The sequence below is a fragment of the Diabrotica virgifera genome, chromosome 1 (assembly GCF_917563875.1).
Source record: "Diabrotica virgifera virgifera chromosome 1, PGI_DIABVI_V3a".
In the NCBI taxonomy this organism is placed as follows: domain Eukaryota; kingdom Metazoa; phylum Arthropoda; class Insecta; order Coleoptera; family Chrysomelidae; genus Diabrotica; species Diabrotica virgifera.
In genome coordinates this window covers 207864580-207995630 of record NC_065443.1, presented here as the reverse complement: position 1 = coordinate 207995630, position 131051 = coordinate 207864580, and the positions used below count along the sequence as shown (strand labels likewise).

The window sequence follows — 131051 nt, the reverse complement described above, 5'->3', positions numbered from 1 at the left end:
CTTACTCAACATACACACTACACATGACACTAATAATCATGTTGTGACTAACTGAATGACATAAAGTCTATGCCATAAAAAAAAATTAAAAAAAACTTCATTTTTTTGTTAATTGTCATTTTTGACATTTTTGACCTGGGGTCATTTTTTCGCCACCTTGTAGGTCTGGATCCCGCGTATGAAAAAAAAAGTTGATTAATACCAAGCTGAAAATTTGTTAATAGCTTAAGGGTGTCTAGTCGGACAAACTTTGATATATGGGAACACTGGAACAGGGGAAGTTTTAATTGTGGAACAGGTTAAAAATTTGGAACGGTCAGACCACGAAAACGGCAGACGTATTTTGTCCGCCAGAACAGACTTAAACTCTCCGAACAGAGATTAAACTCTCATGCAAAAATTAGACTGCTATTTATCACCAAATGGGCGTTTTTATGAGTGGAACATGTAGAATATGTCAAATGACAGGAATTATGACAGGTGATAAATAGCAGTCTGATTTTTGCATGAAAGTTTAATTTCTGTTCGGAGAGTTTATGTCTATTCTGTCGGACAAAATAAATGTGCCATTTTCGTGGTCTGACCGTTCCAAATTTTTAACCTCTTCAACAGTTAAAACTGCCCCTGTTCCAGTGTTCCCATATATCAAAGTTTATCCGACTAGACACCCTTAAGCTATTAACAAATTTTCAGCTTGCTATTAATCAACTTTTTTTTCATACGCGGGATCCAGACCTATTGGTCATCCGTGTAACAAAAAAAGGTTGGTCATCGGAAGGTTAAACTAGATTATTAAATTTTAAGGTATTTGTTGTTTATTTGGGTTTATATGACTGCGGACACTAAATCCATTTGCCAAATTTTAAGGTATTCCAGTACTAAAAGGTACTCTTGCATTAAGTCGGTAGGATGCACCGTTTTCTAGAAAAATCGATTTGAAAATTTTTCGTTTTTTAAATTTGAAAAAAAAATAAAAAAAAACTATTTAGAAAAACGAAAAGTGGTACGTTTATTTATCTTCCAGAAATAAATCGATTTCCTTAGTGGCGAAATTCTAGTACCGGTTATATTCGTCCGTTTTGGGTAGGTCAACAGTTATTTTATCGCATAACTTTTTGTCTTTAATTTTTAAGCATTTTTGACACTTGAATATTAAATTATGAGTTATTCTAGCACAAAAGTTTACTCTCGCTTTAAGTCAGTAAAATACACCGTCTTTTTTTGAAAAAAAAATTTTAATTTTTTTTTAAATTCAATAAACGAAAAATTATCAAATCGATTTTTCTAGAAAACGGTGCATCCTACCGAATTAAAGCAAGAGTACCTTTTGGTACCAGAACACCTCACGATTTAATAATCCAGTGTCAAAAATGCTTAGAAGTTAAAGACAAAAAAGTTATGCGATAAAATACCAGTTATCCTATCCAAAACGGGCGCCTATGACCGGTACTAGAAATTCGTAATTGATGGAGTAGATTTATCTCTGGAATCTGGATGATAAAATATGTGTACCAGTTTTCATTTTTTTTAAATAACAGTGTTCTGGAGATATTTAACCCGGGAGCAGTCGCGCTCACTTCTGTCACGTAAGTAGTAGCGCGTAGAGAGAAAATCTCACAACACAAATTTAAATACGAATATAAAACAAAATATTTTATAATATTTTTATTTACTTGCTATGTTAAAAATATCTATTTCTAACAATTTTAAAGCTTATTGGTTCTCACCAAAGCCATAAATTCCACAAAAAAAAAATAAAAAAATAAAAAAAAATAAAAAAATAACTTCCACGAATTACTACGATCCGCACCGAAGCACTTACTATTGAAAAGCAATTTTGCAAAATGTTTCATCAAGTTATTACGGAAAAGGATAAAATGTGTGATTTTTTCTAACGGCGCGACTGCTCCCGGGTTAAGGAAAACTGATTCCAAGACGCCATCTTCAAAGAGCTCTAGCTCCCTCGGGAGGCATTTTCGGACTAGGTGAATTGGGTTAGATTGTTTTAAAATTATCCGAAGAATCTCCGGCCTTCGTTTGTCGGGAGAGTTTCTGGACACCCTGTATATGAGAATGGTGTCTGTATGTTGCCGCCATCCTGAATACTTTTGTGACATTGCTATATATATGACCTAGTCTGCTCATTGCAATTTCTTGGCATTTAGTGACTCTTTATTGCAGGGAGTGTGGAGTCGTGATGGTATTTCCTCGAAATTTCTTTTTACTCTTGAATCTTGCTGATACCCCACTCTGGCTTTATGTGAACTTGATCTGGTCCATGTCACAGCAACCATTTTTGTCTCTTTCTTCTTCATGTTTTGTTGAGCACGAAAGAGGCATTTTTGATACCTAGTCTGTATCTATTTGTACATTTTTTCATATTCAAAAAATCGTAATTGCACATCATATCAGAAGGTTTGGGAGAGTATTTTGTTATTATTATGAAGCTACTTATCTATAATATGCTCGTAAAAGTTGTTTGCTATGTATTTGTTTTATTAAAATAATGTGTGGTGTAAATTGACAATTTACCAATCTGTATTAGATTTTCTAACTCTAATAACTTTAATTTTTAAGTTTTTTATCATTAATAATTATTATAATTTTGTATTTCAGTTTAACTCTTTTAAATCGTTAGTAACTAATGCAATATTTCGTACTTTAAGAATTTTGTAACATTGCGGGACTACACAGTTTCTTATTTTTTTTTATTTATACAATTATCTTCTGCAATAATTATAATACTAGAAATTATTATTAAATTAAATATTACACTTAGTTTTATATTTACGTACGTCACTACTCGCCCTGACCTCGTTTTAATCGCCTTCAGTTAGTTAAAATTAGTAATTATTATATTTGGTCACAGTTTTAAATGAAATGAATGCTTTTTGTTGTTGTAATAAATATTATAAAATAATATTTTATGAATCAATAATATTGATTATAACACGTCTGAATAGCTACCTACGTACATACTTCGGAGAAAGGTCAAGGACATTATATTGTTTTGTTTTTGTTAACTTTCTTCTTTGTGAAACTTAATTTTCTCAAATAATTTTGGGAAAATAAACTAATATGGTGATCAAGGATAGTTTAGACACCTTTACATATGATTTGTTTTCAACATGATGTGATTATTGCACTGTACAACCTAATTTTTGCAATTATCCCTACGCGGCGCCCAAACCAAAAGACAGCCAAACGCTGTCCCTCGAAACCAGTCACAGAAAAAACCATAAGAGAGAAGGTCGATACCATTTAAATGAATTCAAGAACAGCCTATCAATTATAAAGCTCATAGCGTCTAACAAATTAGCATATGCACTAAACTTAATTAGGTGTCAATAGAGGCAAGGGCTGCCAAAATTATCCCGAACTTATAACATACATTGAACAAAAAGTACTTAAGTAGCTTCTTGAATCTTACAATCAAATAATATTTAAGCAAAAATTGCAAAATTCATTAAAAAAAGCAAAACCATCGCAATATCTAAAGCAGGAAAAGACCGGGTATTATTAAAAAAAACTCTACTTACTAACTCAATATCTGTTCAACAATTTGGTTTTAAAGAAAACCACTCTACGGCTTAGCAATATCACGGAATGGTGAATCTAATCAAGGAATATTTAGAGATAAAAAAAATATGAGTTGTAATATTTTTGGCGATGAAACAGTGTATTTTTGGCTCTGTTTAAATCGTAGAACAATTTTAACTTTAGTTTTTAATACAGATTTTAATCCTCTACAAATAGTTTCTCATGACTTTTGATGTAAAATAATTAGGGAAACAGGAACTCAATAATTTAGAATTTAACATTGAGTTTCCTATGGCCCGTTTTCCAATTCACCACCCGGTATACCTTTTATAAAGGATTTTAGTCGTCTTTTGTAATATATGGTATACAGCCAACTACAGGAAACGTTTTCCTCGTGGATTTTTACATGCCTTAATGTCAGCATTAGAATTGCATATTTACAATAATTCTTTGAAAATGTAATACATTTTTTGTCACTAAGTATAAATAAACTAACAAGAAAGTAGATGAAAAAATGATATTTATAGTCACATTTTAAACTGACAGTTCAATCAACCAACAAGTCTAATTACTGTTTTAGGCAAAACGTCATTAACCGGACTTCTCGAAATATTAATAGCTAATTTACTAGAAGTATTTTTTTAATTTAGCTTTAGTAATGCCCGTTTTACAGCTCGCAAGAAAACTTGCTGCAATTTCTTGCATGACTAACTTTCATGCAAGTTTGTTGCAAGGTCTTGATTTAAAAATCTATCTAACGATCCTTCTCAGAGCACTCTTTCAGTGCGTCATTAATTTTGACGTCATATTTGATTTTAAGAATGTCGCAAATCATTGCATAACATTTTATTTAAATCTGACAGCTGTTACAATCGTCTTCAGCCAAATATGAATAGGTTATTCCATTAAAACCCTTTTTTGCGCTTTGGCGTTAAATAGTGTTAATTGTATTTATAAAAGTTCTGTTCTTTGAGTTGTATTTGAGTTTGAGGTGTAAACTTCAATAATTTTTCCGATTACAGCGCTATCTATCAACAATTAAAATAAATGCTATAAATGTGTATAATCACTGACGTACCTTTTTTCTGTCACTTCCAACTTATTGTATTAGAAAGAAATCGAAAAACTGTGGCGCACTGAAAGAAGGCTCTGAGAAGAAATATATCTCTCTAATAGACTCGTATACATTAAACTCAACAATGATGAACGCAACGACCACCTGATACGTGCAAGAGTATCTCATGGAAGCGTACTAGTTCTATCTTCTTCTTCTTCTTACGGTGTCTATCCAGTTGTCGATGTATTGAATCACTTTCTGAAGTTTTGAAGCCAATATATTCTCCTTCTCCCTGGTCCGCTTTTTCCAAATACCTTGCCCTGAAGAAAGAGTTGCAACAAGCCATATCTCTGTTCAGTCCTCATAACATGGCCAAGATATTCTAGTTTGCGCTCTTCGATTGTGTTAATTATCTCGCATTCCTTTTCCATTCTACGTAGAACCTCAACATTAATCACACGATCCACCCACGAAATTCTTAAAGTGTGTCTGTAAGACCACATCTCGAACGCCTTGAGTTTTCTTAAAGGAGCATCGGAAAGTTTCCAGGCCTCTACTTCGCATAATAAAGTAGAAAATACTTACCATCTGAGGATAGAGATTTTGATAACAAGTGGCAAATCGTGACATCTGAAAAGAGACTTCATCATTATGAACGCTGATCTCGCTTTTCCTATGCGTTGTTTTATTTGACAAGATTGGTCTAACTGCCTGTTTATGTTGGTACCAAGGTATGTGTAGCTATCCTCCCTGTCAATTGCTTGTTGGTTAACCAAAAGCCGTGTATTTAATATTTCGCCCCTACTGACTACCATGTATTATACTTTGTTTTCTTCCTATTCAGATCAAGTCCATGTTCCCTATTTTTATCTGACATGCGCGACATTATTGTTTGCAAACTATCGAGGCTATCTGCAAAAACTACTGCGTCGTCGTCATATCGAATGTTGTTTAGACGCACTCGGTTGACTCCGTTAACGGCCAGGACGCATTAGAGAGTCGCAGACGCGACTAGACTCCTCGCAGACTATTGTCGCTCACCTTCTTTACGTGGTTTTTAATATTCATGAACGCATTTGGAAGTTGCGGACTAGGCACAGTCCCGACGCAGACTCGATTCATTCTTTAATGAGATTCTCAAGACGTCTCGGTCTCTCTTTATTAAGTCCGCGACTCTGTAGTGCGTGCATATGTTACCGGCCAAACCCGATTTTAGGACAAACTAGTTTGGCCTAGGCCAAACTAGTCTACCCTGAAGTGTATGTTTGATATCAGGATAAACTAGTTTAGCCTAGTCTAAACCAATTTAATCTGTTCTTTAATCTTTAATCAATTTAACGTTACTTTAGAAGACACTATTAAGAGTTGTAAGACTTTGAAGTATTTAGGGTAAATGATAAACGGAGATGGCACTTGTATAAAAGATACAGAAATAAAAATAGTACGGGGAAAACAAACCACGAAAGCACTCTGTGGAGTGATATGGAAGAACACTCCAACTAAAAAATCAAAAAAGGATTTTTCAGGGCATAGTGCTGAATATTACCGTACAAGAGCGGAATAATGGCCAGTGACAACGATAATACAAAATAAAATACGAACAATTTAATTGGAGTTTATGAAAAGGTGTCTACAAATCACCTGCTTGGATAGAATAAGAACAAAAGAAATATGAAACAGAATAGAAGTAGAATGCATAATTACAAAAAAGTTGTGGTAGTAAAAAGCTGCTTGTGCTACCCAAATGTTCTTGGTCAACATATTTGAATCATATGGTCTCTCAATGCACGTTAATTCTCCTACAAGGATTACAAAAACTACATCTACCATAATTGATTATATTGTCTCCGATTTCTCACCCCTTGATGTCTGCTCTACAGTTATTAATGCGGAACTATAGGATCATGAAGCAATATATACGAAATCTAACATCTTCAGCAAACCCTCCTCGAAAACCCGACGTTTAGGTAGGATTTTTTCCGCTCGGAATTTTCATAAATTCCAAAATTTTTTTTTTAACTTCTGACTGGCATTTTCCTTCTACGGACGTGGACTATAATTTCAGTGATTTTTTGGAGAAGCTTGTCTGTATCTTTAATAAGGCATTTCCTTTAATTACGATTAAGCCAAAACGTCGCAAACCCTGGAATACCAAAGGTATCCACATATCAGCAAAAAATATGCGTTCACTACTTTATATCAAGAAATTTACTACCAACGTCTCTGTCACTCAATATATCACCAATTACAGAGTCACATACCTAAAACTCATCAAATCAGCTAAAAAAGCCTACTATCAAAATCGTCTGGGAAGCTCCAAAAGTGTTGCAAAAGAAACTTGGTCCATAATAAACGATCTTCTAAATAAAAAACCCACGCAGCTGAAACATTTGCCCTTCCAAACCCTGAAAATCTAAACGAATACTTCATTAACGTGAGTAAAAATATAACATCAACTATTCAGTCTCAACAAGATCCCATTTCCTATCTCCCTAATTCAGAAATTGTCTCGAATTCATTCTTTATAAGACCAATCTATAAATCTGAATTGATCCAAACGATCAATAGTATCAAAAGCAAATCATCTTGTAGTACTGATGGACTATCCATAAAAATCTTCTCAAATCTCACAGATAATGTGTTAGAACTCCTCGTGTCACTAATTAATGATTCCTTTGAAAACGGTAAATTTCCAGAGTGCCTAAAGACAGCCATTATTATTCCTCTTCATAAATGTAGGTTTTGTTTAAAGACGATCGTAATAAAAGTCCGTTTGATGTTTAATAGTTTTAATTAATAAAATAGATGACTAAATTATTGTTACTATTAAATTATCGAAATGTAAAAGTGTAAAAGTGTACTTTGCGACCAAAATTCTACGTGTTCTTATTTTTACAAAAAGAAATGTATTTATCGATAATTTGCATCTAATCAATATAATACCCGTCTTAGTATTATCCCTATGCGTCTTGTTATCAATAACACGTCTAATGTCGCTAAGATCTTAAAATCGACTGAATGTATTCATTCCCACACAACCAAAATTCTCTTATTTACTGCTAATCTTCCCCTTTTCACGGTTTAATTCGCATTCGTGGGAACTAGACTATTAGTAATAAAAATTGGGTCAAAGGGCTCTACTTTGTTATTCTTGTGTCTTAAAAATAAACACAAGCTGCTCACTAAACTACCCCTCGATTAGATACGCCCACCCATCTGTGCATTAGAGCCTCGCCGACAACCGCTCGTTTCGTGTTTGTAAATACTAATAACCAAGGAAAAATGATATACAGGGAAATTTAAAATATAAGATAAACTATTTACAATCCTACATTCGGCCATCCTGTTCGAATTCGACCCGAATTCCGTTTAGTTACCTATCCGCGACTTCATGTACTCTGCACACGTTGAAGTGCTTTGAAGTCCACCATGGTATCCAGATTTCTTTACCTCGTAACTGTCATTTGGATTCACTTGTACTACCACGTACGGTCCTAAATATTTCTTCTGCAGTTTGAGTCCTCCACCAAACTGTGTTCTCTTGATTGGCACTAAGTTCTCCTTTTTATACATCCTCGGCCTTTTTCTTCGTAGATCATATCTGCGTCTATTTTCCTCTTGAATTTTGACTAACTGGAACTGACTAACTGGTTACGTGGAAGAGCGCTTCTTAGCTGGTGTTTCTAGGAACATCATCTAAGAGCGAACGTCGCCTTTTGCTTTATTATAATTATTACTGTTTGTCTAGTTTGTATTTTTTTTTTGAAAAAAAGCAATAAAGTCATTATTATTATTATTATTATTATTATAACTGACGTCGACTCTCGTTTCTCAGCATCTCTCTATCTTCATCAAATTGTTTAATTATCTCCTGTTCTATGATCTCCTTCATCCTCAGATCTTCTTTATTCTTCATCTTCGTACCGAACAGTACTTCAAACGGCGTCGACTTTATGCTTCTTTGTTCGCAATAGTCTTCGAATTCCTTCGCCGTAAATGCGGTACCTCTGTCAGATATTATACGGAGCGGATTTCCGAAATCCTTTTGATGTCTCTTCACGCATTCTATAACTTCTTTTTTACTTCCAAGTATACATTTAACGCAATTCCCTATGCAGTGCTCGATTTTTTCTCTAAGATTTGGAATGTAACATTCTCTTCGAATCAAATCTTGTGTTTTTGTTACAGCAAAATGTCCTACCTCGTCTAAGTTTCTAATTACTTCTGTTTGCATTCTTTTCGGAATGACTAACACTTCCTTGCCGTCTTCGTATTTAAAAGGAATATTGTTTTTTATAAAGAAGTCCTCGTATGCTTCCGTCGTCTTTGTATTGTCAGGTTCGTAACTTTCGACTAATTCCTCTATATCCGTCTTTATTTTTTTATCTTCTGTATGGTTCAGCTGAAAATCATTATTGACTGTCGTCTCGCTAATTACTGTAATCCTCCTTATAAAAGTATCTACTCTTTTTTTAGATAAAATTATTCCGTCTTCTGTTATTGTAACTTCTGCTTGTCTCAGTATATTGTTTCCGAGAATAATTTCAACGTCTAGTGCTTCTTTCGGAATAACATGAAATAAAATATTAAAATCCTCTCCTTGAATTTCTATCATTTTATTAAATGAACCTAAAGTTTTAACTCTCGTACCTCCTAATCCACTTAAATCTAATATGTTTTGTGAAAAAATCACGTCATCAAAATATTTTTCAAAAATATCCTCTCGTATTGAACTAATGTCACTTCCTGTATCCAATAATGCACGTAGTGATAATTTTCCAACCTTCAATGTTACCGAGTTTTTATACCCCAAGTTAACAACATTTACATGTCCAGAAGTTGATGGTTCTTCTTCTTTCTCATTGCATCGAAAAGACCTGTGTTCAAACTGATTGCATCTAAAACATTTTACTCCCTTGGCTTTGTCAGGACAATCTGTCGATCTGTGTCCCTCAATCCCACAATTGAAACATTTTTCTTCCTTTTTATTCCTACTTTGAGGCGCTCTTCTTTCATCTCGTCTTACTTCCTCGTTCGTCCACGTCTTTTTATGCATCTCGGTTTTAACTGATTTTTGCGTCGTCTGTTTTTTAATCAATTCGTACAGTTTAATCTTCTCTTTAAAGTCATTGAAATTTTTGGCACCATAAAGTATTACTTTATTAGCAGGGTCGTCCATAATTCCCTCAATTATATACTGCATTATGACTTCATTTTCGATGTTTCCTCTGCCACCGACTTCTCTCATATTTAGTACATACTCCTGTACGCTTTCACCTTGTTTCTTCTTTCGATTCATCAGCATTCTGTGAATTTCAGCACTACTTATTTTGTTCTCAAACTCTGTTGTCAGTCTCTTCTTCAAGAGCTTCCAGCTATTAACTCCTTTCTCTGACTGTATATATAGTTTAGCTATTCCTTTTAGAGAGCGTTTAGCAAAAATTAGCATTTGCAAATCATTCCATCCCATCAGATTGGAAATTTCTTCAAAATCAGTGATCCATTTTCCTATAGGATAATCATCTTTTCCGTCGAAATTTCTTATACTATCCTCTACGTCTCTAAAAGTTAAGGCAAATGAATCATTCAATCTACCTCTCGTCATTTTGTTTGATTTTGATCTATCCCTCGTAAATAAATCCGTCGTCCTTTCATCATCCATATCGTCATCATTATTATCGTCGTCGGTAACGTCTTTACCTTCTTCCTCATGATAAGCGTCTTTATCACTATTTGCGTCGTTATCTTCATTATAGCGATCGTCTTCGGTAACGTCTTTACCGTTTTCCTTGTGATAAACGTCTTTATCACCGTCATCATCGCTAGCGTCTTCGTCTTCATCGTCATTCTCGTCTTCAAGATTGAAGTCGTTCAAAAATGAACAAATACGTTCAATCACGTCGTCTTCTGAACCAGTGTAGTACAGATCTAAAACACTGCAAACTGCTACTAAGTCCGGCATACTTAGTTTGTTTTTCACGTCTTCTATTTTTGTGGAATATTCCTCGGATTCTTTATCTCACGAAAATTTTGTGAAATTCCGCAAGTTCTTCCTTGTTTGTCGCGGCAACCCTTTACCCCGTACGTGACAATATGCAACGCCTTAACAGCACTTAATGCCGAATTTTTAAGGTTTAAACTAATTTTTGGAAAATCTTTAAGAGTTTGACTAGACTGCATTTTAAAAAGGTATATAATAATAATACGTAAAAAAAAAACAAAAATAAAAAGATAAATTATCTTTTAACTAAAAAGTTAGATTATTTTTTCCCGTGTGCAAATTGTACTTGTGAACTGTAAGAATTGTAGTCGCTTTTACTTTAAAATTATCAATATTTACTACAAATACTAAAAAAGTTATGATTTATTACAATAAATGAACAAACAAAAAAAAACAATGAAAAACAAAAAAAGTCAATCGTTAAATAATTTATGATAGTTCTTTCGCAACATTCACTGTTTATCGTCAAAGTTCCCGTTCACAGCTCCTCGAAAAAAATAATCTTTGGTCAGATTTCTAATTTCCAGACACAAGACCAAAGTGTCTTGACTATTTTTAAAATATTGGAACAAACACACCTGATTTCTCCTTGGTAATACTGCTTGCTATGATTGCGTCTCGTCGTCGTCGTCTTCACTGCCCAAACAGCCGTCGTATTTGCCTAACAGCGTCGTCTACACTGTACTAGCCTGCTACTCCACCAACACAACCATTCACCAACAGTTCACAAAGTCCGGAAGGCACCAATAGTTTAAAAAAGTCCGAAAATCACCAACAGTTTCCACGTTTCCCGAACAGTCATAAACAGTTTCCAAAAATTACGTCACGTCACCTGAGCCGATTTTTTAAATACACGTCACTTTACGGTATTTCACGAACTTTATAACGAAATTGTCTTTCTTAGATCCGCGGTTTGAGCCCCCAAAATGTAGGTTTTGTTTAAAGACGATCGTAATAAAATCCGTTTTATGTTTAATAGTTTTAATTAATAAAATAGATGACTAAATTATTGTTACTATTAAATTATCGAAATGTAAAAGTGTAAAAGTGTACTTTGCGACCAAAATTCTACGTGTCCTTATTTTTACAAAAAGAAATGTATTTATCGATAATTTGCGTCTAATCAATATAATACCCGTCTTAGTATTATCCCTATGCGTCCTGTTATCAATAACACGTCTAATGTCGCTGAGATCTTAAAATCGACTGAATGTATTCGTTCCCACACAACCAAAATTCTCTTATTTACTGCTAATCTTCCCCTTTTCACGGTTTAATTCGCATTCGTGGGAACTAGACTATTAGTAATAAAAATTGGGTCAAAGGGCTCTACTTTGTTATTCTTGTGTCTTAAAAATAAACACAAGCTGCTCACTAAACTACCCCTCGATTAGATACGCCCACCCATCTGTGCATTAGAGCCTCGCCTACAACCGCTCGTTTCGTGTTTGTAAATACTAATAACCAAGGAAAAATGATATACAGGGAAATTTAAAATATAAGATAAACTATTTACAATCCTACATAAAGGTGGCGAAAAATCTAATGCCTGCAACTATAGACCTATTGCCCTACTACCGGTACTCTCCAAAATTATTGAGAGGCTCATAAAAACCCGACTTATGTCCTTTCTCTTTGATAACAATATTTTATCACAAGATCAGTTCGGTTTCTTAACTAATAAATGTACAACTGATGCCATGTTTTCTGTACTTCACGAGGTTTACCAAGCACTAAACAATAATCTTTATACTGCCACTGTTTTCTGTGACTATTCCAAAGCTTTTGATTGTGTAAATCACAACATTTTGATTAAAAAACTTAATTTCTATGGAATTCGAGGTATTTCTTTGAATTGGTTCAAATCTTACTTAGATAATAGGAAACAACTGGTTAGAGCAAATGATACTGACTCTAGTCTCAAAAACATTATATGCGGAGTAACACAAGGTTCAGTATTGGGTCCTCTACTTTTCCTTATCTTTATAAATGACATCACTAATTTAAAAATCGATGGAAAAATTTTTCTTTTTGCTGATGATACCAGTATCACTTGGAGCAACTCAACTATTGCAACTCTTCATGCAACTATAACTTCTGATCTTCTTACGATAAAAACGTGGTCTGACTCTAATTTACTCTCCTTAAACGTGGATAAAACGGTAGCATTATCATATAAAGGTGCTCTTCAACCCCTGCTTGTGAAGAGCAGCCAGATCTCTATCGTTGATTCTGTAAAATTTCTTGGTATTCTTTTAGGCAGCAACCTCAAATGGTCCCTTCATATCGATTTGTTAAGTAAGAAACCCGCCTCAGCCTGCTATGCCATAAGATCAGTTTCGAAGGAACTCAATTTAGCATCTTCTAAAATAACATATTTTTCTTTATTCGAGTCTCATCTTCGATATGGTCTTCCATTTTGGGGGTCTAGTACAGCTGCCCAATTTGATGTTATTTTCAAATTACAAAAAAGAGCAATAAGATATCTGTTTGGCCTCAGAAGAACAACCCATTGCAGAAGTTACTTTAAAGATCACGAAATTTTAACCCTTCCATCTTTGTATATTTTAGAAACTGTTTGCTTAATTCGTAAACACAAGCATGCCTTTCCAGCAAGGCCTCATCATGACTACTCCACCAGAAATTCAACTTTTGATGTCTATTTACCGATCCCGTCTTCTGAGTTAGTAAAGAAATCTATACTATATTCCGCAAAAAAACTATACAACCATCTCCCTTTACAACTCAAATCTGCAACATCCTTTCTCAAGTTCCGTAAAATGACAAAAGTTCATTTATTTAAAAGGCCATATTATTCAGTAGAAGAGTTTCTTAATGACTAACTAAGATATCACAGTAATGTACAAGTAACTAAAGTGTATTTATCTATATTTGGGTGTCACATACAGCAGCTTAAACTTATTAGTTCCTTTGTTTGTGTTTTATTATATTATGTTGTATGTTCAATTTTGCAATTTATAGTAATTTTGCAATATATTGGTTTTTGTTTTTTTACTTCACTTTTTTAACTTGTTTATTTTTTTTATTGACGATTTATCTAATTTTATAAAATTGTATTTGTTATTGTTATGTATATCTTTTTCGTGACTCTATGTTAAGCTTTGTCCATAAAATTGTATAATTTTCAGTGACAATAAAGCATATTTCTATTCTATTCTATTCTATTCTATTCTATTCTAAAAGTAGAGCGTGAAATGGTACGGGAATGTACAAAGAATGCCGGAGCACAGGTGGCCGAAAAGATTACTGGACTGGAACACGAGGGGAGGAAAATGGAGAGGAAGACTTGCTGCGAGATGGAAAACTTACATAGGAAATGCTATGATAGATAGAGACCTCAGAGATGGCGACTGGGAGAATAGAGTGCTATGGTGTAAGGTTTCATTTGTTATAAGGTTTGACACCTCATTTGTCATTCTACCTGGTATAGTGACGGATCAGTTATATTCGCGGTCGGACGGACAGACTGCCTAGGTCAAATTTCTCACCTTTAGTACTATCCTTGGATTATAAGCTTTCATTTGACCCCTCATTTGTCATTCTACCTGGTATAGTGACGGAGGAGTTATATTCGCGGTCGGACGGACAGACGGACAGACAGCATATGTCAAATTTCTCACCTTTAGTACCATTCTTGGATTATAAGCTTTCATTTGTTACCTCATTTGTCATTCTACCTGGTATAATGACGGAGGAGTTTGGTTCACGGACAGATAGACAGACGGACAGATAGACAGACGGATGAAGGACCATTGGAAACGTTTTCACATTTTTTCAAAACTGCTGAAATCAATTAGGTCTGGATCCCGCGTATGAAAAAAAAGTTGATTAATAGCAAGCTGAAAATTTGTTAATAGCTTAAGGGCGTCTAGCAGTGGTGTCATGGTGTGGGAACGCGTGGGAACGCCGTTCCCGCACTGGTTAAGAAAAGAAAAAAAAATAATAGAGAATTTAGGTTTTGTAAACAAAAATTAGCAGTGCGTTCCGGCACTGCGTTCCCGCACTGCTAATTTTGCCATGACACCACTGGCGTCTAGTCGGATAAACTTTGATATAGGGGAACACTGTCACGTGGGCAGTTTTAATTGTGGAACAAGTTAAAAATTTGGAACGGTCACACCACGAAAACGGCACATTTATTTTGTCCGACAGAACAGACTTAAACTCTCCGAACAGAGATTAAACTCTCATGCAAAAATCAGACTGATATTTATCACCTGTCGTAATTCCTGTCATTTGACATATTCTACATGTTCCACTCATTAAAACGCCCATTTGGTGATAAACAGCAGTCTGATTTTTGCATGAGAGTTTAATCTCTGTTCGAAGAGTTTAAGTCTGTTCTGTCGGACAAAATACATGTTCTGTTTTCGTGGCCTGACCGTTCCAAATTTTTAACCTGTTCCACAATTAAAACTTCCCCTGTTCCAGTGTTCCCATAGATCAAAGTTTTCCGACTAGACACCCTTAAGCTATTAACAAATTTTCAGCTTGCTATTAATCAACTTTTTTTTCATATGCGGGATCCAGACCTAAATATTAATTCGTACTCGATTTTATTCGTAAGTGTATCTTTTCGTTTAATTTTTGGAGAAAACCTCATCCTTTTATTTATTATTTTTTATATTATTTAATTATAAAAGAATATATTGATTTATAGCATGTATTTATCTTCATTGATCTATAACTTTTTTGCCATCCCCTTTGGGACATGATTTGGGAATTCCCCGCACGTAAAAGTCCTTACGACTTGTTCGCTAAATTATTTTCCACTCGGTTAAAGTGGTTTAGACTAGGCCGTACTAATTTATCCTGAAGTGTGAGTCTTTATTATATCAGGATAAACTAGTTTGCCCTGAAGTGTGTGTATTTATACCAGGATAAACTAGTTTGGCCTACGCGCGATAAGATAAACTAGTTTTGCCGGTAACACATACACAGAGACGCGGACATGCCGCGGACGAGACAACATTGACTTTTCGTGTATTCTCGACAACAAACAAAAGCGCTCAGCTGATTATTAAAACTAATTTACCTCTCACGTCATTTAATTTGTAATGTTTAGGTGAGTAATGAAACGGCCCTATTAACCCTTTCAGCCCCTTTTCACAGTTCACGGTAAAATATTGCAAAACCTCCGTATTTTGGAACCGATTGAATTGTCGTGAAATTGGGCATGGGCATACACATAGATAACATATCAAAGAAAAAAATGATATTGTGCCGATGTGTGCTTTTGCCCTGGGGGTGAGTTTCACCCCTTATCGGAAATGAAAAAACATAAGTTCGAAATAAGTCCGGAATTGGATACACTGACTAACTCAAAGTAACGTTTGTTCTATAGAGTTTTTCACTAAGTCAGTACTTTTCGAGTTATTTGCGACTGAATAATAATTTGTTTTTTGTAAATACCTTAAAAATTAAGTATATGTTTTATCGAAAAAAGTAAAAAAGTATTCTTAGCAGAAATACAGCTTATAAAAAAGTAAAAAAAAATGTGTATATGTTATAGTCAAAGCCCGAATTTCAGGCACTCCTAGGTTTGACTAGGCAATCCTCAGGTCTGACTGACGGTCTTAGTCAAAGCCCGAAATAAATTATAGTTTCGGCCTTTGACTAGTCAAACCTAGGAGAGACTAAGTTGGTCAGGCAAAGGTCGAAATTTAATTTTATGAAATCGGGGTTTGACTAGTCAAACCTCGATCAGCTATTAAAATGCCGTAATTTGTTAGATTGGGTTTAATAAAACGTCATTTTTTAATTTTAATGTTTATTATTTTTATATTGTCGTAATTTAAATAAAAAAAATTGTGTTTATTCTCACATGTTGAGCATTATGACATTTAGAGTTGCACAATACGTTAGACCTTTTACACTTGCGTAATATGGAAGAGCATTATTTCTTATTGCAGTAGCATTTTATAAATCCTTGTCCTCCAAATTTAGAATCTGTTGTACTAATTTCTTTTAGAGACAGCGACAGCTTAACGTCTGGAACATCTTCGAAATTAAAAATTTCTCTTTGCATTCTCTTATTTAGTTTCTTGAAAAAAGTGTATTTATTGTTCCGTATTCCGTACCAACTCTATATAAACCGTCAATTGTTTTATCTTGTATGACACCCAAAATATTTCAAGCATCTCCTTTGGCTCTATCAAAGCTGGGGATAGGTGTATTGTTGCAGTTTTTCCGATCAAAATTTGAGGATATTTTTTTTTTCACTTAATTGTTTCATAGCATTATAGGCTGGTCATAAAGACCTTCAATCGCATTTCCTTTATTTATTTTAATCTTTTCTGTAAGTGCACATGCGTGCATGCTCGAATCTTCTGCGCATGCTCGAACGCGTGCCAAGGATATGCTCGAAATAATTTAGGTATCATACAAGATAAAACAATAATTGACGGTGTATATAGACGAAATACGGAACAATAAACACACTTTTTTCAAGAAATCAAATAAGAGAATGCAAAAATAATTTCCTAATTTCGAAGATGTTCCAAACGTTAAGCTGTCTCTAAGAGAAATTAGTACGAAATATTCTAAATTTGGAGGACAACAATTTATAAAATACCACTGCAATAAGAAATGCTCTTCAAAACCATGTTAGTGTAAGTATAAGGTCAAACGTATTGTGCAACTCTAATGCCTCAAAATGCGAGAATAAACACTATTTTTTTTATTTTAATTACGACAATATAAAAGTAATAAACATTATAATTAAAAAATGACGTTTTATTAATCCTAATCTAACAAATTACGACATTTTAATAGCTTATCGGGGTTTGACTAGTCAAACCCCGATTTCATAAAATTAAATTTCGACCTTTGCCTGGCCAACGTAGTCTCTCCTAGGTTTGACTAGTCAAAGGCCGAAACTGTAATTTATTTCGGGCTTTGACTAAGACCGTCAGTCAGACCTGAGGATTGCCTAGTCAAACCTAGGAGTGCCTGAAATTCGGGCTTTGACTATAACATATACATATAGGTATGAAGTCCGTAGATGCAGTAAAAGCAGATTTGTAGCTAATGTAATTGAGGTTCATATCCGTCAAATTCCAAATCGAATAGTTCAAAGCGGAATAACCAAAAAATCAAGCACTTATTGGAGAAAACTTATTACAACTTTTTAAAGTATGTATTTAAACAGCTTTATTTTTGTTTTTAAAAAAGTTTTTAACATCAAAAATAAATAAGTAAGATAATGTTGTTACCTTTTTTTTGAAAAAAAAATCGTGAAAGTCACCTCCTAAATAGCATTCCAAATGAAATTAATCGTTAACGCTTCACCACAAACTTTACTTTTGTATTGTTTATAATGATATACTTCTTTTCATGAGCATTTTTCAGTGCGTCACAAATGATAGAAAAAAAGGTAGGTCCGTGATAATACACATTTATGACATTTATTCTAACATGACATTTTAGTTAAATCTGACAGTTGTCACATTTTATTTGCAATTTGGCATAAAGACAAATCGATTGTGTTTATTGCATTTATAAAATGGTATTTTCTTTGATTTGTATAGTCTTATAAATTGTACAGATTATATTCGTAGATATGTTATATAATTATTAGTAAATATTTTTTTTTCGATTATAGCACCATCTATTGACAACTAGAATAAATGTTATAAATGTCACCGACGAAATGTAATCACCGACGTGCGTTTTTTTCTGTCACATACAATTTAATGCGTTAGAAAGAATTCGAAAAACTGTGACGCACTGAAAGATCCTCATGAGAAAAAGCATATGTAAGTTTCGTCGGTTCAAAGTGCTTATTTTTGAAAAGGCTGAAGTTAAATGGGCTTGAAGGAGTCTCTTAAGTTAAGTCTCTAATCATGAGTGTATGCAAATTTGTATGAGTCATATCTTAACCAATTTTTAAGGAAAACAAAAAATATAAAATATTCAGAAAAGCGAAACCTACGTTTTTTTACTCGTTGAGATTTTTGTTATGACTAATAATTTTTAAGCTATTTTGAAAAAAAAGGAATTTTTTCTGGAATCTTCCTTTTCTAGAATCTGAACTACCTTGTGGTTATCGAAAAACTGAACATCTACGTACACTAATGTCGCAGTCGCGATGAGTCCGCGACTGCCAAATATGCATACTAAACTAAATACGAGATTTGGATTATCTTGTTCGCGACGAGCCGCGTCCGCGATTCTCTAATGCGTTCTGTCCTTAATATGCCTTGCTGTAGTTTTCCCAGAATTTGCTCGAAGATATGTTCAGAGATTAAATAATACCGAAGGCAGAATGCATCCTTGTCTCACTACTCTATCTATGGAGACTACCTCAATCGGTCGTCTACTTTATTGTAGGCAATTTCGTTATAGCATATATTATAAGATGGTTATGAGCTTAACTTAGGGTAAGAACAGAACAAGTGGGTCGCAGTTGAGGTGGAGGTGGAGGTCGCGGTCGATGTCGATATTCAGGTAAAACAAACACATTATAGTGAATGGAAGAGAACAGAGCAGGTAAGTCGCGGTGGAGGTTTAGCGCGATGCCATCCAGGAGGTTTACATCGATGCTTTTGAAAATAAACTGAGTTTGTTTAACATTGATGTCTACTGCGCGGCCTACAAGAGTGGTCCGTTCGAAGCCAAGTTGTCATTACCGGCGATCTCTGAGTTGATTACTTTTTATATAATCCCTTTTTTGTATTCAGTTTATTTGAGAATTTCTAAAGTAATTAAATTCAGTAAATTTTTGAAATATGAAGGAAGATCTGACTATTTACAGCTGATATTTCATCACTATCATCACTTGACTGACACAAAATCGTAAAAGCACAGTCTTTTGTCATTCAAATTTCATTAAACTACTTCACTTGATAGTGGTTCTAGCTCGACTGACAGCGCAGGTGACCTCCTTGTTATGTGCTGTCGACATCGACCGCGACTTAACTAGTAGCATCCACCGCGACCTACACCTCCACCTCGACCCACTTGTTCTGTTCTTACCCTTATTGGTCCATACGTGTGTCTAATTTACACAGCGGATATCCCAACAAACAACTTAACTAATAAGGATCTTGAATATGTAAATAAATAAAAATCGCTGTTACAATAATTAATTTATTAATAATCTGCACATTGATCTTCATCTAATAGACATCTGGTATGGCAAACATTTTGGTAGAACTTTCCAGATTGCTTTATGGTTCTTGTTCTATTAGGACTGCTGAAGTCAACGCTAAATAAACCAAACTTTTGCCTAAAATAAAAACAAAATCATATTTGTAATTAATGTGGATTAAAGACTAGGAGTGCAGAATGTTTTAATTAGTTGTGGGGTCAGTGAATACAAAACTTATATACCATCAGATTTCGGACTAAGTTCAAGCCAAGTACACTTTTATTCCTTATGGCTCTTAGGGCCGGTTGTTCAAACGCTAATCAAAAATGGATTCAACTGATCATTATCAAATATTTAATTACTGTCACCAACTGTCAATGTCAACTTTGTTTGGGTTGCTGAAAACATAATTGATTACAATTATGAGATTTATTAATCAGCTATGTTAATAATTGTTTTGTTAATTAATAATTAATAATTAATAATTCCATCAATTATGTTAATTATCATAATTAGCATAATTGATTACCATCAACTGATTGACGTACGAATGAGGGGTGTTGTTATTTGATTGTTGTTAAGGGGACTAACTTATAATCAACTTCTTGATTAGCGTTCGAACAACCGGTCCTTAGTGTAATGAAATATGAAATTAAGTTGAGTAAAATATGTGAAAAGTATGAGATTATTTTTTGTAAAGAAAATCGCATGTGCTGAGACGATTTTCTCCCTTGTGCCATTTTACGAATCCATACCCTTTTTTTAACTTTGGCATAAGAACCTGAAAAAAGACATAACGGCAGGTTGTGAAAATGGAAAATCTTATCTTGGAGAAGTTGCGGAAAATAAGATAAACTCGATTTTCAGAAAAACGCAGTCTCGTTCAAATCTACATTTTCGTTTTTTGCTTACTTCGTATGATATTTGCAGGACACAAAAAGGTATAAGGGATCTGTATCTGTAGAGTAGGAAGCGGGGTGAAGTTCCATATAGTCTGGGCTGATTATCGGAGAATAGGCCATTTTTGGGAAAAGTTATTTACCAGCAACTTTATTGCTGGAATCGAAGCTTATGATTATATATATTAATAATATAGGTATGCAAAGTCCGCAGATAGTGTGCTACTTTTTTTATTAACAAAATGGCGCCTACAAAACGTGTTTTTTTCAATTTTTGCTTCATAGCTCCGAAAATTTTAACTTTACACCAAAAAAACTCTAATAAAAATTCACCGAAATCAAATTCTGCATAAAGAAATGTTTTTCCCGATATGCTACAACGAAAATTTTCATCGGAAAATGCGGGTTTTCCCAACAAAATCTTTAAATTTATAATAAAGTTTTAGATAAGTAATTATCTACCAATAATTAAATAACTAGGTGACATCAAAGCTTTCATAGTTTAGATTATAGTTCCAGAAGACGGTGAAAATTAAACGAATATTTTAGCAACAATTCAATTATTAATTAATAATTTACGGTCGCAATAGTAACCAAAATAATTAAGATGCACTGATCAAACATGCCTATTTAATATTTTGCCAACAAAATATAAATTTTTAATTTTTTTGAATAATCTTTAAATGTTAAAAAAAAAGTTATAAACAAATTAACGTTTCTCAGAAAGTTTTTATTATATTCTAATTTTAAAAGATAGGTAAAATGAGTAATTCAAAGATCTTGAAAATGAATGCTTTAAAACTTTTTTGCAACCATTTGCAAAAAAGTTATGAAACAACAAAATTTACATACGATTCTACGTTGTTTATATATTTTTTTAATTCTTTCAAAGCGTAAAAGTGAGTTTAAAATACAAGCTAATTACTTACAAAAAATATCGATTATTAGTTTAATGGTTATATTTTAATTAAAGATTATAAATATTTTTTTTTGTAATTTACACGCGCGAAAGTAGACTAATTCAGTACCGTAGCTAAATTTTCACTCTAAGCGACGACCGTCGCGCGACGTAGAGTAGTATTTGTATGCTGCGTGTCAATCGCTTCGAGTGAACATTTTAGCTCCGGCTCTGTATCAAGCCTACTTTCACGCTAAAAATTACAAAAAAAACATTTTTAATCTTTCATTAAAATATAACCATTGAACTAATGTTTGATATTTTTTGAGAGTAATTAATCTGTACCATAAACTCACTTTTAAGCTTTGAAACAATTAAAACAAATTATAACCAACGGAGTAATCGTATGTTTATTTTGCTGTTTCTTAACTTTTTTGCCAATGGTTGGAAAATTTTTTAAAGCATTCATTTTCAAGACCTTTGAAATGCGCATTTTAAGTATTTTTTAAAATTATAATATAATAAACAATTTCTGAGAAATGTTAATTTGTTTATACCTATTTTTACTGGATAAATACTGTGTGCTGGAACCACACCACACCAGCATCAGCTGGAAAACGCTGGTGTCTGATAGGCATATGGGGAGCAGTACAACAAGGGATAAGGGCTTGCGGCTCAGTGATACTCCTCCATAGATCCTTAGTGGAAGGGCGTTGACGCCTAAATACCGGTGTTCATATGTATAAAGAAAAACTATAAACAATAAAATACTTACGTATAACCTGATGCCCATTCGAAATTGTCCATAAGACTCCAAGCGGTGTATCCGAAAACTTTGACTTGATCATTGATCATTGCGTCATGAATATAACTCAAATAAAGCTTTAAAAGAAAAAAAAAATAAATTTACTAGTATAAAAATGACTTTGAATAATACATATAATATATTTGATCATAAAAAGGTTGTGAAACTGTTATGTTTTCTTGTGACATGTCTAAGTTAAATATTATGTTTAATATACTTACGGACAAAAATATTGCATGTGGAATAAAGTTTTTTGTGCTGTTATCCTTAGCCCCCTGTATCATAGGAATACGATTTCTTTTCCGAATGCGATGTTCTTAAGTATCATACAGGGTGTTTCATTGGGAAACGGAAATACTTTAATGACCGACTTTTATATCCTAGTTACAGAGTGTTTTATTGATTTTGCCCATTTTTTCCTAAGTCATAACTTTAGAACCACCCTGTATATTTTTTATATTTTGTACACATATGTCTCATTCAAAACCCATACGACCGACATAGTAACCGTAAGAAAAATCCAGGTCCGGATTAACAAAAAATTATAAAGTAATTGTGACCTTAAAACAACACCCTGTATATTGAAATTTTGAAAATATGTTTGCTTATTTGAAAAGAGCACAAAAAACTAAGTCTAATGGTTCACTTCAATTTCTCGGCCAGACAATTTTATGACTGCAATTTTGAAATTATATTGAATTTTTTAAGAACTCTGACATTAAAAAGCAGATATTATTAACTTTTAGTTATAAATTATTAAAGGTAATGAATAAATACTCATTTTAAAAATAATCAATACTTATTTACCACATTGGAACGACCCATTTACTAATCACAAAAAAATGCAGGTTCGGATTAACAAAAAATATATAGTAATTGTGACCATGAAACAACACCCTGTATATTGAAATTTTGAAAATTTGTTTGCGTATTTTAAAAGAGCATAAAAAACTGCGTTAAAAAGTGAATGTCAAATTTTTGCTCAGATAATTTAATTACGGCAATTTTGAAATCATATTGATTAATTCTGTTAAGGTGACACGAAACTGCCAGAAAATTTAAGAACAATCCCAATGTAATTAGAAAATCGATTCGAAATCATAACGAGCAAGGAAACGCATCGAACAAAATGGCGGACATTTTTAATTACTGCTATAGTTCAAATATTTTTAATTTATGTTAAGTTGTTGAATTGTTTAAAAGATTTTTTTTTATTAGATATAGCTGTTTTTTTAATTCTTTACTAAATCATTAAAATGTCCCAATTGCCGCAATTCTAATTTTTAATGATGTGCATACTGCTACAAATACAGAGAATCCATGAAGCCAGCGTATTAAATAAGTGTTAAGTATTTTTAAAATAAGTATTGATTCATTAACATTAAATAATTAAAAGTTAATAATACCTGGTTTTTAATCTCAGAGTTCTTTAAAATTTTAATATATTATGTAATTTCAAAATTGATGTAATTAAATCAACGGCGCAAAAAATTAAAATGAACCTTTAATCACAGTTTGTTATGGTCTTTTAAAATGCGCAGACAAATTTTCAAAATTTCAATATACAGGGTGTTGTTTTAAGGTCACAATTACTATATAATTTTTTGTTAATCCGGACCTGGATTTTTCTTATGGTTAGTATGCCGGTCATATGCCGGGTTTTGAATGAGACATATGTGTACCAAATATAAAAAAGAATATACAGGGTGGTTCTAAAGTTATGGCTTAGGAAAGAAATGGGCAAAATCGATAAAACACCCAGTAACTCGGTTTTAAAAGTCGGTAGGGCAAAAAATGTAGTATATCTAGAACAGGCTGGGTGACCTCTATTCACCGTTAAAGTATTGCCGTTTCCCAATGAAACACCCTGTATAAGTGCATATAATCGGATTTAAATCGGATCTGGGCGTTACGCTTGGTAGTACAATTTTTAAATTGAATTTTATCAAGGTAAGTCTTCACTATGTTAGCGACATGAAGCCGTGCTTTAGCATCAATAAGTCATATTCAATATGGCTTTCAAATGGCAAAACATGATCTTCTTATATGTTTTCAATGTACATATCAGTTGGCATTCGCCTAATCACCTCGAGGTGTTCGGTATGTCCTTCCAAAGCAATACCGCTACGTAGCACTATGCCGCCACCACCAAAACTAACGCTCTGTATGACGTTACAAATGACATACTGTTCGCCAACTCTTCTGTAGATGAAATTTTGTAAATCATGTTAGCATAATAATATGATAAACACTATGCCAGATGTAATTTTATACAGAGTGTTAATTTTGGTGGCGGCGGCATAGTGCTATGGAGTGGTATTTCTTGGACAGGAAATACCGAACTTGAGGAGGTGATTGGGTCAATGACAGCTGATATGTACATTAAAAACATTTTATAAGATCATGTTTTGCCATTTGCCAGCCATATTGGATAACAAATTCGTGTTAATGCAACATGATGCAAGTCTTCATCTCGGTATAATAGAGTGATTATTATACCTTGATGAGATTCAATCTAAAAATTATATTGGCCATCATATAGCCTAGGTATATCAAATTAAAATCCGATTATACCATTTATATGATACTTTAAGACATCACATTCGAAAAAGAAATACTATTCCTATGACATTGGTGGCAGCACAAAAATTTTTATTTCACACGTTAATTTCAAGATAGGTAATATTTTTGTCCGTGGTTGTATCATGTTAAGTCACAATTATTAATTATAATGAACATATTGTACATTTTTGGAAACGTTTGACGTTTCGATTTCAACTGCGGAAATGGTTTTCATTCAAAAAATTCTGAAAAAACTACGGGAAAATAAATAACTAACAAGTTATTTGTAGATTATGTTTTTTAAAATTGATGCTTGATTTACTTGGAACTCGATCTTGTAGACAACATTCTTCTTTTGGTTGAAAAACTTTAAGGATGGTGTTTTTATCCTCAGAATATGAAATTCTTACTGTTTGTGTATTTTCTGTATTATTTGTTATTTGCTTATTTATAATCTAAATAATTAATTTATATAGAATAGAATATAATAGAAATATGCTTTATTGTCACTGAAAATTTTTACAATTTTATGGACAAAGCTTACATACAGTCAAAAGAAAAATAATATCAACAACAAATAACAAATAACAACTACAATTTAATAAAATTAGATAAATCGTCAATATACAGTAAACAAGATATAAAACCAAAGACAAAAACAATTAATTGCCAATTGAAAATTGAACATACTTACAACGAATAAAACACAACATTAGGAATTGACAGTTTAAGCTACTGCGTGTGAAACCCAATTTTCTTAGTTATTCATTAAGAAATTCTTCTATTGAATAATATGGTGTTTTAGATAGATAGGCTTTTGTCAGTTTACGGAATTTTGGGAAAGATGTTGCAGATTTAAGTTGTAAAGGCAGATGGTTGTAAAGTTTTTTTTGCGGAATATAATATAGATTTCTTGGTTCTAGGTTAATTGCTCGAATGCAATTGCTCGAAATTAATTGCTCTAAAGCAATTTCTCGAAAATCAATTGCTCGACATGAAAATTGCTCGAAATACAAATTGCTCGAATAAAAAAGAGAATTATATATCTGAAATATTTATTCACAATAATGCAAAATCGTAATAATACATACTCAATAAAGAAACATTGGTAATGGATAAGCATGTTAATGGGTATTCAATGATTTTAATCTTTCCCTAATACCTGCAAATTATTATAATCCCTAATTATCATGATGAGAGAAAATCAAAACGGTTATTGTTCTTATTATTTTAAAAGTTCAAAGATATTTTAGATTCGTAATAAATACTTTTTCATCATAAATTAATATACGATTATATACGTGGAATATCACATAAATAATTGGTCCTATTTCAAGAATCTTTCTTATGTCTATATTTTGTATTATTGTGAATAAATATTTTAGATATATAATTTTCTTTTTAATTCGAGCAATTTGTATTTCGAGCAATTTTCATGTCGAGCAATTGATTTTCGAGCGATTGAATTCGAGCAATTCACCGGTTACCAGATTTTTTTATTAACTCAGTGCATGGGATAGGTAAATAAATATCAAAGATTGAATTTCTGGTGGAGTAAAGATGATTGGGCCTTGCTGGAAAGGCATGAAGGTGTTTACGAATTAAACAAACCGTTTCTAGAATATAATATAAAGATGGAAGTGTTAAAATTCCGTGATTCCTGAAGTAACTTCTGCAATGTGTAGATCTTCTGAGGCCAAACAGATACCTTATTGCTCTTGTTTGCAATTTAAAAATAACATCAAATTGAGCAGATGTACTAGAGCCCCAAAAAGGAAGACCATATCGAAGATGAGACTCGAATAACGAAAAATATGTTATTTTAGAAGATGCTAAATTGAGTTCCCTTGAGACAGATCTTATTGCATAGCAAGCTGAGGCGAGTTTCTTACTTAATGAATCGATATGAAGGGAACATTTGAGGTTGCTGTCTAAAAAAATACCAAGAAATTTTACAGAATCAACGGCACTGATCTGGCTGTTATTAAGAGGCTTAGGTTGAAGAGCTCCTTTATAGGATAATGCTACTGTTTTATCTACATTAAAAGAGAGTAAATTAGAGTCAGACCAGGTCTTTATCGTCAGTAGCTCCGAAGTTATAGTTTCATGAAAAGATGCTATAATTGATTTGCTCCAATGATACTGGTATCATCAGCAAAAAGAAAAATTTTCCCATCGATTTTTAAATTAGTGATGTTATTTATAAAGATAAGGAACAGAAGAGGACCCAATACTGAACCTTGCGGTACTCTACATACAATGCTTTTGAGACTAGAGTCAGTATCATTTGCTCTAACTAGTTGTTTCCTATTATTCAAGTAGGATTGGAACCAATTCAAAGAAATACCTCTAATTCCATAGAAATTTAGTTTTTTAATCAAGATGTCGTGATTTACACAATAAAAAGCTTTGGCATAGTCACAGAAAACAGTGGCAGTATAAAGGTTATTATTTAGTGCTTGATAAACCTCATGTAGTACAGAAAACATGGTATCATTGGTACATTTATTAGTTAAAAAGCCGAATTGATTTTTAGATAAAATGTTGTTATCAACGCTAAAGGGCATAAGTCGAGTTTTAATGAGTCTCAATAATTTTGGACAGTACCGGGAGTAGGTCTATAGTTGCAGGCGTTAGATTTTTCGCCACCCTTATGAAGAGGAATAATAATGGCTGTCTTTAGGCACTCTGGAAATTTACCTTTTTCGAATGAATCATTAATTAGTGAGACGAGGATTTCCAACACATTTTCTGTGAGATTAGAGAAAATTTTTATAGATAGTCCATCAGTACTACAGGATGATTCGCTTTTGATACTATTGATTGTTTGGGTCAGTTCAGAGTTATCGACTGGTTTTATGAAGAATGAATTCGAGACCTTTCTTGAATTAGGGAGATAGGAAATGGGATCTTTTTGCGGGAAAATAGTTGATGTTATATTTTTACTCACATTAACGAAGTAATCATTTAGACTCTCAGGATTTGGAAGTGAAAATGATTGAGCTGTGTGAGTTTTATTTCGAAGATCGTTTCTTATAGACCAGGGGCTAGATTCCGTGCACTGTAGATATCTACACGTCGCTTTCTATCGATGTCAATTGTCGTGAAAATATTTGAATTTTTAGCTTTAATTGAATTATTTTCTAGTTTTGCTAAGTTATATTTTAATTGATGCTGAAGTGACACTTAGTAAAACAAGAAAATATTTGAATTAAAACTAAAAATGGGGTGGGGTTCTGTGTACAATCGCTAACGCCGATCGCTTTCTATCAATGTTAATATATTTTAATTTTTAGTTTTAATTCAAATATTTTCTTGTTCTACTAATGCCCGGTTGCACCAACAAATCTTAAGCTTAAGTCGAGAATATCATAAGGATTAATATAATTTAATTATAATATATTACAATAAGAATACCATAATATAATAATAGATATAATTGATAACAAGGTTAGAATCTAAAATTATGGTGCAACATAAGTGATACTCAAGGAGGCCCTATCTATAAGTAGAGCTTAGCTAAGCTGGAGCTTAAAATCTGTTGGTGCAACCAGGCATTAGTGTCACTTCAGCACCAATTAAAATATAACTTAGCAAAACTAGAAAATAATTCGATTAAAGCTAAAAATTCAAATATTTTCACGACAATTGACATCGACAGAAAGCGACGTGTAGATATCTACAGTGCAGAAAATCTAGCTGCAGGTTTTTTTGCAACACTTTTAGAGCTTCCCAGACGATTTTGATAATAGGCCTTTTAGCTGATTTGACAAGTTTTAGATATGTTGTCCTGTACTTCGTGATATATTCAGTGACAGAAACATTGGTATTAAATTTCTTGATGTATAGAAGTGAACGCATATTCTTGGCTGATATGCGGATACCTTTCGTAACCAAAGGTTTTCGATGTTTTGGCTTAATATGAATTAAAGGAAATGCTTTATTGAAGATGCGGATAGGCTGATCTAGAAAAACACTGAAATTATAGTCCACGTCCATAGAAGGAAACTGCCACTCAGAAGTTAAGCATAAATTTTGGAATTTACGAAAATTCTGGGAGGAAAAAATCCTACCTAAACGTCTGGGTTTTGAGGAGGGTTTGCTGAAGATGTTAAACTTCGTATACACTGCTTCATGATCAGATAGTCCCGCATTAATAAATGTAGAGCAGACATCAAGGGGTGAGAAATCTGAGACAATATAATCGATTATGGTAGATGTAGATGTAGATGTAGATAATCTACGTAAACACAGATTATTCAAACATCATCATTCTCTTTGATTTATCCCTATGCGGGGTCGGCTTCCCTAATTGCATTTCTCCATACAATTCTATCTTGAGTCATATCAAGATTAATCCCCTTTACCAATCGTCAACCATGTCCTGCCTAATCGTCTCCCTCCAGGTCTTTTTTGGTCTTCCCCTCCTACTCTTTCCAGTAATCTGCATTTCAGCAATTCTTTGGGTGATTAACGTCTCGACGTTGAACATGATCAAACCATCTCAACCTATGCTTTTTCATTTTGGCATCAATTGGTGCCACACCTAGACTTCCACTGATATACTCATTTTTAATTTTATCTTTTGTGTCACTCTACTCATTCGTCTAAGCATTTTCATTTCTATCACATGAATTTGTTGTTCATCTTTCTTTTTCACTGCCCAACTTTCAGTTCCGTACATCATAGCCGGTCTTATGGCTGTTTTATAGAATTTTCCCTTCAGCTTAATTGGAATTTTCCTGTCACACAACACACCACTCGTTTCCTTCCACTTCATCCATCTAGACCTAATTCTACTGAATGCATCTCCATATATTTCTCCATTACTCTGTATTACCGATCCCAGGTACTTAAAACTATTGCTTTTCATAATCATTTTACCATCCAAAGATACCATTTGATTTGTAGAAACTCCATCTTTAAATGAACGTTTCAAATACACTGTTTTTATTCTACTAAGTGTTAAACCTTTTTCCTCCAGAGCTTGTCTCTACTGTTCCAGTTTTTGTTCTAAGTCTCTTTCACTATTTCCTACTAACATATCATCAGCATACATTAAGCACCATGGAATGTGACCCTGTAGTTTCGCTGTTATCTGGTCCAAAACTAATGAATGACAATAATAAATAACGACTAAGCACTGAGGCTTGGTGCAATCCTACTTTCACATGAAATTTATCAGTCTTTCCCACACCAGGCGGTTCTGTGTGTTAGGTCCTGTCCTAACACTAGTCGTTACTCCCTCATAAATATCTCTCACAATCTTTACATATTTACCAGGGACTCCTTTCTTTTTGAGTGCCCACAACAGAATCTCTCGAGGAACTCTATCATATGCTTTCTCAAGCTCAGTGAGAAAGCAGAAAACAGATTATACAAACCAATGATACAAGAAACACACAAAAGAGTCAGAATTTGATATTCCGAGGGTAAACCTCTATAGGATTTTTTTCAACCAAAAGAAAGCTATTGCCTTCAAGATCGAGGCCAAGTAAGTTAACCATCAATTTTAGAAAGCATAGCATACAAACAACTTGCTGGCATAAATTTTACCGTAATTGTTAACATAATCTCTTTTTTAAACGATTCCCGGGGTGGTAATTGAAACGTCAAACATTATTTAAAAGTGTAATTTTGATACCAATTAATGGTGGCTTAGTCCCATATCAACATGGGTAATATTTATGTTTGATCATATATGTTAACTTACTTTATGGTAGTTGACTCTTCGAGGATCATCTAGTCCTCCCTTATCACAGAGCCCGTTCTCTGTAACCATAATATCGGGATCATTGTAGTTATTTTTGATAAAATTCAAAAGATCAACAATACCCCAAGGAGCTACCTGCAAAAAAAAGAAAATTTATTTAATAATAATTACCAGAGAACGGCAGTTCCCGCCAGTGGCGTACACCAACACCCCCCTACACGCGACGCTACATATTAACGAAATTTTCGATTTTCTAAATCTGACTGATTTGAAAGATGGGCGAAGTCCCATCTTAAAGTTCAGGAAAAGACTCACCCATTCACATGTCAACCATCCATTTTGGTCCAAGGGTGTGGATTTTACGGCCCTTTCTATTTAGGGTCTGTTTTTGGTTCCCGTCCCCAAAACTCCCAAAAATTTCAAAAATCTAAGTCCGACCTTTGCGGCTTCTAATAGTACTGATCATTACCTTTCCAACGCATGTGTAATTTTGAAAATCGGTTATAACATTGTTATACCATTCAAAAGTTACCGAGCTCAGAAGAATGACTCAATTTTTATTAAAAAAAGGGAAAATGTTTGTGGATATGTATGTAGTATGTGTGTTTAAAAGTTAAACCGATTTGAATATTTTTTTTCTGTGTTTGAAGAGGGGGTCAGGGCCGATTCAGAACCGGTGTAGTTTGTGACTTTTGACCACCCATAAGCCAGCTAGAGGACTTGGTAGGTACAAAACGGCAAGAGACAGGAGAACTGCAAATACACCAAATCAATAGTGTTGAGTTATGCTTTCAAATGGTGTGTAAGCCGTCAGGATCAGACATATTCACGGCTCAGTATAGCCTAAAAACTGAAAAACTATACTTTAAAAATTTTGGTTTTTCGACAATTAATTCTCGACTTAAAATTTCAACCTACGAATTGCGCCAATAACTTAGCGTTTGTAGAAGGACTCTAGACGAATCTAACGGTGTAGACGTCATATCCGAGAAAATCCGAATTTTTAAGTTATAGGCTTCATAAGTATGATCAAATCTATTTCCTACGGGAAAAACGGTTTCTCAAGCTCAATAATTCCTGTAATACCGAAAAAATGCGTTTTTTTTTTTATTTTTGAAGGTGTGTTTCACCAATTTTAAAAATTTGAAAAAATTCAAGGTGAAATATTATGCAAAAATACACGTTACATATTTTTTTCATGAAAACGAATGTCTTAGTTATTTTTTTATACTCATTTAAAACTTTAAAATCGTTCTAAAATTTAAATTTTCCGCCAAAAATAAAAAAAAATTTTTTTCGCACAGAACTTTTAAATCTTACAAATTTTTTATTTAAAGTTTTTCGCTAGTTCTCGATGCGGCTGAGATAAAAAATAAAAACATAAAAAGCCTAATTAGGCTCTGGGTGGGTCACATGACCACCTAGGGGGCTAAAAATTTCAGAAAGTTAGTTTCACTATATATGCTAAACGGTGACCTATATGGAAATCGAATCGAGTTGGGGGCACTTTTCATCATCTTACCCGGCTAGGCCCTTTGATCTGGCAACGGGCAATCCGACTTCATTTACCGGTCATCTCAATAGTTTTTTTTTCAATCTATTTCGAATAGAAAAAAATCTAGTGTACATTCGATGGACACTAGATCATTTGGGAGGTAATGCAACAAAGGTGACCATTTATAAGGCTTAACGAGTAATAGAGGAACATTGCATTCAACTTCATACATTAAATTTATAAATAACTTTGAAAAACTCCTGACACAAGAATAAAAAACCGCTGAACGCCTTAAAAATGAGTGGCGCATACAATATTCCAGCTACAAAAGATCTGTAGCGAAATTGTACGAAATATTACGTGGCGCGAAATTGTATTTTCATTTTGATGTAAAACAAAATTCTAGTTTTATTTTAAAAGATTTTTCCATAATATTTGCTAAATTTGAAGTAAACGCACCACAAAAGAGTTTCAAACTTCAAACTATCAAAGTTACTCTTTTGTGGCGCGTTTACTTCAAATTTAGCAAATATTATGGAAAAATCTTTTAAAATAAAACTAGAATTTTGTTTTACATCAAAATGAAAATACATTTTTGCGCCACGTAATATTCATATCAGATCTTTTGTACCTGGAATATTGTATGCGCCACTCATTTTTAAGGCGTTTAGCGGTTTTTTTATTCTTATTATTATTATACAGTGTGTCAATTTGAAAAGGTGCCACCCTCTATAATTTGGTCACTATAGAAAATCTAAAAATATGTAAAAACAAGGCAAATTTATTTGTGAGGGGGACATTTTGTAGACTAGTCTTCAACTAAATTACATCAACCTCTAGCGGGGCGGACACAACCCCAAAATTTTTAATGGAAATGGGGGTTGAGTGATACCGCATTTTAAGGGCGTTCAACCCCCCTTCTTAAAATTACCACATACATTAAATTGGGTGTATTGGTGTATTTTGAGTATTTTTGGAGTATTCTTTGGACAAAATCAAATAAACTTATTAAGGGGGTAGGTGCAAAATTTCGGCTCCAATGCTTTTTAAATGCATTAATTTTTTTTTAAACCTGAGAAAACTAATTAGCATTTATGAAAAATCTAAACGCAGAATGAAAGATTACGTTATTACCGAGGTCCGAAGCCCCTGAAAACTTCTATATTTATTTTAATAAGTTGAGTGAAAAAAAAGAGAAAATTTAGTGCGATTTAGTTTAAAATATCTCATTCAACAGAAACTTTTTGTTTATTCTAGGAGACTTTTGGCCCTCGGTAATAATGTAATCTTTCATTCTCTGTTTAAAATTTTCAAAATATTTATTAGTTTTCTCAGGATGCGAAAAAAGTTAATGCATTTACAAAGCACTTTATCCGAAAGTTTAGGCCTACGCCATTAAGGCTAAGTAAAGGCCTAAAAGTAAACTTAATAAGATATTAAGTACCGAGCTCAGAACTCCAAAAATAGAGGGTACCACCCTCTATAATTTGATCCCTATAGAAAATCTAAAAATATGCAAGAACACGTCAATTTATCTGTGGGGGCATATAGTAGACTACTTTTCAACAAAACCCTCTAGCGGGGGCGGACACAACCACCCAAATCTGTAATGGAAAGGGGGTTTAGTGACACTCATTTTAAAGGTCGTTCAACCACCTTTTTAAAAATACCACATACATTTTTAATTAAGTAGTTTTGGAAAAATCAAGTGAAACCCTACAGATATTAAGTATCGAGTTAAAAACTCCAAAATTATTTTTGTAGTCTTAAACTTTAAATTGAATATTTTTGGAGTATTTGAGCATTTTGAATATTTTTGGAAAACTGAAGTAAAACCGTAAAGATATTAAGTATCGAGTTCAGAACTCCAAAATTTCTTTTGAGTATTGAGTCCAGGAATTTTCCGAAAGTACTGAAAAGAAATATAATATATGTGGTATTTTTTAAAATAAAGTCGAACGACCTTTGCCCCCTTTCCATTAAAGGTTGTGGGGTGTTCTCCTCCCCCGCTAGAGGGTTGGTATAATTTAGTTGAAAACTAGTTTAAAAAATGTCCCCCTCACAAATAAATTTGACGTGTTTTTCATATTTTTAGATTGTCTATAGGGACCTTTATAAATTATTTATTAAATTATAGAGGCTGGCACCTTTTAAAAATTGGTATTTCCGAGTTGTATGATATATTTTCGTTTGTTATTTTGTTATCAAGAAAGTCGCCGATTAGTTTTGTTGGGTTTCATCTTAATTCTCGATTTCTTCAAATAATTGTAATAATCGTTGTTAAGGACTTGTTCTTAATTGGAGAAATGCTTGTCTCTGCAGTCCAAAGCTATGTTATTCGCAGAGCAAAATTTTTTTAACTCTGTGTCTGAGGTATATAAAGATTGATTGAAGGGTCATAAAGTATATGTATTTTGTACCTGATGAAAAGTTGTTTGGAATTAAAAACTATGTTTTAGTATACAATAAAATGCTTTTAATTTATAGTCCATTCTTTCACGGTTTTTGCTCTAAATTTTAAAGAACCGCTTGGATTGACATGAAATTTGGCATACGCATGGCTTACATGTCAAAGAAAAAAATTGATATTGTGCCGATGTGTGCTTTTGCCCTGGGGGTGACTTTCACCCTCTTTTGGGGGTGAAAAAATATAAGTCCAAAATAAGTCCGGAAATGGATAAACTGGCTAATTTTAAGTAACTTTTGTTCTATAGAGCTTTTTCGCCAAGTCAACACTTTTCGAGCTATTTGCGAGTGAATATGTTCATTTTTCAACAAAATAACTACATTTTTAGACGGTTTTTCGCTAATAACTCAAAAAGTAAGTATTTTGTCGAAAAAAACCTTCCATACAAAAATATAGCCTGTAAAAAGTAAAAAGAAGGTGCCTGGACCTGGTAAAACTAGTGTTATAGCCAATGAAAAATAGATTCATATTCACCAAATTTCAAATAGAATACTTCGAAGTAAAATATCCAAAAAATTAAGCACTTTTTGGGGACAACCCATTATAACTTTTTTAAATTGTTTAAAAAAGCTTTATTTCTGTTTTTATAAAAAGTTTCTAGCATTAAATTTAAGCAAGTTACGCTCAAAATAAAGTTGGTCCCTTTTGTTTTGGCAAAAAAAAATCGGGAAGACCATCCCCTAATTAGCAACTTAAATGAAATTAATCGTTACCGCTCCACAAATTATTTTACTTATGTTGTGTTTATATTATGATCTGTAAGTTTCATCGATTCAAAGTGTTTATTTTGGAAAAAAAATTAGTTTTAAAGTAAAATTTTAAAAAATTTTAATTTTGAAAAATATGCTTTTTTCAAAATAATTTAAAAATTGTTAGAGATACCAAAAATCTCGAAAAACAAGAAAAGTCAGCATTGCTTTTCTGAATATCATGTATTTTTTTTGTTTTTCTGTTAGACAAAAATTGATTAAAATTTGGTGTTTTTAAATTTGCATACATTCGTGATCAGTGACTCGTTCAACCCCTTTTAACTACAGCCCTTTCAAAAATAAGGATTTTGAACCGATGAAACTTACAGATCATATAAACAATGCATACACGAGTCAAGAAACTTGTGAAGTCGTAACGATTAAGTTCATTTGAGATACTAATTAGGGGGTGATTTTCTTGATTTTTTTACCAAAAAAAGGGACTAACTTTATTTTGAGTGTAACTTGTTTAATTTTGACACCAGATTTTTTTTTATAAAACAAAAATGAAAAGCTTTTTTTAAACACTTTAAATAAGTTGTAATGAGTTTTCCCCGAAATGTGCATCATTTTTGGTTATTTCACGTTAAAGTATTCCATCTGGAATTTGACGAATATGAACCTATTTTTAACTAGCTATAACTCTTCTTCTACTAGGTATAGAAACGTGATATATACACCATTTTTTTTACATTTTTACAGGCTAAATTTTTGCTACAAATGTTTTTTCGACAAAATACTTACTATTTGAGTTATTTGCAAAAAACATCTAGAAGCGTGGTTATTTTGTTGAAAAAATGAACATATTCACTGGCAAATAACTCGAAAAGTATTGACTTGGTGAAAAAACTCTATAAAACAAAAGTTGCTTAGAATTAGTCAGATTATCTAATTCCGAACTTATTTTGGATATATATTTTTCACCCCCGATAAGGGGCGAGGCTCACCCCCAGGGCAAAAGCACACATCGGCACAATATCACTTTTTTTCTTTGACTTATTAGCTATGTGTATGCCAAAGGGCCTAGCCGGGTAAGATGGTGAAAAGTGCCCCCAAGTCGATTCGGATTCCATATAGGTTTACGTTTAGCATATATAGTAAAACTAAATTTCTGAAATTTTTAGTTCGTTTTCACGAAAAAAATATATAACGTGTATTTTTGCATAATATTTCTCCCTGAATTTTTTCAAATTTTTAACATTGGTGAAACGCACCTTTAAAAATAAAAAATCGCATCTCTTCGGTTTTTTTTTTCGTTTTTTGATACAATTTTATAAATATTTTTCAAAAAAGGTAACAGCGTCACTAGAATAGGTAAAAAACTGAAAAATAATTGGGGTTTGCTTAATAAAAAGTTTTTGTAATGCCATCCATTTTCAAGATACAGGACGTTGAAGAAAACAAAATTTTACACATTTTTTACGATTTTGCCGAAACTACTGGCAACATTGTAATAAAATTTGGCGACTTTTAAGAGGTAGTTGTTGTGTATTCTTTGACATACAATTAAGAATTTTATATTTATCATTGGCGCGCATACGCCATATATGAATTTTTATAGAAAAAAGATCGTACACCACTGACATATTTCAAATTAACATTCGTTTTTGAATTCTTCCTTCAGTTTGTGACAAAAAATCTATCTTCCTATTTTTTCATACGACGCGCCATTTTTATTCAAAAAATAAAACATCTTAACCCTTACAAAGTATTCGAACTTCTATGGAATAAAGTATCATACTACATACTATTAGTATTACATCTACATAAACTCGTACATCCATTATAAAAACTAATTCGAATACTTTGGCAGCGTTAAGATATTTTATTTTTTGCAGGAAAACGGTGCCTCGTATGAAAAAATGAGAAGATAGTTATTTTATCGCAAATTGTACGTGGAATTCAAAAATGATTGTTAGTTTGAAATATGTCAGTAACGTACTATCTTTTTTTCTTTGAAAATTTCAGACCATTTTCAAAAAACAAAAAAGAAACCGAAAAAATGCAGTTTCTTATTTTTAAAGGTGCGTTTCACCAATTTTAAAAATTTGAAAAAATTCGGAGTGATACATTATGCAAAAATACACGTTATATATTTTTTTCGTGAAAACGAAGGTCTTAGTTATTTTTTTATACTCATTTAAAATTTTAAAATCGTCCTAAAATTTAAGTTTCCCGCCAAAAATAAAAAAAAAATTTTCAGTAGTAATTGCACAAGAGCTCTGAAATTATTGAATTTTTCCCGAGTGACACTTTGACAGTTTTAATTTCACGAGCCGAAGGCGAGTGAATTTATGTCAAAGTGTCACGAGAGCAAAAATTCTATATTAATTTCAGAGGTCGAGTGCAATTTTTTGCGATTATTTTATGAATAAAACTGTTCAAAACCAAAATTTTATTGTAATTTATTTATGTAGGTACCATTAAACACACAGTTTTTATAAATATTTGACGATCAATTATCAGTAGTAATTGCAGAAGAGCTCTAAAATTCGATAATAATTTTAGAGATCGAGTGCAATTTGTTGCGATTATTTCATGAATAAAACTGTTCAAAACCAAAATTTTATTGTAATTTATTTATGTAAGTACAAATTAGTACAATTAAACACACAGTTGTTATAAATATTTGACGGTTGAAAGTCATCACTTTTATAATTTTTAAAACAATAATTGTCATTAATGTCACTGAATGTATTTTTTCGTAGCAACGAAGGGCATCTGACTTAATATACTTAACGACGGGAGATTATCAAAAAATATCGATTTAATTCAGATTTCTGTAGCTTTCTATTGGTCAGAATCTCCTATGAATGAAATAATCGGACAGAACTTTTTAAAGCTTACAACTTTTTTTATTTAAAGTTTTTCGCTAGTTCTCGATGCGGCTGAGATAAAAAATAAAAACATAAAAACACTAATTAGGCTCTAGGTGGGTCACATAACCACCTAGGGGGCTAAAAATTTCAGAAAGTTAGTTTCACTATATATGCTAAACGGTGACCTATATGGAATTCGAATCGAGTTGGGGGCACTTTTCATCATCTTACCCGGCTAGGCCCTTTCATGTCAATCCAAGCGGTTCTTTAAAATTTAGAGGTTTTGCAATATTTTACCGTTAAAGAATGTACTATTAATAAAAAATGCAAATTTATCTCGAATTACCGATACCGACCATAATTTTTATTTATTATAAATATAATAACCCTTTAATTATTAATTTTACGAAAAAAAAATTTTTCATAGCTGTATGCTCAATAAGTCTGGATCCCGCGTATGTACAAAAAGTTGATTAATAGCAAGCTGAAAATTTGTTAATAGCTTAAGGGTGTCTAGTCGGACAAACTTCGATATATGGGAACACTGGAACAGGGGAAGTTTTAATTGTGGAACAGGTTAAAAATTTGGAACGGTCAGACCACGAAAACGGCACATTTATTGTGTCCGACAGAACAGACTTAAACTCTGCGAACAGAGATTAAACTCTCATGCAAAAATCAGACTGCTATTTATCACCAAATGGGAGTTTTAATGAGTGGAGCATGTAGAAAATGTCAAATGACAGGAATTATGACAGGTGATAAATAGCAGTCTAATTTTTGCATGAGAGTTTAATCTCTGTTCGGCGAGTTTAAGTCAATTCTGTCGGACAACATAAATGTGCCGTTTTCGTGGTCTGACCGTTCCAAATTTTTAACCTGTTCCACAATTAAAATTGCCCTGTTCCAGTGTTCCCATATATCAAAATTTATCCGACTAGACACCCTTAAGCTATTAAGAAATTTTCAGCTTGCTATTAATCAACTTTTTTTCATACGCGGGATCCAGACCTACAAGTTTTGATGGTCTAAGTCTAAAGCATAACATGTAACGATCATATATAAAATTTTAATAATTTTGTCAATGCCAAATGTCAAAAAATATGAATTTCGCCCAAGAGTAAAGTACCTTTATAGTTCACAATATGTTAATTAGAAGGATGTAATTATATATTGTAAACGGTACAAAAGTGAACGACCGTAGCTCAGCGGCATGGTATTGGCTTCATAAGCCAGAGTGCATGAGTTAGATTCTTGAAACCGACAAAATTTTCATTTCTAAAAATAATACGAGCCGTTCAAAATAACAATTTTTAATGTTGTGAAAAATAAAGGTAATTAATTTACTCTTGAGCGAACTTCATATTTTTTGACAGGCTTTGTATAATAACATTGATAAAATTTGATATTTGATGATTGCATCTTAGGTCTTAGAGCAGCAAAGATTTTTGTGAAGAACTGTTTTTCATAAAATTAATAACAAAGAAGTTATCATATTTTATATTTGCAATAAATGAAAATGATATTGGATATTGGAATTTGAGACAAATTTGCAAATATATTTTTTTAACTAAAAAGACATAATGCACATTAAAACAGCTTTTAATTCCAAACGACTTTTCATAATGACAATTTTCGCTATTGTGAAAAATAAAGGTGTTTTACTACCTTACATCACTTTACTTTTTATTATTTTCTGTAATTATTTGATATAATTTGTTTCAAATACAACTTCGTGACTTTTAATTAAATAATTTCGAGGGTGGCATTTTCCAATCGTTAAATATCGTATTTCATGCCCATCTCATTTGATTTTATTTTACAACCGGTAATCGTAGTGTCATACAATTTTACATAGTATTTAAGTTTGTTATTTGTTGTACATAGAAAACGAAGAAGACAAAAGAAGAAACGAGGATATAAGACATGAATTACAGGTAAAATCGCTCAATGAAAAAGTTGAAGAAAAGAAGTTAAAATGGGCTGGACACATGATAAGAATGAGTGGTGAGAGACAAGTGAAAATGACATGGGAGGCCAAAGCAGTGGGTAAAAGCAGGAGGGACAGACCAAGGAAAAGCTGGAACACTAGTGTAAACGAAATACTCAAGAAAAGAGGAACATCGTGGCAAGAAGCAAAAGTTTTAGCAGCAGATAGGAAGAAGTGGCGTAAATTTGCAGAGAGTATTATATAAAGGAGGAATCCTCGACACCTAATGGTAAAAGAGGCAACCGATTATGTATGTATGTATGTATTTGTTGTACATTAGTGATGAAATGTATGTATTACCACAGGTTATACGCATTATGGTGTTTAGTTTATTTTTTTTGTTGGAAACAAGTAAAATATTTTTGTTTGAAGTAAATTTCACTAATTAATTGACGACATATTTTAAGACGGCATCTGAGATATAATGTGAATCTGATAAAAGTACTCTTATACCAAAAATTAATTTGTTATACAGGGTGTTCCGAAAAGTTTGGTTATAAATTATACCACAGATTCTGGGGTCAAAATAGGTTGATTGAACCTCATTTACCTATATAGAAGAGTGCACACAAAAAAAGTTACAGCCCTTTGAAAACTCTTAGCGATTTTTTATTGAAATTGGACATCTTAAGAAAAACAACAGTGAAATTTATTCACCCCATAAAAGTTTTATGGGGTTTTGTTTCCTAAACTTTTGCGTACGTTCCAATTAAATTATTATTGTGGTACCATTAGTTAAACACAATATTTTAAAACTTTTTTGCTGCTCAGTATTTTTTCGATAAGCCAGTTTTTATCGAGATGCCGCTTCTTTTTTAATATGTTTACATAAAAATTTTATGGGGGTTTCGTTTCTTTGAACCCCTCAAATGTTTGTGTACGTTCCAATTAAACTATTATTGCTATAACATTGGTTAAAGATAGTGTTTTTAAAACTTTTTTGTCTCTTAGTATTTTTTAGATAAAGCACCTTTTATCGAGTTGTGGCTTCTTCTTTAATATTGTTCAAAATATACTCAAAAATGTAAATTATAAATAAATTTTTATATTATTACCAGGTCTCTATAATCGTACTTAAGGGGATAGACGCAAACTTTAGTCTCCAATGTTATTTAAATGCATTCATTTTTTTCGAATCCTGTAAAAACTAATAAACATTTCTGAAAAATTTAAATGCAGACTGAAATACTAAATTATTACCGAGGGCTGAAAGTCTCTTAGAATTAATAAAAAGTTTCTTTTGAATGAGATATTTGAAATTAAAATCACACTAAATTTTATGTTTTTTTCTACCCCTGTAACTTATTAAAATAAACATGGTATAAGTTTACAGGGACTTTCGGCTCTCGGTAAGAAAGTAAACTTTCGTTTTGCGTTTAAATTTTTCAAAAACACTTCTCAAAAACATTAGTTTTCTCAAGATTCGAAAAACATGAATGCATTTAAATAGCTTTGGAGCCGACAGTTTGCTCCTATCCACTTAACCATATACAATTATGTGGTGGATTTGACAAATATTCAAAATATCTCGATAAAAACTGGCTTTTCGAGAAAGTACTAAGAGGCAAGAAAGTTTTAAAAACGCTGCATTTAACTAATAGTAACATACCCAAAAGTTTAGGAGAATTTAAGAAAACAAAACCCCCAATGAAATTTTTATGGGGTGCACAAATTTCACTATAATTTTTTAAAAATATTCCTACCACAAGAATGCCACACGTCTATTTTTAATAAAAAATCTCTAACAGTTTTTGAAATATTGGAAAAAAATTCATTTTTATTTTGTAATTTCCAAGGACTGTAACTTTTTTGTGTGCACATTTGTACTAAGGTAAGTTAGGTTTAATCAACTTATTTTTGACCCCACAATCTGTGGTGTAATTTATGACCAATCTTTTCAGGACACCCTGTATAAAGATATCGAATACGAATAAATATATTACAAGCTGTCAGAAGAATTCGTAATAGAATGGAAAATACAGATAGTAGAGCGGTAGTAATCCTTTCCACTAAAGTTACTTAGCTTACCTTAAGCCAATCCAAAGAACTAGATTCCCATTTTGGATCAGTGTAAGTCAGAACTCCCACATCTTGATACCTAGATGGAATATTGAATATAGGAGGATCGGGAATACTTTTAACCAGGTTTCCAGTGTACGTGTTTAGGGCAAAATAGTCAGCGCTACCTTTCAAAGCAGCTTTTTCGGCATCTGTAAATTCTGGAAGACGGGACTGTGCTCTTCCTTCGGCGGCACTACGGGCAGCTATACGGGATTTCATTATTTCCGGATAGTCACCATTGAAGACTGGATTGGCATACCAACCAAGCTGTAAATATATATAAATAACTATTTATTTTTTTTTTATTTATCGTATATGAAAAAGGATAACACAACATTAGTAGCCAACAGGAAACCCTCTTGATGTCCTTCGTAAGCTATAAGTCGGCTTTCCTAGTCTACATGTTATACCTTCTCTTTTACAATACCACAATTGCACATGGCGGATGATAGCTTTCCGAAATTTTTAAAAAAATCTACCATAGTTTGTCCGAAATGTGAAATGTATCAATGTCTTTCTCGATAATTCTAAGCCAGGAGGTTCCTGTAATAATACATGATAGACACTGGACGTAGAGATGATTTTTGTAACGATTATGTCTACCAGGAAATGATAACGTCGAACGTACTCTAACTCGAATTACTAGGGGCAGACATCTGGACTTCATTTTTACCTCTTAACAGCCCTTAGGTCTTCATGGAACAGGTGTAATTATTAGCTGTTGAATAGACCAGAGCCAGTACAGATAATCGTCAGCTGAAGATACTCAAGTAGTGCAATATATTATTATGATATTATGGTTGTGAGCAAATCTTGAAGTCCGTATTGAGTTTACATTTGGCTACATTACATTTAGCGTTTTGGCTCTATACCTTTTTAAAAATAATAACCGAGGGATCCGAAATGATCCGAAAAGAGTAGCTTTACTCATCGTAGATGTCACCAATTTTGAGGTCAGCAATTATTACAACAAATTTATCTCTGTCATGTGTGTGATTGATTAGAGTATTTTCGTATTTCTTTGTTTATTCTTTAATGTTTCCACGAACCACGATTTCCCTTTTCTACATAATGCCTCACATGTTACTGAATACAAGAACTTTGGTTTTCGATGTTCTGATTATAGCATTAAATAAATTGGATAAGTATATATACTAAGGATTTCCACAGTTTTCCCTGTAGTCCTTCACTCGAACGTTCTCTCCAGCTCTTTCTGTCTTGCCAGTACCCTTCCTGTAGATTTCTTCTCTTCATTGCTTCGTCTACTTCATCTCTGAAGGATCTTCGGGGTCTGCCTCTCTTCCTTTTTCCTATCGGGCTCCACTCTGTTATTCGGTTTATCCACCGATTTTGGTCTGCTCTTCTGACATGTCCGTACCAGGTTAATCTCTTCTGTTCGATGTAGTCTATTATGTCTGTGTTCACTCCCATTCTTCTTTTAATCTCTATGTTATTTATTCTATCTCTCCTTGTTACTCTACAGATTCTCCTTAGGAATTCCATCTCTGTCGCTCTTATTTTTGGTTTTCTTATTTATTGTCCAATTTTCACACCCATAAGTGAGGATACTTCTTGTCATGGTATTGTATATTCTTCTTTTTTGTTTTTATGCTGATGTTCTTATCCCACAGTATCGGGTTCAATTTTCGTATCCAGTCTCTTACTTTTCCTAGTCTATTTTTTATATCTTCGTCAGTTGTTCCTTTGTTTGATATTATAAAACCTAAATACTTGTACTTATCTGTTCCTCTGGTTTGTTTACCTTCGTCTATTTCCAGTTGTTTTATTTCTGTATTCTCCGTTGTTAGGTATTCAGTTTTCTTTAGGTTTATTTCCATCCCATTCGCTGTATATTCCAGTTCCAGTTTCCTCATCATAAAACTGAGGTCATCTTCGTCTTGTGCGATCATTATTTGGTCGTCAGCAAAACTTAGGGTATATAGATACTCACTCCTTACTGGTATACCCATTCCTTCGCACTTTCTTTTCCATGGTTTCAGGGTCTCTTCCAGGAATATTTTGAATAGGACTGCATATTCGATTGTCCATTTTGATAGCTACTGTGTTATTTTTGTAGAGTGCCTTTACTGCTTTTATTAATCTTCGTGGGATTTCGATGTCTTCCATTGATTCCCATAGCTTGGTTCTAGGTATCGACTCGAATAGGATAAGTCTGGGCAAATAAATACTTACATCGAAATGTAGAGCAGTTGCGGCAGCTGTTTTATCTTCTTCGGAATCAGTGGCACCTCTATACCAATAAGTATCAAGAACTATGGCTATTTTTCCTAAAACAGAAAAATTTCTAATTATTACATAAGTGTGAAAGTAAAAAAAGTATTTATCACAAAAACTTTTACACAAAATAGCAAATATGCACAAGTGGTGATAAAATTTTTTATAAATCTATTATTAGCCATTATTATTATTTTTTGGGCCACTCTGTATAAGTAATTATTATATTAATGTTTATATTATTAAATAGAGAATTAAATAACCTTACAAATGAGATGGCACACGACCTCTATTCTCAGTTGTGAAAATCATCGATTACGTTATCAAGTCCAGGTATATATGACGTCACTACTATGATATACAGGGTGTAACAAAAATACAGGTAATAAATTAAATGACATATTCTGGGATCAAAAATAGTTCGATTGAACCTAACTTACCTTAGTACAAATAATGTGCACATAAAAATGTTACAGCCCTTTGAAGTTACAAAATAAAAATCGATTTTTTCCAATATATCGAAAATGATTTAAGGTTTTTTACTGAAAACGGATATGTAGCATTCTTATGACAGGAACATCTTAAAATAGAATTATAGAGACATTTGTGTACCCCATAAAAATTTTATGGGGGTTTTGTTTCTTTAAACCCCTCAAACTTTTGTGTACGTTCCAATTAAATTATCATTGTGGCACCATTAGTTAAACACAATTTTTTTAAAACTTTTTTGCCTCTCAGTACTTTTTCGAAAAGCAAGTTTTTATCGAGATATTTTGAATACCTGTCAAATCCACCACATATTTTTGTACTGTTAAGTACGATTGATACCTTGTAATAAATATGAAAATTTATTTATAAATTACACTTTGAGGTATATTTAGAACCAAATTAAAAAAGAAGCCACATCTCGATAAAAGGTGGCTTATCGGAAAAATAATAAGAGGCAAAAAGTTTTAAAAACACTATGTTTAACTAATGGTACCGCAATAATAGTTTAATTGGAACGTACATAAAAGTTTGGGAGGGTTTAAGGGAACAAAACCCCCATACAATTTTTATGGGGAGCACAAATTTCACTAAAATTTATTTTTAAGGTGTTCCTGCCATGAGAATGCCACATGTCCATTTTCATTAAAATATCTCTAATAGTTTTCGATAAATCGGAAAAAATCGATTTTCATTTTGTAACTTCAAAGGGCTATAACTTTTTTTGTGTGCAGATTTGTACTAAGGTAAGTTAGATTCAATCGAACTATTTTTGGTCCTAAAATATGTGATTTAATTGATGACCTGCATTTTTGTTACACCCTGTATTAGCCAAACGATTATAATTCAAAAATAAAAATCGAGGTGTTTCGTGATTTATCTCCACAATCGCCCATTCGTAAAAAGATTAATTTATTCCAACCTAAACGTCCTCACTGTATATTATCAATTATCACTGAACGATTAAAATGTTAAATTATATGAATATTTTGAATTAACTTACCTCCTTGCCTTGGTCTAAATTCTTGCTCATACATTCTATAGGTCTTCGCATGTGCTCTGAGTAGGTTATGTGAGCAAACATATTCCAAAAGACCCTGTGAAGGAATTTGGGGGGGATTATAAGCGTAACCGTATCCACCATTGCAATAAGTTTTAGGTTCGTTAAAAGTAGCCCAGTATTTAACATCATCTCCAAATTCTTCAAAGCAAACTCTAGCGTAATCTGTGTACCAGTCCACGATTGAGTCGTTTAAGAAGCCGTCCATATCTTGAAGAACCTGAGGAATATCCCAATGAAAAATGCTTACTACAGGTTCGATGTTGTTAGCTTTCAGTTCTTTGATGAGATTTTTGTAGTATTGGACTCCGAGTGGATTAACATAATCATTAACACCTGAAAGGGACATAAAATTTTAAGGATATAAACCAGGAGACATTTATACAACACATGTTTTGCCTTGTTGAAAATTTTTCAGATATTAAAGTACAATTACTAATTCCACACTTGAATAATAGAGTGATGATATTAAACAACTAACAGTATCCACAGAGAACGACAGTTCTCACCAGTGGCGCACAACACCCCTACAAGCGACACTATATATACACGAAATTTTCGATTTTCTAAACCTGACTGAATTGAAAATTGGGCTAAATCCCATTTTAAAGTTTAGGAAAAGACTCGTCCATCCATATGTTACCTCTCCATTTTGGTCCAAGGGTGTGGATTTTACGGCCCTTCCCGTTTAAAGCCTGTTTTTCGTTCTCGTCCCCAAAACTCCCAAAAATTTCAAAAATTTAAGCCCGACCTTAACGGCTTCTGATAGCACAGATCATTACCTTTCCAACACATGTTTAATTTTGAAAATCGGTTATACCATTCAAAAGTTATCGAGCTCAGAAATATGACTCAATTTTTATTTAAAAACTGGAAAATGTTTGTGGATATGTATGTATGTATGTATGTGTGTGGAAAAGTTACACCGATCTGAATTTTTTTTTCTGTGTTTCAAGAAGGTGTGAGGGCCGATTCAGAACCGGTCTAATTTTTGACTTCTAACTACCCGTAAGCCAGCTAGAGGACTAGGTAGATACAAAATAGCATATTTTTTGGGCGTATATATCTTAAGTTCAAGGAAAGACAGGAAAACCGAAAATACACCAAATTAATAGGGTTGAGTTAAGCTTTCAAGTGGCGTTTAAGCGATCAAGCTGAGACATACACACTGCTCGCCATAGCCAAAAAACTGAAAAATTAAACTTTGAAAATTTTGGTTTTTCGACAATTACTCAAAATTTCAACCTACGAATTGCGCCAATAACTGAGAGTTTGTAGAAGGACTCAGGACGCGTCTAACGGTGTATACCTCATATCTGGGAAAATTCGAATTTTTAAGTTATAGGCTTCATAAGTATAATCAAATCTATTTCTTATGGGAAAAACGGTTTTTCAAGCTCAATAATTTCTGTAATACGTTCAGTTATCATACTCGATCTTGGATGTTGGTCAGATACTACTTGTCAATACGTTTCAAATTCATGTTTAGTGATCAACATCAGGTAAACCGTTCAGAAGTTATAGAGCTCCAAAAGTATAATTAGTCCAGGAACTGAAATTTTTCACTTCGAAATTTTTACAGAATGGATAGATTTGCTTGAAAATTTGACAATAAGTAGTGGATAGTCCAAGGATCAAAATCTATATGATGCCGAAAGACGCTTTAACCATGGGGTGGTTGCCACCTCATCTCGTAGGTGGAAATTTTTTATTATATTTTGACCGCAAATGCTGGTAAAAACATTAATTATAAGCAAAAAATGTTCATTATACATTTTTTTTTTGATAAAATTAATAGTTTTCGATTTATTGGTTATCGAAGCTGTTAGTTTTATATCGAAAAAATTACCAGAGAACGGCAGTTCTCGCCAGTGGCGCAGAAATACACCCCCCTACACGCGACACTATTATATACACGAAATTTTCAATTTTCTAAATCTGACTGAACTGAAAATTGTGCCAACTCCCATCTTCAAGTTCAGAAAAAGACTCACCCATTCATATGTCAACCATCCATTTTGGTCCAAGGGTGTCGATTTTACGGCCCTTCCTATTTAGGTCTGTTTTTCGTTCTGGCCCCCAAAACTCCCAAAAACTTCAAAAATTTAAGTCTGACCTTTGCGGCTTCTAACAGTACTGATCATTACCTTTCCAACGCATGTTTAATTTTGAAAATCGGTTATACCATTCAAAAGTTATAGAGCTTAGAAATGTGACTTAATTTTTATTTAAAAAAGGGAAAATGTCTGTGGATATATATGTATGTGTGTTTGAAAGTTAAACCGATTTGATATTTTTCCTCTGTGTTTGAAGAGGGGGTCAGGGCCGATTTAGAACCGGTGTAGTTTGTGACTTTTGACCACCCATAAGCCAGCTATAGGACTTGGTAGGTACAAAACGGCATATGTTCTGGGGGTATATATATTCGGATCAAGAAGAGCCAGGAGAACCGCAAATACATCAAATTAATAGTGTTGACTTAAGCTTTCAAATGGTGTCCAAGCCGTCAGAATCAGACATACACACGGCTCAGTATAGCCGAAAAACTGAAAAACTAAACTTTGAAAATTTTGGTTTTTCGACAATTACTCAACATTTCAACCTACAAATTGCGCCAATGACTTAGCGTTTATAGAAGTACTCCAGACGAATTTAACGGTGTATACCTCATATCCCGGAAAATTTGAATTTTTTAGGTTATAGGCTTCATAAGTATGATAAAATTTATTTCCTGTGGGAAAAACGATTCCTCAATCTCAATAATTCCTGTAGCTTCAATTTTCATACTTGACCTTAGATCCATCAGATACTACTGGTCAATACGTTTCAAACTCATGTTTACTGATCAAAATCGGTTAAGCCGTTTAGAAGTTTTTAAGCTACAAAAGTATAATCCAATTAACGATTATTCCCGAAATGGTTTATGTAGTTGTAGTGGTTACGACGCTAAATTTGATCTGGCAACGGACAATCCGACTTCATTTACCGGCCATCTCAATTTTTTTTTCAATCTATTTCGAATAAAAAAAATCAAGTGTACATTCGATGGACACTAGATCATTTGGGAAATAATGCAACAAAGGTGACCATTTATAAAGCTTGACGTGTAATAGAGGAACATTGCATTCAACTTCATACATTTAATTTATAAATAACTTTGAAAAACTCCTGATACAAGAATAAAAAACCGCTAAACGCCGTAAAAATGAGTGGCGCATAAAATATTCCAGCTACAAAAGATCTGATATGAATATTACGTGGCGCGAAAATGGATTTTCATTTGATGCAAAACAAAATTCTAGTTTTATTTTAAAAGATTTTTCCATAATATTTGCTAAATTTGAAGTAAACGCGCCACAAAAGAGTTTCAAATTTCAAACTGTATCAAAGTTACTCTTTTGTGGCGCGTTTACTTCAAATTTAGCAAATATTATGGAAAAATATTTTAAAATAAAACTAGAATTTTGTTTTGCATCAAATTAAAATCCATTTTCGCGCCACGTAATATTCATATCAGATCTTTTGTAGCTGGAATATTTTATGCGCCACTCATTTTTACGGCGTTTAGCGGTTTTTTATTCTTGTAATATTATAATCAAACAAAAAAAAAAGCACAAAACAGTGGTTAGTGTGTAACAAGTTGGTACAAGGTATAAGTAGGTAGAAAGGACAAAATCTTAATAGTAGGTCGCACAATATACACACGCCCAAACTTATATGGAATCACCATGTATTTCAAAGCAATATTTATTTCTTTTGAAAAAACTTGTTATTGTTGCGAAGAATAAAGGTTTTCATTGAAAATAAAAAATCGATAAGACAATCAGATAGTACAGCTAGTTACGGTATAGTTTATTTGCTTGAGTTGCAAATTTAACGAAAATACCTAAACTAAAATATGCGTCATGTGGGGTTATAGAACTTACAACGGGGAAAGATATTGGTCTTGTAGAGAAAGTAATGTTTTCAGAGGGACATAGGCAGCAGGAATCAGGAAAGCTTAAAAATAAAGCAAGGAAAAGTCGGCAAAAAGTAATAATGGCTTGCCACGATCGTTTAATTGTCCAGTCAGCTGGAAAACACCCAACCGTTTCTCATCTGAAGCTCAAAAGACAGCTTTTAGAAGCTACAGGTGTAACTTTTTCAGTGGAAACGATAAGAAAAAGAGTTCGTGCCAGGAAGTATACATACAGCAGGAGACAGTTACAAGTTCCCGAGTTATCAAGGCAGCACAAGATTGGTCGTCTAAATTGGTGTCTTCTCCACCAAACCTGGAACATTGGGAATGGACAAAATATGCTATTTTCAGAAAAAGTCAGGATTGGTGTAAAATCAGATGACCCACGAAATCGTGTACTTAGAGGTCGAAGAAGACAAGCAAGAACGAAAACTATCAGATCTGTTCACAAATGTACAAGCGGAAGTATAATGTTCTGGAGACTAATTGTGATCCGTAAAAAAAGTCCTTTAATTTTCATCCAATCAACTTTAACTGCTCACAGGTATGTTATAGTTAGGCTCTGGAGAGATGCAACAGGAGAAAATTTAATTTTCATGCATGATAATGGACCTCCACATACTATTAGAGTGACTAGAGACATAATTGAAGCAGAAGGTATCCCTTATTTGGAGTGGACAGCTTGCTCACCTGAGCTTAACCCTATAGAGTATTTGTGGGATTTGCTTAAAAGAAAAATTAAAGCTCGCTGGGATAATCCACAAAACACCGCACGGCTAGTATAAGCTGCTTATGAAGAATGGAGCAACCTACCAAAACAAAATGTTGAAATTTGATTAGGAGCGTGTCCACGCAAACTGAAGCTTGCATAGGACTAGAGGTAATAACACTGACTACAAAAAAAAAAATAAAAAAAAACAAAAACAATTTAAACATTATTACTTTTACATTGGAATTTTTTATTCTATTGACTTTAAAACAACTAGTTTTAATTTGTTTGTTAAATACTTTTTTGTTTTATTTAATTGTTACGTATTTGTTATTAAATTGCTTTAAAATAAATTATGTTTGACTTCGTGTGTTCGTTTTTTTAAATTCGCACGAAATAATAAGAAATATCAGATGATTCGATATAAGTTTGGGGGTGTGTAGTTAATGTATGAAATTAAGGAAATATTAAAATCAGAGCAAAAGATGTGACCAAATTACATGAGAAGGGACGATTGGAACCTCAATGCAATCAAAACTATTCTCATAAAGTCTTAAGAAACCTATAAACGAAGATAAAGATCATATTATTATAAAAAAAATTCATTCAAGAAATTGATTGTGTTAACTTCTTCTATGGTGTATTTTTGGTCGCTGAATCGAATGCAACTAGTCGCGATTACTCAAAATGTTTCTTATTTTGTTAATAACAAAAACAATTGTTTATTCGTCGAAATGCTCGAACTAATGCGCTATCTTCAGCAAGTTTGTAGTACTTTCTCATAGTATTTTTATACCCTAAATCGATTGCCACTATTCGTGATAGCTTAAACCACGTTCCGGCTTTGTTATTAATAAATTATTGTAAAAATAACGGTTTATAGTACGTTTACTCACGGTTTTTCCTATAAATTTTAAAAAACCACTTGGATTGACATGAAATTTGTCATACACGTAGCTAACGTATCAAACTAAACAAGTGATATTCTGCCGATTTGCGCTTTTACTCTGAAGGGGAGTTTCACCCCTTTTCGGGGGTGAAAAAAGAAACCTTTACAATAAGTCCGGAATTGGATAAACTAATTAATTCTAAGTAACTTTCGTTCCATACAGTTTTTTCAGTAGGTCAATACTTTTCGAGTTATTTACGAGTGAATATGTTCAATTTTCAACAAAAAAACCACGTTTTTGGTGGTTTTATAAGCACTTTCGAACTGATGAAAAACATAAGTAAAGCAATTTGTGAAGCGGTACTGATTTATTTCATTTGGAGATGCTAATTAGGGGGTGATTTTCCTGTTTTTTTTTACCAAAAAAAGGGACCAACTCTATTTCGAGCTTAATTTATTTTTGATACTAGATACTTTTTCAAATAACAAGAATAAAGTTTTTTTTAAGCTTTAAAAAAGTTGTAATGAGTTTTCCTCAAAAAGTTCTTCATTTTTTGGTTATCTTATGTTGAAATATTCGATTTGGAATTTGACGAATATGAACCTGTTGTTCATTAGCTACAACTCCTCTTCTACTGGGTCTACGGACCTCACCATTTTTTTCACTTTTTTGTAGTCTATATTTTTGTTAAGAATTTTTTTTTTAATACTTTTTGAGTTATTTGCGAAAAAAATGTCTAAAAACGTGGGTGTTTTGTTGAAAAATTAACATATTCACTCGCAAATAACTCGTTAAGTATTGAATTAGAAAAAAACTGTTTAAAACAAAAGTTGCTTGGAATTAATCAGTTTATCCACTTCCGGACTTATTGTAAAGGATTCTTTTTTTACCCCCCGAAAAGGGGTGAAACTCACCCACAGGTTAAAAATACACATCGGCACAATATCACTTGTTTTGTTCGAAATGTTAGCTACGTGTATGCCAAATTTCACGTCAATCAAGTGGTTTTTTAAAATGTAGAGCAAAAACCGTGTGCAAACGTACTACAAACCGTTATTTTTGCAGTAATTTGTCAATATCAAAGTCAGAACGTGTTTTAAAGTATCACGACTAGTGGCAATCGATTTAGCGTATAAAAATACTATGAAAAATACTACAAACTTGCTGTAGATAGCCCATTATTTCGAGGTTTTCGGCGAATAAACAATTATTTTGTTATTAGCAAAATAAAAACATATTTTGAGTAATCGCGACTAGTCGCATTCGATTCAGCGACCAAATATACACCAGAGAAGACCTTAACACTATCAATTTATTTACAGGGCTTCTAATAATTCCTGAAAAATACCTAATTTTACCATAATTTGTTAATAACCATTAAAGGCACCATATTTGGGCTTCCAGACCACTTCCATTGGATTCAGCGACCCAAAAAACCTATAATACCACCATCTAATCACGCCGAGCTATAATTTCCCACGGGACCTGCTATGTTGCGACTAGACTATTAATGATTTGGGCTATACCATTCAAAATCATCTGAGAAATTGTCTAAACCAGTTAAAAACATATTCTTCTTCTTTAGGTGGCATCTCCTAATCATAAGTTGGATACAAATTTCTCAACCATGATGTTCTTATTCTTCTAAAATTCTTTCCTCTTTATATTTTCCTATATTTTCAATCTCAGCATTTCAAACACATGTATGTCAGAATATACTGAGCAAACGGTAGAGCGAATTTCATCATATTCCGTAACTGCTTTTGATGATACTCCGTATCATTCAAACTCATCTGAGAAATTGCTTAAAAGTGTCGAAGAACTGATATGAAACTTTCAAGCAACACAGTATCATCCGCATATCTCAGATTACTGACCTTAATTTCGTTGATTATGAAACCGACATATTATCTTAGCAAGTTACTATTTGAGAATATGCTCGAAGTACAGATTAAAAAGCAATGGTGACAAGATGCACTCCTATCTACTCCCATGGAGCATTTCAACTTATTCAGAAGTATCTGGGCCAATTCAAGGCCTAGAAAAGCAATACATCAACGACAAATAGATTAGTAAAGCCGATGTTGGTCCTGTGCATTTAATTTTTAACAATGATTACAAAAATTAAACATTTAACATACTTATTCTGCTGGAATTGGGTGAAAACAATATACTTATTTTAACGAAAAATTCTGGCTTATTCTTAGCACAAATAATAAATTGTAGTAAGACCCTTCAGAATAATATTAAGGAACAAAATAAAAACGCCTTGGAATATTCGAAAGTAAAATGAAGGGATACACATAACGAATGATATAACGATGGAATATAAAACAAAGAGATGGTGATGAAGACCATATACTGAAAATGATCAAGAGGTCAGCAGCAAATAAGATGTAGTGATGCAATTATACCAAATGCAACTCTACATAATTTATTTAGAAAAGATACACGGAACATTTGGATACATAAAGAAGAATCAGAGTATATTTATAACACGTATAGATAATATATATCAAACCAGTTCAAGACAGAGAGAAGTGTTAGACAAGGATGCGTATTGTCACGTGACTCATTCACGTTTAACATTTATGGTGAACATATCATGAGGATGGCTTTAGAAGGATGGTCCGGTGGAGTAACAGTAGCTGGAAGGAAAATCTCCAATTTAATATTTGCAATTACACTACATTTGTAGCAGCCAATGAGCAAGAAATGTTTGATCTCCTTCGAAGAGTTGAGTACGAAAGCAATATATTTGGTCTGAAAATCAATAAAGCTAAGACAAAAATAATGGTGGTCGACAGATCCCACACTATTCAACTAACTAACATATTTCAGGAATACCAGATAGTAAACAACTTTGTCTATTTCCGGTCTAGTATAATAGTGGAGGAAATGAAGCATTTTGGCTCGCAATTTTTTCGTCCAGCATGGATTTACTTGAAATTTTCACAGAAGGTAGGGAATAGTCCAAGGATTATTTTCTATATCATGCCGCTGTACGCTAAAGCCTTGGGGGTGGTTGCCACCCCATCTCGGGGGCGGGAATTTTTTATTACATTTTAACCATGTAAATCGATGTAAAAAGTAATTCTAAGAAAAAAATGTTTTTTATGTTTTCTTCGTAAAACTAATATTTTTCGAGTTATTCGCGCTTGAAGAGTAACAGTTTTTCGACGAAAAAATCGACTTTTTTGAGAGTTTTTTGAGAATACCTCAAAAAATATGCATTTAATCGAAAAAACTGTGGATATCGAAATTGTATCTTTTAGTAATACAAACCAAATTATTTTTCTGTAATATCTTTAAGACCAACACAAACCGAGATACGGCATGTTAAAGTTAGATTTTTTCGTCAAATGCATAATTTGAAATATTAAAAGTAAAATAACGGAAAAACTTTGCATTTTTCGAGGAAAGCTTAAATAATATTTTTTCAAGTATACAGTCAGGCCTTTCAAAAAAATAATAAAAAGTTTCTAGCCTGAAAATTAAGCGACTCGTGATCAAAAGAAAAGTCGGTACCTGCTTTTCTCTATGAAAAAATCATAGAAAACAACCCCCTAACTACCCTCCTAATTAAAAATTTTTCCTCAACTTTCTGTAATTCCTTTTATATTTGTATTATCAATACACCTAAGAAGTTTCAACTATTTAAAAGGCCTAATTTTAGAAAAATTGGAGTTTAAAAAAATTAATTTTTTGGAATTTCCCATTTTTCACCTTTTACTTCAAAATATCTCCGAAAATACTGGAGATCCGAAAAAAATTACAAATCACTAAATTGTAGCTTTTTTAATAACTAAAATTTACCTGTAAATATATTTTTATCATAGTGAACAGTTAGCGAGATATAGCTGTTTAAAACCTCTATTTACGAGCAAACATCCCTTATTCGAGCCATTTAAACCCACCCTAATTAAAACCTAAGGGATCTTACGGAATTTAGTTTACAGTCTTATAACTCTTTAAAAATCCTACAAAGTCGTTTTTGAACAAACTTTTTATCACCAAAAATGAAGGAGCTATGCTTATAAAACAATTTTTATTTTCGAAAAATTCGGATAGTCCGCTTATGGCTAATTTCCAATCTATGTATAATACCACAGAACCGGTTCGTATACTGGAAGATGACTAAAAAACTATGTGTATTTGTATTTGTACATATTTTGTAAATTCTACATTTCTTTAATTCTACTTTTTTCTGTATAAATCTATTAAAATATCTACTTATAAAAATTGTAATGTTATTAAGGGTGGTTTTTAAGGGTTGAAATATTATGATATTATATTCTAAATTATAAAACAATCATTATTTACCCAATCAAAACCAAATTTTACCCATATTAAAGTTTACAATGTTTTATATAATTTTTTAAAATAAGGGGTAGTTTACACCCCAAAAAATAATCAACGCCATTAAGAATGATATAGAATATGAAGTACAGGGTGAGATGATCCTAATCCCAAATTTTTATGTAAATCGATGCAAGCCGAAATTACTCTTTTAGGATAAGTAAATTTTTTATATATAGCTCCAACAAGGGTGGTTTTAGGGTTGAGATATTATGATAGTATATCTTAAAGCATAAAACAATCATTATGTAACTAATAAGAACCAAATGTGGACAATATTAAAGTTTAAAAGTTTATTTTATAATTTTTTACAAATAAGGGTAATTTTCACCCTTAAAAAACCAAAAGCGTACAACGGCTCAATATAGAAAATGAACTAGAGGGTGTAATGAGCCTAATCCAAAATTTTTGTACAAATCGATGCTGGACAAAAAATTGCGAGGTTTTGCCGTTTTATCAGCTTCATTTCCTTGACTATAAGTAATGATGATAACTGTGAAGCAGAAGTTCGGAGACTTATTGGTAAGACAAAAAATGCGATGAGTCGCCTAACTAAAGTTTGGAAAGAAATATCTAGCTCTCAAAATTTCAAGATGAGGGTGGTGAATGCCGCTGCATTCTCAATATTTCTATACGGAGCAGAGACTTGGACTCTTCGCGTACGCGAGCGCCAAAAAATTTATGCCTTTGAGATGTGGTGATGGAAAAGAATGCTGCGCATACCTTGGACAGCTCATAGGACAAACTTTTCCATTCTAAACTAACTCGAGACTAAAAAAAAGACTGTCCCCAATATGTCTGCAACGAATTCTGCAATTCTTCGGTCACGTGGTTCGCAGAGGTGACGATAGTTTGGAGAGATTAATTGTTTCCGGTAACGTTGCAGGGAGAAGATCAAGATGACGATCACCAACTAGATCATCATCCTCATGGCATCCACACTCCTAGCGGAGTGATTGCCGCGCTCTTTGGGCTCTTCCGATTCGATTGTCGCGGTGAATCAATCCGCATTAACATTTTGGTTTTACAATTGGTTGTGTGACTTGGCATTTTCTACAATGTTTCTCCATTCGTTCCTGTTTTTGCTTATGGTTGCCCATTCTCTGACTCCCATCTTCTTAAGATCCTCGACTATCTTGTTCTCCCATCTAGTTTTGGGTCCTCCTCGTGGTCTGCTTGATACAGGTCTCCATTTGGAAATTTTCTTGATGACGGCTTCTGAATTTCTCCTTTATATATGTCCCATCCATCTGAGTCTCTCTGCCTTGATAAATCTGATGATGTCTTCTCCTTTCAGAAGTCCTCTTACTTCGTGGTTCATGAGTTTTCTAAATTCATTATCACCTAAATCTAGTGGGCCTGCTATCCTCCGAATTATTTTCGTCTCTAAGATCCTCAATCTTTCTTCCTCTTTCTGGGTCAGACACATTACCTCAGCACCATATGTGATTACTGGTCTAATTGCGGCTTTGTAAATCTTCAGTTTAGTATTCTGAGTAAGCTTCTTATCTTTTAGGAAGTTATTGTATTTCTATTAGGCTCTGTTTGCTGCCTGGATTCTTTCACTGATTACGATGCTTCTATCGTTAGTTCCATTAACTGAGACTCCAAAATATTTAAAGTGTTCTACATTTTCAAACTTATATTCACCAATATTTAAACTTGTCATATTATCTGGATTTTTTCTTGAGCATATTAGGTATTTTGTTTTGTTTTGATTTATTTCTAACCCCTCTTGGATGCTTTCTTGCATAACTTCGTAAATTCTTCCTTTAAACTGTTCAGGTTTCTGCTAATTTTAATGCTATGTCGTCAGCATACGCCACAAGCTGAGACGTCGATGTTATAATTGTACCTTTATTTCTGTAGCTCTTATTATTCCTTCTATTACGACATTAAATAACGACGTTGATAGAGAGTCACCTTGTCGTACTCCACTTGCTATTTCTATATTTTTGGTGATACCGTTATCTGTAATTATTGCGGCAGTCGATCCTTTCATTATCATTTTCGTAAGTTTTATAAGTTTCATTGGTATATCTAGGTTTTTCATGTCTTCTATTAGGTCGGTTCTTGTTAAGCTGTCAAAGGCTTGCTTGAAATCTATGAAAAGGATGTGTAAGTCGATATCATGTTCGTAGCATTTCCCAATTAACTGTGTGATTATGTGAACTGCGTCTATTGTTGACCTTCCCTCTCTAAATCCGTGTTGGCAGTCTCCTATTTTAGTTTCAATGTATTTTGAGAGTTTTCGTCTGATTAGTGCTGTCAATATCTTGTAGCAGCTGTTAGTGTTACTCCTCTATAGTTGTTGCATTTTGTAGTGTCCCCTTTCTTTATAGAATCGGAAATATTTATCCAGTTTTCCATTCTTCGGGCATTCTTTCTTCTTCACAAATCCTTAGTATTAGCTCGTATATTTTTTGTAGTTCTTCTCCGCCTCGTTTTATTAGCTCGTTTGGGATTTCATCTGGGCCTGCTGCTTTCTTTTGTTTTAGGTTTCTTATCACACGTAAAAAGTCCTTATATGACGGTTTTCGATTTCGATTTCATCATCAAGGTCTGTATCCTCTGTATATTCGAGAGAATTTTCTCTCGCCTTAAATAACTTTTCGTAGTATTTCTCCCATATTTTGGCATCAATCTTAACTGTTGGTTTCTTCTTATTTTGTGATTTTATATATTTTTAAAGCTTTACATTATTCTTGCTATTTACTTTCATCTCTTCTATAACTTCATCAATCCATATCTTTTTTGGTTGGACAGCATTTGTCTGAGTCTTTCTTCTTTCTCCTATACTCTTCCAAATCCTCTTCTCTACCTGTCTTCAGCCATTTCTTTCGAGCTAGATTTTTTCCCTGGTTGCTGTTTCGCAGTATTCGTCATACCATTCCTTTTGCCTTTTTATTTTTTTGCATCCTATTACTTTTTCTGCTGCTATTGAAATGTGACCTTTTATTTCCTTCCACGTTTCTTCTATGTTATTAGGGTTCGTAACTTTTAAATTTGCTTCAAACTCTTTAGAATAATCTTTCTGAACAGTATCCGAATTTAGTTTCCTTACGTTCCAATCTTTTCTTTTCGTATATTTCTTTGTGTCTCTAATTATTTTAATTTCCATATTTCCTATTACTAGGAAGTGGTCAGAATCTGCATTTGCACACGGTACGACCTGACATTTTGAATTGTTCTCCTCCACTTTTTTGAAATCAAAATCTGATGGACGGACCACCAACTCGATGGTTCGACCAAATTAAGAATTGAGCTGGAAACTCATTCCACGAAGCTCTTAGAGTAGCTGGAGATAGGGACCAATGAGACAAAAATGTTATAAATATTGGAAGAAATCATGATCCTCAGTAATGGGGAAACGACAGGAGCGAGAGATAGATAATATGCTATTATTAAGTAGATAAACATAAGTGATAATGTACGAGCAAAGATCGACCGTCGTAACTGTATTTATATCATCCTAAATTCAGTTATACATTAAACAATAATACTCACCATTGGGCAGAATTCTTGTCCAAGCAAGAGAGAATCTGTAGTGAGTGACACCCAGTTCCTTGACCATAGCCACATCTCTTTTATACTGATGGTAAGAGTCACAAGCAACGCTTACATCAGAACCATCTGCGACATAACCCGGATGATCCGCAATGTAGCGCTCCCACATTGTTTCTGTTTTTCCATCTTCATTCGGAGCACCTGCAAATAACAACTTTATGAATTATATAAAGTTTTGACTGATTAGTCTTCATAATTTTTAAAAAAATAAGGAGACATTTAGTCCTGTCGCCAGGGGGGGGGGGGGTACAACGGCCTTCTTAATTCAGATGGACTTACCCAAGTTTTTTTTTATGTATTTTGGCCCGTAGAACACAAATTTTTTGGGTAACAGTTGATCCGGATGTCGATAAGATTGTTATAAACAAAGAAGTTGAGGAATTACATAACAGCGATTTCTCGCAAAACAAAACATTTTTTTGTATTTTTTGGGTCATTCTAACTAAAAAATGCTCCTACAAGTTTTTTCGTAGGATGCATAGTTTTCGGGATAAACGCGGTTGAACTTTCAAAAAATCGAAAAATTGCAATTTTTTAACCCGAATAACCTTTGAATAAAAAATAAAATAGCAATTCTGCTTACCGCCTTTAAAAGCTTGAGTCAAATTATATCTGTTTTGAATATTTGCATTGCTAAAAATTTATTGTTTGATTGTTAAAAAAAGCTAGCACATAGTGTTTCCCGTGCCTAATACATGCGTTTAAATGCATGTATTAGGCACGGGACTAATTCCCTTTTCATATGATAAGAAGGGAGCAGAAAAACAATGTATCAATATAAATATGTCATTATATTATTCGTACAAAGGATAAAATTGCATTATGTCTTTATAATGAATAATTTTGACTTCCTTTTGCAGTTTTTCAAAGTTCTCATATTCATCCCAGAGAACGACAGTTCTCGCATGTGTCGCACAACCCCCCTACATGCGACACTATATATACACGAAATTTTCTATTTTCTAAATCTGACTGAACTGAAAATTGGGCCAAATCCCATCTTAAAGTATAGAAAAAGTCTCGTCCCATATGTCAACCATCCATTTTGGTCCAAGGGTGTGGATTTTACGGCCCTTCCCATTTAGGGTCTATTTTTCGTTCTCGTCCCAAAAATTCACAAAAATATCAAAAACTTAAGTCCGACCTTTGCTGTTTCTGACAGTACTGGTCATTATCTTTTCAACGCATGTTTAATTTTGAAAATCGGTTATACTCAGTATAGCCTAAAAACTGAAAAATTAAACTTTGAAAATTTTGGTTTTTCGACAATTACTCAAAATTTCAACCTACGAATTGTGCCAATAACTGAGCGTTTCTTGGAGGACTCTAGACGCGTCTAACGGTTTATACCTCTAATCTGGGAAAATTTTTAAGTTATAGTCTTCATAAGTGTGATCAAAACTATTTCCTAGAGAAAAACGGTTTTCAACCTAGTCCAAGTAATGAGGCTTAAAATAGGAGAGAACCTCGCAATTTTTACAGAATGGATCGATTTGCTTGAAAATTTAAGAATAAGTAGCGGATAGCCCCAGGATCAAAATATATGTGATGCTGAAAGGTCCTTTTACCATGGGGGTCGTTGCCACCCCATCTCGGGGGTGGAAATTTTTTATTATATTTCGACCGCAAAAGTTTATAAAAACATTCATTCTAAACAAAAAACGTTCTATTAAATTTTTTTGATAAAATTAATGGTTTTCGATATATTCGCTCTCAAAAGTGTTAGTTTTATATCGAAAAAATTAATGTTTTTAATAAGTTTTCTGCTAATAACTCCAAAAGTTTTCGTTTTATCAAAACAACTTTACCTAACAAAAATGTACCTTTTGAAAAAGTAAACAAAACCGTTTTTTTTATTTTCTTTAAGACCAACAGTAATCGAGCTATACTTTATTATATGTTAGCTCTTCTTCGTCAAATGCTAAATATTGTAGTTTCAAAGTCAAAAGACAGAAAACTATGCATTTGTCGAGGATAACTTGTTCAAACTAATTTTAATTACATAAAAATATCTACCTCCAAAAATAAAAAAAAGACTCTAGCTCAACAGTTGAGTGACTTATAATGAAAATAATGTCAGTCCCTATTTTTTTCAGCGAAAAACTGATGGGAAGCAACCTCCTAATCACCACCCTAATTAAAATTAGTCATTAACCTTATTTTTTCGTCTTTATTTATGTATTATTAATAGGTTCTAGAAGTTTGATCGGCTTTTAAAAAAGTTTAAAAAAAATGGAATTAAAAGCGTATAACGAATTTTTGTAGTTGGAAAAAAATGGCAGAATAGAAAGATTAGCATCAGATATACGAAAAAATATTTAAATACGAAACTGTAGCTCATTTAATTCGCAAGAACCCAGTTTGCAAAAAATTTTTCGACGGTAAAAATTGAGTGAGCTATTGACAATTAAACTTGTAATAACATGCAAAAACCACCTTTACCAACCCTTTCAAAGTCACCTCTTTTTGCGACAGGATTTTAGAAAGATTTAGTATCAATAAGCTCATAGATCCTATAAAAACCTAAAAAATTTTTTTACCAAGCTTTCTAAGATAAAAAATAAAAAAGTTACGGTTAAAAAATCAATAAAATTTTTAGAAAAAAAAACGGCGAAATCCAATTGTAAGCATAATAATGTAAGTTGGCGGTATAATTGACCTTATTCATTCTTCTTTATTTATGTATTACTATTAGATTCTAGAAGTTTGACTACCTTAGAATAATTAGTTTTTAAACAAATTGCCATTCTCTTCAGCATAGAAAGATTAGCATCAGAGATGCGAAAATTTTTTTAAATATGAAATTGTAGGTTATTTGATTCCCAAGAAATTAATTTTATCAAAAAAACATTTTTTGCTTAGAATGAATGTTTTATCAACTTTTGCGCTCAAAATATAAAAAATTTCCAACTCCGAGATGGGGTGACAACCAACCCCATGGTAAAAGCGCCTTTTAGCATCATGTGGATTTTGATCCTTGGACTATCCTCTACTACTTATTCTCAAATTTTCAAGCAAATCGATCCATTTTGTAAAAATTGCGATTTGAAACCTTAGGTTCCTGGACGTAATACCTTCAGTTAGATACATCACATACTTGATGTTTAGATGCATCACATACTACTTGTCAATACGTTTCAAACTCATGTTTAGTGATCAAAATCGGTTAAGCCGTTTCGAAATTATCAAGCTGCAAAGTGTAATCCATTTAACCATTATCGCCGAAATGGTTTATGTAGTTTTAGAGGTTATAACTCTTAACGTGACGTAAGGCGACCATTTGTGTAACTCTTAACGTGGAATCGAGAAACATTACATTTAACTTCATACGTTTAATTTATAAATAAATTTGAAAAACTCGTGATACAAGAATAAAAAAAACTCCTAAACGCCGTAAAAATTAGTGGCGCATACAATATTCCAGCTATAAAAGAGCTGATATGATTATTTCGTGGCAGGAAAATGTATTTTCATTTCGATGGAAAATAAAATTCTAGTTTTATTTTAAAATATGTTTCCATAATATTTGCTAAATTTGAAGTAAAACGTGCCACAAAAGAGCTTCAAAATACAAACTCTATCAAAGTTACCGTTTTGTGGCGCCTCTTACTTCAAATTTAGCAAATATTATGGAAACATCTTTTAAAATAAAACTAGAATTTTATTTTCCATCAAAATGAAAATACATTTACGCGCCACGTAATATTCACATCAGCTCTTTTGTAGCTGGAATATTGTAGGCGCCACTCATTTTACGGCGTTTAGCGGTTTTTTATTCTTGTAATTATAATACTAAAAATTATTATTAAATTAAATACTACACTTAGTTTGTTTTAGACTTGCTAAAATATATCACTTCTTGCTTGTTTATTTAATCACAAAATATAATGAAATTTTGCATATTATCCGTATATATCAGAAACTGTACATTTGGCAACGTCGAAAATATAAAATTTTAAATCGTTCTCATGTATTTACATCTAATATGTATCTATCCATAATTTTGTTAGTATAATATATGATATAGGGTGTCACAGATATATTTATCTTTCTATTCTTTACTCGCGCATTGTCCCCCGGGATCGCGGGGGAATGTCCCCCGCGATCACCCTAAATGAACCGTGCAGACTAATTATTCCAATGTCGCTTAAAAAACACGATTTATAAAAAACACCTGCCAATATTTAGAAATTAAAAGATATGATTACTATCGATACAAGAAGCCTTGAGCATTCAAAATATACCGCAAAATTTGAAAGATCGCATCTAGTGTAAGTAGGAAACAGAGGTTGAACCTTGCAAAATGGACACAAGTCTGGTTTTATTTTTTTTTCCGGTGTTTCAAGGGGTGCTTATTATGAGACTAACTTTTTCTTAAAATATTTCGCCCCGGAACCCCCTTTTCATCCCTTTAAAAGGGGTAATTTGTGGTTTTTGCGTACATTTCTTGCGTGCCTTCCTGTACGTTTTTCAAAAAATTTACTTAATAGTAAAATGAAGAGGACTTATGTTTCCTACTATTTTTTTCCCGACAGCATATGTCTATCACCCACCGTTTAGCGGGGGTGACGTCCGAAAATTGACAAATTATAAAAAAAAAGATGTTTAAAAAAAATATATTTTTCCCTAACTGTAATGAAAATTAAGAAGAAACCCTGCGGCAATTAATAAAAAATAATTGGCCGATTTTTTGGTGTAGGTTTCATTTAAGGGCAATTGCAATTTTTTTAATTACAGGGTGTTATAATTTAAAAAACCCCTTTTTATACCATCTGAACCGCCTATGCTAGAGTAAAAAAACTTTCAGCGATTATCCATCTACTGGTGTTTTTTACAAATTTATATAATACACCCCCATATTATCCCCGCAACCACCCCAAAAAGAAGGAGAATTAATAAAGACAATAATCAAAAATTGATTTTGGGCCACCACTGTGGCTTTAGGGTGCAACGAAAATAAAATATGCATAGTTCGTAATGTGTAGCAGATAGTGTGTTCTTTTATTTTCCATAAGTACGTTATCAATAAAATGAATAGGTGACGAAAAAAAAAAAACAAAAACTGGAGCCCGTCAAAGCATTTCTGAGGTATGCGCCGCCACTGTGCCGTAACGGTTGCTTATACGAAAAATATGCATAGGACCTTATTTGTAGAGAAAATAGTGGTCTTTAATTGTGTATAAGATTTGTTTTAAAAAAATGCATAGGTAATGAGAAAATGAGAAAATCGTAAAAACATGTTCTCCAAGGGATAGGGTAGTCTCTGCAGTATATTTTCAAGGATAGGGGTAGTTTCCGCAAGGATGTTGCAATAGTCATATATATTTATGAAAAACCCTATTGATGGAGCATTTTTTTCAACCCCCCCTTATTTATTTATTTTTTGGCTACAGGGGTTGCATCAAGAAATCGCTTTTGGTGTCCATGCATGGGTAATAAGAACGTGTACAAAATGATATATGAAGCATTTTAATAAAGGGCATGGTGTGTGAAGGATTCCAAGAAAATCACTTTCTTTTTTTATTCTTTTTTTTTGGTAGTTCCGGAAAAAAATATTGTGCATTATAGAAATTTGTAAATAACGCTAGTATATGGATAATCGCTGAAAGTTTTTTTACTCTAGCATAGGCGGTTCAGATGGTATAAAAAGGGGTTTTTTAAAATGTAACACCCTGTAATTAAAAAAGAATGCGTGTACTTTGTACGCACGTAAGGAGTTATACTTCTATTATATGATTTCAACGAAATCAATATACTTTAAACAGTTTCTCTACTACTTTCCAAAATTTTTTATTAAAGCGATACCAAAATTAAAAAAATAAAAGAATAACAAAAATACCAAGTTTCTTGTAAAAGGTATATATTAAAATACCCTAAATAAGGGTCACAATACAAAACGTTTTCGGATTAAGGAATCCATCATCAGTGTTTAAAAGCCCTAAAATTAAGTATAACCTAATTAAATGAGATAAAAGTTAAAATTGACAGAGGTTTTCAAAAACAAGAGGCCATACTTACAAAATTTGCATGCCTGAGCCCCCAAAATGTATAGGGTAAAAACCCTTTAAATGTAAATAATAAAGTTATTTTACATATTTATATAAAATTCATCGGATGTTATAGATAAACCTGGATGTTACCCAGGGCAACACAGGACTCTCCCCACGTGGTTGGAACGTTTTTTGGAGAAAACCTCACATATTGGATTTCAATGGCCAACTGACAAGTGAATTCAAGAGCAACCCAAAATGACATCAAGAACTGTCAATGTAACCTAGTTGTAATATTACTTCAGCCACAACGTTAAAGATTAATTTAAATGTTTTAAGATAAAAAACAGTATCAAATTTACAAATAATAAAAATAAAAGATGTTCGCAAAATATGAAAAATTTTTCCCTTAAAATAATGCATTAATTAAGTATTCAAAATAGGGAAATGAAATGTTTACGTTACAGGAAGTTATGCAGTCAACAATACCAATAGGTGTTGTATTAGTGGTATGAAATTGTCAATACAATTAGACAAATAGTGGTAAAGGCCTTATACTAGGAACACAAAATAGTATGTAATGTGTACATATGTGTACGATTTTAAGAGTATTGATTAAATGATAACTGTTTAATGACTGATAACTTTTTTGGTAGTCGACCCAACATAAATTGTATAATGATAGAAAAAGTGATATGATAATTGTAAAAATACTGTTTTGTTTTTATCTGATTGAAAATGAGACTAAAGTAACTTGATGAAACTGAGTCCTCCAGAGACCCGACATCAAATTGGTTAAAAATGGAATGATTGTAAAGTATGGGGGGGGGGGGTAGGACGGTATGAGAAGTCTGACAGAGTATGTTGTGATATTGGACCATGGAAGATGTGTAGTGTGTTGTTATGAAATAAGAGTTATCTAATCTATAAGCTATGAGATGAGGATAAGAAGACAGGTGGCTGGAATGAGACTCAATTCTGATAGATGTGGTTGTATATGTGATGTAGGAGTTAAATTTTGGAAAATTAAAGCTGGTGTGAAATAATGAGGATGTAAGAGGATAAGGTACAAATGAATATTAGAGAGTTAAAGTAAGATATTGCTTATCGACAATTGGGAGTGAAATAGATGTATGTGGTAGTCATGAATGGTGTAGCAAAGAAGAGGAAATTGTATCTGATGTGGTTTATGAAAAAAGTTGACGGTGTAGGGGTTGAAAATCTAGGTTAAATGACACATGGCGATTGACACAATTAGGACTTCTCTGCTTCTCTTTAACTATTTCTAAGTCTTCATACAGGTCCAATTTTAGGAAGTTTTTTTGTGAAATATTATGTAATAACGAGACATCTTCTGGGATATTAAGGGTATGTTTGTTTTGTACAAGATGTTGTGAGAAAGTAGAAGTGTTTTCTCTTTTGGTGTGCTCTAAAGAGCGTGAAAATAGGGATCTACAGGTCCTACCTATATATGTAGCGTCACAATCAGAACATTGTAATCTATACATACCACTACGATCCATGTAGTTGATAGGGTCTTTGGAATTGGTAAGACACTGTCCCAGATTGTTGGGCACTTGAGCTTGAGCGAGCAAGAAATATGAGTATTATCAACTGCTCTTTTAAGAATATATCTAATGTCTCCAGAAAGACGTTCATGAAGATATGGTAAGGAAGCATATGAGGGTTTGAAGGTCAAGTCTCTAGGGAAAGCAGACTCTCTCAAGACTCTAAGGTGTCTCTTTTGAATAAGTTTGAAAACAATATTAGGATCGTAACCGTTGTTGAACGCTATTTGACGAAGAATATTAAGTTCTTTATCATAGTTTGATGGTGATAAAGGAATAGTTTCAAGTCTATGGATATAACTATGGAAAGCTGCATATTTATGTGACATAGGGTGGTTAGAAGATAAAGGTATGACATGATCAGTCTGTGTTGGTTTCCTATAGATACTGAAATCGAAATGGTCATCTAATCTGGTAATAGTGAGATCAAGAAAGTTAATTGATTGGGAAGATTCTAGTTCCATAGTGAACTTGATGTTAGGGTGGATTTGATTGACTTTAGAAAGCAATAGGTCAGCTGATTTAGAATTACCGGAAATAAAAAGCAAAATATCATCTACATATCTAAACCAATGGAGTATCTCCGGATTTTTCATGATATGAGTGGATTCTAAACGATCCATGAAAATATCAGCTAAGAGAGGGGATAAACAACTACCCATGGCTAGGCCATCAGGTTGTCTATAAAATTTATTATTAAATACGAAGAAGTCTTGAGCTAGACAAAATTGTAGTAATTGGATGATGGAATTAGTAGTAGACGTAGTAATAGAGTTGGCTCTTAAAAGAGAATGTACCAGATTAATAGTTTCATGTTTAGGGACAGAAGTGAAAAGGTTGCTAACATCAAGTGAAAGCATAGTAATGTTGGGACGAAGGTTTAAGCCTTATAATAATCACCCCTTGATATACCAGAAAAAAAAATAAAACCGGACTTGTGTCCATTTTGCAAGGTTCAACCTCTGTTTCCTACACTAATAGCTTTTTGAAAATCCATGAACAGTATTTTGGGCGTCTGCTGTAACCGGCTTTGCTTAAATGTTTTCTAGAATTCCCTATTTTAGTCCATTTACTCACGGTTTTTGCTCCGTATTTGAAATAATGAAATTTGGCATACACATAGCTAACGTCAAAGAAAAAAATTGATATTGTGCTGATGGGGCCCTTTGCCCTGGGGGTGAGTTTCACCCCTTCTTGAGGGTGGATAATATACGTTCGAGATAACTACAGAAATGGTAAACAGACTAATTATAAGCAACTTTTGTTCTATAACGTTTTTTACTAAGGCAATATTTTTTAGTTATTTGAGAGTAAATATGTTCATTTTTTAACAAAAAACTACGTTTTTGACAATTTTCCGCAAATAACTTAGAAAATAAGTATTTTATTAAAAAAATCTTAACATAAATATAGCTTAAAACAAAGTGAAAAAAGTGGTGCATGTATGAGGTCAGTAGAAGTAGAGTTCTAGCTACTTAAAAATAGGTTCATATTGGTCAAATTCCAAATCGAACATTTCAACGTGAAATAACCAAAAAATTAAGCACTCTTGGGGAAAACTCATTACAATTTTTTGACTTTTAAATTTAAATTGCTTTTAAAAAGCTTTTTTTAAAAACTTAAAAATCTCAAAGGGTAAAAAAATTTAAGTTTTGCTTTTCTAAATATTTTGGATTTTTTGTTTTTTTGTAAGAAAAAAATTGGTTAAGATATGGCTGCTTAAAATTTGCATATACTCGTGATTAGTGACTCGTTTAAGCCCTTTTAACTACAGCCTTTTCAAAAATAAGCACTTTGAACTTTTGCAGATCATATAAAATATACCATCATCGAGTAAAGCAACTTGTGAAGCGGTAACGATTAATTTCATTTGGAGTGCTAATTAGGGCGTGATTTTCACGATATGTGTACCAAAAAAAAAGAGACTAACTTTATTTTGAGCGTAACTTGCTTACTTTTGATGCTAGACATTTTTTTTAAACAAAAATAAAGCTTGAAATCTTTAAAATATTCGACTTGGAACTTGACGAATATGAACCTATTTTTCATTAGCTAGAACTCTGCTTATACTGGGTCTACAGATTTTATACGTACACCACTTTTTCGTCTTGCTACATTTTTGTTCAGAATATTTTTTCGATAAAATACTTTGAGTTATTTGCGAAAAACCGTCTACAAATGTTTTTTTTTACACAATACCACGTTTTTTCTTTGACATGTTAGCTATATGTATGCCAAATTTCATATAAATCCAAGCGGTTCTTTAAAATATGGACGTTCTTTCAATAAAATACAAAAATCTAAAGATTTATCTTCTTTTTTTTTGATAAATTTTCTGCGCTCTGATTTGAATTTTTCTTTTATTGTACAAGTTTCGTTAAAAATGTTTACTAATGTAGTGACAGTAGACATTAATTCATACATTGTGGTTGTATTTAAAGACAAATCACATGCTATGATTTTTATGACGGATATTCTTAAGTTAAAGTTGATTTCATGTAATCGAATGAACTACCTATCTTCCAATAAAGTCGTCTTAGAAACGCAACTCATAAAAATAATATTGGCAATGTCAGTTTAAAGTCGTCTAAACCTTTAAAAGGTATAATACTTATGTAAAGTATAATATGTGTGAATTATTAATTTGAATGAGTCAGAATAAATTAAATTATTATAAGTATTTTTTTACCAAGCAACTAGTACGTTCTTTAACGGTAAAATATTGCAAAACCTCTAAATTTTAAAGAACCGCTTGGATTGCCATGAAATTTGGTATAAACATGGCTAACAAGTCAAAGAAAAAAAGTGATATTGTGCCGATATGTGCTTTTGCCCTAGGGGTGGTTTTCACCCCCTCTTGAAGGTGAAAAAATATTCGTCCAAAGTAAGTCCAAAAATGGATAAACTGACTAATTTTAAGTAACTTTTGTTCTATAGAGTTTTTTCACTAAATCAGTACTTTTCGAGTTATTTGCCAGTGAATATTGTAACGTGACTATTGTAATTACTTATAATTACAATAAAACTAGCGGTTCATATTTATATACGACTTTATTATTTATTTATACAAGTTTACTTTACAAACTTTAGCTCAAGACTAAACTGTATTTACAAATATGCCCGTATTTATACCCAGTTGTTATTCTGGAACAATCGACGCCCATCTCTAGCTATCAGCGTGTTCCGCCTACGGATCGTACGTTCGAGAAGTCCCTCCTCCTTTCCGCCGAGGCCTAGATCATTCGATGACGTCATTCTCGAGGTGTTTACTGTTATACGGCGGTCGTCCAAGATTTCTCTTTTGTTACACTGCTCCCCTCTTAAGATCTGAGCGTCCCGATCAGCAACTCTAGATGAAGGTCCAGGATGGCGGAATCTACACGACTCTCCAGCTCTGCATACACCCTTCAAGAAGGAATAGCAGTCTACTGTCTTTGAAGGGTATGACATCTTCGGGTTCATGCAACACACAGTAATTCGTACGCCAGTTTCTCTGAAGATCACTTCAAGCATGCTTCTCACAATCTTCCAATCCAGACTTTCTACTGCATGGCCTATTTTTGGTATAGCCAAATCTTTGATGTCATAATTACACACGATTTTCTTCAAATTAGTTAGAGCACGCCATATGTTCTCGTAGCTTGGCGTGTCCGTATAAGACTTCCTGGTCACTATATACAGCAAAGATCGAGGACCATCTTCCAATCGCAATACTCTTCCAATTTTAGGTTGTTGATTCCTTAACTCGTCCAGGCGGCCGAACTTTCTATTGAATACGGACGAGATTCCTTTAGTCATCTCGAGGTCTTGGGCAACACAGTGGGCCAGAGAGACGTTTTCTGGAACACCAAACAGATCTTGCTGAACTTCTGTGGTCACGCCGAATCTGGCACTCTTTCTTTCTGCGTAATTTGACATAAATTCCTTAAAACTTGGCTGTGGTGCATCTTTCATCTCCTGTTGGAGGACTCGGGCTTCCTCTGTTTCATTTGAGCCAGCATATGGTGCAAGACGATTTATGTGAATAACTTTTGGTTTACCGTTTGGTAACTTCTTAATTCTGTATATTACGTCATTTATTTTCTTCTTAACTTCATACGGACCTTCCCATTGTCTTTGCAGTTTAGGACACAGGCCTCGACGACGTTGTGGATTATAAAGCCAGACAAGATCACCTACTTCGAAGCTTTCATTCTTGCAGCGAGAATCATATTGATCTTTCATTCTGTCACTGGCTATCTGGATGTGTTGTCGGGCAAGTTCATGAATGTTGTTCATTCGTAACTTCAGGCGGTCTACGTATTCTTCGCCTGCAACATATTCCTCGGAAGGTCTGCAGCCAAACTCTAGGTCGCAGGGCAAACGAACTTCACGACCCAACATCAGGCAGGTTGGTGTTTGACCTGTAGTTTCATTCACGGCCGAGAGGTAGGCCATCAGGAATAAATGAATGTGTTGGTCCCAATCTCGCTGATGTTCAGATACAACTTTGGACAAGTGTTTACCCATCGTTCGGTTCATCCTCTCGACCATTCCATCTGATTGAGGATGCAGGGGTGTTGTTCTGGTCTTATTGGCACCAATCAATTTACAAACGTTTTGGAAAAGAGCTGACTCAAAGTTTCGCCCTTGGTCGGAGTGGATCTCTAAGGGAACACCAAATCGGCTGAAGAATTCTTTAACAAGTACCTCTGCAACGGTAGCAGCTTCTTGATTCGGTAATGCATAGGCCTCGGTCCATTTCGTAAAACAGTCCATGGCTACCAGAATGTATTTATTTCCAGCATCGGTTTCTGGAAATGGACCTGCAATGTCGATTGCTACTCTTTCCATAGGACTTCCAACATTGTACTGTCTCATGGGTGCTCTCTTTTTACCAACTGGACCATTACCGGATGCACACAGTTCACATTTCTGGCACCATCTTCTTACATCATCTTTACAGTTCACCCAATAGAACCGTTCTCTAACCTTTTGCAGAGTCTTCGTAATACCAAAGTGTCCACCTGATGTACCGTCATGCAACTGACGCAATACTTCTGACACTTTACTTTTAGGTACAATCAACTGAAGCTTAGATTCTGTACCATCATCGTTCTCAAAGGTTCTGTACAGAAGATCATCTTTTAGTATCAGGCAATTCCATTGGCTCCAGTAGGCCTTGACTTCCGGACTACATGCACTAATGTTTTGCCAACTAGGTCTCTCACCTCGACGCATCCAATCCAATACTCTTTTTATACATGGATCATCTTCTTGGGCGTGTTGTAACTGTTGGGGCTGCCATTGTTCATTAACTACGGTGGTTCGTCTCACGGGGCAAAATCGTTCCTCTAATTTGGCACAGTGATTACAATTTGCACTGCATGGTCGTCTCGAAAGGGCATCAGCATTTGAATGAACTCTTCCGGCCCTGTGTTCTATCTCGTAGTCATATTCTTGTAATCGTTCTAACCATCTTGCCATCTGACCCTCTGGATTACGGAATTGTATGAGCCATTTTAGAGCAGCGTGATCTGTTCGAAGAAGGAACTTTCTGCCATACAAGTATTTATGGAAATGTTCACAAGCCTTCACTACACCCAGCAGTTCTCTTCTGGTAACGCAATAGTTTCTTTCTGGTTTCGACAGGACTTTGCTGAAATAGGCGATGACTTTTTCCTGTCCATCCTGGATTTGGGAGAGAACAGCTCCTATGGCACTGTTGCTAGCATCAGTATCCAAAACAAATTTTCCTGCCTGTCCCGGGTAGCTCAATATCGGTGCACTGATCAGAGCCATTTGTAGTTGTTCGAAAGATTTTTGGCACTCTTCACTCCATATATATTCTTTGCCCTCCTCCGTCAACTTTGTTAGGGGCTTGGAGATATTGGCAAATCCTTTGACAAATCGTCGGTAATATGTACATAGGCCAAGGAAACTTCTAATTTCATGTTTATCTTTTGGTACTGGCCAATCTTTAATTGCTTCAATCTTTTCAGGATCAGCTGTTACACCGTTACTCGATACAATATGTCCCAAGTACTTAACTTCTCGTCGAAACATGTGACATTTCTTCGGACTTAACTTCAAGTTCGCTGCCCTCAATCGTTGAAAGACTTCTATTAAATTCTTGGCGTGTTCATCAAATGACCTTCCAACCACAATTACATCATCCAAGTAAACCAGGCATGTTTTCCATGTTAGACCTCTTAAAACTGCCTCCATTAATCTTTCAAATGTGGCAGGGGCATTACATAAACCAAACGGCATAGCCGTAAACTGCCAAAGCCCTGATCCTATCGAAAATGCGGTTTTCTCCCGATCGGCTGGCTCCATGTCTACTTGCCAATATCCACTTTTTAAATCGAGTGTGGAAAACCATCGAGAACCGGAGAGAGTATCCAATGTATCGTCTATTCGGGGCAAAGGATAACTATATTTTTTTGTTACCGCATTGAGCTGGCGGTAGTCGATACAAAAACGCGTCGAACCATCTTTCTTCTTTACCAGAACTACTGGGGATGTCCATGGACTGTTCGATGGTTCAATTACCCCTTGTTTGTCCATATCCTTGATAATCTCTTCGGCTTCATCTCTTTTCGCAAATGGAAGTCGTCTAGGCCGTTGTCTGATTGGCTGAGCGTCTCCGGTATTTATTTTATGCGTTACTATGCTGGTTTTGCCTTTATCCTTCTTATCAATAGCAAAAACATCTTGATACTCTATTAGCATAGACCTCACTTTTCCGTTCGTTTATGATCAAGATCTTGGCATCTTTCAATGATCATCTCGACAAGGTCTTTTGGATACTTTGACTTCGATGATTTCTCATTGGTATTCATAGAGCAAATTGAAGCCACGGGGACACACTGTCCGATCAAAGCTCCTCTACTTAACTTGATAGCAGTTTCCCTTAAATTCATAACTCTTACAGGGATGACATCTCGAACTTTTACCAAAGTTTTCGCTGTTAGGAACTCGACATTATCCACATCTTCGACCATCCTTAAACTTCCCTCTCGGCAGTGTCCATCAAGCATGGTCATCAGAATTTTCTCACTATTACCGGGTATGGTTACGTCGCATGTAGTTAGTAAGCGGATGGCATCTTCTTTGTCGTCGTGAAAGGGCAACTCTTCACCATTGATCTTGAGAACTCCATTTTGAACATCCAATATTGCCCCCACTTTCCTTAGTACGTCCATCCCCAATATGAATTCGTCGGAGATCTCGGCAATTAATACTTGATGTTCAACTGTGGTCTGGCCAATGGATACTGACATATTAGCCTCGCCATATGTATTAATTAGCTCACCAGTCGCTGTTCTAAGCTTTACTGTTGCAGGTGATAATTTATTATGGTCTCGTACTACATCTGGACGTGCGATAGTTCTCGTTGCACCTGTATCCACCAAAAATGATCTACATCTATTACTGATACGACCTTCGATGTATAAGTTGTGGATTCCACCGGAGGACGTAAGGTTGACAGTTACTATGGGGGCTCTAGTTCTCGAGGTCGGCAGTTGCCCCTTGGTGTCGACCCGCTCTAGTTTTCCGACGGCTGTACGATCTTCTTACAATTACGACGAATGTGCCCTACGTCTCCACAATTCCAACATCTAGGCTCGCGTCTCTTTGGCATCTGATTACTTAATACTCTCCGTATCAGTTCCTCCAGACGTTCATCGTTGTGTTCGTCACTTTCTTCAATGGTTCTTACTCTATGGCCTCGTGAAGTTTGACTAGCCGTTTCGTGTTCCAATGCAATAGCAAGTGCTTCATCTAAAACTTTCGGCCTTGCTAGTCGTAAAGCTTTCTGTAGTTCATTATCTTTCAGCCCATTGACGAAGGTATCTACTGCAATTTCTTCTAAAACGCTGTCTGGCACCTCTGGATAAGCCAACCGCACCACACGAGCCACATCTGCTTCAAATTCTTGCAGATTCTCACTTGCTCGTTGACTTCTACTTCGCAGTTGTGCTTTGTATACTTGTTGTAGATGGGCATCTCCATAGCGTTTTTCTAGACGAGTGAACAAGGTCTGGTAACAATTTTCTTGACCCTTAGGAATTGATCTTAATATATCTGCAGCATCACCTCGCAAAGCAGCAGTCAAGGAAACAGCCTTTTCCTGTTCGGTCCAATGATTGGCGGTCGCAATAGCTTCAAATTGTCTAAGATATATAGACCAAGAGGACTTTCCATCGAATGGTGGTAATTTGAATCTCATATTATGCGACGTTTCGTCTCTCGGTAGTTCATCTTTCACTACAGGATCTAACGCTGCTGCATTAACTGATGGTTGTACTTTTGTATCGGTTATCATGCTCTCTAGTTGTTTGATCTTTTCTTCTACGGTCTCTACACTTTTCTGCATCTTATCGAATGTTCTAGAAACTTCTTCAAATTTCTCGTCATTCTGTCTACAAACGTCTTTAATTACTTGAGAAACACTTTCAAATTTCTCGTCGCTTTTTCTAGTAGTTTCATCGATCTTTTGAGAAACACTTTCAAATTTCTCGTTGTTCTGTCTACTAACTTCTTCAAGTTTCTCGTTATTCTGTCTACTAATTTCTTTAATTACTTGAGAAGTCTCGTCAAATTTTTTAGCAACGTTTTCGAATTTCTCGTCGCTTTTTCTAGAAGTTTCATCGATCGTTTCAGAAACAGTTTTTAATTTCGATAAGATTGCTTGTTCTGCTGACTGGAAGTGGAACGTCTTTGGGTCTTCTCCGTTCTTCGTGAGGACATCCTCGAGTCGTGCTTGTAGGACTATCTTGAGCCCACTGCTGTCCAGATCCCGTTCCTCTAGCTGTTCACGGAGCTGTTTTACTGTAAGTTCTTGTAGCAACATCTTTGGTCGGCACACACGTACTTTCCAAAATGTCTTTTAACAGTCTTTCCGAATACCGAACAATCAACGCACTTTGACTATTCCCGACGAATAAAGTCCAAAAGTCTTTTAAAGTCTTTCCGAATACCGAACAATTAACGCACTCCGGTTATTCCCGACGAATAAAGTTCAAAAGTCTTTTAAAGTCTCTCTGTAATTCACTTATTTATATCGCACTAAGTTAACCGAACACCGACACCAACTGTAACGTGACTATTGTAATTACTTATAATTACAATAAAACTAGCGGTTCGTATTTATATACGACTTTATTATTTATTTATACAAGTTTACTTTACAAACTTTAGCTCAAGACTAAACTGTATTTACAAATATGCCCGTATTTATACCCAGTTGTTATTCTGGAACAATCGACGCCCATCTCTAGCTATCAGCGTGTTCCGCCTACGGATCGTACGTTCGAGAAGTCCCTCCTCCTTTCCGCCGAGGCCTAGATCATTCGATAACGTCATTCTCGAGGTGTTTACTGTTATACGGCGGTCGTCCAAGATTTCTCTTTTGTTACAATATGTTCATTTTTTCAACAAAATAACCACGCTTTTAGACAGTTTTTCGCAAATAACTCAAATAGTAAGTATTTTGTCGAAAAAATATTCTTAGCAAAAATATAGCCCGTAATTTTTTTTTAAAAAATGGTGTATATGTAACGTCTCTATACCTAGTAGAAGCAGAGTTATAGCTAAAGAAAAATTGGTTCATATTCGTCAAATTCCAAATGGAATACTTTAACGTGAAATAACCAAAAATGAAGCGTGAAATAACCATTTCGGGGAGAAGTTATTACAACTTTTTTAAAGTATTTAAAAGCTTCATTTTTGTTTCATAAAAAAAATTTTTAGCATCAAAAGTAAACAAGTTACGCTCAAAATAAAGTTAGTCCCTTTTTTTGGTAAAAAAATCGGGAAAATCACCCCTTAATTAGTATCTCAAATGAACTTAATCGTTACGACTTCACAAGTTTCTTGACTCGTGTATGTATTGGTGATATGATCTGTAAGTTTCATCGGTTCCAAGTCCTTATTTTTGAAAGGGCTGTAGTAAAAAGGGGTTGAACGAGTCACTGATCACGAATGTATGCAAATTTAGAAACACCAAATCTTAATCAATTTTTGTCTAAAAGATAAACAAAAGAAATACATGATATTCAGAAAAGCAATGCTGACTTTTTTTGTTTTACGAGATTTTTGGTATCTCTAACAATTTTTAAGTTATTTTGAAAAAAAGCATATTTTTCAAAATTAAAATTATTATTATTATTATTATTATTAAAGAAGAAAAAGGAGCCGAGGTCTAGGACTTATATAGCTCCATTTGACTAAAAAGAACAATGCAAAAAGAAACCTAAACTTAAGACTAGATACGACTTATAAATTAATTTAATTTAAGAAACGAAAAATTATTGTTCCCGTGATACAGAACTAAAAGAGTCATATTTATTTTTGAAGCAATTTGCAGATACAGCCCCGACGACGTCGTGTGGAAGTGAGTTCCAGGTATAAAATATTCTATTGGATATAGAGTTCTCACGACATTTACTGTGAAACTGTTGTCTGGCTAATTTGTATGGATGACCCCGCAATCTAAGGTCGTTACTCAAAGGGAAAAGATGTGATAGATCTATCCCAAACTTTCCCTGTAACGCTCTATAAGCAATTATTAAATCCCCACGAAGTCGTCGGTCCATAAATGTAGGATAATTTAAGTAGGTTAACCGTTCTTCGTAGGAAGGACGACGACGGCCATAAGGAATTCTTGTTGCCCATCTTTGCACAGATTCAAGTCGATCAGAATCCCTCTGCCAGTCGACGTTCCACACGGGTCCGGCAAACTCTAAAATAGGTCTTACATATACACTAAAGAGAGCAACAAAATTTTTTGGCGATATTTTAGAGAAAGTCTTAGATAATAAGTAAACTGATGTTCTAGCTTTATTGCATACCGACTGGATATGTTCAGACCAAGATAATGTTTCCGTCACAAGTACACCCAAGTCTTTTTGCTGCGAAACAGTTTTTAGAGAAACATTTGAAAGTACATACCGATTCCTTGGATTGTTTTTACCTAAATGTAGAACTGCACACTTGGATGTGTTTAATTGCAAGCACCAATCGTCTACCCACTTAGCAACCTCTTGAAGGTCGGTCTGTAATTGATTGTAACCAGAAAAGGGATTTGCATATAACTTTGTGTCATCAGCGAAAAGCGACATGTTACTTTTAAGGTGAATTGGCAGATCAGCAACGTACACTAGGAACAAAATCGGCCCCAACACTGAACCCTGCGGAACGCCACTGTATACACTAAACATTGAGGAATAAAGTCGGATTTATAGTTTGACGTAGCGTAGACGTAGACGTAACGGAGACGCAGTGGAAAAGATCAACACTGAATTTTGTGTACTCGTGTTTATAAATGAACGCAAGCGCCTGACGGAACATAAGAGAAACGTAACGTAACGGAAGAGATGACCAACTTTCATCTTTTACAGTGCGTTTCTTACGTCTGGCCAATCAAAATTAAGAATTTTGTTCTGTCACCCAAAGTGGACACTCCCTCATCAATTTTGTAAAGATAAAGTTGTTTATCAACATATTCGAATTTTGTTAATTATTTGAATACAATGGATGTTAAGTTATTAATTTAATAAAAATATATCATAGAGTCATTTCAATATTTCAGATAAATATGAGTTGTTTATTAGCCTAATTCGGGGTTATATACACATATTATACGATAGGTAAATCCAATAAACATTTTAAAGACCAGAAATGAAACAAAATAGTTGGAAATCCCACGGCATGCGGCACCAAGGAGCATATCTTCGTTTATATCCTAATCCATGTAACACACAAAACAGATAAATATAATAAATAGTAGTATAAATAAATAAACACAAAGTTTGTTTATTACTGTTCGCATAATTTATAGGCTATGTTGTTGAATTAGAATTAAGTCATTGTTTACTCTTTCTACTCATGCGCAAAAATTCCGCTACGTCGAACTATAAATTGACATAATATTTTCTTACGTTTCCAGTCCGTTTCTTACGTCTCCGTTGCGTCTACGTCTACGCTACGTCAAACTATAAATCCAACTTTACAGTCACCAACGCGTCCGCAAAATTTACGGTTTATTAAAAATCCTTTAATCCACTCAAGTAAGTTTCCTCTAATACCGTTATGTTCAAGCTTAAATAGTAGTCTCTTGTGAGGAACTCGATCAAAAGCCTTAGCAAAGTCTAAATATATAATATCAACAGGTTGATTACTGTCCAAATAAAGAGACCAGTCATTAACACATGTTAACCTATTAGTAACTACCGATCTTCCAGGTACAAAACCGTGCTGGGAAATAGGAATTCTATTATTGTTTAAGAGAAAGTTCATAACCGATTCGCGAATAACTGATTCCATCAATTTAGCCGCAATGGATGTTAGACTAATTGGTCTATAATTGTCAGGATCTAACTTGTCACCTTTTTTATAAATTGGAGTAACACTAGAGATTTTCCAGCCATCAGGTAAAGTGTGTGACAAAAATGAGGTTTTCATTATAAAACTTAACGGATGGATAATCGAGTTTGCACACTTCTTAAATAAAATTGCGGCGAAACCGTCTAATCCGGGAGCGGAAAAGGATTTTAAACACAAAATTTTTTGCTTAAGAATCTCTGGATCAAAGTCTATGTCACTAATATCGTAGTTACTTCTTGTAGAAACAACACGTAAAGTATTCGGAAGAGCCTCCTCGATTGTAAACACTTCTTGAAATTTTTTGGCAAAAATAGTAGCAACTTCCATTTTCACTGAGGTTGGTTTGCCTGTTCCGGTTTTTAAAATAGGTAACGAAACTTTAGATAAAATAGAATTTCTGACATATTTATAAAGAGGTTTTTTGTTCTTATTTGAGGACAGTTGGTTTTCAAAATTTTGTGTAGATTTAAAAATAGTTGATGTTAAGTTATTAGAAAAAGTTCGATGATTGAGGTAGTCAGCATTCGTTTTACTACGTAAATACTTTTTCCATAATGACTTTTTAAATTTTATCATTTCAAATATTTCTGAACTTATCCATGGCTTATTAGGATTACATCTACGTTGCACATAATGAGAGTTCGTGCGCATGGATTCATTCAGAAAATTTTCAAAAATTTCCCACTGTTTGTTAACATCCCTACCATTCAACATATCTACCCAATCTGCAGTAGATACATCTAAGTTTACACGATGATAGTTTATTCTTTTATATGTCATTAACATATTATTTTGTAATATTTCCGACTTGAGGATCTGTATGGAAGTTGAAATAACTGCGTGGTCCGACTTTCCAATTGGAGATGTAACCGAAATATTAGTTAAAAGATTATCATCAGAGGTTAAAGTAAAATCTGGCTGAGAAGGTTGTTGATTCAGACGAAAACGATTCGGTTCATTGATTATTTGTTCTAATCCAGAATTTTCTAAGAAATTAATAAAAAGCTGAGATTGAGTATCATGAGGGTGATTGATCAGCGGCCAAGAAATGTTGCTTAGATTGAAATCACCAAAAACAATTAAGGTTTTATGTTTGGCTATGAGCGTTTCCAATTGACTGTATAATTCTTGATCACTTAAACATTTGATCACTTTTTAACAATTGTTAAAAATTTTATTTTAAAACCAAATTTTTTCAAAAATAAGCACTTTGAATCGATGAAACTTACAAATCATATAAACACAACATAATAGGTCTGGATCCCGCGTATGAAAAAAAAGTTGATTAATAGCAAGCTGAAAATTTGTTATTAGCTTAAGGGTGTCTAGTCGGACAAACATTGATATATGGGTACACTGGAACAGGGGAAGTTTTAACTGTGGAACAGGTTAAAAATTTGGAACGGTCAGACCACGAAAACGGCACATGTATTTTGTCCGACAGAACAGACTTAAACTCTCCGAACAGAGATTAAACTCTTATGCAAAAATCAGACTGCTATTTATCACCAAATTGGCGTTTTAATGAGTGGAACATGTAGAATATGTCAAATGACAGGAATTATGACAGGTGATAAATAGCAGTCTGATTTTTACATGACAGTTTAATCTCTGTTCGGAGAGTTTATGTCTGTTCTGTCGGACAAAATAAATGTGCCATTTTCGTGTTCTGACCGTTTCAAATTTTTAACCTGTTCCACAATTAAAACTACCCCCGTTACAGTGTTCCCATATATCAAAGTTTATCCGACTAGACACCCTTAAGCTATTAACAAATTTTCAGCTTGCTATTAATCAACTTTTTTTTCATACGCGGGATCCAGACCTATAAGTAAAACAATTTGTGGAGCGGTAACGATTAATTTCATTTAAGTTGCTAATTAGGGGTGGTCTTCCCGATTTTATTTTGCCAAACCAAAGGGACCAACTTTATTTTGAGCGTAACTTGCTTAAACTTAATGCTAGAAACTTTTTATAAAAGTAGAAATAAAGCTTTTTTTAAACACTTTAAAAAAAAGTTATAATGGGTTTTCCCCAAAAAGTGCTTAATTTTTTGGATATTTCACGTCGAAATATTCTATTTGAAATTTGGTGAATATGAATCTATTTTTCATTGGCTATAACTCTGGTTCTGCGAGGTGTAACGCGTACACCATTTTTTTTACTTTTTTACAGGCTATATTTTTGCTAAGAGTGTTTTTTTCGACAAAATACTTACTTTTTGAGTTATTTGCGAAGAACCGTCTAAAAATGTGGTTATTTGGTTGAAAAATGAATATATTCACTCGTAAATACCTCGAAAAGTGTGGACATGGCGAAAAAGCTCTACAGAACAAAAGTTACTTAAAATTAGTCAGTTTACCCATGTCCGGACTTATTTTGGACATATATTTTTTCACCCCCAAGAGGGGGTGAAAGTCACCCCCAGGGCAAAAGCACACATCGGCACAATATCACTTTTTTTCTTTGACATGTAAGCTATGCATTTGCCAAATTTCATGTCAATCAATCCAAGCGGTTCTTTAAAATTTAGAGCAAAACCGTGAAAGAATGTACTAAACATAATATACAAAATTTCGATTGTTTAATTTATGAATATTTTGTATTTTCATGACGGTTTCCTAAGTGAAATTCGAAACGTCAATAAATTTAATTTCCTTGCTTAATTTATGACTTATTTCCCAAGTAGAATAGTAAATTGAATGAGATGCCACAAAGAAATAGCTTGAGAACAATATTAATTCATATAATTTAAATAATATTACATATTTATTGATTATTTGAATAAATTGATATTTCTAACCTAAGTCAAATATATCACCGTTTTAAATATCCATTAGCAATAAATGTTTTACTCACTCGTATTAATTATTGTGCGTATGCAATATACCCTTCAACTAGATAAATTCTGAAATATTTAAATAAGTAAATCGAACGGTATTGATACCTGCCTGTCTTTGTCTTACTATGATTATGGTAGATATTAATAAACAAAAACATAAACCCTGATCATGGCCAGTAATGGAGTATTATAAGTAAGAAATTTTTGTTTAGAATTTAAAATAAAGGAATGAATAGTGTCATCGCCTTAAGAGATAATCAACATTGGCATATAAAAGTAAGTGTTCTTATTGCACAATTTGAGTGTTTTATCGATGTCACTAAGTTTTTATGGATCCCCACGACGATAAAATACAAAACAGAATTGTTTTTCTTTTCTGTATTAGTATATATTAGCCACACGTGCTTACTAAAGGAGTAATATAAACCGTCCGAAAAAGATTCGATTGTTGTTTTAATCCATATATTTTCATTTTAATTAACCACCAGAAACCAGAACACAAACTTCTAGATACTCTACGAAGCGACGGTAACTTCTAGACGATCCTTTATGTGACTAAAGCCTAAAACAACGATGTCGCACAGTTTATTCCTATAAACTTAGTAACCCCAAATACTCTGGGCTAATTAGCAAAATTCATGGAAAAGTTATTTACCAGCAATTTTATTGCTGGAATCGAATTATAAGATCCTATATATTAATAATATAGGTATGCAAAGTCCGCAGATATTGTACTACTTTTTTTTTATAAACAAAATGGCGCCGACAAATCGTATTTTTTTCAATTATTGCTCTATAACTCCGAAGATTTTAACCTCACAACAAAAATAACCAAATAAAAGTTTACCGCAATTAAATTCTGCATAGAGATATGTCTTTCCCGACTTCCTCCGACAAGAATTTTTCTCGAAAAATGCAGGTTTTCCCAACAAAAACTCAAATTTTCAAATAAAGTTTTAGGTAAGTAATTATTAATCAATAATTAAATAACTTAGTGACATCAAAGCTTTCTTGGTATAAATTGTAATTCCAAAAGCTGGTGAAAATTAAACGAATATTTTAGCAATAATTCAATTGTTAATTAACAATTTACGATCGCAATAATAACCAAAATAATCATGATACATTGATCAAACTTATAAGGATTATAAAGATGAGATGCTTATTTAATATTTTATGGACAAAATATAATTTTTTCGTTTTTTTGCATAATCTTTAAATTTTGAAAAAAAATAGTTATAATACGCTGGTCTAATTAGTAAAGTACAAAGAAAGGGTATTTACCAGCAATTTTATTACTGGAATCGAATATTATGATTCTATATATTAATAATATGGGTATGCAAAGTCCGCAGATAGTGTGCTACTTTTTTCATTAATAAAATGGCGTCCCCAAATCGTGTTTATTTTTATTGGTCTATAACTCCGAAGATTTTAACTTTACACCAAAAATACTCAAATAAAAAGTCACCTCAATTTAATTCTACATATAGGCATGTTTTTCCCAATTTGCTCCGACGAAAATTTTACTCGGAATATGTGGGTTTTCCCAACAAAATCTCGAATTTTCAAATAAATTTTTTGGGCAAGTCATTATTTATCAATAATTAAATAACTTGGTGAAATCAAAGCTTTCTTGGTATAGATTATAACTGCAGAAGCCGGTGAAAATAAAACGAATATTTTAGCAACAATTCAATTGTTAATTAACAATTTACAGTCGCAATAACAACCAAAATAATCATATGACATTGATCAAACTTAGAAAAATTATAAAGATGTGATGCCTATTTAATATTTTGTCGACAAAATATAAATTTTTCATTTTTCTGCATCTTTAAATCTTTAATGTTATAATGTTAAAAAAAAAATAGTTATAAACAAATTAACATTTCTCAGAAATTGTTTATTATATTCTAATTTTAAAAAATACTTAAAATGCTTATTTCAAAGGTCTTGAAAATTAATGCTTTAAAAAAAATTTCCAATCATTTGAAAAAAAGTTATGAAACAGCAAATTAAATATACGATTGCTCCGTTGTTTATAATTTGTTTTAATTGTTTCAAAGCTTAAAAGTGAGTCTGTGGTACAATCTAATTACTTACAAAGAACATCAAATATTAGTTCAATGGTTATATTTTAATGAAAGATTAAAAATACGGTAAAGGTAAAATATTCGGAGTTATAGAGCAATAATTGAAAAAAACACGATTTTCGGGCGCCATTTTGTTTATAAAAAAAGTAGCACACTATCTGCGGACTTTGCATACCTATATTATTATATATATATATATATATATATATATATATATATATATATATATATATATATATATATATATATATATTTGTACAAATATTTTCGACCGTACTGTGTTATAGTGGTTTGAAGTTTCAGCAATTCGAATATAATATAATATGAATATAAAATTTATTGCAGTTACCATAACTCCGAAATAATAAATGTCAAAATCAAAATTAAGTCAATGTCCCTTACGATATGTTAAAAAAATCTAAATTAATACTCTTATAGTTGTAAGTAATTAAATATTTAGCTTTTGTTAATTTCTAATCTTAATAAATTTACAGTTTTCTCCTGAAGAAGTCACAAAAGTGTGACGAAATATTGAGAAATAACAAATAGACTTTTATTTCACATGACCGAATTGCTGAAACTTCAAACCACTATATATATATATATATATATATATATATATTTACTCCCAGCGTATGAAGTGAGCCACATATCAAAAGAAACTGCGGTTGAAGTGAGGTCCTGTACAAAGTGAGGTCCAATATACGGACCTCACTTAGTCAATCAATGTAAGACTTTTTCGTAGACATGTACTGATGGCAAACACTGTTTTTTTACAAAAAAAAGTGGGACCTCACTTTGTATGGTCCACATCAATTTTTAGTTCAGAGATTTTCCGCATAGAGGCGCTGACTTTGGCGTATATTTTCTAACCATGTATATTCTGTGCCCTGTTGAATAACTTACGATACACATAGTGAGGACCATACAACTGGCAACATCTGTTCAACCAATCTTTAAAACAGTGGATCGTCAATCGTCGCATAAATTCAAACAGTACAAAAATGTTTAATACTTTAATCCTTTTTGAGAGCCTAGGCGCAAAATTTCGGTCGAGTTCTTTTTAAACGCATTTATTTTTTTCGAATCCTGAGATAATAGGTATTTTAAAAAAATTTAAACGCAAAATAGAAGACTACATTATTCCCGAGGGCAGAAAGTCCCTTATAATGAACAAAAAGTTTCTTTTGAATGATATATTTAAAATTAAAAATCAGACTATTTTTTTTCACCCCTGTGACTTATTAAAATAAATATTTATAGAAGTTCTCAAGGACTTTCGACCATGGATAATACAGTAATATTTCTTTCTGCGTTTAAATTTTTTAAAAATACTTAAGGTTTTCTCAGTATTCGAAAAAAATGAACGCATTTAAAAATAATTCGAGCGAAATTTTTGCGCATATGCTCTCAGAAAGGCTTAAAATACTATAAATTTTTGTAATCAGTATTTCAATAGTTATTTATGATATAAGTGTTAAAAGTACACGTTTAAGGCACGCATGTGAAAGTTTGCAGAATGAGCGATAGCGAGTTCTGCAATTCACATGAGTGCCTTAAAAATGCACTTTTTAACAGGCATAACATGCAATATTTTTTCTACAAACGTAATTACAGGACAATATCTACAAAAACTTTTACTTGAACTTGACTGACATTCCATTTTTATATTTTTTTGACATTACATCAAAATTGCCTATACGATCAATACGAATTGCAGTGCCATAAAAATTTTAAAGCACTAGTGCCTTAAAGCAGCGCCGGATAAAGGGGCGGGCGAGCCGGGCGACCGCCCGGGGCGCCAGAATTTGGGGGCGCCAAATTTTGAGAGACGCTGATATATAAATATAATATTTACCCCCCTCCGTGGCTCAGTGGTAAGAGCGCCTGCCTTTGGATCGAAAAAATCCGAAAGGTTGTGGGTTCGAATCTCACCAGGGTCGGAAATTTTTCATTTATTATAAATTAATAAATGAATATAGTTTCTGTCCTCGTGGGATCGGTTCTCACCGGAGGGACCGCAGACGTTCGGATACAATTAGCGTCTCTTTGCAAAGACAATGACGTCGACATTGCAAAGTAACAAGGCACTTACTCAACACACACTACTTACACATGACACTAGGTACCTAACTGTTCAAAATTACCGTACCTACCATGCCAATGGCCATTAGTTGTCGAGGCATTAGCTAAACAAAAAAAAATATAATATTTTTTACATTCATTATTTTTTTGGACTTTATAGATTATCTTTGGGCTAAGATTACTCCTAAGACAATTAATATTAAATAATTGTAACAATAAGAAAACTATTTCTAGGTCACAAAAATTCTCTAATAAAAATAATGCAACCTAAAAATTGTTATGGCTTTTAAAGGTCATTTGTCAGGTAATACCTATCACTTTTATGGTATTACAATGTTATACATACATACTTAAAATACACGAAGATCAGATTTACGAAGTATCAACAAATTTATGAATAGTCAGTGATATTATTATACTGCTGCTTGTCATTATAGCCTCAATGGGTCTTCCTGTTCTGTAAACTTTGCTTTATCAACATTGTCGTGTGTCCGTGGGTGTGTAATTTGAAATAAAAAAAAAACAAACCAGGTATATCTATATGAATTAGAATTGACAAGTTCTTTTTCATAATATGAATATATAGAAATTTATTTCGAATACTTTGTACGCGTTAAGATGTTTCACTTTTTGCATAAAAACGGCACGAACGACGTATGAAAAAAAGGAATAATAGATTTTTGTATATATCATAAATTGAACGAGTAATTCCAAAATGATTTGTTATTTGAAATATCTCAGTGGCGTACTATGTTTTTCTTTAAAAAAATTCACACCATTTCAACAGTAGATATAAAATTATTAATTTTATGTCAAAAAATGCGCAATAATTACCTCTTAAAACACATCAAATTTCATTTGCATATCTGAACCGGTTTTAGAACAATAAAGAAATCGTCAGTTTGTAAGAAAAATGTCAACACCCCATATCTCGGAAACGAAGTATTTGCTGACATACGCTTATAGAGCAAACTGTCATTATTTTTTCATATAGAATTACCCTTTAAAGTTTGTCGGATTTATTTAGAAACATCCTGTTTTTTCTTGACCACCCTGGATTTCCATAGTTTTTCCTGTATTATTTCACTTGACCGTTATTTTCAGTTCTTTCTGTTTTTCCAGTCCTGCAGGTTTCTTTTCTAATATTGCTTCGTCCATTTTATCTCTAAAAGATTTTCGGGGTCTGTCTCTCTTCCTTCTTATATACTCGATAGGTTATAATGTTAATATAATGTTATATGTTAGATACATTTATATTGCAATTCAGTTTGCTCAATTTTCCTCCCGAAAAATTCCCCAACCAATTCAACCTATAAAAATTTTCCCATGTGCTTTCAAATTACCCTAAAAATGGGCGAAAGTACCCCAATCTGGCATCTCTGATTCGTCGCTTGTTGTAGACGGCGTCGGTGTATATTGCGTTGTCAATTGGGATATTCCCAAAACTCCCAAAAGTGATGATCCTACCGATCTACCGACATGTCCCTAGGATCTATCGAGTTTAAAAAAATATCCAAATGACATATTTTACTTAAGAGGAAACAGTAGCGATCAACAGGTAGCGAAAACGCGTTCCAAGATTGCGGCTGTAATTTTGAATATTTTTTCGAGATATGTGGCACACGCATTCGTAATATAATAAAGAATGGCGGTACAGAGCAAAATTAAAAAAATATATCAATATGTGGAAATTACTCTGTAATTAAATACAATAGATATTAAAAAAACGAGACTGTACCGCCACTAAGAAGAACAAAAAAATACACTTTCTTCAAATAAACTTTTTTATCCGATGCCTAGATTTTGTGTCATTTTGGAACTACTAAAATTTTTTATTTCATTAGTAGTTCCAAAATGACACAAAATCTAGGCATCTGATAAAAAAGTTTATTTGAAGAAAGTGTATTTTTTTGTTCTTCTTAATGGCGGTACAGACTCGTTTTTTTAATATTGTATTTATTTACAGGATTCGGTCGCTGACCAGCGAATAGAACACACGTGTTTAGCTCGTATCTTAACTCGATTCTCGGGCAGATATAGCAATAAAACAATTGTGTTATACAAAAGTGCAGTGTAACTATAAACCAATATATGTAGGTACATAAATAAACAACCTAATTAGTTAACTAATTATACAGTGAAAAAATCGGAAAAAAGTAATTCCAACGATAAGGAATTAAATTCTTGTGTAAAGTGATAAAAACTTGTGTGATATCGAATATAAACAAAGCAGGTTTTGCAGTAGGTGGAAACAAAACAATATTGTGAATGGTGTATTTCTACAGGAAAATAAAGCATATTAATAAACAGAATCAGCTGTAAGTAGAAAACTTTATTATAATATAATTAATTTTATTATAAACAGATAACCAGGGCCGGATTTTGATTTTGATTTTACCTAGGAATAAAAGTGCTGGAAAATTAGTAACGGCTAGCGCGGGTGCGGGTGGGAATTTGAACTGTGAGTAGAGTTCTCCACGAAACTTCACCCGTGACGCATTGACTAATAACTCTAGCACGAAAAATAACTAGGAATTAAGAACAATGAGTTCAGATAGCGAATTAGATGATGAAATGAAAAGGAGAAGGGAAGAGGAGGAACATCCCAGCAAAAAATCAAAAATAACAGCTAGAACATCACAAAAAACAGATGAAGATAACATAAGTGGAATGGAACAAATGATGAAAATGATGAGGGAATTAGCAATGGATATAAAAGACATAAAAAAAGAACAATATAGATCTGGAGACGAAATCACACAACTAAAGAATGAAATTAAAGAACTGAAAGATCAACAAAGCGGCTACAAAGATGAAATAAAAAAGCTGCGAGAAACAAACGAAAAAGCTATAAATCAAATAGGTCAATTAGAAAAAGAAATTAGTATAGCAAATGAAAAAATAGAGAAATTGGAAAGAGAAAGAAAGAGAAAAAATGTAATAATACAAGGAATAAAAATTGATACAAATGATCAGAAAGTTTTAAGAGGGGCTATGGAGAATTTTATGGAAAAAGAGCTACAAGTTTCAGTAGATGTAAATGGAGCAAGGAAAATAGGAGAAAATACTGTCATAGTGGAACTCAACAGCGTGAAAAACAAAATAGAAGTAATGAAAAATAAAAGTAAATTAAAAACCAAAAAGGACGAAAGAATCTATATTAATGATGATATGTCAAAAGAAGAAAGAATTATTCAGAAAGAAATTAGAAGCAAGGCTATGGTAGAGAGGCATAATGGAAAAAATGTAAAAATAGGATACCAGAAGCTAATCATTAATGGTGAAATATGGACATGGAATAACAGCCAACAACAACTCATAAAAGAGAAAAATATACAACCAAAAAACTAGCAATACAACGAAAGCAGACTGAAATAACGGAGACGACATGGCAAAGTACAGGTACACGAAATAGACAAAATGTACAGATTATTAATGAAAAGCAGCCCATAAAAGAACATATATTAGTAGGAACATGGAATGTAAGAGGAACATACGAAGAAGGAAAACTGAAACACCTAGTAGATGAATGTAAAAAATATAAATTCGAAATAGTAGCACTACAAGAAACGAAACAACTAGGCCAAAACTCAATGGAAATAAATGACTATTTATTTTTCAATAGCGGAGGCGAAAATAGAATGTTAGGCACAGGATTTGTAGTAAACAAAAAGCTGAAAGATCTAATCGTTGACTTTAAACCAATTTCAGAGAGAATATGCATACTAAGAATAAGAGGAAAATACCAAAAAATAACATTTATAAACATACATGCACCGACTGAAGAGAAAAACATAGAGATAAAGGAAGACTTCTACAGTCAAATAGATACAGTATTCGAAAATATTCCCAAATACGATATAAAAATAGTACTAGGTGATGCTAATGCCAAAATAGGAAAAGAAGAAATATACACACCCACCATAGGAAAATATAGTCTGCATGAAACAACGAATGAAAATGGTCACCTCTTAATAGATTTTGCAAAAGAAAAAAACATGATCGTTATGAGCACGTACTTTCAACACAAAAGAATATATCAAGGAACATGGAGATCACCAGATGGAAAAACCATAAATCAAATAGATCATGTGCTCATCGAAAAAGACATGGAAAAATGTATAAAGAACATAAGAACATATAGAGGACCGGATGCAGACACAGATCACTTTATAGTCGGAATACAACTTAAACAGGTTATACCAGTTCTTAGAAATCAACAGAAAAAAAGGTACAAAGTAACTAAACCTATTAGACTACTGTCAGAAGAAGAACAAAGTAAATATGAAAGACTAGTCACTAGAGAACTGGAAAATATTGCAAAAAATGAAAACATCGAACAAAAATGGACGCAAATAAAAGTATGTATGACCAAAGCAGCGCAAGTCAGTAATAGAAATATAAAAGATGGATTCAAAGAATGGTTTGATGAAGAATGTAAAATAGAACTGGATGAAAGAAATAAGTTAAGACTCAAAATGATGCAAGTGAAAACACCAGAGATGGAGATACAATACAACGAACAAAGAAAACGAACTAAAAGAATCATAAGAGCAAAGAAAAGAAAGTACAACGAAGATAAATTGAAATGCATAGAAGAAAACTATAAAAATGGAGAAGTCAGGAACTTATATCAAGGAGTAAAAAATGAGAAAAAGGGGTTCCAAAGAAAACCTGTACACTACAAAAGCAAAAATGGAAGGAATTTAGTAAGCGACGAAGAAATACTGAGCAGATGGAGAGAATACTTCGAAGAGCTTCTAAATGAAATTCCCACAACAGAATATGCAGAAGAAGAAGAAGAAGGACCGAATGAAAATATTGATCAAGAAGAAATACAGGAAAGACCGCCTAATGAAAAAGAAATAAAAGAAATAATAGAAAAACTAAAGAAAAACAAGAGCCCAGGTAAGGATGAAATAACAGCTGAAATGTTTAAATATGGAGGACCAGTACTAATTAAGCATTTGGAAAAGCTGATAAAAGAAATTTGGGAACAAGAACACATACCAAAAGAATGGACTGAAGCCACACTGTGTCCAATTCACAAAAAAGGCGACAAAAGTTTATGCCATAATTACAGGGGAGTAGCCCTACTAAACGTTGCATATAAAATACTTGCAGTACATATAAAAGACAAGATAACACAAAAGATAGATAATGACATAGGAGAATATCAATGTGGATTCAGAAGAGGACGCAGCACGGTGGATCAAATTTTCCTGCTGCGTGAGATACAAGCGGAAAGCTACGAATACGGAAAATCTACAATGGCCCTATTCATTGACTTTAAACAAGCTTTTGACAGAGTTAAACGAAAAGAAATATACAAAGCACTATGTGAAATTGGAATTAGTAAAAAATTAATAAAGATGGTAAAAGTTACACTCAGAGAAACAGAGAACAGGGTTAAAATAAATGGAAAGGAAACAGATAAGTTTAGGGTCGGTGAAGGGGTACGACAAGGAGACCCACTGTCATCACTGTTGTTTAGTATCCTTCTTGAAATAGTCATCAGAGAAGCCGAAATTAACAGGACAGGACTTGTATACCAACGAAAACACCAATGCTTGGCATTCGCTGATGACATAGTAATGATAGCCAGAAGCAAACAAGAATTAAAAGAAATACTAAAAAGACTAGAGGCGATAGGAAGAAAGAAAGGGATATACATAAACGAAGAAAAGACTAAATATATGGAATGGACAGAACGAGAATACACACAAGGACAATACCTGACAATAAACACAGAGGCAAAAATATATAAATTCGAGGAAGTAGAGAGATTCCAATATCTAGGAGCGACATTCACTAGGAGACCAAATATAAAAGAAGAAATCCAAGCGAGAATTATGGCTGGCAATCGTTGTATCTTTGCTCTAAACAACTTATTGAGAAATAAGAACATATCTAGAGGGGCTAAGATAAGAATATACAAGACAGTGATAAGACCTATAGTCTTGTATGCCAGTGAAACATGGACGATGAACAAATCCGAGCAAGTCATGCTTAAAGTATGGGAAAGAAAAGTCCTAAGAAAAATATTTGGCGGAAAGATATGGAATGGAATGTGGATAAGAAGACCAAATGTGGAATTGGAGAGGATGTATGGTGAACCAAACATAGTAGGGATCGTAAAATCACAAAGACTGAGATGGTTGGGACATATCCAAAGGATGCCAAACACGAGACTTCCCAAAAAAATACTAACGGGAGGAATAGGAGGAAAGAAGAAGAAAGGTAGACCGAAAACCAGATGGAAGAAAGATGTTGAAAAAGACATAGAAGAACTGAAAATCACAAATTGGAAAAATAAAGCAGCAAATAGGAGAGATTGGAAAGGAATAGTAAACCAAGCCATGGGCCTTCTAGGCCTGGAGAGCTAAACTATATATATAATTTATTTACAGAGTAATTTCCACATATTAATATATTTTTCAAATTGGGCTCTGTACCGCCATTCTTTATTATATTATAAATACGTGTGCCAAATATCTCGAAAAAATATTCAAAGTTACAGCCTCAATCTTGGAACGCGTTTTGGCTACCTGTTGATCGCTACTGTATCACCTTAAAAATAAATTCGATAAACCAATTCATCATTTATTGCCATCAAAAAATTTCAGTAGGTAGTATTTTTAACACGTTTGTATAATACCTTTCATTTCCTAAGAATTATGTATTATTTAAAAATTACGTAATGGAGATTCCTAATCGTATTTCGGTATTCACATTTCATACAAGAGTCTCAAAGTACTCACGTATAAACAATTTTTAGATGATTTTGGGAATATCGATTTCAAGCAGATCACTTACCTTTTTATGTAAATATTCATGTGTTTCATAAAAGCTGATGTGACACTTTCGTCCAGTTCTTTATTAGTAAATAAAAGTTGAATTATGGTTGTTTGGGTTAATAATTACTTCGCATATTATTTAGAATACATATAGTAGGGGAGCAAAGTATGCTAAATGTGCAGTCACTCGAGCGCTTTGGGGACCTATTGGGTTGTGATTATTAGGTTCTAAAACCAAAAAAGTTAAGTAAAATTTTCCATTTTAGTGGGGACTTTCCATATTTTAATTTAATTTTCCATTTCCAACACCCGTTTTCTCCGATTATAGCGCCACCTATCCGTAATTAGAAAAAACGTTTCGAATAAAAATTGCTTATTTTTACGCAAAGAATCCAAATCTGAAATAAAAAAAAGGAGTTCCTATTTAACATTTTAAAGTAACCCCCCCCCACCTCCGTGGGGGTCGTGTTTGGTACCATTCGATAGATTTCAGAAAAAATATTCAGAAATTGTAGTGTATTACCTATAAGAAGTTACCGTTAAGCCGGGTCCAGACTATGTAACAAAACATGTTAAATAACAAAGTTTTGTAACTTGTTACAAAATTTTAAATAAACAAGTTTTAAAACACAGTGTTGTATAACATTTTTCTGGTTATATAGCATGTTTTATGTTATCCAACAGATGTCGGTAAACGTCAAAGAAAGTTATAAAACCGCACCGCACTAATCTACACCTAAAAACATGTTATTAAAACATTTCTCTGGCATAGTACCTACGCGAGCAGCAACCGTTGGAGTGGAGTCATATCGCCTTGTTTATTCTGGAGTGATTGTGCTAGATTTTTCTTTGCTCTGTTCACGTAGGGTTATTTACGCGATGAAATTGTCGAAAGAACTGACTACTCATTTAATTGAGCTATTTCGTAAGTAACGAGTATTATGGGATTGCTATGGGATGAGCTACATTTATTGATTTAAAAAACAAATAAAAAACACGATGAATAGACTGAAATAGAAGTGAAAATAGATACAGAAACTGTAGTTAAAACTAATGCACGTACGCCTATAACTCAAGCCAACAAAAGAAAAGCAGTACGCGGAACCTTAACAGCAAATCGGTGCAAATCAACTCTAAATTTGACATAAATACTATTCTCTACAGAGCAGAGTGTTCAGACATAAAACCTGTAACATTCACTTCATTCGCTACACAGATGCAGACTGCTTCATCAGCTACTCAAACAGGCACTCAATCATACAATATATCCGAGCCTTTCTATTCCGTCCACTACACCTACATCCGCTACTTCTCCAGCTACACCAATTCAAACAGACAGTGACACTCAATCATGAACAGGTGAAGACGATAATACTGAGGAATTAAATTTTACACAAATGTTATACTTCCTCTCTGAAACAATGAGTAAAAAGATTAAAAAATATACTTTGCTAATAATATAAGTGTTAATCTTTCTCTTATTGGAATTGCATCTCGAAATGTCTTTTCTGCCTATTTTATGGCCGATTTCATTTATAAGAAATTCAAAATCAGAACTTTCTATTCTTAAGAAGTTTTTAAAACTGCCATCACATTTAATGTCTCCTGTCGATGGGTCTATGTTATCTCTTTCCAGATCAGCTAAAAGAGCTGTACCACTACCTATATTTTGCTCGAGCTGCTAATGAAGGACACATCCAAAATATTAATTTAACACGCCGGTGTCGCCTCCACAATATTACACAAGCTGCTGTTGCTATGAAGAGATCCTCCATACTTATATGACGCAATTTTATATACTACCTAACCTACCAGCTATCCAACTAAAATGCTGCAAAATGTATGCGCATGTTGTTGTTTTGTTTTTTGTTATATAGCCTGGATACTCATGCTATATTATAACAAGTTACATAACAAAGTTGTACAACAAATTTGTTGTACAACTTTGTTATTAGCATGTTTTGTTACATAGTCTAGACCCGGCTTTAGAAGTTCCCCGTTTCAGGAAAAAATATTGTCTTAAGAGCGATAGCCTAGTGACCTAGTGGGTACACCTCGGATCTCGGATTCGTAAAGCAGAGGTTTCGATTTTAAATCCGGGGTGTGGATCTCCGATTTTTTTATTTATTGTTACTGCATTCATGTCTGTAGACAATGTTGCAATCTATTATGAGCACAATAAAAAAATATAGTAATAAAATAATAAATAAATATTTAAAAAAAAACAAGAAAAAAAATACAATCACTGGAAGCGAAACTAAACAATACGGAAGAAATATAACCACTGGATTCGGAACTGGATATGGAACTGGATAATATTAGAAAACTGATATTATAATATGTAAGCAGTACGAGCCTAGTAGGCCCATGGCTTGATGTACTATTCTTTTCCACTCCCTTTTGTCAGTCGCTTTTGTTTCCCAGTTCCTTAAGTTAATTCTTCTCATATCTTCTCTAACTCCATTACTCCATCGTGACCTCGGTCTTCCTCTTCGTCTTTTCCCTGCCAATGCACTAGATAGTACCATTCTGGGAATTCTAGATGGAATCATCCTCTGCACATGGTCCAACCATCTAAGTCTTTGCGCCTTAATTACTGCTAGTATGTTAGGATCTTGATAGAGCTCAGTTAGTTCCTTATTTGTTCTTCTTACCCATTGTCCATTTAAGTTTTTCCCACCGAAGATTTTGCGCAGTATTTTCCTCTCCCAAACTAATAACAACTCTTGATGTTTTTTTGTTGTGACCCATGTTTCAGAAGCATACGTTACTATCGGCCTTATTACGGTCTTGTAAGTTCTTAGTTTTGCTCTTCGTGATATATGTTTACTTCTTAACAACCCATTAAAAGCAAATATAGCGCGGTTGCCCGACATAATTCTCTTTTGTATTTCTTCTTCACAGTTAGGATCTCTTGTGAAGACAGTTCCTAAGTACTCAAATCTCTCAACTTCTTCGAATTTATACTGTGTTCCCTTCGCTGTTGTCATTGTTATGTATTGCCCCCGAACGAATTGCTTATTTGTCCATTCCATATACTTTGTTTTGCTTCATTTATATACAATCCTTTGGTTGCTGCCCTCTCCTCGAGTTTCATGACTGTTTCTATAAGTTCTATTTTGCTCCTAGCCAAGATTACCAAATCGTCTGCGAATGCCAAGCACTGATGTTTTTTGTGGTAGATCAGACCTGTTCTATTAATGTTTGGTTCCTGTATAACCTTTTCTAGTAATATGCTAAACATTATAGACGATAATGGATCACCCTGCCGCAGTCATTGTTTGACCTCAAAGCTTTCTGTTATAGTATTGTTTATCTTGACTTTATCATACTGATATATCATACTGATATATCATACTGATATTGTTTAAAAACACTAATAATATTGATATAAAATATTAATCAATTTTATTTATTGTTATAAGAATCAAAGGTAAATATGATTAGGCGAATGAAGCCTTAGGTTTCGCAGTCAATATCCCAACCACACACACATGTTGCAATCTATTTCAATACGGTTTATAGTACAAACTATACATTTAGTATCAAAATAGTGGGATATATTTTTTTAGTTGAGGACACTTGGTCACATTGCATTGTTTCAGGATAAGGTGAAATATCTTCAATAAATGAAAAAAAGCATGTATGTCATATATTATAATACTTTCTATACTCTTAATATGTAGTCTCGTATAAATTTGTAGTGACATGATTTTAAGTATAAGAACAAGAAGCTTGCAATAATTTTCAGAGAAAATAGAAAACTAAAACTATTTTAAAATGATTATTCGAAATAAAACATATGCACATATTCACTGTATTTGCCATCTAGTGGAATAACTGTAAAATTAAGTCAGTAAAAAAGGTACATTAAGTTTAATTAAATTAAGTAAATCATCTTGTATACTAAAATTAAGGTTGGAAAATTGTCGTTTCATAATGAAAATCGACAGGGGCAACAGTACCTATACTAAAATACACTCTGTATAGATAATTATGTCAATGTTAATAATACTGGATAGAGAATTGAATATCCTTTCAAATGAGCTAGTACACGCCCTATTCCCTATTTAAAAATAAGGGGTGGGGGAAATGGAAGGGAGGGGGTTGACAAATGACAGATATGTATGTACCGTAAAAACTGTGTTCCCCTTAGATCAAAAGTCGGGCTTTTATATTTATATGTTAAGTTCAATATAAATTTCACATAACTGAACTATCACTGTATCCTCCATTTTGATTATTATTGTTCTCAACTAACGCTATTTTCAAAATTCTTGCTTTCCTATCCATCTTTAACGTAAATTATTAAAAATATAAAACTATTTCTTTATTAACGCTAGTCTCCGATAAGGCTACCGTGATTTAATGCTGAGGTACTAAAATGTTATAAAATTAACAAACAGTACGAGCAAGAACAAAGAGTCCACATCCTTCTTATAACTACAAGTGACTGAAACATCGAAACAATAATAATTCTTACTGTGTTATACAGAAAAAGGCAGTAGAAACGATTAATCTCATATTTATCGACAACACTGTATGGTCCTCACTTGATGAGCTGTAAGGAAATATACACGTAAAGTTGTCCTCACTTTGTGCGCATAACGAAAAAGTATATACAGTCTCACTTTAATAGCTGCGTATAATGGCCTCACTTGGGTGGCAATATACTTGAACAATACGGGGCACATATACGTAATTTTTTTTGTGTATACTCGTCATTTTTTAATTGCTATTTACTTGTCAAGGTCACTATGAAGAGTTGAAACGATTATGTCTACGTTTTCTACCGGTCCTCACTAAGTGCGCGTAATGTCAGGACCTCACTTTGATATCTGTGCATAAATATATATATATATATATATATATATATATATATATATATATATATAATCATAAGCTTCGATTCCAGCAATAAAATTGCTGGTAAATAACTTTTCCCAAAAATGGCCTATTCTCCGATAATCAGCCCAGACTAAAATATAGAGGAATGAATAATGAGGAGCAAGTGAAATTTGTCACTTGGATAAAGGACCCCGCAACACTCTTTATGGAAAAGTGGCCCGGTTAACGAAAGTTAGGTCAGTGATAGTCCTCAGTAACTACTATTCTGAAGTTACAGCCTTCTGAAGATATTGGATTCAGGATTCAGGTACTTGGTTTACTTTAAGTGAACTAGTTCAGAGTCAAGTGAACGAAAATATTTATTATTAATAGAAGATAGACTCATTTTCTTCATGCATATTTGCGTGTTACATATGAACTTGTGGTCAAAAATAGATGCATCGTATTTTGATCTTAAGAAAACCTCCGAAAACTCCTCAGAAAACTGAAGAAATGCGAATGAAAATGTGCGGCTAGAGCGACATCATGTTCTCATGAATGCTTCACATTTAACTTATCCAATACCAGTATAGCTGTAGTTACGCCTTATCTTCAGAAAACTACTGAACAGTGGCTGATCTACAGGGGATAAGTGAAATATATCCCCAACACCGTCAAAAATTAAAGAAAAAAATAAATTAACTTACATATATTATTATACATAGTTAAAGATAACCCGATTTTGCCATAAACGGTTCAAATTGACTTTAGCTTCTTCTTCTTATGGTGCCTATCCATTTCGAATGTTGTATAGAAACGGTCCGATTGTAGATGTTTTGAAACACTTTCTCAGATTTTAAAGCCAAGATTCTTCTTTTCCCTTGTCCTCTCTTTCTAATTACCTTACCAATAAAGAATGAGTTGCAATAAGCCGTATTTATCTCTTTTCATTCCTCCTTATTTTTGCTCATTGATTGTCTTAACAATTTCCCCTTATTTGCCCATTCTACGTCGGACGTCAACATTAGTCATACGATCAACCCACGAAATTCTTAAAATGCCTCTGGAACACCACATCTCGAAGGCCTCAAGTTTTCTTAAAGAAGCTTTAGAAAAGTCCAGATCTCTACTTAGTATAATAACGTCCAAAATATATAGCATCTGATAATAGAGATTTTGATACCAATTTTTAAGTTGTCAGTTCTGAAAAGATATTTCATGTTACAAACGCTGAACTAGCTATTCCTGTGTGGTGTTTTATTTCAGAAGCGATGCGGTTCCAAGGGCTTTTTATGTTGGTACCAAGAAATGTTCAGGTGTCCACCTTATTGATTTATTGTATGTTAAGGGGATAGGCGCAAAATCTTGTTCCAATTTGAATGCATTATTTATTTTTTTCGAATCTTGAGAAAATAGAAAAGGAATAAGTATTTTTGAAAAATTTGAATGCAGAATGAAATATTACATTATTACCCAGGAGGAAAGTCCTTGAAAACTTATATAGTGTTTAGTTTAATAAGTTACAGGGCTGAAAAAACAAAAAAATAAATTAGTATGATTTTTAATTTCAAATATTTGATTCTAAAGAAACTTTTTGATTATTCTAAAGGACTTTAGACCCTCGGTAATAATGTAATCTTTCATACTGAGTTTCAACTTTTAAAAATATTTATTAGCTTTCTCAGGATTCGAAAAAAATGAGTGCATTTAAATAGCATTGGACCAAGCTTTTGCACTTACCCCCTTAACCAAAAGCCGTGAATTTAATATATCGCGTTTACTGACTACCATAGTCCTGTCGCCAGGGGGGGTACAACGGCCTCGTTAATTCAGATGGACTTACCCAAATTTTTTTTATGTATTTTGACCCGTAGAACACGAATTTTTTGGGTAACAGTTGATCCGGATGTCGATAAGATTGTTATAGACCAAGAACTTGAGGAATCAAATAACAGCGATTTTTGGCAAAACAAAACAATATTTTGTATTTTTTGGGTCATTTTAAGCAAAAAATATTTCTACAAGTTTTTTAGTAGGATGCACAGTTTTCGAGATAAACGCGGTTGAACTTTCAAAAAATCGAAAAACTGCAATTTTTAAACCCGAATAACTTTTGATTAAAAAATAAAATAGCAATTCTGCTTAGCGCCTTTGAAAGTTCAAGTCAAATTATGTCGGTTTTGATTATTTGCATTGCTAAAAATTTATTGTGTTATTGCTAAACAAAGCTACAAACAACTAGTGCGTGAGTGATGTTTCTATGATTTCTCATTTAAAATCGAACGAGTAGGTAGAATAGGTACTAGTGCAATCAAGACTATTTCTACGTTACATGCGTTAAAACGCATGTAAAAGCACGGGAAACCCTACGTGTTTATAGCTTTGTTAAACAATAAAAAAATAAATTTTTACCAATGCAAATAATCAAAACCGATATAATTTGACTTAAACTTTCAAATGCGGTAAGCAGACTTGCTATTTTATTTTTTAATCAAAAGTTATTCGGGTTCAAAAATTGCAATTTTTCGATTTTTTTAAAGTTCAACCGCGTTTATCTCGAAAACTGTGCATCCTACGAAAAAACTTGTAGAAATATTTTTTACTTAAAATGGCCCAAAAAATACAAAATATTGTTTTGTTTTGCCAAAAATCGCTGTTATTTGATTCCTCAAGTTCTTGGTCTATAACAATCTTATCGACATCCGGATCAACTGTTACCCAAAAAATTCGTGTTCTACGGGTCAAAATACATAAAAAAAACTTGAGTAAGTCCATCTGAATTAACGAGGCCGTTGTACCCCCCCTGGCGACAGGACTACCATATACTTTGATTTTTAAACGCTTTTTTCGTATTGAGATTAAGTCCATGTTCTCTACTTATATCTGATAATATGTATATTATATGGAACATTATTATTTGCAAATCATGTAAGCTATTTGCAAAAACTACTGCTTCAACGGCATATCACTAATGTTTTTATACGCACTCTATTCTGTTGTTTATACGCACTTGTTGTGGTTGTTCCTGAGTTTTCTGAAGGTGCTTCAGTAGCAGTGGACGAACATTTTCCTAAGGGGGGATTTCTATATAAAATGCATAGATAATAACTTACATGCAATAAGTTCCCTGTAGATTAAGTTTCATATCAGCTAATGTATTTTTATGTTTCAACATTTTTTTCTTTAATTCTGGACCGTATCGCGGTGAAAATTTCCCCATTTTTGAAGACGAAACTGCAGCTATGCTGGTATTGGATAAGTATGAAGCATTCATGAAAACATGATAATTCCCAATTACCCCCCGTAGATCTGCCACTGTTCAGTAGTTTTTAAAGATAAGGCGAAACTGCAGGTATGCTGGTATTGGATCTTATGTCGCTCTAGCTATCAGCACATTTTCTGTCCCATTTCCTCCTTTTTCTGAGGACTTTTCGGAGGTTTTCTAAAGACGGTGTATTTATTTTTGACCACAAATTCATATCCAACATGCAAATATGTATGAAGAAAATGAGTCTCTTTTCTTTAAATAAATAGTTTCGTTCTCTTTACCGTGAATTAGTGCACTTATTTAACATAAACTGAAAACCTGAATTCAATAACTTCAGAAGGATGTAGCTTCAGAATGATAGTTTTTCAAATCTAGGTGCCATGGAATGTTTTTGAGGACACATGATCAGAATGAACGAAACTAGACAGGTGAAGAAGATATGGGAAGCAAGAAAAATAGAGAAAAGCCGTAGAGGACTACCAAGAAAAACATGGAACAGTAGAATAAGCAAGATTCTCGAAGAAAATGGGAAGACATAGAGTGAGACGAAGGAACTAGCTAGAGACAGAAAAGAGTGGCGTAATTTTGTAGAAAAAATTTAAGAGCGCTTGTACAGCTCGACACCTACGGGTATAATAGGTGCTCGAATATGTATGTATGTATGTATGTAATTGAAAGGACTTAAACGAGTCACTAATCAAGAATGCATACAAATTTTGAATAGCCATATCTTAACCAGTTTCAGACTTTTAGAAAAACAAAAAATCTAAGATATTTAGAAAAGACAAACCTGTTTAGTATTCACGGTTTGAGATTTGAACCGAAGCAATTACAGATCATACAGTGTGTCCACGGAAGTGGTTCCAAGAGGAAAACTTTTTTATTTTCAATTTTACCGAAAAATGTCATTCTTGATAAAAAGTTTTGCTTGTTCTAAAACCCCATATAATGAAATAAAATTTAAGTTTTTTCAAACCTGCTTAATTTTGTACCCAATTTTATGCAAATCCCTATAAATTTTTGCACTAAGTTCGAAATCGTAACAATAATCTAGGGTTGCTAAGCTACAATGCAGCTTAGTAACTGTCAACTTCGATAAATAATTTGCGAATTGTTATTTTTGCCGACAATGTTAAGCGTTCAACAAAGAATTTATCTTGTGAACTGTCATTATTGATAAATAATTCACAACAATTCAAAAGATAAATTCTTTTTTGAAAGCTTAACATTGTCGAAAATAATGACAATTAGCAAATTATTTATCGGAGTTGACAGTTACTAAGCTGCATTGTAGCTCAGAAACACTAGATTATTGTTACTATTTCGAACTTAGTGCAAAAATTTATCAGGATTTACATAAAATTAGCAACAAAATAAGGCAGGTTTTGAAAAACTTGAATTTTATGTCCTTTTAAACGGATTTAGAACAGACAAATATTTTTATCAAGAATGACATTTTTCGCTAAAATTTAAAATAAAAAAGTTTTTCCTCTTGGGCACCCCATCCGTGGACACGCTGTATAAGAAATTCACAAAAATAGGGACCAACTTTATTTTAAGCGTAACTTGCTTATCCTTGATGATAGAAACTTTTTAGAAAAACAAAAATAAAGCTTCTTTTAAACACTTTAAAAAAGTTGTGATGAGTTTTTCCGAAAAGTGCTTAATTTTTTTGGGTATTTCACGTTGAAATATTCGATTTGGAATTGGCATGAAATCACAATTTGATTGTAATAAAAATTACATTTTTTGTTGGTTTTGACGTTTTAAATTCTATTCCGTAAATCATTTTCAAAAAAGATTTTTTTTGAAAAATAATCTTTTCTAAAAACAATTTACGGAGTCGTATTCGAAACGTCAAAATTAGGTAAAATGTAATTTGTATTACATACAATCAAATAATTGTGGTTTAATCTCATATAATACTCTTAATTTCAATAGTGTAATTTATTCTTCAAATATTGCTACTAAGTAAAAATAAGAAGCCTAGCCTCCCTTCACAATAATCACTGACACAGTGATACTTGAGATAACTTTTTATAAAGTATGTAAATACAACATTCGTGAAAGTGTAGGTGGCAACTATAAAATAATCCATCATTCGTCTTAAGTGTTGTTATGTTGTCTAGGTCCATTAATTATCGAATTAAGATATTTCGTATTGATGGAATGCTATACTCGTATACAAGGTTAAAGATCATTGTAATCTTAGGAGAATAATTATTATTGCGCATTCAAATGTAAGTACTTAATTATGTATATGGCATGGTATAGTCTAATTACTTAAATGTCAAGATACTGGAAATATAATTTTTGTGTGAATAAGAGCACAAAACTCTTCAAAAATCTTTTATTAAGTTAAAAGATAATAACTGGACTAATTAATCGGTGAATCAAATAAATGGAGGATAAATGAATAGACGTGGGGAATATACAATGTGCATTCCACGACACGTTAACCTATCTACGTAAAAATTTAACGCATTTGATTCCTAGTACTCAATTTGTAAGTAAACGAAGGTATAAAAACAGTTTAAGATTTAGTTTCGATACAGTGGGCAGCAAAATCCGTTTATGAAGATTTCGTCATTTTGGACTTCACAGAGCGACTTGCGGTTTGCTCTTAATCGAAACCAAATCTGCCTGTCATATTGTTAGCAAATTATTAAAAATAATTTGCAACACATGCAACAGCGACATCTATTAAAACAAACCGAAATTTAAAGCGCCGGGGATCTAAAGATTTCTTACGTTGGAAAACAAATTCTGGTCACAATCTAAATTCGAGCTTTTTGCAATGTATGTACAAAGCAAAAGGGCCATAAATAGCCAGTTTTATTGTCAAAAGAAATAAATAGTAAATAATAAATAGCAAAGAAACTTACTTTGTTGAAATACCATTGTATAAACCACTTACAATGATCTTCACCTAAAATTCTTAAAAAAAGTGATATTGTAACTCGACCTAAATCAGGACCAGTAATCTTAACAACAATGTGATACGTGAAAGTCAAAAGTTGAGAAAAAGTTATATAATATGTATAAAATTTTTTGAAATCGCTCTCCTGTAAACTAATAGGTCTGGATCCCGCGTATGAAAAAAAAGTTGATTAATAGCGAGCGGAAAATTTGTTAATAGCTTAAGGGTGTCTAGTAGGATAAACTTTGATATATGGGAACACTGCAACAGGGGCAGTTGGGCAGTTTTAGTTGTGGAACAGGTTAAAAATTTGGAACGGTCACACCACGAAAACGGCACATTTATTTTGTCCGACAGAACAGACTTAAACTCTCCGAACAGAGATTAAACTCGCATGCAAAATTCAGACTGCCATTTATCACCTGTCATAATTCCTGTCATTTGACATATTCTACATGTTCCACTCATTAAAAGGCCCATTTGGTGATAAATAGCAGTCGGATTTTTGAATGAGGGTTTAATCTCTGTTCGGAGAGTTTAAGTATGTTCTGTCGGACAAAATAAATGTGCCGTTTTCGTGGTCTGACCGTTCCAAATTTTTAACCTGTTCCACAATTAAAACTGCCCCTGTTCCAGTATTCCCATATATCAAAGGTTGTCCGACTAGATACCCTTAAGCTATTAACAAATTTTCAACTTGCTATTAATCAACTTTTTTCATACGCGGGATCCAGACCTATAAGCCAAAGTCAGTTACAATGTTTTTCATATCAGGTGTCGGCTTATACACTAGTTTAATGGCATATTTAATGTTAACGTACTCAAATTAGTTACAATTAACTTACTTCGTTGACTTACCTTCTATCTGCAAAGAGGATGTTCCCACCCCAAACATAAAATTGGATGGAAAGCGTTTATTGTTAATTTGGTAGTCATCGGCGTAGCTAAAAGATGTAGATAATCAATGTTTAAATAAAGTGACTTGCACCTAAGCCACGTTACACATGGATTGTTAATGAGTCATTAGGAAAATATATACCAAAAAATTATTTTGAATAATTTTGTAATTCATTTTTGTCTTATAATCTCTAACCTCTCTTAACTGTGATATATGTTTCTAATCATTTCTCCAACTTTTTTAAATCATCTAAAAATAGTAATTCCGAAATGATTTCATTATCAAAATAGTATATTATGCAACGATCATTTAATGATGGTCATTATGAAGCTCGTACTCTATACGAAACTCGCCGCATACGAGCCGTATGCGGCGAGTTTCGTAACCCTCATACTCGCTTTATAATGACCATCATTAAATGCTCGTTGCATAATATTGGGACCGTGCAAGTTCGTAAAAGCGACACCTGGTTTCAACGCTCTGCAACTTTATTCGCACGTTTAATTATATTGGCGAATCCTATGGTCCTGGTTGCTAGATAATTGTCAAGGCCATAGTCCAAAAAAATAATAAGAAGAAAAAAATAATATTTAGGTTATGTTATTAAAACGTAAACAATTGTATGTAGTAAATAAAATTAGTTATTAAAATGCAGTACTGCAAGCAAAATACAATTAATTAAATTTACCTTTATATAATAATTGCATATCATATTAATATTGTGGAGCAATATATAATTTTTCTTCTTCAATGACAGCAGGTATGAAATATACGTCAATTTGACAATTTCAATTGACAATATGAATTATTTAAAAAAACTGCGATATTTCTCCGCTATTCGCGCACGATCGTTTCTTGTATCCCCTCCAAGTACTTGCACACCGCGAGTACTATTTTGATAATGGTAAATACAATTTTGTTTTTCTTTTACATATCCTCGCCAAGGGGGCTTTCTTCGGAACAGGAACGAAGAACAGAATATTATTTTATTTTATTATTTTGACTTTAATTTGTATCTAAAGAACAAAAATATATTTATTTATTTTGAACCTATGTTTTACTAAGTCTGTTGTTCAAAAAGATCTGCCTGTTACAATTACTTAAGTTTATCGTATATAAATTAAGTCAGACAAAAATATATTAAGTACATCCATACGAGTATGACTATTAAAATAAGATCTGAAATATTACACAGCCCAACAAAAAAAAAATTTGTCTTGCTGCCGAAAAAAAAATCAACTGATTTTAGTTAATTCATACGTCCTGATTCCAAAAATACAAACCTTTTCTTTGTATCAGCTAGTGTTGCCCAAAATCAGTCTTGGTCTTGCAGTCTTGGTCTTGTTCTTGCGTTTTCGCAAGACCAAGACCAAGACCAAGACCGCCTAATTTGAGCAAGACCAAGAGCAAGACTTACCGTGCAAGATTTGAGCAAGAACAAGACTAAGCCTGCAAGACTCTTGCGTCTTGCAATTAGAACTGAGGGTCTTTTATGAAGTATATTAGTTCGGGTATATTCTTAGGTAGGCACTCTATGAGAAGCAAAAAAATTTGTAAAATTGGACTTATGCGCCTTACGGATAATACCATAAACAAACATACATCCTTCGCTCTGAAATTAATTGTCCAGGTTTTGAGAATAGCCGCCCTCCATTCATAAATTAATAGGTCTGGATCTCGTGTATGAAAAAAGTTGATTAATAGCAAGCTGAAAATTTGTTAAGAGCTTAAGGGTGTCTAGTCGGACAAACTTTGATATATGGGAACACTGGAACAGGGGAAGTTTTAATTGTGGAACAGGTTAAAAATTTTTAACGGTTAGAACACGAAAACGGCACATGTATTTTGTCCGACAGAACAGACTTAAACTCTCCGAACAGAGATTAAACTCGCATGCAAAAATCAGACTGCTATTTATCACCAAATGAGCGTTTTAATGAGTGGAACATGTAGAATATGTCAAATGACAGGAATTATGATAGGTGATAAATAGCAGTCCGATTTTTGCACGAGAGTTTAATCTCTGTTCGGAGAGTTTAAGTCTATTCTGTCGGACAAAATAAATGTGCCGTTTTCGTGGTCTGACCGTTCCAAATTTTTAACCTGTTCCACAATTAAAACTGCCCCTGTTCCAGTGTTCCCATATATCAAAGTTTATCCGACTAGACACCGTTAAGCTATTAACAAATTTTCAGCTTGCTATTAATCAATTTTTTTCCATACGCGGGATCCAGAGCTATAATGTATCGAAACTTTTTAAAAATATGTCATATGCTGATAAAAAATATACCTACAATAAGTAGTTAATTTTTTTCCTTAATTAGTTTTGTAGGAATTTAAACACATAAAAATCATATCGATATATAGAATAATAAGACTATTACGTATGTATATTTTTTCTGCTGAGTGTGATTACGATAGGAGACAGACTATAACAGATAATGCCGTGCCGTCTATACCGTGTAACCAAATACATACCCAAATATTTAGTCTATGAGGCATTCAACAAAGAAATATTTACAGTGAAATACATGGAAAACAAAAGGACATTCATAGCAGTTTTTTCTGTAGGTAGTTAAATTAAACTAGTCATTTGTTTTATCAATCGACTCACTGTTCTTTTGTTATGCTCTTTGGTTGCTATACACTATTCCAAGAAACGGGTCATTTTTGGTCTCTCGAATTTTCTAAACTTGTTCGATTTAAGTGGTTGATAATTTGATTTTTTATTTATTTGATTTTAATGTTTGATAATAATATAGCCTTGTTCTGTATAAATATCGCTGTAATAAGATTGTTTCTATACAGGTAAATTTGTCATTGGACACTACCAATCAAACTGTATTTTTTTTCTCAAAGTTCGCATCACCCTGTGAAATATTCTAGCATTTATAAAATATTGAAATTAAAACCCAACTATAGCCTCATATTTTCTTAACATTTTGTTTGTTTGATTCATTCGCTTATGTTGGATAATAAAAAGTTAGGTACTTTTTTAACTAGCGATGTTTTTCATCAATACAGGGTGTTTTTAAATAAGTATGGCAAACTTTAAGGGGTAATTCTGCCCGAAAAATAATTTGACAGTTTGCTTTATAAGTGTATGTTCGCAAATGCTTCGTTTCCGAAATATGGGGTGTTAAAATTTTTCTTACAAACTGACGATTTATTGCTCTAAAACCGGTTGAGATATGCAAATGAACTTTGGTGGGTTTTAAGAGGTAGTTATTACGCATTTTTGACATACAATTAAGAATTTAATATTCACCATTGGCGTGCATACGGGTAACATGACCCGTTTGTTTAGAATTACCCCTTAAAATTTACCATACTTATTTAAAAACACCGTGTGTTGATAAAAAACATGGCTAGTTGTTAAAATACCTAACTTTACTGTTATCCAACATAAGCGAATGAAAAAACAAAATGTTAAAAAAATATCAGACTGTAATTGGGTCTTAATTTCAGTATTTTATAAATGCTAGAATATTCCACAGGATGATGCTTACTTTGAGAAAAAAACGCAGTTTGATTGGTACACTCATTAGTACCGATAAGTTAAAGTCGGTTCGCTAAACTCAGACACAACTGGCTAGTGATTTTAGTAGGTAATTTTTTTGTTTTTGGCCAATTTCGCCAAAATTGGCAAAATTACTAACTATTGAGTAATTAGTAACTATTTAGTAATTATTTTTTTGCCAATATTACCAAACTGGCAAAATTACTTACTAAAATCACTAGCTAGTTCTGTCTGAGTTTAGCGAACCGATTATATCGGGTACCTATACAACGACAATTTAACTTCTAGCAACAATATTATTACAGCGATATGGTTAACGAATAAGGCTATATAATATTAAAAAATCACTTAAATCAGACAACAGGTTTAGGAAATTCGAGACATCAAGAATGACCCATTCCATTTTTAAGGAGGTGCCTTAATTTCTTGGAGAAGTGTATTATTCTCGGTTTGGTATTCGGTACCAAAATGAGAACTGGCGTTAACATATGAAGGGCCAGGGGAAAGAACGATGAATGTCTATCTGCAAGCATTTTCGGTAAAATGAGAAATAAAGTTACATATTCATTGTTTTTACCCCTTGCGTCCAATCTTGTGACGTGATTTTAAGACCATTATCATATTTATGTCCCCTTGTCCATTCACAGGTTGATAGTACCCTTTCTAAGCTAACAGATTGCACAACAATCTCAAAATGACCAAAAATTTACATTCATCCTTTTTCCCTCTGACCCTCATATTGTGCACATCTGTCACTGAATTGAATTCTTTTCAAATCACACATTGTCAATGGCAAATACTCGAAAAAATACGTAAGTTCCTAATAAACTTTGGTTAGTTGGAATATAGACACGGATCGCTTAGATCGTAGGTTCAAACCCCACCCGGTGTCAGTTGTTTAGATATTTATTAATTTGGTTGGTCTTTACTACGGCTGTGATATTAAAGCTTAAAATTGACCTACTCTGTTACGTTGTTCTAGTTCTAAGATATGTAATAGGCTAATGGGCAACTACGAGACTTGCAAGACTCTTGCTGCAAGACCAAGACCAAGACCAAGACCTGGAGCGCAATACCAAGACCAAGACCAAGACCAGGTGTACTGTCGCAAGACCAAGACCAAGACTCTCTAAGTCTCGTCTTGGTCTTGCACTTGGGCAACACTAGTCAGCTCTAGTTTTCGAGATATAACGTACTCATCAAATACTTAAATATTCTTACATTTCTGTATATTCCACCACTATAATTGCAATATGTTTGTAAAAAAACTTAACAAATTCCAAGAGAAATGGGCAAATGGACAAAAGTGCGTATTAAAACTATTTTGGTGTTCATTTAGGAGATCAAGATAAATCCTGGGCTCCATATGTAGTGTGCAAAACTTGTCTTGAAAACTTGCGACAGTGGACGAAAGGACAACGAAAGTGTTTAAAGTTTGGTGTTCCAATGGTATGGAGGGAACCAAAAATCATTTTGACGATTCAGCAAAGACCATCCTAACCTTGGTTCAGCAATAAGACTAATTCCACATCAGCTTGAGCAGATACCCATTCCAATATTTAGCAGTCTACCTACGCTACCAGAGGATAATATCAAAATGTTATCTGAGGAACTACATACTAATAGATTTGAGGAAGACGACAGTGATTTTGAAGGGAATTCAACACGTCCTGAGCGCTTTACTCAGGAAGAGCTAACCGATCTTATCAGAGATTTAAACCTTCCAAAGGACTCTTCCGAGTTGCTTGCCTCCGGACTAAAAGAAAAGAATGTTCTTCACTCAGACACCAAAATTCTATACTACCGTAATAGAGAAAAAGACCTTTTGCCTTTTTTTCTCAGCAAGATTATATGGTTTTTTATAACAATATTAAAGGACTGTTAGAAGAAATGGGTGTATCGGAATATACACCAGATCACTTGGCGAAAAGTGTGTCCTTCTACATAATGGCAAAAAATATGGAAGTATATCAATTGGTCATTAGAGTGGAAGAAATGCTCAACAACTTTAACAAACACGGTTGTCATATGAGAATTGAAATACCTCTACAGCCATTTAGACCGTTTCCCAGAAAATCTTGGTGACCTTAGTGAGGAACAAGGGGAACGCTTCCACCAAGGTATCAAAACGATGGAAGAGAGGTATCAGAGGAGATGGGCCAATCACATGATGGCAGATTACTGCTGGAGTCTTCGAAGAGACCGTCCTTTTAAAGCCTTGCAAGAAAATTATATAAAAGTAAGTTTTTAGCTGAAGCCGAATAACACATTTTTGCTGCGACGCTGGTAAGGTTAGATGGAAAGTTAAGTTTTTTTGGCAGATATGTGTCATGATTTATGTAAGTATATTGTTGTACAATAAATATCTTACTTTTTATTCGTGTTTTGTTTATTTCATGGGTAGCAGCACTACATATATGTTGGTAGTGCTGCGTTAAATTACCCTATACGATCTGATGGAGCAAATCTGGTGGCATTTTTGGATTCAGCAGACCAAAATTACCTAGAAACAGTCAAAAAATTTCCGGCAGCAAACTGTGTGTTTACCAGTGTTATATTTGGTTTATATATTATTATGATTTACTACAACTTAATCAGAGTTGTCAAAACGCAACCATAGTCCAGAGAAATAAGGTTTTTCTCGTGACACATCCCCCTCCAGGCCGAAACCAAATTTTTTGAGTAGTATGGACATCTATATTATTAACCTATATGTTTCCTGCAGCCGATTTTGATGATATACATAGTTATAAACAAATGAAGATCGAAAAATGGTAAATTATCGCTTTTTTCGTCTATTAATAAAAAGTTAAGCAATGTAAACAAATTTGAGAGTAAGAAACTCATAAATCGTATAAAAAACTTCAATATGGCATTCGCTGAATATGTCCAACCTTATTGGTTGCTTAGAAAATTGCAAAATAAATCATAAATATTGAGTTTTTATAAATATTCGTAACTTAGGTAAAAATTAACTTAGAATCTTCTTATTACACGGAATGCCGAGACTTCTTGTACTTAAATTATATTTTAAATTTCAAAGCAATTGGTCAAATAGTTTAAAAGTTATTTAATTTATTTTTCCCAAATTAATTTTTTTTGCAACACTATAAGTCAGAAAATTATGAGGTTACAATAATACTTCGGACAGTTTATGAAAGAAGAACATTTATACTATTACCTTAATTAAAAATAAATAACAAAAAATAATTTTAAACAGTGTAAAATTATTTTGCAAAAACATGTCCATTTTTTGCTTACGTATAAACAATTAGAATAACTTTTTAACCGTTACCCGTAGAAAAATTATTTTTTCATATTTAGAAAGACTGAATTTTTATACACATTTAGAAAGAAAAACAACTGTTCTAGGACATTTAGGGACAAAGTTAGCCCCCCCATTTTTTTAATTCACATGTTTTTGCAAAATTATTTTGCAATATTTATAATTATTTTTTGTCATTTTTTTTAAATTAAATTAATACTGTAAATTTTCTTCTTTCATAAACTATCCAAAATATTACTGTAACTTCATCATTTTCTGACTTACAGTGTTGCAAAAAAAATTAATTTTGGATAAACAAATTAAATAACTTTTAAACTATTTGACCAATTGCTTTGGAATTTAGGGTATAATTTTAGCACCATAAGTCTCAGCATTCCATGTAATAAGAAGGTTCTAAGTTAATTTTTACATAAGTTATGAATATTTATAAAAACTCAAAATTTATGATTTATTTGCCAATTTTCTAAGTAACTAATAAGGATAGACATACTCAGCGAACGCCATATTGAAGTTTTTTATACGGTTTATGAGTTTATTACTCTCAAATTTGTTTAAAATGCCCAATTTTTTAGTAAGAGACGAGAAAAGCGAAAATTTACCGTTTTTTGATCTTCATTTGTTTATAACTATGTATATCATCAAAAGCGGCTGCAGAAAACATATAGGTTATTATTATAGATGACCATATTACTCGAAAAATTTGGTTTCAGCCTGGAGGGGGATGTGTCACCAACACGATATTTTTTTTCCTTATTTCTCTGAACTACCAGCAATTTTTGGCCACAGTGCAATATTTCTCGTTCCAATCTTCATTTTGTTGTTCTGAAGCTATTTCCTTGTGGCATTTTTATAATTCAACTATTTTTAATGGGAAATAAGCCATAATTTTACCAAAAAAATGATTTTATTAACGTTTGGAAGCCTAAATCGGGTTTCGTTGTCCAAATACAAAATAGAGTAGTTTATACTGTATTTTGTATTTTGACAACGAAACCCGATTTAGGCTTCGAAAAGTTAATAAAATCATTTTTTGGTAAAATTGTGGCTTATTTCCCATTAAAAATAGTTAATCTTCATTTTATAGTTTTTTTCTTTAATTTTAATATTCCAAGGTGGCTGTTAAAATGGTTTTGTTGAGATTCCTTAGGTCAGCTATGTTTGTTGAGTCAACCACAGAATAACTAACCACGCAGAAGCGAAACTCAGGCCCAAAACGGTACCATAATTTTCATACTCATGCGTCACGTAACTGGTGCAACCTCACTTTTGCGACTGACAGTAACAGTTGTTTTTAGTTAAATTTTATATTTATACATGTTTTATTTTATAGTTTATTTATATTTTATAGTTAAATTTTATATTTCATATGTAATTAATAACTACTTGTCAATAAATATCACATCATTTGGAATGGTCTATTCCTTAGAACATCAAGTTCTATTCTGTAAATGGTGCACAAGGTCAAATATTTCGGTCCCAACAAAATCAATGGAAACGACAGTCAGATTCGCTTCTGTGTGGTAAGTTATTCTGTGGTTGAGTGCTTATCTTTCATTTCCCTTTTTGTTGCATTAGGTTTCTTGTGTCTTCTGTCTTCATGTTCCCTTGTTTGCTTGTCTTGGCTCTTCTTCTGTGTCTTCTTTAGGACGTTCACCAACGTTTCTTTAGTTTGTAAATATTTGTTTAATTTTGCACGTCTTTATGTGGACCACCCTTTATATATTCCTGGTATGGCCTTGTGTTACTAATCGCAGTGAATGTAATATTTTTATCCCTCCTTATCATATTTATTTTTTCATTCCCTACGTTCAAGGCTATCTTCGCTCTAACCATTCTATAATCACTTCCGGTTGAAAATTGATTTAATACAAAATCCACAAGGAAAAGAACAAATTTTTTCTTTCCTGTAGATGGCTGTAGACCATCAATCACAAGAATTGGAAAAAAATCCTTTGTAAAAGGTATAACATTTAACAAATTATAACCGTTTTAATGAATGCAAAGTTAATATTTAAATTTTGACTATCGTTAAAGCAAGTTGGTTATACTTATAGGTTGGATGCCAGCTGAGCTACCAAAGAAATACTAGGGTAAAAACTCTTTAAATATTATATAGTTGCATTACAGGTGCATACTTGATTAAAACTTCATAGGATGGATACAGATAAAACAGAATAGTGCCCTTAGGTAAGGTATGGACCTTCCCAACATTCCACGTGTTTTAGGTTTTAACATTGATGATGATTGTTAATAAAATCGAAAACGTTCTATGATGTAGCCCTTAAAGGGATTTTTAATAAATTTTATACAAATGATTTTTATCCAATTTTTGTAATTTAATATAGTTACGTATTAAATAGTGTCTTTTTGATAATAACTGTAAAGTTAATTTCGTTGTCTATAATCCGTTTGGTAATTGCCGGGTCCAATTTCTTTGAGGGCTTTTCTTAAAATAAATGTTCATAGCATATTATAGCCTGTCTTGCAGAAAAAATTCTATAAGACTTTGATCTCTTTCGTATCTATCGCCATATCCATGGGCTTTAACCTCAACCACATATAATGAAATAAGTCAAATTCAAATACTTTTGAGACTCTAACAAATCATTGTATACAGGGTGTCCAGAAACTCTACTAACAAACGAAGACAGTAGCATTTGACCTTGCATTACGAGCCGCCATCTGGATTTTAAACGAGAACAGTTTTTGCTAAATATCTCCGCAATTTTCAACTTTTCGACAAAAAGTGTAGAAACTGAAATTGTTGAAAATGCGATTTTCTATAATTTCGTTTATTATAATTTTTTTCGTGCGGCAGATATTTTCCGAGTTATTTGGGGAAGATATTGACAGTTAGAGCATGATTATTGAATTATTGAATTATCGTATATAATATCACAAGAGAGAAAATTTTGCCGGCAATATTTTCGACTGGTATGAAAGTTTGTTGCCTGGCAATTTTCGCGAATTAAATTTTGACTTAAATCACGAGACGTCAGTCGAGTGATTTTGTCAAAATTTCATAAGCGAAAATTACCAAAAGGCAACGAACTTGAATGAAACCAGGAGAAAATTTTGCCGGTAAATAATTTTCTCTCGAATGATATTCGACAAGACTATTTCACGAGACAATTATTGCACCATATCAACGAAATATAATCTTTATTTATTTGTTATTATCAGACACTTTCGTGACAGATCTGTCATAATTTTGTCGCTGAGAAATCACGTCGTTAAGGAGCTTTGTCAGTAGAAAACGATGCGTTGCTATGCCGTTTTATCAGTTAAAAACAGATTAGTGAAATAGTCTCGTTTATTATTAGTTTTACAACAAATATGTACAATCGGACAAGCGAGACCTGAACCTCGATTTTTGACCCTTCGCTTCGTTATCGAACGTATTCGGTTCGTAACTGTTTATTATACGAAGCGAATACTTTCGATAACGAAGCGAAGGGTCAAAAATCGAGGTCCTGGCGCGTGACCTTGTCGTATTGTGCATTTATCGCTGTGTATTTTCGGGCAAGGTCAACCGCCAGGTCTCGTTTGTCAGATTGTACCTACACAAAAATGAAGAGACTTAAATTTTGTACAATTTTAATCTTTTTAATTTTTTTGATAAAATCATTATTTAAGGTAGTACGTATGCGGCAAAAGTGCGAGCGTACGACCTGATTGATTTTATAGCAATTGTTTTTATTCAATATCTCCGCCATTTTCAACTTTTCGACAAAAAGTGTAATGGTAGGGAGCCCAAGCGGGGATTTTTGCAGTTACTCGAAGGCGTCAGATTATCATATGGGGAGAAACCTGGTACCCTGCAGATGCTCCTCATATATTTTCTCTCAACACCGGGGAGTACGATAAGGGAGGCCCGAAAAAAGTACGATAAGGGAGGCCCGAAAAAAAATCTATCCTTAAAAATACTCGAAATTGTCAGATTAAGATAAGGTAAGTTAAGTACATGCAAAAGAGTGTATATTTCAAAAAACTGACGATTTGAGCAGAGCGTAAAGAAATGGGTGAGTCAAAAAGTTTTACAAAAAAAGCGAATATTTCGCGAAGTGAACGTCAGATCGAAAAACTAAAAAATACGTGGTCAATATTTTTCAAAAATTTATCGAATGATACCAAACATGACCCCCACGGAGAGGAGTGGGGGGTAAGTTTAAAATTTTAAATACAAATCCCGCGATAATTCGCAAAATAAACATCAGATCGAAAAACTGCAAAATACACTCATTCAATTTTTGTGAAAAATATATCAAATGGTACCCAACACGATCCCCCACGGATGTGGGGTGGAGGGTTACTTTAAAATCTTAAATAGGAGCCCCAAATCTTATTACATATTTGGATTCTTTACGTAAAAAGGAGCAATTTTTTTTGAAATATTTTTTCGAATTATGGATAGATGGCGCTATAATAGGAAAAAACTATTGTTGGAAATGGAAAATTAAATTAAAAAATGGAAAATCCCCACTAAAATGGAAAATTTTTCTTAACTTTTTTTGGTTTTAGGACCTAATAATCACAACCCAATAGGTCCCCATAGTGCTCGAGTGACTGCAAATTTAGCATACTTTCCTCCCCTACTATAAGAACTGAATTGTTGCAATTACGATTTACGACAATTTTTTGAGACAACCAGTGGCGGGTCTACGAGGGAAGGAATGAGTAAATTCCCCCCAATAGGGTCCATAATTCAAAAAAAAAATGTTGAAATATAAAAATACCGGGTGTCCACTTATATTTTCCTCCATTTTAACTGCCTATAACTTCTAAACGGTTCAAGATAGAAATATGCGGTTTTCGCTGAAATGTTTTATTTTAGTAAAAGTTTTGTCTGAATGGATTGAATTTTTTATATCGCTTTCAAATACGAAATAAAAATGGCGAATTTTTGAAAAAACTTTGTAGACTTTTTTTTTAATGGAATACCCAGTATGTTTTTTTGTAAATTGAAAGAATGGTCATTCACCTATCCAGCGATATAAAGTTTTTCAAAATCGGTTGTTAAATCACTGAGTAATTAATTTTTAAAATGAGCGGTGCAACGTGGATTTCACATACCTAAATAACATAACTGAGCAAAATGATATTATGTTATGTGATTTCCACATTGCATCTCTCATTTTCAAAATTAATTGCTCAGTCATTTGGCAACCGATTTTAAAAATTATTATATCGCTGGATAAGTAAATGACCGTTTTTTCAAGACACAAAAAATATACTGGGTGTTTTAAAAAAAAAGTCAACATCGTTTTTTTTTCAAAAATCCCCCATTTTTTATTTAAAAGCGATATAAAAAATGGTCATTTACCTAAAAACTTGAGAAAGCGGTCATTTATCTATCCAGCGATATAAAATTTTTTAAAATCGGTTGTCAAATGACTGAGCAATTAATTTTTAAAATGAGAGATGCAATGTGGAAATCACATAACTTGCTTAGTTATGTTATTTAGGTATGTGATATCCACGTTGCACCTCTCATTTTAAAAATTAATTACTCAGTGATTTGACAACCGATTTTGAAAAACTTTATATCGCTAGATAGATGAATGACCTTTCTTTCAACTTACGAAAAAATATACTGGGTGTTCCATTAAAAAAAAGTCAACAAAGTTTTTTCAAAAATCCGTCATTTTCTATTTCGTATTTGAAAGCGACATAAAAAATTCGATCCATTCAGACAAAACAAAATAAAACATTTCAGTGAAAACTGCATATATCTATCCTGAGCCGTTTAGAAGTTATAGGCAGTTAAAATGGGGGAAAATATAAGTGGACACCCGGTATATTAGCTGACATGAAACTTAGAATATCGACAGACAAATTCAATCAATAAAACCCGCTAGTTAATAAAATTAGGTGAACTTAATGCATATAAGTTATTATTTATGTCTTTTATGTACCTACTTAGTTTGGTTGGTGTTTCATTGGAAAAAGGAATTTGTTGTTTCATTAGAAGTTTCAGAAATTGTGTAAAATATAATTCTCTTTATTTTTGTTCATGTACAATTATGTCGTAAAGTTAATAATAAAATTTATTTAATTTATTTAATACATGTAATGAGACAATCCAATAATTATGCTTCCAATATTTTCCCCCATAACTCGGAAAATGTTGATCGCATAAAAAAATTGTGCAAAAGAAATTGTATGAAATTGCATTTCCAACAATTTTAGTTCTTACCATTTTTGTGGAAAAGTTGAAAATGACGGAAATAGTAAGCAACAACAGTTCTCCTTTTAACTCAATATGGCGGCTAATGCAACCGCGAAATTCAGTCACGATTTTAAATGTACACTACTATTGACCTCCCTTAAAGGATATAATTATAAGATTTGGAGCAGCTCGGAAACAATATTCAATTGAAAAATTATGCTCCTCCCACCACGTTTTATTATTTTCCCACTTAACTAGGGAAAATATCAACAGCATGAAAAAATTGTTAAAAAGAACTTGTAGGAAATCATATTTGGAACAATTTTAGTTGAAAACGGCGAAGATATTGAACAAAAGTATTTGCTATAAAATCAATCAGATCTTACGTTCGCGCAATTTCCGCATACATACTACCTTAAATATTAATTTTAGCAAAAAAATTAACGAAATCAAAATTGTGTAGAATTTAATTCTCTCTATTTATGTATAGGTACATTCTTGTCGTAAAACTCATAATAAACGAGATAATTCAATAATTATACTCTAACTGTCACTATTTTCCGCCATAACTCGGAAACTATCGACGGCAGGAAAAAATTGTAATAATGGAAATTATATTTATTTTAGAAAATTATCTTTTCAACAATTTTGGTTGTTATACTTATTGCCGAAAATGGCGGAGATATTGTACTAAAAGGTACTCTTGCTTTAAGTCGATAGGATAGATACACCGTTTTCTAGAAAAATAAATTTGAAAATGTCTCGTTTTTTGAATTTCTAAAAAAAATACTCCCCAAGTATTTTTTCCCCCAAACTTAGATAGAGGGGCAAATTCTAAGCAAAATTTGTTACATAAAGTTATTAAAATAAATCAAAACTTTTTGAGTTATTAAAGATCAAATATTTTAATTTTTCGTGAGAAAAATGCATGTTTTTAACCGATTATTATTACCAAAAAGTTATTATTACCAAAATGGAACCTAATAAAAAATGAAATAAACTCCTTACTGGAAAAACCTTTTAACTAAAACTGAGTTATAATAGGTAATTGAGTATATATTTTTTTCGGGGAGTATCCAAATCTAAGTACATATTCAAGCTTAAATAACGGGAAAATGATGCATTTTATAACATAACCTTATTAAACATTTTTGTCAAAGTACTTAGAAATATCTATAAAATGAGCCTCCGAACAAGTTGATAGCATTAAAATTTATGCACCAAATATTTTTCAAAATCTATATTTTAAAAATTTTTCCAAAAAAGTTATTGTTTTTTTTAATAACTCCGTTAATTTTTACGATGTCAGGTTTGCCTAAAAATCATTTGAAAGTTAATTTTAATGACTATTAAACGACGTTGAACTTAACCTTTTAAACCCCTTACTTTTTTAAAAATAAAAGGTTGAATGGCCCCGGTTACATGGTTCTCGCAGCAAAATTTAAGCTTTAAATGTTTTTATCTCGGTTATTTTTTACCCTACAGAAATAGTAAAAAGGTAAAATATTTGATACAGAAAAGACTAAAATTTGGTTATACATATATAGTCGGTTCGCTAAACTCAGACTAGTGTTGCCCAAAATTGGTCTTGGTCTTGCAGTCTTGGTCTTGTTCTTGCGTTTTAGCAAGACCAAGACCAAGACCAAGACCGCCTTATTTTAGCAAGACCAAGACCAAGACTGACCGTGCAAGACTTGAGCAAGAACAAGACTAAGCCTGCAAGACTCTTGCGTCTTGCAGTTAGGATTGAGTGTTGTTTTATGGAATAATACAGGGTGTAACAAAAATACAGGTCATAAATTTAATCACATATTTTGGGACCAAAAATAGTTCGATTGAACCTAATTTACCTTAGTACAAATGTGCACATAAAAAAAGTTACAGCCCTTTGAAGTTACAAAATTAAATTCGATTTTTTCCAATATATCGAAAACTATTGGAGATTTTTTATTGAAAATGAACATGTGGCATTCTTAAGGCAGTAGTATCTTAAGAAAAAATTATAGTGAAATTTAGACACCCCTTAAAAATTTTATGGGGGTTTGGTTCCTTTCAACCCCCCCAAACTTTTGTGTACGTTTCAATTTGATTATAATTGTAGTACCATTAGTTAAACACAATGCTTTAAAAACTTCTTTGCCTCTTGGTACTTTTTCGAAAAGTCAGTATTTGTCGAAATATTTTGCATATTATTTGTCAAATCCACCACATATTTGTATATGGCCACATATATGTTATGTTCATCTGTGATATGGCTAAGTATTACGATTATGGAGACTTGATAATAATAGGAAAATTTATTTATGATTTACATATTTAGGTATATTTTAAACCATATTAAAAAAGAAGTCACATCTCGATAAAATATGCCTTATCGAAAAAATACACAGAAGCAAAAAAGTTTTAAAAAGACTGTGTTTAACTAATGGTATCGCAGTAATAGTTTAATTGGAACGTACACAACCATTTGGGAGGTTTAAAGGAACAAAACCCCCATAAAATCTCTACGTAAACATATTAGAAAAGAAGCCGCAACTCGATAAAAACTGCCTTGTCGTAAAAATACTAAGAACCAAAAAAGTTTTAAAAATATTGAATTTAACTAATAGTATCACAATAATAATTTAATTGGAACGTACACAAAAGTTTGGGTGGGTTTAAGGGAATAAAACCCCCATAACATTTTTATGGGGTTCACAAATTTCACTATAATTTTTATTTAAGATATTCCTGCCATAAAAATGCCACATGTCCATTTTCAATAAAAAATCTCTAATAGTTTTCGATATATTGGAAAAAATCGATTTTCATTTTGTAACTTCAAAGGGCTGTAACTTTTTTTATATGCATATCTGTACTAAGGTAAGTTAGGTTCATTAGAACTATTTTTGGTCCTAGAATAGGTGATTTAATTTATGACCTGTATTTTTGTTACACCCTGTATATTAGTTCGGGTATATGCTTAGAGACTATGAGATACAAAAAAATATGTAACAAACATATGGAAAAATGGATTTATCCGCATTATGAACAATACATACCGAATTAAAAATATGAACACTTATTTATTGGATACGTACTCAGAGGTCATAATAAATTATTATACAATGTAAAAATAAAATATTTCATTCTTTCCTAATATCAGTCGATGCCTTCGCTCCGAAATTAATTACAATTGAGCAATTGTCTAAACTTTGAGAATAGCAACCTTTCATAAAATAATCTTCTTGTGTTGAGTGTATAACAATGTCGCATTGAAACTTTTAAAGAAGTATGTCGCCTATAAGGTGATAAAAATATAATACGAATACCATATTCACTGCTACGGACAACCATTCTATTGTTTTTCCTTATCCATATCGTAAAGACTAAACGTCCTACTTTTTGCAGGGTGTGCAATTAAATATTAGATCAATCGGCAAAACAAAATTTTTTGCTGAAAAAGCACTAGATAAGATAATGCCTGGCTACCATGTATAGTCCATTCGCGCACGGTAAAATGTTACAAAACTTTCAAATTTCAAAAAAAGAGATATTTATTATTATATAAAAAGAGATATTGGCCGATGTGTGATTTTGCCATTGTTTTTTTTTATTGTTAATGAAGAACTTATGAGAGGATGGGTGATCGGGCTGCATTAAAAACTAAAAACAATGTTTTTTAAAATGAAATAGACAAATTACTTATCGACAACTGATAAATAAAGTTTAAACTTCAGTTTAGGCACTTCGAGATTTCGAAAATAATATTTTTTCCACCTACCTCTACCGAAAGTATACTTTTGCGGACCTGATTGTAGGGAGCAAAGTTGTACTTTTCCTCAATAGGGAGGAAAAGTAAAAGTAAAGTCATGGTATGTCATTCATGAAATATAACTTATTGACACCCTGTATAATATCTATTTTCTATTACGTAAGTATCTATACATTTTAACATTTATTTATAAAACACTCTGTATTTTGCAGAATGGTAAAAAACAGTAAATTGATATTTTGATTTAACAATGTTTACATTAATAATTTGACTTATATTTGACAGTTGACAGTTATATTGTACCTACTTGTTAGATTTAGTTCTAATAAATTTTGTTGGTTAGTTACATAAAATAAATTAAGTAAAAATGAAAAAATGACTTGTTATTTGAGGAAGGTGGAAAAACCATATGTATAACATGGGAGTAAAGTGCCTTTTCCTCCCTTGGATGATTACTGCCCTAGTAAACTTCATTCTCGGGAGGAAAAGTAGCACTTTCCTCCCTTGTTATACAAATAGCTATTACTTGTGTTTTTGAGCCTTGAACATCGTCATTTTTCGATTTTTTTCAGTTTTAAATTGTTTATAACTCGGAAACGAATAACTTTAGACAAAAACTACAAAAGACCTTTTTTGTTCCATATGATTCAAAGAACCTAAAGTAAGTCTGCCAGGGCTGAAACAATTGATTTTTATAACTTGTTAAATTTTTTTTTAAATAAATATAGAAATAACTCAGAAATTACGGCATTTCGGTATAGGAAATATTACATGAAAATTGCTTAGTAGTTATTATGGTTCAAAATGCAAAAATATACAGGGTGTTCTATTCGAAATACTAAAGTTCATTATATTTTCAAAAAACCGCAAGATCTGGTAACAATCTGTAATTACCACTATAATATCGGCCGCATTAGAAGACCTTTACTCACCAAATTCCATAAAAATCGTTCAAGTCGTTTCCGAGATATTTGAGGCGTTCCATACATAAAACTCACTCTGTATAAATGTTATATAATTAAACTGCGTGTATTACTTTGCATTAATTCTTGTTAAAAAAAGTCAATCTTAAAATTTTCAACTAATAGCAAACAAAAATTTTCAACTAATAATATTGTCAAAGCTATTGCGTACTGTGTTGTAATTTAATTTGTATTTTTTTTATTTTTTATTTGAATAAATGGCAAATTATAGAACTCTTTTATTCCATTTCATTTCATATACCTAATGTGAGAGTCCATCAATCCCTTTCTAGACAGATAATGTTCTTTAAAATACAGTCTAGATAAGTTTATGTCATTTGTTTGTTATTTTGTGTTTTCACCATGTTTTAGCACATGTCAGGTTATTAAATGCAAACGTTTATTAAGAAACAGACCTACTCCCGTGGGACATGGTAGATAGCCCAGTAAGTTAAAGTATAGGCAGGGATAGTTTAGATCGTGGGTTCAAACCCACCTAATGCGAGTTGTTTTATTAATAAATAGCAATACGCTAGTGGGTAACTGCGAGACTTGCAAGACCAAGACCAAGACCAAGACTTGGAGTGCAATACCAAGACCAAGACCAAGACCAGGTGTACTGGTGCAAGACCAAGACCAAGACTGTCCAAGTCTCGTCTTGGTCTTGCATTTGGGCAACACTAACTCAGACGCAACTGGCTAGATATTTTAGTCGATAATTTTTTTGTTTTTTGCCAATTTTGCAAAAATTGGCAAAATTACTAACTATTTAGTGATTATTAACTATTTTGTAATCACTTTTTGCCAATTTTACTAAAATTGGAAAATTACCGACCAAAATATCTAGAAAGTTGCGTCTGAGTTTAGCGAACAGACTATATCACTTTTTACGTATATTGAGTATTTTTGGACTTATTATCAAAAGAAAATGAAAATTAGGATAATTTTAAAAATTCACATTTTTTAAATTTATATCGTTTTTTCAAAAATATGAATTCTAAACCGGTCAAAATTTTTAAAATCATTATTAGACCTGGATCCCGCGTAAGAAAGAAAAGTTGATTAATAGCAAGCTGAAAATTTGTTAATAGCTTAACGGTGTCTAGTCGGACAAACACTGATGCACGGGAACACTGTAACAGGGGAAGTTTTAACGGTGGAGCATGATAAACGTGTCGTCCTGACAAGTTTATGATGGTGAAAAATAGCAAGTTGTTTTTACGTTTATTCAATAGCCAACGTTATATAATATATGAAAAAATGTTTGTCCGACAAAAAGGGTGGGCATTTTAACGAGTCCGACTCGTAGAACATGTCACATCACAGGAATTATGTTGGTGATGAATAGCAGCCTGATATTTGCATGAGAGTTTAACGTAAGGTTAAAAAAGCAATTGGAAGTTCTGTCGGACAAAATTAATGGGAAATTTTCCTAGTCGGACATTCTAAACACGTAAGATATAGACAAAAATGTTGGTGATAAATAGCAAGCTAATTTTGATTTGTTTATGTACAAATTATATTTTGTAACGCAAAAAGTTATATGCCGGACAAAAAGTTTGGGCAAATCGAAGGCAATAAATAAAAAATATTTTTTCAGAATGACTTAGTCACATATTGATAAAGCTATTTTAGTTGTATATTATTATTTATATTCACGTATTTATCAAAAACGGTGAGGTAAGTATCAATGCATGTATATATTGCAAAACAATTATTTTTTTGGATGGAGTGTGTTCTTGATATTCTCAAAATGATAATAAAAAATGTCATGTGAACATGTGAAAGCAATCTCTTAGGGTTTTCTAATTAGGCGCATCAGAAAGTACGGAAAATTTCCGACAAAAAACGTTGTATACATTTTTTTCCATACTCAAATCTTAACCCTGTAAACGACATTGAAAAATGTGAAGAGACACATTATGCTTAGAAGTATATATTAGAAGGCTGCATTTGTCAGTGTGACACTTTGTGCTATACAAAGTAGTATTTGAAAGTACATGGTCTCTGAGTTTCTGTTTGCCACTTGTGTTGGAAATTAAAATTTATATTAACTATGGAGTATTTTTGTGTCTATTTTTGAGTGTCAACAGTTTAAATTTTAAGTCGCCAAATCAAAAGTGAAACCATTCAACGGAATATTTTTGAGTAATTTTCGAACATTTTACAAAGTTCGTAAAATACTTGGTCATCAATTCAATGAAGTTCAGTTGCCAGATAATTGTGAAAATTCTATTGAATATCATTATTCGTGCTATAATGCTTTGCTTGATTGAAAAAGGGTACCTAAATAAATTATTATTAAAATTGTATAACGTAATTTTTCTCAACTTTATACAAATTAAATATATTAATGTAATATGTCACATGGCTAGAAGTAATTTGCTGCCAAAATAAATCGATTAGTTTAAATTTGAAGTTACGATTGCAATTTATTATGAATTATTGTCAAAAGTGACAGTTTTTCTTAAATGGAAATGTATTCATAGACATAAGGGTAGACAGGGAATACAGTTCAAAAAGTCGATAAGTGGTCTATATATCTCTTTTAACCAGGCGATCCCGCGCATGTGGCAGACAAAGATAGCTAGACCACTCAATCCATAATATACTTTGCCTGATCTACTATAAATGTATTACAGTGAGGTATCTAAATGATGTTGAGATAAATCGAAAGATATTGATTGTAATTGATTGCAGGTACTTTTGACATAGAATAATCACCCCTTATTGAAATTTCAAAAGTTATTTTTTTAAATTGTCCGACTACAAAATCTACCCCTTATTTTTTTCCGACAACAGTCATTCTTGGTAAGGAATAATTTACTTAATTAAATTTCGTCTTTGCCGGAAAGCTATTTATCACCAGCATTTTTGTCTATATCTTACCTGTTTAGAATGTCCAACTACGAAAACTTCCCATTAATTTTGTCGGGCAGAACTTCCAATTGCTTTTTTAACCTTTCATTAAACTCTCATGCAAAAATCAAACTGCTATTCATCACCAACATAATTCCTGTGATGTGACATGTTCCACGTGTCGGACTCGTTAAAATGCCCAACATTTTTGTCGGACAAACATTTTCTCATATATTACATAATGTTGGCTATCGAATAAACTTAAAAACAACTTGCTATTTTTCACCATCATAAACTTGTCAGGACGACGCGTTTATCATGCTCCACCGTTAAAACTTCCCCTGTTCCAGTGTTCCCGTGCATCAATGTTTGTCCGACTAGACACCGTTAAGCTATTAATAAATTTTCAGCTTGCTATTAATCAACTTTTCTTTCTTATGCGGGATCCAGGTCTATATATTTTACAGGTATATTTTATAAAATGCACCGTTTTCCCGATATTTAAGTTTGAATATGTACTTAGATTTGGGTGCTCGTCGAAAAAAAAACATTCAGTTACCCATAACTCACTTTGAGTTAACATTAGTTTAATTCTTTAAGTGAGGGTTGTATTCAGATTTTTATTATCTTTAATTTTGTTAATTATAACTTTTTTGTAAAAGCTTATAGTTTTTGAGTTATACGTGAAAAACAGCTTTAAAACTTGTATTTTTTACGAAAAAATAAAACTTTATATAACAAATCTTGCTTAGAATTTGTCTCTCTATCGATTTACGGTATTATTTAAAAAATAATAATTTTCACCTCTGAGAAGGGGTGGCATCCACCACCACGGTAAAAGCGCAAGTTGGCATCATGTCACCGTTGTTCCTTGAGCTATCCTCTAAGCACTCACCAATTTTCATGAAAATCGATGGAGGTTCAACGAAATCGGAGGTGAAAACCTTCAGTGACTACACTAAGTGGAATGAAAGATATTTTCCCTAATTTTGACGTTGCTGTGCACATTTATTTGTGCATCCCAGTTGCCAACGTGTCCGCTGAAAGGTCATTTTCGAAAATGTCAAGAATTAAAAATAATTTCCCATCAAGTATGACGCAAGAACGTGTTAACAATTTGTCGATTTTGTTAAGAAAAATTTTTTTTTGAAAAGTCTTTTTTTGAACAGAATTCTCTGATGTGATCGAACTGAAATGACGATTTTTCTGTTGTAGGTATATAAACATCGTAGTTTAAATCCATTTTTAGTGTATTCTTATTTAAATAGAAATTTCTGCAATTTTTTTCGCAAAAGTGGTAGGTAAATGTTTGAAGTGCGGCTACTAGAGAATTGCCTAGGGCGTCAATTGACCTAAACGCGGCCCTGAGGCCAGGGCCCGACCGGGCTGTAGCGTCATACGAGAGAGATACTTCTGTCTTATTTTTTTAATCTGTATACTGTACCTGTACTTTGTATGGTTTATACTTTTAGTCGTTGATTTGAGAAATTAATGTACTCATAAATAATTTAAATTTATTTTAGATAATATTAAAAAAGTAAAAACTGTACGTGATTTCCTAAATAATATTTTGCATTACTTACACAAAAAAGATTTACATGTTAGACAAAAATATGATTAAAAAATAATGATTTTACTTACCTAGAAACTACGACAAAGATTAGAAAAAAAATTTTTGGAACTGGCGCCATTGTTTGCAAATCTGATCTCATATGATAAAATTGAAGCAGTAACTTTTTATTTAAACGAATATAATTTGCCACACGAGTAGATAAGTGATATATTCATTTCTATATCAAGTAGCCAATTTAACCTCTTGATTTGGTATTTAGATTAGAGATAATTCGAGTATTTTTATAAAGTCAAACTCCTTAGTAACAAACCAATAAGAATAAAAAGTGGTTATTTTGGATGACCAGGCTATAAATAAAATGCGAATTGAAAAAATAGTATAATATAACTATAATACAGTCGAACCCTCTAATTCGAATACCGGTTATAGGAATATCCCGCTTTAAGAAATAAAATTTAGAGGTCCCGAAACGTTTCCACTAGCCAACAATGATCGGTTATTAGAACAATCCGGTTATTGGAATACTTTTGGTAAGGTGGAAGCTTTGGTAAAAGTATAAGACAAGGTGATCTATTTCACCAGAGCTTTTTCCCTTAGCATTGGAAAATATATTCAAACAGCTCGACTGGGGGGAAAAAGGTCTAAACATTGATGTTGTACGTTTTAGTCATTTGAGTTTGATGATAACATAGTATTATTTAGTACATACATATATCAAGGAACTGGAGCAAATGTTGAAGGAATTAACCCAGCAGTTAAATAATATAGGTCTCAAAATAAACCTTCACAAAACAAAAATAATGAGTAATTTAAGGCTCGAGACATATCATTATGAACAATCCGTCTGTTTAAACGCTACATATTCACACCTCTGCTCTCTGGAATGGAAGTGTGGACACTAACTGTTGCATGTATGAATCAGCTCAAAGCTTTCGAGATGTGGTGTTATATTCGCATCTTACGTATATCCTGGCTTGACCGAATTACTAATGTAGAAGTTCTGCGTAGATTGAGGAAAAACTGTCTATCATGACTATCAAAACTAAAAAAATTAAATATCTAGGACATGTAATGAGAAATCAAGAATATTACGGCCTTCTCCAACTGATTCTCGAAGGGAAAGTAAATGGTAAAAGAGCACCGGGAAGAAGACGCATTTCTTGCCGTCAAAATTTACGAAAGTGGTATAACACGACTACCACTGAACGGTTCCGCACTGCGGTAAACAAAGTCACGATAGCCGTGATGATCGCCAACATCCAGAACGAAAAGGCACTTCAAGAAAAAGAAGCGAAGACCCTACAGCTTCTGCAGCTGTGGAATGAATCAATCAATGGAATGATTAACACCCAGTGGCGGTTTCTCCATAACTGCACATGTGCACGTGAACCCCCTAAATTATTTTCAAACATTCATATGTAAAATTTATCATTCTATAAATACCATTTTAATCTAACGATACAGTAAATTAAATCACAAACCACAAATCCAAGGAGTTTATAAGTAATAGGTAATATTTAATTATTTTTATTCTATTTCAACGAGGAAACTTCACGGATGCGAGGCCTTAGTTCTACCTAACTCTCGTTCACCGCTCTCAGGGTGGCTCCTATCCCAATGATTTATCATAAGGCAAAATACAACTCACCACACACCCCGCTTCCCGCTATAGCCCACAAGTTTAGATGTCCACAAGAGCACAAATTGATTGTGATCTTATGGAATTTTTAACTTGCACGGCGGATATGTACATTTAAACTTTGCATTTGTGAAGTTCGAATTTCGGAACAATATTAAGAATGGGGGGATTTGTGGATGTGAATGTTAGCGTGGAATATTTCACATCATATAAATTTTTGTTCTTTATATTTAGAAGAAAAATTAAAAATATCTAAACCAAATTTCTTAGGTACAAATGCACCAAAGTGCAAAGGTCGGGGTCGGGATTATAAATGATCATCTTACATGGAGATTTGTGGAAAAACTTACTGATTGTGTACTACTATCAATACTTTTACCGCTTTCCGTGTTTCCTACATTATTTGGAGAAGAAAAATCATAAAGAACAAAATAGAAGATCCGATTTTAACTATCCGGGGCAGTCCAATTAAGTAAATTTTTGATTGAAAATAATTTAAAGATGATTTTTCAAAAATAATTTGAATTCTTCAATTACTTGTTACGAGGCCAGTGATAACTGCAGAAACAGACTGTTTCTCTGCATTGAAAGATATCAAAACCAAAACTTTCCTTAAAATGGCTATGGGCTGGGATTGACTAACAGCAGTCGCAATGTTTTTAATAAAAAAAAAATGATTCAAGAAATTTCAAATTTTACTGAATTGGTTATTGAAGAATTTATCTAAAAAAATAACAGGCGACTTGACTTTCGTTTGCTTGTAACATTTAAACATTAAATTATAATTTTAAGTCAATACAATAAATTATTTATCATAATTTTTTAAAAAGTTCCTTTGATTTTTTTAATTTGACGACACTCAAAAAATTTTATCTATAAATAGGGCCTCAAGGGTTTTTTATATCTTAATATTATGTGTGCACCAATCTTAATATTATGTCGATCCGATACCAAGCATAGGTTAGTTTAAGTTGCAGATCTATTTGGATTTTATACTACTTCGTTAGACTTTTTGTTTTCTGGTCGGAATTTGAACCATCAATCTACTAGAGCAGTGGTCGCCAACCTATCGATCGCGAGCTACCGGTAGCTCGCGGAGGCAATTCTGGTAGCTCTCACAACGATTTTAATTTAAAAAATACAAACTGCAAAAATCAGAGAAGCTTCCGAAAATTCCACAAAAAAATCTAATTGTCATAATATTAAACATAAACAGCGGCAACGTTGCGGTGAGTGATCTGTCGCTGACGCCATCAAGCTAGAATCGGCTATTTATAGAACCGACCTGCCGGACCAGCGCGTTAGAAGGCATAGAGCGCATCACGCTGAGCCTAAGATTTTTGCATTCGATTAGGGTACCACATGGAATCTTATTACCCAGGATTCCATTGTGAAGAGCATTTGGCTACGATAGTTGTGCCCTCATCGCGCATCAGCGTGCTATGGGGGGGGGGGGGGGGGAAAGGGATGGCCTGGGGCATTGGAGCGAGGTGGGGTGATCCCTGTTTACACTCGGGTCAAAACACCTCGCCCCAATGAATTGTTATACCCGAATGTACTCTTTCGAGAGGGTGGACATTCCCACAGGTCGGGTTAAATCAAATTGCTTGCTTGCTACCAGCGCGTTAGTGTTAGAGAACGATCTGGATTGCTTTGAACGGGATAAATACGCACGGCGCGGCGACATTGCGCTTAGTTTAAAACTGAACGCGTAACCAACGTCCAGCGGTTGGGTTAGTAGAGAACAACAAAAATAATATTATGGCAAGCAGTTGTAAGAAGGTAAAGACATACCACTTTCATTCGGAATGGGAAGAACAATACTTTTTTACAGAAGTTAAAGATAAAAATGTGTGTTTGTTATGTAATACTTTGGTCTCCGTTACTAAAAAAGGAAATATTGAGAGACATCATAAAACTGTGCATTCTAGTTTTGAAAAATCATTCCCACTACATTCTGCCGCCAGAAAGGAGAAACTGAAACAGTTAATTGGACAACAATCAATATTTTTAAGAACAGTCGACAAAAATAAGGCTGCAACTGAAGCATCGTACCGTGTGTCCCAGATAATTGACACAAAAAGAAACCTTATGAAGACGGGGAAATGATAAAACAGGCGTTTTTAGAAGCTGCTGATTCGTTATTTGCCAACTTTAGAAATAAAGACGAGATAGTTTTAGCTATAAAATCTAT

General features: G+C 33.1%; 1 protein-coding gene across 1 annotated transcript; it reads right to left on the bottom strand.

Moving 5' to 3' along the window:
- Window positions 1-19695: 19695 nt before the first annotated feature.
- LOC114336055 (myrosinase 1) lies at window positions 19696-127444 on the bottom strand. The gene is made up of 9 exons (XM_028286368.2): window positions 127287-127444; window positions 105056-105141; window positions 59373-59573; window positions 45893-46285; window positions 44362-44456; window positions 42136-42435; window positions 30588-30722; window positions 22283-22389; window positions 19696-19848 (listed from the first exon to the last, which is right to left on the bottom strand). The coding sequence occupies exons 1-9, from the start codon at window positions 127355-127357 to the stop codon at window positions 19713-19715; spliced, it is 1524 nt and encodes a 507-aa protein (XP_028142169.1). The 5' UTR covers window positions 127358-127444; the 3' UTR covers window positions 19696-19712.
- Window positions 127445-131051: the final 3607 nt, after the last annotated feature.

Coding starts and splice junctions, on each gene's coding strand:
- LOC114336055 (XM_028286368.2), bottom strand. CDS start 127,357: ATGAGATCAGATTTGCAAACAATGGCGCCAGTTCCAAAAATTTTTTTT. Junction 46,286..59,372: donor GACAAGAATTCTGCCCAATG/GTGAGTATTATT, acceptor TGTCCCTTTCAG/GTGTTAATGATTATGTTAAT. Junction 30,723..42,135: donor GTTCTTTGGATTGGCTTAAG/GTAAGCTAAGTA, acceptor TTTTTTTTGCAG/GTAGCTCCTTGGGGTATTGT.